At 52.0% G+C, this 138,642-nt stretch overlaps 5 protein-coding genes and 1 non-coding gene across 11 annotated transcripts in view; 1 reads left to right on the top strand and 5 right to left on the bottom strand.

The window, feature by feature from the left end:
• The window catches only part of CCDC124 (coiled-coil domain containing 124), an 11,262-nt gene extending 1,633 nt beyond the window's left edge, over positions 1–9,629 (bottom strand). Inside the window, exons 1-2 of the mRNA XM_003817785.4 lie at positions 9,300–9,629; positions 5,761–5,930 (exon numbers count right to left, since the gene is read on the bottom strand). Of these exons, the coding sequence (XP_003817833.1) occupies positions 5,761–5,919 (159 nt within the window). The 5' untranslated portion in view covers positions 5,920–5,930; positions 9,300–9,629. The remainder of the gene's footprint in view (positions 1–5,760; positions 5,931–9,299) is intronic.
• A 35,347-nt stretch (positions 9,630–44,976) lies between these two features.
• Positions 44,977–70,638, bottom strand: SLC5A5 (solute carrier family 5 member 5). Of its 2 annotated transcripts, XM_008971088.4 has the most exons (15): positions 67,472–70,638; positions 65,947–66,012; positions 65,607–65,658; positions 65,421–65,488; positions 64,042–64,196; positions 62,275–62,415; positions 62,044–62,173; positions 59,190–59,278; positions 58,069–58,181; positions 57,922–57,992; positions 56,368–56,454; positions 56,088–56,284; positions 51,660–51,784; positions 49,143–49,258; positions 44,977–46,439 (listed from the first exon to the last, which is right to left on the bottom strand). In XM_008971088.4, the coding sequence occupies exons 1-15, from the start codon at positions 67,826–67,828 to the stop codon at positions 46,275–46,277; spliced, it is 1,932 nt and encodes a 643-aa protein (XP_008969336.2). In that variant the 5' UTR covers positions 67,829–70,638; the 3' UTR covers positions 44,977–46,274. The 2 variants fall into 2 exon arrangements, with proteins under 2 accessions (XP_008969336.2, XP_063456080.1); XM_063600010.1 differs by lacking the exons at positions 44,977–46,439; positions 49,143–49,258; positions 51,660–51,784; positions 56,088–56,284; positions 56,368–56,454 and having other exon boundaries at positions 56,463–58,181.
• A 6,175-nt stretch (positions 70,639–76,813) lies between these two features.
• RPL18A (ribosomal protein L18a) lies at positions 76,814–80,303 on the bottom strand. Its single transcript, XM_003817796.4, has 5 exons — positions 80,152–80,303; positions 78,657–78,836; positions 77,907–78,036; positions 77,103–77,212; positions 76,814–76,959 (listed from the first exon to the last, which is right to left on the bottom strand). The coding sequence occupies exons 1-5, from the start codon at positions 80,167–80,169 to the stop codon at positions 76,867–76,869; spliced, it is 531 nt and encodes a 176-aa protein (XP_003817844.1). The 5' UTR covers positions 80,170–80,303; the 3' UTR covers positions 76,814–76,866.
• LOC112437956 (small nucleolar RNA SNORA68) lies at positions 77,410–77,542 on the bottom strand. Its single transcript, XR_003026453.1, has one exon. It is a non-coding gene; the product is annotated as a small nucleolar RNA SNORA68 (small nucleolar RNA).
• An 11,556-nt stretch (positions 80,304–91,859) lies between the features above and the next one.
• On the top strand, positions 91,860–123,306 carry JAK3 (Janus kinase 3). Of its 5 annotated transcripts, XM_055104425.2 has the most exons (25): positions 91,860–91,983; positions 95,485–95,681; positions 96,015–96,138; positions 96,424–96,535; positions 96,743–96,888; positions 97,305–97,599; positions 98,148–98,270; positions 98,364–98,521; positions 99,572–99,683; positions 100,543–100,729; positions 101,810–101,937; positions 102,135–102,266; positions 102,973–103,057; positions 104,135–104,262; positions 104,970–105,102; positions 105,182–105,333; positions 105,464–105,614; positions 107,249–107,388; positions 107,470–107,659; positions 108,380–108,504; positions 108,778–108,950; positions 109,557–109,674; positions 109,959–110,069; positions 118,485–118,743; positions 122,427–123,306. In XM_055104425.2, the coding sequence occupies exons 1-25, from the start codon at positions 91,868–91,870 to the stop codon at positions 122,630–122,632; spliced, it is 3,801 nt and encodes a 1,266-aa protein (XP_054960400.1). In that variant the 5' UTR covers positions 91,860–91,867; the 3' UTR covers positions 122,633–123,306. The 5 variants fall into 5 exon arrangements, with proteins under 5 accessions (XP_054960400.1, XP_034800756.1, XP_063456079.1 ...); XM_034944865.3 differs by lacking the exons at positions 118,485–118,743; positions 122,427–123,306 and adding an exon at positions 113,089–118,438; XM_063600009.1 differs by lacking the exons at positions 91,860–91,983; positions 95,485–95,681; positions 96,015–96,138; ... (1 more) ...; positions 96,743–96,888; positions 97,305–97,599 and adding an exon at positions 97,824–97,868.
• Positions 123,307–124,924: 1,618 nt separating this feature from the next.
• Positions 124,925–135,888, bottom strand: B3GNT3 (UDP-GlcNAc:betaGal beta-1,3-N-acetylglucosaminyltransferase 3). The gene is made up of 2 exons (XM_003817792.6): positions 131,149–135,888; positions 124,925–127,955 (listed from the first exon to the last, which is right to left on the bottom strand). The coding sequence occupies exons 1-2, from the start codon at positions 131,713–131,715 to the stop codon at positions 127,404–127,406; spliced, it is 1,119 nt and encodes a 372-aa protein (XP_003817840.1). The 5' UTR covers positions 131,716–135,888; the 3' UTR covers positions 124,925–127,403.
• Between the last annotated feature and the right edge of the window lie 2,754 nt (positions 135,889–138,642).

Genomic DNA, 138,642 nt, shown 5'->3' with positions numbered 1-138,642 from the left:
GGGTACCAGTGCAAAGGCGCCGAGGCAGGAGCCATTTGTTGTAACAGGAACAGCTTGGAGGCTGGAGTGGGAGTGAAGCGGGAGGGGGAAGAGGCCGGGAGGGAGACGGCTGGGCCATGCGGAGCCTCTGGGGGCCAGGGAGGGGTTCATGTTGGATTCTAAGAGCCGTGGGAGGCCTGGACCCGTTTCAGGCTAGGGCAGGGGCTCTGCCCTTATGAGTCGGGCAGCACTGTCCACGTTTCCCTGCCGTGGGTCACTGAGGCTGAAACTGATTCCACATCGGCCGCCCAGGGAAGCCCTGATGCTGGCTGGATGAGGGACATCTGGGCTATGGGACTTGCCCTTGCCCTGGCCTGCACGGACCCCAGGGGGCCGAGCGAGGCCACGGTTTATATACAGTGCTGCTGGAAGCTCAGGGCAGTACTCTGCCCACTGCCTGGCACTCCTGCAGGGCCCTGGTCTCAGACACCCCTGCCTGCCCCCTCACTGCCTGAGACTCCACCATCTGACTCTCACACCTTCAGCCTTCCCAGGGACGATCCCCACACCTGCAGTGTCCCCCTGGGACACTACCACTGCATCTCCAGATAGATTTGACAGAAGGGAATGTCGCAGAATAGGGGTGGACGCACCTAAGGACACTGCCAGGGCCTGACCCCTACCCCCACCTGCACAGCAGGAAAGTGGAGGGGGCGGTTAAAGTCAAGGCTGTTGGAGTGCACAAACTGTGCTCCCATTGCTGTGCTGAGGAGCCTCAGTTTCCCCCTCGGTCAGAGGCAACGTCCCGAGGCTCCCCGACTGATGCGTGTCACACACACATTCTGCCTCAGACAAGGTCTCTCTCAGTCGCCCAGGCTGGAGTGCAGTGGTGCGATCTCGGCTCACTGCAACCTCTGCCTCCCGAGTTCAAGCAATTCTCATGCCTCAGCCTCCCAAATAGCTGGGACTGCAGGTGCCCACCACCACGCCTGGCTAATCTTTTGTAATTTTAGTAGAGACGGGGTTTCACCATGTTGCCCAGGCTGGTCTCGAACTCCTGACCTCAAGTGATCTGCCTGCCTTGGCCTCCCAAAGTGCTGGGATTGCAGGTGTGAGCCACTGTGCCTGGCCAATGCATGATGTTTGAAGTGAGGAGAGGTATCACTGGTGGGGGACTGACCAGGAGGGGTATGAGGGAAACTCACGGGGGCTGAGAATATTCTAGAGAGCAGGGGTTGACAAACTATAGCCAACTAGCCAACTGCCTTCTTTGGTAAAGGTTTTTTGTGTTTTTTTCGTTCGTTTGTTTTTTCGAGACGGAATCTTGCTCTGTCGCCCAGGATGGAGTGCAGTGGCGCCATCTCGGCTCACTGCAAGCTCCTCCTCCAGGGTTCATGCCATTCTCCTGCCTCAGCCTCCTGAGTAGCTGGGACTACAGGTGCCTGCCACCATGCCCAGCTAATTTTTTGTATTTTTAGTGGAGATGGGGTTTCACCGTGTTAGCCAGGATGGTCTCGATCTCCTGACCTTGTGATCCGCCCGCCTCGGCCTCCCAAAGTGCTGGGATTACAGGAATGAGTTACCGCGCCCAGCCCCCCTTTTTTTTTTTTTTTTTTTTAGGCGGAATCTTGCACTGTCGCCCAGGCTGGAGTACAGTGGTGCAACCTCTGCCTCCCAGGTTCAACCGATTCTCCTGCCTCAGCCTCCGGAGTAGCTGGGATTATGCACGCCCGCCACCACGCCTGGCTAATTTTTTGTATTTTTAGTAGAAATGGGGTTTCACTATGTTGGCCAGGCTGGTCTCGAATGACTGACCTTGTAATCCACCTGCCTTGGCCTCCCAAAGTGTTGGGATTACAGGTGTGAGCCACCATGCCTGGCCCCTTTGGTAAAGTTTTATGGGCACGCAGCCACACCTATTTGCTAACCTACAGTCAGTGGTGGCCTTCGTGCTCAATGATAGGGTCTAGTGGCTTCCTGTCTGGCCCTAAGTGAAGTCTAAGCTATTCACCACCTGGCCCCAATTGCCTGTCCAACCCCCTCCATACCTTGTCCCGGATGCATGCAATACAGGTGTGCTCAGAGGTACATGCTTTCTGACCCACACTCCTAGGACAGGCACGCTTTGCTGTCCCTTAATCAAATCTCTTAACAGGCCAGAGGCGGTGGCTCACGCATGTAATTCCAGCACTTTGGGAGGCCGAGGTGGGCGGATCACTTGAGGTAAGGAGTTGGAGACCAGCCTGGCCAACATGGTGAAACCCCATCTCTACTAAAAATACAAAAATTATCCAGGCATGGTGCCATGCCTGTAATCCCAGCTACTTGGGAGGCTGAAGCAAAAGAATCGCTTGGACCTAGGAGGCGGAGGTTGCAGTGAACTGAGATCACGCCACTGTACTCCAGCCTGGGCAACAGAGACTGTCTAAAAAAAAAAAAAAAAAAGGCCAGGTGCGGTGGCTCACACCTGTAATCCCAGCACTTTGGGAGGCCGAGGTGGACGGATCACTTGGGGCCAGGAGTTTTAGACCAGCCTGACCAACATGGTGAAACCCCATCTCTACTAAAAATGCAAAAATTAGCCTGGCATGGTGGTGCACACCTGTAATCCCAGCTACTCGGGAGGCTGAGGCAGGAGAGTTGTTTGAACTTGGGAGGCAGAGGTTGCAGTGAGCCGAGGTCGCGCCACTGCACTCCAGCCTGTGCGACAGAGTGAAACTCTGCTTCAAAAAAAAAAAGCCTCTTAACAAACGAGAAGGTGCCAGTCTGGCTCCAGCTCTTCCTCATAGCCACGTGATCTGGGCTTTCTGCCTTCTCTGCCTCAATTTCCTCATCCAGAGGATGGGGCCAACCCCAGTGGCCAAGACGCAGGCCACAGGGAGGACTAGGCCAATGATCCTGACACTATGGGCGGAAAGGTCTCTGGATTCTGTCTGGATACTGGATCTTTTTGTTTTATTTTATTATTTTTTTGAGATGGACTCTTGCTTTGTCACCCAGACTGGAGTGCAGTGGCGCGATCCCGGCTCACTGCAACCTCCACCTCTCAGGTACAAGTGATTCTTGTGCCTCAGCCTCCTGAGTTGCTGGGACTACAGGTGCGCGCCACCACGCCCAGCTAATTTTTTTATTTTTAGTAGAGATGGGGTTTCACCATGTTGGCCAGGATGGTCTCGAACTCCTGACCTCAGGTGATCCGCCTGCCTCGGCCTCCCAAAGTCCTGGGATGACAGGCGTGAGCCACCGCACCCGGATGGATACTGCATCTTTGACAGACATTGTTTTTCCTTTTGAGTTTTCAACTTTCCTATAGTGTCAAAATTTTGATGATCCCCCAACCCCCAAACTATAAATATCTCCATGGACCCAGTGCAGCAGGGTGGGTAGGGGTGGGGCTGGAAGAAAGCCAGGGACATTGAATGTGTGCTAAAAACAAGGCAGGAGCTACCCTTCACAGAAAGACAATGGGAGGCCAGGCGCAGTGGCTCATGCCTGTAATCCCAGCACTTTGGGAGGCTGAGGTGGGAGGATTGTTTGAGCCCAGGAGTTTGAGACCAACTTGGGCAACACAGTGAGATGACCCCCACCCCCTACACAAAATACAAACAATAGCTGGGCGTGGTGGTGCACGCCTGTAGTCCCAGCTACTTGGGAGGCTGAGGCAGGAGGCTTGCTTGAGTTCGGGAAGTCAAGACTGCATTGAGCTGTGATCCTGCCACTGCACTCCAGTCTGGGTGACAGAGCAAGACCGTCTTTAAAAAAAAAAAAAAAAAAGATGACGGGTAAAACAGGTGGGAATGTCCAGATTCCCCCCAAGAACTGGGCATGTTGTCAGGATAGCAGCCCCTAAGCTGGGGGGTTGCCTAGAGGGCCAGTGTCTCAGCTACCCAGGGTGTGGAAACCAGGAGCTGTGGCTAGCATGGGTCACTGGCGCCACCTACTGGGCCAAGCAGGTCAGCATCAGCCCTAAACCACAACCCAGACACCAATGAAGCATGGTGCTTGGCCCTGGGCTTTTTGATCCATCTTGAGTCACAGTCTCATTCTGTTGCCCAGGCTGGAGTACAGTAGCACGATTATAGCTTACTGCAGCCCTGAACTCCCAGGCTCAAGTGATCCTCTCACCTCAGCCTCCCAAGTAGCTGGGACCACAGGCACACACTACCATGCATGGCTAATTTGTACATGTTTTGTGGAGATGGGGTCTTGCTATGTTGCCCATGCTGGCCTCGAGCTCCTGGCCTCAAGCAATCCTCTCACCTCAGCCTCCCAAAGTACTGAGATTACAGGCATGAGCTACCACGCCAAACCACGGCTTTTAAAAAATAAACACCTGGGCCGGGCACATTGGCTCAGGACTGTGATCTCAGCACTTTGGGAGGCCAAGGCAGGCGGATCACCTGAGGTTGGGAGTTCGAGACCAGCCTGACCAACCTGGAGAAACCCCGTCTCTACTAAAAATGCAAAATTAGCTGGGCATGGTGGCACATGCCCGTAATTCCAGCTACTCAGGAGGCTGAGGCAGGAGAATCACTTGAACCCAGGAGGCAAAGGTTGCGGTGAGCTGAGATCGCGCCATTGCACTCCAGCCTGGGCAATAGAGGGAGACTCCGTCTCAACAACAACAAAAATAAAATAAACACCTAGAAGAACCTGTGGACCTGGGTCAACAGGTTGGAAATGGGGGCCTGATCACAGCGTTTCTCAGCCTCAGCACTGCTGACATCTGGGGCTGGCTCATTCTTTGCTGTGGGGGCGTCCTGTGCATTCTAGAGTGTCAGCATCTCTGGTCTCCACCTTCTAGATGCCAGCAACACCCCCTCTCCCCGAGTTATGACAACCAAACACATCTCCAGGTGTTGCCAAGCGTCCTCAGGGGCAGAGTAGCTCCACGGTGAGAATGACCATCTAGCCCAACCCTAACATTACTCAAAGGAGAGAAACGTCCACAGAGAGCAATGACAGCCTCACTGTCCACAGACAAGCAAGATTGTGCCACCCCAGGCCCTTTCCACACACCATTTCCTCTGCCTCCCTCCCCTCTGCCATCTCCAGTGCCTCCTGGCATTTTGCTTTTTGTTTTCCGAGACAGTGTCTCACTCTGTTGCCCAGGTTGGAGTGCAACGGCACAATCTCAGCTCATTGCAACCTCCGCCTCCTGGGTTCAAGCAATTCTCCTGCCTCAGCCTCCCGAGTAGCTGGGATTACAGGAGCCTGCCACCATGCCTGGCTAATTTTTGTATTTTGAGTAGAGTCAGGGTTTCACCATTTTGGCCAGGCTGGTCTTGAGCTCCTGACCTCAGGTGATATGCCCACCTCGGCCTCCCAAAGTGCTGGGATTACAGGTATGAGGCACTCTGCCCAGCCTCTTTTTTTTTTTTTTTTTTGAGATGGAATCTCGCTCTGTTGCCCATGCTGGAGTGCAGCGGGGAGACCTCGGCTCACTGCAACCTGCGCCTCCCAGTTGAAGCAATTCTGCTTCAGCCTCCAGAGTAGCTGGGACTGTAAGTGTGCGCCACCACGCAGTTAATTTTTGTATTTTTAGTACAGACGGGGTTTCAACATGTCGGCCAGGCTGATCTTGAACTCCTGACCCCAGGTGATCTGCCTGCCTCGGCCTCCCAAAGTACTGGGATGACAGGCGTGAGCGACAGCGCCTGGACCCTCCTGGCCTTTCAGACCAAAGCTCAGAGGGCCCTCTCGCTATTCACCCACATTGACATAAGGACCACTGGCCTTGGCCACAGGGCACGCGGGCCGCGGGACTCGGAGTGCACGCACCTTGCGCTGCTCCTTCCTCATGACGTGTTTGTCGTCGTCCTTCCAGTAGGCATCCTCCAGCTCCTTCTGCTTCTTGGCATCAGCGGCCGCCTTGGCCTCTGCCCTCCGTGCCCGGGCCGCTGCCGACTTGGTGTTCTCACCCTGGAACTTCTTGGGCATCCCTCAGCAGGCTGCGGGAAGAGGATGGGGATGGGGGAGCAGGGGCCGGAGGGGACATCGGCACTCAGCACCCCCAGAATCACACTTGGGCAGCCAGGACCCTCTTGGGGCCTCCGTGGCCTTCTCTGTATAAAACAAGGGCTTTGGACTTAGCGCTCTCCTTATAAAAGTTTATTAAGGCAAAATTCACATCATGACACCAAATGAGCTCATTTAGGCCAGGTCTGGTGGCTCACACCCGTAATCCCAGCACTTTGGGAGGCCGAGGCGGGCGGATCACTTGCAGTCAGGAGTTCGAGACTAGCCTGGCCAACACGGCAAAACCCCATCTCCACTAAAAATACAAAAATTAGCTGGGCATGCTGGTGTGCACCCGTATTCCCAGCCAGTCAGGAGGCTGAGGCAGGAGAATCGCTTGAACCCGGGAGGTGGAGGTTGAAGTGAGCCAAGATCGTGCCACTGCACTCCAGCCTGGGCGACAGAGTGAGACTCCATCTCAATGAAAGGAAAAAGAATCAATTTAAAGGTGTACAATTCCAGCCAGGCACGGTGGCTCACGCCTGTAATCCTAGCACTTTGGGAGGCCAAGGTGGGCGGATCACCTGAGGTCAGGAGTTCAAAACCAGTCTAGTCAACATGGTGAAACCCCGTGTCAACTAAAAATAAATAAAAATTGCTGGGTGTGGTGGCGGACGCCTTTAATCCCAGCTACTCAGGAGGCTGAGGCAGGAAAGCCGCTTGAACCTGGGAGGCAGAGGTTGCAGTGAGCTGAGATCGTGCAACTGCACTCCAGCCTAGGCGGCAGAGTGAGACTCACTCTCAAAAAAAAACAAAAAGCTGGGTGTGGTGGCACATGCCTATAATCCCAGCTACTCGGGAGGCTGAGGCAGGAGAATCACTTGAACCCGGGAGGCGGAGGTTGCAATGAGCTGAGATCACACCACTGCACTCCAGCCTAGGCGACAGAGCGAGACTCCATCTCAAAAAAAAAAAAAGGTGTACAATTCAGTGTTTAAGTATATTCACAGCGTTGTGCAAATACCACCTCTGTCTAGTTCCAGAACACTTGCACCCCCCAAAAAGAGGCCACATCACCATCAGCAGTCACTCCCTATTCCTCTTCCCCTAGCCCCTGGTAACCACCAATCTGCTTTCTGTCTCTGTGGCTTTCCCTGTTCTGGACATTTCAGTCCATATCAATGGAATCACAGGCCGGGTGCGATCGCTCACGTTTGTAATCCCCGTGCTTCGGGAGGCTGAGGCAGGAGGATTGCTTGAGGCCAGGAGTTCAAGACCAGCCTGGGCAACATAGCAAGAGTCCATCTCTACAAAATAAAAAATAATTAAGCACAGTGGCTTGTGCCTGTAGTTCCAGCTACTTAGGAGGCTGAGGTGGAAGGATCGCCTGAGCGTAGGAGGCTGAGGCCACAGTGAGCTATGATTGTGCCACTGCACTCCAGCCTGGGCAACAGAACAAGACCCTGTCTCTTAAAAGAAAAAAAAAAAAAAAAAAAGGAAACAAGGAAACAAGGCACCAATACATAGATGATACAATGTGGTTGAACCTCAACAACACAATACTAAGTGAAAGAAGCCAGACACAAAAGGCCACACAGTGTGAGAGTACATTTATTTATTTATTTTGGAGACAGGGTCTCACTCTGTCGCCCAGGCTGGAGTGCAGTGGCGAAATCTCGGCTTACTGCAGACTTGACCTCCTGGGCTCAAGTGATCCCCCCACCTGAGCCTCCTAAGTAGCTGGGACTATAGGTGCAGGCCACCATGCCTAGCTTTTTTTTTTTTTTTTTAAGGCAGGGTCTGACTATGTTGCCCAGTCTGGCCTTGAACTCCTGGGCTCAAGTGATCCTCCCGCCTCGGCCTTCTGAAGTGCTGGGATTACAGGCCTGAGCCACTGTGCCTGGCCCTTCGTTCCTTTTTATGGCTGAATATTCCTCCACTGCATGGATATGCCACATTTTGTTTATCCATTGTCCACAGCTAGACATTTGGGCTGTTTCCACGTTGGGGCTTTTTTTGTTTTGAGACAGAGTTTTGCCCTTTCACCCAGGCTGGAATGCAGTGGCACAATCTCGGCTCACTGCAACCTCCACCCACCCGGTTCAAGCAATTCTCCTGTTTCAGCCTCCCAAGCAGCTAGGATTACAGGCACCTGCCACCACACCCGGCTAATTTTTGTATTTTTATAGAGATGGGATTTCACCATGTTGGCATGTGCCACCATGCCTATCTGATTTTTGTATTTTTAGTAGAGACGGGGTTTCACTATGTTGGCCAGGCTGGTCTCAAACTCTTGACCTCAAGTGATCCGCTTGCCTCGGCCTCTCAAAGTGCCTGGATTACAGGTGTGAGCCACAGTGCCTGGCAATTTCTGCTGTTTAAGCCACCCAGTCTGTGGTATTAGTTATGACAGCCCAAGCTGGAAATACAGACACTTTTCTCTGTGTGGTAAACACTCACTCACTTGCACACACGTCATTCAACAAATATGTACTGGGCACCTAATAAGTGTGCGATGCTGGGGAAAGAGGTGGCACAAATGAGCTTTCTGCCTGCATGGGACTCCCAGAGAAGAGCCAACACATGCAATCAGAGTCCTAATAAGGACACGCAGGGCGCTGGGGAAGCCCGGAGAGGGCTTCTGATCCAGCCTGGGTCAAAGGGCTTCCTAAAGGAGACATCTAAGGAAAAGTCTGAATGAGTGGGGGAGAGCGCAGCCTGCACGCGGGATGCAGGAGGTAGGCTGGAAAAGGGGGCGACTTGTATTCCAGGGAGATGGGAAGGTGTGGAGGGCGTTAGAGCCGGGAGGCCCAATCTATGGGTCACACAAGCCCTCTGGGGTTAGTGAGGATGTGGACTCCCCAGATGGCAGGAGCTGGGAGCCCAGGCGGGACCCAGGGAGTGGCTCAGGCTGGGCGAGGGGCACACTTAGAAGCGAATCAAGACCCATGGGGATTAAGACCCCACGGATGTGAAGGCAAAATAACAGAATACAAAATTCAACAATGCCTCCTCCAAGCAGCCCTCCCGGCTATCCCTTTTGAAGTCCCCCACCACTAATCCCCCTACAAGAGCCCGGGGGCGTCCGCGCCCAACTCTGTCCCTCTCGAGACCAGAAGCTGCCTAGGGGCAGTCCGGGGCCAGGTGGCCTCGAACATGCTGTCGCGTCGGGCTTCAGTCGTCTAGTCTGGAAATGGGCATCGCCCCCAGCTAGGTGCGGTTCAGACTGGACGCCGGAAGTGCTCCCGCCTCCCAGCACCCCTCCTCCAGCCTTCCCAGGGGATGGTCCCAAGCCAAGCAGCCCCCGCCCCGCGCCTCTGCTCCCCGAACCCGGGTTCCGCCCGCGCCGCAGACGCTCCTACCTTCTTACCCCAGCGCCGGCCCGGTCGCGCCTCCGTGACGTCATCATGGGGCCTGCGCGCTGAGCTCCTGGCGGCGCGCACTCATTGCGCCTCGGTACCGCCGCCATTTTGGTAAAGAAAAAGATGGCTGGGCCTCGGACCCAAGCCAGGGTAGTCAGCCACTTCTTTGTCTCTTCAAAAAGAGGACACTTAATACGCCCTCATTCCCTACGCTCATTTAATATGTTGATGAACCAGGAGGGGCGGGCAGAGGCGAAAATCTAGAACATTGCCTTTACCAAGATGGCCGATGCCCGGATGAAAGATGGCAGCTGCGACTACACACGTGGTCCGGCGGCTTCAGCCTGGAGCGGCCCGGCCGCCAGAGCGCGCCCGCGGTCCATGAGGGGAGGTGGACCCGGTATAGCCCTGAGGAAGCCTCTCCGTAACTCTTCGCAATCCCTTAGCGCTTTAAAAGTGCTTTCCTAGTCCTGAGTCTCTGCGTCCCACTAGTGACGCTGGGGCGGGGCTAGGAGAGGGGAGATAAATGGGGCAGAGAAATTAACACACACCGCGCAGTCCAGGTGGGGAAACCGAGGCTCAGAGAGACCAGGAATTGAGTTTGGCCAAAATGTAACCGCGAGTAGGCTCATAACCGCGAGTAGGCTCAAATTCCGTCTCTTGCTCCTGCCAGTGCCTCTTCCTGGATTGCTGACCTGCTCCCCACTTCTGCAATATTATTTATTAATTTTATTTAGAAATTAGGTTCAAGGCGCCAATTTGTCTTAGGCACTATACTTTAGATTTTCTGTATTTACTACTTCTCGGTGTCCTCAACAGTAAAAATGGCAGTATTAGGGGTCTAAGGTTACACTGGTCCTGACTGTGGAGAGGGAAAAGCAAATGCTTTGGGGGCAGTTCAGGTAGGAGTAGTTGACCACAGAGTCCATTCCCTAAAAGGCATCCCCCCAGCGACCTTGCTGGGACCTAAATCCCAGTGCGCGATGCACCTGCCCTGCTCTAACGCCTCCCCTGGGTTCCCATTGTCCCGCAAGACTCCTCCCACCTCCCACCCCATCTCCCTTGGCTTCCCTCATCCTCCCATTAGCTCTCTGCTCAGGTCGCACCAGCCCCCTTCTTACAAATTGCCAGGCGCAGTCTTGCCTCAGGGAGTTCCCCCAGGAATTTCCCAGGTTTTTCCGTGGCCAATTCCTTCCCTTCAGGCATGAGACAGAAAGGTCTCTGGTTGCAGGGGGCTTAAAGTCGGAAAATCACATGAAAGATTATTATCCTGGCTGGTCGCAGTGGCTTATGCCTGTGACCCCAGCCCTTTGGAAGGCTAAGGTGGGAGGATCGCTTGAGGCCAGGTGTTTGAAAGCAGCCTGGGCAACATTATGAGACCCCATCTCGACAGAAGATAAAAACATTAGCTGGGCGTGGTGGCATGCTCATCCTCCCATTCAAGAGAATCACTTGAGCCCAGAAGTTGGAGGGTGCAGTGAGGTATGATAGCGCCACTGCACTCCAGCCAGCCTGGGTGAAGGAACCTCTCTTAAAAAATGCTAATAAAGGCCAGGCATGGTGGCTCACGCCTGTAATCCTAGCACTTTGGGAGGCCGAGCCAGGCAGATCACCTGAGGTCAGGAGTTTGAGACCAGTCTGACCAACATGGTGAAACCCTGTTTCTACTAAAAACACAAAAATTAGCTGGGCGTGGTGGCGCATGCCTGTAATCCCAGCTACCTGGGAGGCTGAGGCAGGAGAATCACTTGACCCCAGGAGGCAGAGATTGCAATGAGCCGAGATCGTGCCATTGCACTCCAGCCTGGGCTACAGAGTGCAACTCCATCTCAAAATAAATAAATAAATAAATAATAATAAAGGCCAGGCGTGGTGGCTCATAGCTGTAATCCCAGCACTTCAGGAGACTGAGGCGGGCAGATCACTTGGTGAGGAGTTCAAGACCAGCCTGGCTAACATGGTGAAACCCCATCTAAAAATTACCCAGGCGCGGTGGCATGCGCCTGTAATCCCAGCTACTTGGGAGGCTGAGGCAGGAGAATCGCTTGAACCTGGGAGGCGGAGGTTGCAGCGAGCTGAGATCACGCCACTGCACTGCAGCCTGGGTGACAGAGTAAGACTCTGTCTCAAAAGTAGTAATAATAATAATAACAATAAAATAATAATCGTAATTGTGACTAAAAGATGTGCCTGGGATTGAAATAGGGTTGTGGAGGCCCACAGCCTGGGTGATCAAAGAGGGCTTCTCAGAGGTGGTGGCATTTAAGGAGAGCTCTGAAGCTTGAGAAGGAAAGAGCTGAGTGAAAAAGAGAGGGAAAGGTGTTCTGGGCAGAGGGAACAGTATATGCAAAGGTGAGGAGGTGAATATAAAGTGAGGAAGAAAAAAGTAGCCCTGGACCACAGTCAGCTAGCAGTTGGCCTGGCAGTCACAGCTAAGCTGTAGAGTTTTTTGTTTGACCAAACCAATTTCACGGAATGTCCACATCAGACAGGGACACTCAGACCAGTGACACTTGGCCATAGAAAAACAAAACCCTTCCATAATCGAGTCTTAGCACAGGTGAATACAAGAGCATTGTCCAAACCACAAAAATGGCCAAACCTCCCCATCTCCTGGCCAAAGGGCGTGACTGCTAGTTTTCGCCAATTCCCAGCAGGTTCCCCTGCCTTCTAGGTAAAAAGATTATTAAAGGCCCGGCGCGGTGGCTCACGCCTGTAATCCCAGCACTTTGGGAGGCCAAGGCAGGCAGATCACGAGGTCAGGAGATCGAGACCATCCTGGCTAACACGGTGAAACCCCATCTCTACTAAAAATACAAAAAATTAGCCGGGTGTGGTGGCGGGCGCCTGTAGTCCCAGCTGCTCAGGAGGCTGAGGCAGGAGAATGGCGTGAACCCGGGAGGCAGAGCTTGCAGTGAGCGGAGATCACACCACTGTACTCCAGCCTGGGGGACAGAGCAAGACTCCATCTCAAAAAAAAAAAAGAGATTATTAAAATACTTAGAGAATTGTCCCCACTAGCTGTTTGCATACAATCCAGGGCAGAATCCCACTCCCTTGAACTCTCCTCGAATCACCCCACAGTTGCCCTAGTTCCGTAACACGCTCCTTCTCACTTTCTCTTTCTGAGATAAACAGAACCCCTTCTGGTGTTTCTTCCTTCAATGCATTAATCCATAAACCCAGCTGGGTTTCACTGCAGCTGTTTTTCTGGTGGTATTTGACATCAACAGGACTGGATGTCCTACTGAGACTGGGCTGAGACCTTCCCTGCCACCAATCAGTACCCTGGACTCAGCAAAAGTGCACCCATCTGAGGTCAGGCACGGTGGCTCACGCCTGTAATCCCAGCACTTGGGGAGGCCAAGGAAGGCAGATCATCTGAGGTCAGGAGTTGAAGACCAGCCTGGCCAACAGGGTGAAACCCCGTCTCTACCAAAAATACAAAAAGTAGCTGGGCATGGTGGTGTGTGCCTGTAATCCCAGCTACTCAGGAGGCTGAGGCAGGAGGATCGCTTGAACCCGGGAGGCAGAGATTGCAGTGAGCTGAGACTGCACCACTGAACTCCAGCCTGGGTGACAGAGCAAGACTCTGTCTCAAAAAAAAAAAAATAGTGTGCACATCTGAGACCCTTGTGTCTCTATCTGCTTAAGGTGATTCTGCCTGTGGCTGGAAGGTAAGTTAATGCTGACTGGAGCTTCAGTTATGATCTCATTAGGGCCCTTCTGTGTAGGGTTAATTTCGTTTACTATTCTAGGAATGAGTTTCTCCACGGCTTTTTGGTTTTCTGATCAGCCACTCTGTTCCTTGGTGAAATTGTTTTCTCTCTCGACACCTCCTCCTGTGGTCTGTCTCTTGTACAGGGCTGTATGAGTTTCTGGTGGCTACAGTAGCAAATGACCACAAACTAGTGGTTTCGAAAACAACAGAAATTGGCTGAGCGCGGTGGCTCATGCCTGTAATCCCAGCACTTTGGAAGGCCAAGGCAGGTGGATCTCCTGAGGTCAGGAGTTCGAGACCAGCGTGACCAACATGGTGAAACCCCCGTCTCTACTAAAAATACAAAAATTAGCCAGGCATGGTGGTGTACGCCTGTAATCCCAGCTACTCAGGAGGCTGAGGCAGAAGAATCTCTTGAACCTGGGGGGCAGAGGTTGCAGTGAGCCGAGATAGTGCCACTGCACTGCAGCCTGGGAGACAGAGCAAGACTCTGTCTCAAAAAAAAAAAAAAGGAAACAATGCAAATCAATTCTCTCATAGTCCTGGAGGCTTCAAGTCTAAAATCAAGGTCTCACTTTGTTGCCCAGGCAAAAGTGGAGTGGTGCAATCTTGGCTCACTGCAGCCTCGACCTCCTGGGCTCAAGTGATCCTCCTGCCTCAGCCTCCCAAGTAGCTGGGACTACAGGCCTCACCACAAAGCCCAGCTAATTTTTGTATTTTTAGTAGAGACAGCGTTTCACCATGTTGGCCAGGATGGTCTTGATCTCTCAACCTTGTGATCCGCCCATCTCGGCCTCTCAAAGTGCTGGGATTACAGGTGTGAGCCACCGCACCCAGCCAATTTTTCTACTTTTTGTAGAGACAGGGTCTCACCATGTTGCCCAGGCTGATCTCGAATCCTGGGCTCAAGTGATCCTCCTGCCTCAACCTCCCAAAGTGCTGGGATTGCACTGTGGGTCCATCGGGGGAAACGTCGATAAAGAGAGGACGGGCCTAGACTCAGTAAGTCACCCTTGAGTCAGTGTTGATGGCCAAAGTATTCCAAAGATCTCCTTGGACCACTGTCCTTTGGGCAACTTTTCACCATTTCAAAATCTTAGAAGGAAGCTGTGCACAGTGTTGTGCTTCTGTAGTCCCAGCTACTCGGGAGGCTGAGGCAGGAGAATCACTTGAGCCCGGGAGGCAGAGGTTGCCGTGAACCAGGATCACAATACGGCACTCCAACCTAGGTGACAGAGCCAGATCCTGTCTCAAAAAAAACAAAACCAAAACCAAACATGTCTCTCTCCAGTGGTACCTCACACTGGGGACAATTTAGAATTTGAGTGGCCACTGTGAGACTTTTCCACTGGAGAGGAGACTTACAACGGAAAGACAAAATTCTCATGAGGCGATCATCTGTTGTGTTATTTATTTATTTATTTATTTATTTATTTATTTGAGACAGGGTCTCACTCTGTTGCTCAGGCTGGAGTGCAGTAGTGCAGTCACGGCTCACTGCAGCCTCGACCTCCCAGGCTCAAACGATCCTCCTGCCTCAGCCTCCCGAGTAGCTGGGACTACAGGTGTGTACCACCATACCTGGCTACTTGAAATGTTTTTTTAAAAATTGTGATAGGGTCTCCCTCTGTTGCCCAGGCTGGTCTCGAACTGCTGGGCTCAAGAGATCCTCCCACCTTGGCCTCCCAAAGTGCTGGGACTACAGGTGTGAGCCACCATGCCCGACTAATTTTTGTATTTTTAGTAGAGACGGGTTTTTGCCATGTTGGCCAGGCTAGTCTCAAACTTCTGACCTCAGGTGATCCGCCCGCCTTGGCCTCCCAAAGTGCTGGGATTACAGGCGTGAGCCACCGCACCTGGCCAATTAATTATCTTTTGAAGATCCAATTTTTATGTTTGTCTAGAGCCCCCTTTATCTCCATTCTTTTTCTTTCTTTTTTCTTCCTTCCTTTCCCTTTTTCTTTTCTTTTCTTTTCTTTTCTTTTTTTTCTTTCTTTCTCTTTCCTTCCTGTCTTCCATCTTTCCTTCCTTTCCCTTTCTTTTCTTTCTGATCTCTCTCTCTCTCCTTCCTTCCTTTTCTTTCTCTCTTTCTCTTTCTTTCTTTCAATAGGAACATGGCAACATATTGAGACCTATAGGAAGAAGTGTTCTTCTAACTTATTTTTTTCTGGCCTTCTCCATCCCTTTTCTCCTCACTTGGGAAACTTGAAAGATGACAGGCCAGCCACAGTGGCTCACGCCTGTAATCCTAGCACTTTGGGAGACCAAAGTGGGAAGATCACTTGAGGCCAGGAGTTTTGAGACCTGCCTGGGCAAGATAGAGAGACCCCTGTCTCTACAAAAATAAAAAAAAATCAGCTGGGCGTGGTGGCAAGCTCATCTTCCCAGCTACTCAAGAGGATTACTTGAGCCCAGGAGTTGGAGGCTGCAGTGAGCCACCATTGCACTGCCTGCACTCCAGCTTGAGCAACAGAGTGAGACCCTCGCTCAAAAAAAAAAAAAAAAAAAAAAAAAAAAAAAAAAAAATCCTTACTGTGACCAAAAGATGTGTCTGATGTTGAAATGGGTTATAGAGGCCCACAGCCTGGGTGATCAAAGAGGGCTTCTCAGAGGAGGTGGCATTTAGGAGCACTCTGAAAATTGAGAAGGAAAGAGCTGAGTGAAGACAGGGAGGGAAAGGCATTCTGAGCAGAAGGAACAGCATATGCAAAGGCGAGAAGGTGAATGTAAAGTAAAGAAGAAAAAATTGGCCCCAGGCTCTGGTCAACTGGGAGTTGGCCTGGTAGTCACAGTGAAGCTGAGGAGTTCTTTGGTTGAACATATACGATTTCACAGAATGACCACATCAAACAGGGCCACTCTGTCCAGGATGAAACCAGACAAAAATCAAAACCCTTCCGTAATTGAGTCTTACCACAGATGAAAATAAGAGCATTGTCCAAACCACAGACATGGCCAAACCTCCCCATCCCCTGGCCAAAGGAGTGACTGCAGTGAGATACAGTCACACCACTCCAGCCTGGGTGACAAAAGTGAGACCCTGTCTCCAATTTAAAAAAAAGAGAGAGAAAGAAAAGGAAAATCACTGTTATTCTATCTGTGGAAAAATCATTGTCATTCTATGTGCAGAAAAATCATTGTCATTCTATGTCCAGAATAGGAGTGTCCACTTCATGGCTGGGCATGGTGGCTCACACCTATAATCCTGGCACTTTGGGAGGCCGAGGCAGGTATATCACCTGAGGTCAAGAGTTCGAGACCAGCCTGACCAATATAGTGAAACTCTGTCTCTACTAAAAATACAAAACTCAGCCAGGTGTGGTGGTGCATACCTGCAGTCCCAGCTACTCGGGAGTCTGAGGCAGGAGAACTGCTTGAACCTGGGAGGTGGAAGTTGCAGTGAGCTGAGATCACACCACTGCACTCCAGCCTGGGTGACAGAGTGAGACCCCATCTCAAAAAAAAAAAAAAAAAAAAAAAAGAGAAAAGGAGTATCCACTCCAGTTAACTATTCAAAAAGGACTAAAAGACACACACATTTATAGCAGTATTGTTCACTATCACCAAAAGGTGGAAACAATTCAGCTGTTCCCTTAAAGGATGCGTGGATCAACAGACTGTGGTCAATCCACGAAATGGAATACTATGCAGCCATAAAAAGGAATGAAGCACTGATCCATCCTACAGCACGGATGAACCCTGAAAACACGATGCTTAGTGAAAGAAGCCAGGCACAAAAGCCCATAGGGTGTCTGATTCCATTTATAAAAATGTCCAGGGTAGGCCGGGCATGGTGGCTCACGCCTGTAATCCCAGCACTTTGGGAGGCTGAGGCGGGTGGATCACCTGAGGTCAGGGGTTCGAGACCAGCCTGGTAACCTGGTGAAACCCCATCTATATTAAAAATACAAAAAACTTAGCTGGGCGTGGTGGCGGGCACCTGTAATCCCAGCTACTCGGGAGGCTGAGGCAGGAGAATCTCTTGAACCCAGGAAGCAGAGGTTGCAGTGAGCCGGGATTGCGCCATTGCACTCCAGCCTGGGCGACAGAGCGAGACTCTGTCTCAAAAAAAAAAAAACAAAAAATGTCCAGGGTCATGGCCTGGCATGGTGGCTCACACCTATAATCCCAGCACTTTGGGAGGCCGAGGCAGGCAAATCACCTGAGGTCAGGAGTTCGACACCAGCCTGATCAACATGGTGAAACCCTGTCTCTACTAAAAATACAAAAGTTAGCTGGGTGTGGTGTTGGTGCCTGTAATCCCAGCTACTTGGGAGGCTGAGGGAGGAGAATCGCTTGAACCCGGGAGGCGGAGGTTTGCAGTGAGCCGAGATCGTGCCATTGCACTCCAGCCTGGGTGATAGAGTGAGACTCTGTCTCAAAGAAGAAGAAGAAGAAATGTCTAGGGTCAAGCATGGCAGTTCACACTTGTAATTCCAGCACTTTGGAAGACCAAGGAAGAAGGATTGCTTTGAGCCTAGAAGTTTGAGACCAGCCTGGGCAACACAAGAAGACCCCATTTCTACAAAAAAGCCAGGCACAGTGGCTCATGCCTGTAATCCCAGCACTTTGAGAGGCTAAAGCCAGAGGATCACTTGATCTCTGGAGTTCAAGACCAGCCTAGGCAACATAGAGAGACCATGTCTCTATCTAAAAAAAGTTTTAAAAATTAGCCAGGGCTGGGCGCGGTGGCTCACGCCTGTAATCCCAGCACTTTGGGAGGCCAAGGCGGGCGGGTCAACAGGTCAGGAGATCGAGACCATCCTGGCTAACACGGTGAAACCCTGTCTCTACTAAAAATACAAAAAATTAGCCAGGCGTGGTGGCGGGCGCCTGTAGTCCCAGCTACTGGGGAGGCTAAGGCAGGAGAATGGCGTGAACCCGGGAGGCAGAGCTTGCAGTGAGCCGAGATTGTGCCACTGCACTCCAGCCTGAGCGACAGAGCGAGACTCCATCTCAAAAAAAAGATTAGCCAGGCATGGGGGCATGCACCTGTAGTCTCAGCTATTCAGGAGGCTGAGGCAGGAGGATCACTTGAGCCCAGATGGTTGAGGCTGCAGTGAGCATTGATCATGCCAATGCACTCCAGCCTGAGTGACAGAGTGAGACACTGTCTCCTAAAAAAATGAATAAAAATAGAAAGAATAATTTCAAAAATAATAAATAAAGTGTTAAATGAATTGGGCAAAAAAGAAGGGCTTGAAATAAATAAAGCCAGCCTGGACAACATGGCAAGACCCCATCTACATAAAAATTTAAAAAATTAGCCAAGTGTGGGGCTGGGCACTGTGGCTCACGCCTGTAATCCCAGCACTTTAGGAGGCTGGGGTGGGTGGCTCACTTGAGGTCTGGCGTTTCAGACCAGCCTGACCAACCTGGCGAAACCCTGTCTCTACGAAAAATACAAAAATTGGCCCAGCATGGTGGTGGTCGCCTGTAATCCCAGCTGCTTGGGAAGCTGAGGCACGAGAATCGCTTGAAGCTGAGAGGTGGAGGTTGCAGTGAGCCGAGATCACGCTACTGCACTCCAGCCTGGGCGACAGAGTGAGACTCCATCTCAAAAAAAAAAAATAGCCAAGTGTGATGGCGCATAGTTGTGGTCCCAGCTACTCAGGAGGCTGAGGTGGGAGGATTGCTTGAGCCCAGGAGGTTGAGGCTGCAATGAGCCATGATTGTGCCACTGCACTCCAGCGTGGGTGACAGAGTGAGACTCTGTCTAAAAAATAAAAAATCAGGCCGGGCACAGTGGCTCGTGCCTGTAATCCCAGCACTTTGAGAGGCAGAGGCACCCTGAGGTCAGGAGTTTGAGACCAACCTGGTCAACACGGTGAAACCCCATCTCTACTAAAAATACAAAAAATTACCTGGGCGTGGCGGCACGAGCCTGTAATCCCAGGTACTCCGAAGGCTGAGTCAGAATTGCTGGAACCCGGGAGGCGGAGGTTGCAGTGAGCCAAGATCACGCCATTGCACTCCAGCCCAGGCAACAAGAGTGAAACTTCATCTCATAAATAAATAAATAATAAATAAATAAAAAACCAAAAAACAAAGACGAGGGAATTTGGAACATGGGGCCATGTGATGAAGAAGGCAGTGACTGGAGAGATGCGGCCACAAGCCAAGGAATTGCCAAGGATGGCTGAAGCCAGGAGAGAGGCCTGGGATGGATTCTCTCTCGGAGTCTCCAGAAGGAACCAGCACTGCCCACACCTTGATTTCGGACTTCTGGCCTCTAGAACTGTGAGACAATACATTTCTGCAGTTTTTTGTTTTTCTGCTTTTTGTTATTGTTGTTGTTGAGACAGTGTCTTGTTCTATCACCCAGGCGGGAGTGCAGTGGCACGATCTCAGCTCACTGCAACCTCCACCTCCTGGGCTCAAGCAATCCTCCCATTTCAGCTTCCCTAGTAGCCGGGACTACAGGTGTGCACCATCATACCTGGCTAACTTTTTGTATTTTTTTAGATACGGGGTTTTGCCACGTGGCCCAGGTTGGTCTTGAACTCCTTGGCTCAAGCAATCCTCCTGCCTCGGCCTCCCAAAGTGCTGGGATTACAGGTGTATGCCATCATGTCCGGCCTTTTCTGCTGTTTTAAGCCACCTAGTTTGTGGAGCTGGGTTACATCAGCCTCAGGAACCTCATGTCATAGATTTCCTTCTTTAGGCCCCTCCTAGAATGTACATTTTCTTCACATACTTAATCTCAACCTTCATCCTTCAAAATTGGATCTTAATCTTATGTCCACAAACTGCTTCTGCTGAAATCATTACAACCCTATCAGTAAGCCCAGCCCATCAAGACTGGAAACAAATATTGGGATTATCCTTGTTGTAGTAATAGTCAATGTGTTCTTAGGGACACCTCAGCAGCTGCAGGAACTGTTTAACTGACCTTAGGAAATCCCTTCCCTGGCCGGGCACAGTGGCTCACACCTGTAATCCCAGCACTTTGGGAGGCCGAGGTGGGCGGATCACGAAGTCAGGAGATTGAGACCATCCTGGACAACATGGTAAAACCCCGTCTCCACTAAAAATACAAAAATTAACCGGGTGTGATGGTGCATGCCTGTAGTCCTAGTTACTTGGGAGGCTGAGGCAGGAGAATTGCTTGAACCCGGGAGGCAGAGGTTGCAGTGAGCCGAGATCGTGCCACTGCACTCCTGCCTGGGTGATAGAACAAGACACTGTCTCAACAACAACAACCAAAAGCAGAAAAACAAAAAAACTGCAGAAATGTATTGTCTCACAGTACATTCTGCATTCCAACCTGGCAAGAGAGTGAGACTCTGTCTCAAAAAAAAAAAAAAAAAGAAAAGAAAAAAAAGAAAACCCCTTCCCTTAAGGGATTACTGTGTGGCTCACTCATTTATTTGTTTATTGAGACAGAGTCTTGCTTTGTTGCCCAGGCTGGAGTGCAGTGGCACTGTCACAGCTCACTGTAGCCTCAAACTCCTGAGCTCAGGCAGTCCTCCTGCCTTAGCCTCCCGAGTAGCTGGGACCAAAGGCATGGGCCACAATGCCCAGCTAAATGTTTCTTTTTTTTCTTTTTTTTTTGAGGTGGGGATGGGGTCACTCTGCGTTGCCCAGGCTGGTCTTGAACTCCTGGACTCAAGCGATCCTCCTGCCTCAGACTCCCAAAACACTAGGATTACAGGCATGAGCCAGTGCACTTGGCCATGGGGGAAGCCTTTAAGATGGTTTGCAGTGATCCCCACCTCCTGGCATTCTGACTTTTCTAGAATTCCCTCTCTTCGAATGTGAGCTGATTGCTTTCTTTTTTTTTTTTTTTTTTTTTTTGAGACAGGGTCTCACTCTGTCACCCAGGCTGGAGTGCAGTGGTGATCTTGGCTCACTATAACCTCTGCCTCCTGGGTTCAAACAATTCTCCTGCCTCAGCCTCCCAAGTAGCTGGGATTACAGGTGCCCACCACCACACCTGGCTAATTTTTGTATTTTTAGTGGAGATGGGGTTTCACCATGTTGGCCAGGCTGGTCTTGAACTCCTGGCTTCAAGGGATCTGCCTGCCTTGGCTTCCCAAAGTGCTGGGATTACAGGTGTGAGCCACCACGCCCGGCCTTTACTGACTGCCTTTTAATCAATATTATGCAATAGAAGCAAGGAGCTATCACTTCTGAAATTAGATTTAAAAGACAATGGCTTTCTATTCTCCAGTTTCCCAGCCGCCTCTGCAGGTAGAGGTGGCCCAGGACCCAGTTCTGACCAATGAGCCCTAAGAGGAAGGATGCCGTGGGAATTTCTAGGAAATATTTTTATGCCTTTATCTAATCAAAGGGAAATGCAGCTGGCTTTCCCCCTTGCCCTCTTGTTTCTGCCTTGAATGTGATGTCTGGAGCTGCAGCAGCCATTCTGCAACAAGAGGCAACAAGCATGAGGATAAAGGGAACACACTAGAGATGGCAGAACCTGAAAGAAAATCTGTGGCATCATGGAGCAGGTAAAGAAGAAACATGTGGACCAGGTGTGGTGGCTCACACCTATAATCCCAGCACTTTGGGTGGCCAAGGTGGCTGGATCACCTGAGGTCAGGAGTTCAAGACCAGCCTGGACAACATGGTGAAACCCCATCTCCACTAAAAATACAAAAATTACCCAGGCATGGTGGCACACACCTGTAGTCCCAGCTACTCGGGAGGCTGAGGCAGGAGAATTGCTTGAGCCCAGGAGGCAGAGGTTGCAGTGAGCCGAGATCACGTCACTGCATTCCAGCCTGGGCAACAGAGCGAGACTCTGTCTAAACAACAACAAAAACAACAACAACAAAACAACCAAGAAGAAACTTGTGAAGCTACCTCGTTCTGGATTTCTTCATGCTAGATAAATAAGCAAAAGGGCTGGCGGTGGTGGCTCACACTTGTAATCCCAGCACTTTGGGAGGCCAGGGCAGGCAGATCACTTGAGGTCAGGAGTTTGAGGCCAGCCTGACCAACATGATGAAACCCCATTTCTGCTAAAAATACAAAAAATTAGTGGTGCATGCCTGTTATTCCAGCTACTCAGGAGGCTGAGGCAGGAGAATTGCTTCAACCCAGGAAGCAGAGTTTGCAGTGAGCTGAGATCGCGCCACTGCACTCCAGCCTGGGCGACAGAGTGAGACTCCATCTCAAAAAAAAAAAAAAAACAGTTTTTCTTCGGCAGGTGTGGTGGCTTATGGCCTGGAATCCAGTGCTTTCTGAGGCCAAGGCAGGAGGATCCCTTGAGGCTAGGAGTTCAAGACTAGCATGGACAACATAGTAAAGCCCCATCTCTACCAAAAAAAAAAAAAAAAAAATCTTTTTTTTTTTTAAATGAGCTGGGTGTGCTGCATGTGCCTGTAGTCCCAGCTACTCAGGAGGCAGGGAGGGGAATGGTTTCAGAATGTTTCAAGCAGATTACATTTACTGTGCACTTTAGTATTATTATATATATGTTTTTTTGAGACAGAGTTTCGCTCTTGTTGACCAGACTGGAGGGAAATTTGTGATCTTGGTTCACTGCAACCTCTGCCTCCCAGGTTCAAGCGATTCTCCTGCCTCAGCCTCCCAAGTAGCCAGGATTATAGGCGCCCGCCACCATGCCCAGCTCATTTTTGTATTTTTAGTGGAGACGGGGTTTCACCATATTGGCCAGGCTAGTCTTGAACTTCTGACCTCGTGATCCACCTGCCTCGGCCTCCCAAAGTGCTGGGATTACAGGCATGAGCCACTGCACCTGGCCTATTTCTGTTATTATTACATTGTAATAATACAACTGACCATAATGTAGAATCAGTGGGAGCCCTGAGCTTTATTTTCTGCAACTAGATAGTCCCATCTGGGAGTGATGGGAGACAGTAACAGATCATCAGGCATTAGATTTTCTCTCTCTCTCTTTTTTTTTTTTTTTTTGAGACAGTCTTACTCTGTTGCCCAGGCTGGAGTGCAGTGGTGGGATCTCAGCTCACTTTAACCTCCACCTTCCAGGTTCAAGTGATTCTTGTGCCTCAGCCTCCTGAGTAGCTAGGATTACAGGTGCGTGCCACCACACCTGGCTAATTTTTGTGTTTTTTTTTTTTTTTTTTTTTTTGTAGAGATGGGGTTTTGCCTTGTTGGCCAGACTGGTCTCAAACTCCTGACGTCAAGTGATCTGCCTGCCTCTGCCTCCCAAAGTGCTGGGATTACAGGCGTGAGCCACTGCGCACGGCTGTTTCCTTCCTTTTTATGAGGAAACCTGGAGAGTCTTGAGTCTGTGACCCAACACTATGAGCCCTGTCCATGCTCTGACCCCAGGACTCCCCGCCTGGAGTCTCAGAGTTGGAGACAAACCTATAGGTGCAGCCTTCTGCAGCCTCTCCTTCTCTGCCCCAGCTGTGAGCTCTGACCTGGCCGGAGGGCATGAGGCCCCCGCAGGCATCTTGTCTCCAATAAACAAATGTTTAGGCAAGGATTGAATTCAGCAAACAGCCTGTGCTTCCGTGCAGGATGGCTGGGCCAGGGTGGGCTGGGGCAGGAACCGGGCGTTAACGTGCAACCAAGCCCCTCAGAGACACAAAGCCTCTGTTTGCTTTCTGAACTTGACACTTCTCCCCAGTAAACTGCAATCTGTGGGCTCCCTGCAGCCTTTGTTCACCTTGGGTGTGTTTTCCCTTTGTTCTGATAGCTGCCAATCTGGTGCCTCTTTCCTTATATCAAACATGACCTTCCCCACCAGCAACTGAGGCTGGGGTCTTTACTCTGGCCACACCTCCGGCCAAGGGCACACTTTTTTGTTTTGTTTTGTTTTTAGGCAGCCTGTTGCCCAGGCTGGAGTGCAGTGGTGGGATCTCGGCTCACTGCAAGCTCCCACTCCCAGGTTCAAGCGATTCTCATGCCTCAGCCTCGGGAGTAGCTAGGATTACAGGTGTGCACTACCAAGCCCAGGTAATTTCTGTATTTTTAGTAGAGACGGGGTTTCTGCATGTTGGCCAGACTGGTCTCAAACTCCTGACCTCAGGTGATCCACCCACCTCAGCCTCCCAAAGTGCTGAGATTACAGGTGTGAGTCACTGTGCCTGGCTGGTATTGTGATTTATGGTAAGATAAATATTTGGTCTTTGCCCCAGTTCCTGACACAGAGCTCCTGAGAACTTTGTAATCTGATGTAGTCTGATGGGAACATCTGACGCAGAGTTCCAAATTTCCTTGGGATTTCCTGGGTGACAGGAGTGTCTTTTGTTCTAATGAGGTGACGCTTGGGAGGTTCCTGGGTTGGGGACCAAGAAGACCAAGCCATGATTACAAGCCTGGAGCTTTCAGCCTCACCCCCTTTCTCTGGAGAGGGAAGAGGGGCTGGAAATGGAGTTAATAATCGATCATGGCTTCATAATAAAGCTTCCATAAAAATCCCTCAACTACGGAGTTTGAAGAGCTTCCACATTGGTAAACACTTCCACATACCAGAAGGGTGGTGGACCCCACTCCATGGAGGCAGAAGCTCCTGTCTCCCTCCAGACCCTGCTCTAGGTATCTCCTCATCTGGCTGTTCACCTGAATCTTTTATTATTATTATTATTATTTTGAGACGGAGTTTCGCTCTTGTTGCCCAGGCTGGAATACAGTGGTGCAATCTCGGCTCACTGCAACCTCCACCTCCCAGGTTCAAGCGACTCTCCTGCCTCAGCCTCCTGAGTAGCTGGGATTACAGGCATGTGCCACCACGCCCAGCTAATTTTGTATTTTTGGTAGAGACGGGATTTCTCCATGTTGGTCAGGCTGGTCTTCAACTCCTGACTTCAGGTGATCCGCCCGCTTAAGGCTCCCAAAGTGCTGGGATTACAGGTGTGAGTATTATTGTTTTCTTTTTCTTTTTTTGAGATGGAGTTTCACTCTTTTTGCCCAGGGCAGAGTGCAATGGCGCAATCTCGGCTCACTGCAACCTCCACCTCTTGGGTTCAAGCGATTCTCCTGCCTCAGCCTCCCAGGTAGCTGGGATTACAGATGTGTGCCACCATGCCCGGCTAAGTTTTTTTTTAGTAGAGACGGGGTTTCACTATGTTGGCCAGGCTGGTCTCAAACTCCTGACCTCAGGTGATCACCTGCCTCAGCCTCCCAAAGTGCTGAGATTACAGGCATGAGCCACTGTGCCTAGCCACCCTTTTTTTTTTTTTTTTTTTTTTTAGCAGGGTCTTGTTCTATCGCCGAGGCTGGAGTGCTGGGGTGATCTTGGCTCACTGCAGTGTCCATCTCCCAGGCTCAAGCAATCCTCCCACCTCAGCCTCCTATGTAGCAGGGACCTCAGGTGTGTGCCTCCAACAGCTGGCTATTTTTTTGTATTTTTTGTAGAGATAGGGTTTCACCATGTTGTGCTATCTGGTCTTGAATTCCTGAGCTTGACTGATTCTCCCACCTTGGCCTCCCAAAGTGCTGGGATTACAGGTGTGAGCCACTGCACCTGGCCACCCCCACTTCTTTAAAAAAATAATACTTAAAAAAATTTTTTTGAGATGACATTTTCACTCTTGTTGCCCAGGCTGGAGTGCAATGGTGCAATCTCGGCTCACTGCAACCTCCGCCTCCTGGGTTCAAGTGATTCTTCTGTCTCAGCCTCCTGAGTAGCTGGGATTACAGGCACATGCCACCACACCCAGCTAATTTTTGTATTTTTAGTAGAGACGGGTCTTGAACTCCTGACCTCAGGTGATCTGCCCACCTTGGCCTCCCAAAGTGCTGGGATTACAACCATGAGCCACTGCGGCCAGCCACCATTTTTTTTAAAGATGGGGTCTTGCTCTGTTGCCCAGCCTGGAGTGCAATGATGCGATCTTGGCTCACGGCAACCTCCACCTCCTGGGCTCAAGCGATTCTCCCATTTCAGCCTCCTAAGTAACTGGGACCACAGGTGCACACCACTATGCCCAGCTAATTTTTTGTATTTTTTGTAAAGATGGGGTTTCACCATGTTGCCCAGGCTGGTCTCAAACTCCTGAGCTCGAGTGATCCTCCCACCTTGGCCTCCCAAAGTACTGGGATTACAGGAGGGGACTCTGTGCCCAGCCTAAGGGAGTCTTGATTTACAGCCAGTGCATTAGAAGTACAGGTGAAAACCTACTGTTTGCAGATGGCATCTGCAGTAGGGACCATCCTGTGGGACTGAGCCCTTAACCTATGGGATCTGATACTATCTTCAGGTAGATAGCTTCTGAACTGAATTGAATTTAAAAACACCCACCTAAAAAAATAAAAAGACAAAAAATCAAACAAAAAACCTCACCCAGCTGGTGTCTGCTGGAGAATTACTTGACGTTTGGAAAAGTTCCCATACATCTGGTGTCAGAAATGTTGTGTTAAGGCTGGGCACAGTGGCTCATGCCTGTAATCCCAGCACTTTGGGAGTCTGAGGCTGGCAGATCACCTGAGGTCAGGAGTTCGAGACCAGCCTGGGAAACATGGTGAAACTCCATCTCTACTAAAAATACAAAAGTTAGCTGGGCATGGTGGTGCATACCTGTAGTCCCAGCTACACGGGAGGCCGAGGTAGGAGAATCGTTTGAACCCGGGAGGCAGAAGGTTGCAGTGAGCAGAGATCACGCCATTGCACTACAGCCTGGGCGACAGAATGAGACTCCGTCTCAAAAAAGAAAAAAGAAAAGAAAGAAATGTTGTGTTGAGTGATGTGTGAGCAGAAAAAAAAATTAATTTATGTTTTCTTTTTACTTTTGGTGTCAGAAGTGGGATTTGGACTTGATGCAGATCTTAAGTGTAATAATACACTATCTCAATGATATTATGATATTGTTGGAAACTGAAGATCAGGCTAGGACTGAGTTGAATGCAGTGGGGACCCACATGACCAACCAAAGCTGGCTAATAGCTGTCCAAATGGTGAAATTCTTAGAATAGGCCAGGCGCCAGTGGTTCAAGCATGTAATCCCAGCACTTTGGGAGGCCGAGGCAGGTGGATCACCTGAGATGAGCAGTTCAAGACCAGCCTGGCCACCATGGTGAAATGCCATCCCTACTAAAAATACAAAACTTAGCTGGGTATGGTGGCAGGTGCCTGTAATCCCAGCTACTTGGGAGGCTGAGGCAGGAGAATTGCTTGAACTGGGGAAGTGGAGGTTGCAATGAGCCAAGATCATACCACTTCACTCCAGCCTGGGCGACAGAGTAAGGCTTTGTCTTAAAATAAAAAAAAAAAGAAAAAAGAAATTCTTAGAATAATCTAGGCAGGAGCCACCCAGGATAGTCCACAACTGACTAAAAATAAATTGCTGGCCAGGTGTGGTGGCTCACACCTGTAATCCCAGCACTTTGGGAGGCCGAGGTGGGTGGATCACCTGAGCTCAGGAGTTTGAGATTAACCTGACCAACATGGAGAAATCCCATCTCTACTAAAAATACAAAATTAGCTGGGGGTAGTGGTGCATGCCTGTAATCCCAGTTACTCGGGAGGCTGAGGCAGGAGAATCGCTTGAACCCAGGGGGTGGAGGTTGCAGTGAGCCAAGATCACACCACTGTATTCCAGCCCGTGTGACAGAGCAAGACTCCACCTCAAAAAAAAAAAAAAAAAAAAAAAAGAAAGAAAGAAAAAAAGAAACAGCCGTCGTTACCTAACCCCAGGACCAAACAAGAAACGTCAGTGTTTCTGGAGTCTCCAACAGGACTCAGTCCCAACACCTCTGCTCCCCACGAGTTCAGAGAATAGCACTGGGGCTGGAAGGGCCTTCAGTAGGTCCAAGGCCAGCATGCACAAGCCCCACTGCCCAGAGAAGAGGGAGATTCAGGTCCTCCAGTGGTCCCCAAGCCAGTTAGTTTGACAGATTGAGGAGGTCCAAGCAAGCTGGTAGCCTCTGTGTCCCCCAGCCTCAGGCCTCAGTGTCTGGCACTCCAGCTTCACAGGCGTTTGCAGTGGGGCATCCTCAGGGAATAAAAAGTTTTGTGAAGACCTGGAGATCTTTTTTCAAAAGCACAATTACAGGTTTTCACACAGACTAGTCTTCATTCATACCTAAAACTCTCATTTCCGGTAGAAAATATGCACCAGTGAAAAACAGGGCATGGGGCTGGGTGTGGTGGCTCACGCCTATAATCCCAGCACTTTGGGAGGCTGAAGCAGGAGGATTGCTTCAGCCCGGGAGTTCAAGACCAGCCTGGGCAACTTAGTGAGTTGCTGTCTCTACAAAAGATAAAAAATTAGCTGGGCATGGTGGTGTGTGCCTATAGTCCCAGCTACTCGAGAGGCTGAGGTGGGAGGATTGATTGAGCCTGAGAGTTTGAGGCTGCAGTGAATCAACATCTCCCCACTGCACTCCACCCTGGGCAACACAGCAAGATTCTTTTTCTAAAGAAAAGTTTAAAAATAAAAATAAATAGTCTGGGCAGGGTGGCTCATGCCTGTAATCCCAGCACTTTGGGAGGTGGAAGTGGGCAGATCACTTGAGGCCAGGAGTTTGAGACCAGGGTGGCCAACATAACAAAACCTCATCTCTACTAAAAATACAAACATTAGCCAGGCCTGTGGCGCACACCTGTAGTCCCAGCTACTCGGTAGGCTGAGGCAGGAGAATCGCTTGAACCCAGGAGGCGGAGGCTGCAGTGAGCTGAGATCGCACCACTGCACTCCAGCCTGACAACAGAACGAGACTCCGTCTCAAAATAATAATAAATAAATAAATAAATAAATAAATAAATATTTGGTCTTTTGACCCCAGTTCCTGACAGAGTGATGGGAGTGTCTGACATAGAGCTCCTAAATCCCCTAGAGTTTCCTGGGTGATAGGAGCGTCTTTGGTTCTAAAAAGATGACTCTTGGTGGGTTCCTGGGTGGGGACCAACAAGACCAAGCCGTCATTAGAAGCTTGAAGCTTTCAGCCCCACCCCCTTTCTCTGGAGACCGGAGAGGGGCTAGGGACTGAGTTAATAATCAATCACGCCTTCATAATGAAGCCCCCATAAAAATCCCCAAAAGATGGGGTTTGAAGAGCTTCCGAGTTGATGAACACATCTGCAGGTTGCAAGGGTGGGGTATCCCACTCTATAGAGACCACTGTGTCTCAAGGCGGGCTGTTTTGTGGGATTGAGCCCTTAACCTGCGGGATCTGATGCTGCGTCCGAGTAGATAGCATCGGAACCAAATTGCATCAGAGGAATCCCAGCTGGTGTCCACTGGAGAATTGCTTACTATGTGGAAAAAATAAAGACAACCCACACATCTGGTGTCAGAAGTGTGGTGTTGAGTGGGGTGTGTGTTTTGTTTGTTCCTCTTACATTGTGTTTTGAAATAAAACCAATACTCAGCCGCAAAGCAACCGCATTGGTCACCCTTCTGCAACGATTGTGTTAATGTTTTTCTTGATTTCGTCAAACATGAGAGCCGCGGGGGTCTGCAGATTTTCATAACAAGGCCTCCAGGACAAATTGGCTCTTGAAATTATTTTGTGATTAAAAAGAAAAAAGAAAAGCCAAATTTAAAAAAATAAATTAAAAGAAGATTTAATAAGATTTATATGTATTCAAAAGAAGATTTAGTAAGATTTGTATGTATTCACCAGGAAACATGTTTTATGATTTGTTTTGGAAGGGCAAAAGCAATTTCCACAGTAATGTGAATTTTGTAATCTAATATTCTTTTTTTTTTCTTTTTTTAGATTTTTGAGGCAGGGTCTCACTCCCATCACCCAGGCTGAAGTGCAGTAGCATGATCACAACTCACTGCAGCCTCAACTTCCCAGGCTCGGGCGATCCTCCCACCTCAGCCTCCTGTGTAGCTGGGACCACAGGCATGCATCACCATACCAGGCTAATATTTGTATTTTTTGTAGAGATGCAGTTTCACCATGTTGCCCAGGCTGGTCTCAAACTCCTGGGCTCAGATGATCGCCCCACCTCCCAAAGTGGTGGGATTACAGGCGTGAGGCACTGCACCTGGCTCATTTTTCTAAGAAAAAAAAAATCTTTCTGTCTAGATTTTTTTTTTCATGTTTGAGGGCTCTGCATTGCTGGGGCAACTGTGGATTTGACCAGCTCCTTGAACAATCCATTGCCAGGTCAGGACTTGGAGAAAGCAACGTGGATGACCCAGAGAGGGGCAGCGACTGGCTGCAGGCCACACAGTAATTTCATCAAGATTCCATCCTTAGGCCAGGAGTGGTGGCTCATGCCTATAATCCCAGCATTTTGGAAGGCCTAGGTGGGCAGATCACTTGAGGTCAGGAGTTCAAGACCAGACTGGCCAACATGGCGAAACCTTGTCTCTACTAAAAATATGAAAATTAGCTGGGCGTGGTGGCGGGTGCCTGTAATACCAGCTACTCGGGAGGCTGAGGCAGGAGAATCGCTTGAACCCAGGAGACGGAGGTTGCAGTGAGCCAAGAATACGCTACTGCACTCCAGCCTGGGTGACAGAGCAAGAGTCTGTCTCAAAAAAAAAAAAAAAAAAATTCCATCCTGGTGGGGTAGGTGGCATGAGGTGAGCTACCTCCTGAGAGCCACCAGTTTTGGGATGATCCTCAATCCCAGCCCGTCTCAGACCTGGCTCTGGGGAGAATAGGATGTAGGGGAGACCTTCCATCCTTGCCGTGCTGTGCCCCAGGTGGGCCTGGAGCCAGCTGCACCTGAAGCTGACACAGCCCTGGGCCTCGGTAGGAGGCAAATGGAGTCATTCCAGTGGAAACTTACCTGCTTCCTGCCTGGTCTTGTCTTCTGCTCCACCTGGCTTCTTGACAACTCTCCCGCTGTACCAGAAAGAATAGGAATTCGGGGCCTCAGTATTGGCTTAAGCTACAGATACCAAGATCAGCAGGGGAGACAGAGACAAGCCTGTGGACCTGAAGGGGAGGGGCCCCACCTCCCAGCCATTTAGGAGAACATTCAACAGGGCTACAAGACAGGGCTCAGAGGACGAGGAGGAACAGGAGGCAAGGGCACTGCCTGGGGTGCTGGGGTAGGCAGCAGGGTTGCCCAGAGGAAGAGGAGATTCTGGGAGGAGGCCTCTGGAGCTGCTTGGTTGAAGTCACCCAGTTGACCTTATGCAGAAGTTCCAGGATTCCTGTGGGAATCGGCTCAGCTGCAGGGTACTGAGCTGCCAGGAAGAGGTCAGGGCTCTTGGTGCATGCAAAAATGCTGAATAAAACATTAGCAAATTGAGTTCAGCTGTGCTTTAAAAGACACTATACTAGGAGTATGCAGGGTCTTATTCCAAAGAGACAAGGAAAGTTCAGCTTTAGAAAGCTTCATTTATTCAATGAAAAGATAAAAGGAGAAAAATTCCACGTGATTATTTCACCATGGAAAAACTTTAGATAACATTCAGAAACCACTTTCCTTTTTTTTTTTTTTTTTAAGTTCTTAGAATTTTTCTTAAAAGTTCTAATCACCATCGATGGTGATTAGAAAGGAATCACCTGCATCCTGTTAGATGGTAAAACAGAGCCGGGTGCAGTGGCTCATACATGTAATCCCAGCCCTTTGGGAGGCAGAGGCAGGCAGATCACCTGAGGTCAGGAGTTCGAGACCAGCCTGGCCAACATGGTGAAACCCTGCCTCTACTAAAAACACAAAAATTAGTCAGGCATGGTGGCATGTGCCTGTAATCCCAGCTACTCAGGAGGCTGAGGCAGGAGAATCACTTGAACCTGGGAGGCAGAGGTTGCAGTGAGCTGAGATTGTGCCATTGCACTCTAGCCTGGGTGACATAGCAAGACTCTGTCCCCCCCTCCACACACACACAAAACAAAAAAGATGGTAAAACAGGATATGCAACATATTTAAGAATGAGGCAGGAATGCCTCAAATCATGGCTAATATTTAGTGCTTATGTGGCGGTGCTGGACAATGCAATAAGATAAGAAAAAGAATTGAGACCAGATGATATGACCATTTACAGAAAATAAAAAAGAATAAATTAACAAAATGAATAGAACTGAGGAGGACGCTAAAAGCAAGACCAATATAGATTAACCATGGGGGACTATTTATTTATTTATTGAGACAGAGTCTTGCTCTGTCACCCAGGCTGGAGTGCAATAGCATGATCTCAGCTCACTGCAACTTCCACCTCCTGGGTTCCAGTGATCCTTCTGCCTCAGCCTCCCAAGTAGCTGGGACTACAGACGAGCGCCGCCACTCCCGGCTAACTTTTGTATTTTTAGTAGAGACAGGGTTTCACCTTATTGGTCAGGCTGGTCTTGAACTCCTGACCTCTTGATTCACCCGCCTCGGCCTCCCAAAGTGCTGGGATTTCAGGCATGAGCCACTGCACCCAGCCAAATACAGGGGATTTTTAGGGCAGTGAAACTATTCAGTATGATAGGTTGTGATGTTGGATATACATCATTGTGCATTTGTCAAAACCAATAGAATACACAACCCAAGAGTGAACCCTAATGTAAAAGGTAGACTTCAGTAATAATAATGTATTAGGCTGGGTGCAGTGGCTCACACCTGTAATCCCAGCACTTTGGGAGGCTGAGGCAGGTGGATCACCTGAGGTCAGGAGTTTGAGACCAGACTGACCAACATGGTGAAACCCCATCTCTACTAAACACACAAAAAATTAGCAGGGCGTGGTGGCACACACCTGTAATCCTAGCTACTTGGGAGGCTAAGGCAGGAGAATTGCCTGAACTCAGGAGGCAGAGGTTGCAGTGAGCTGAGATCATGCCACTGCACTCCAGCCTGGGCGACAGAGCAAAACTCTGTCTCAAATAATAATAATAATAATGTATTAATATTTGTTCATCTATTGTAACAAATATATCACTCTAATGAAAGATATTAATAATAGGGGAAATTGTGGGGGTGAAGGAGAATAGAAGACGTATATGAGAGCTCTCTGAAATTTCTGCTTAATTTTACTATAAACTAAAATTGCTCTAAAAAATAAAGCCTATTAATTTTTTAAACATCAATAAAATAATTACTTCGAAAAAAGTGTATCCTACTGAGTCTTGGCTGGGCGCGGTGGCTCATGTCTATAATCCCAGCACTTTGGGAGCTTGAGGCAGGAGGATCACAAGGTCAGGAGTTCGAGACCAGCCTGGCCAACATGGTGAAACCCAATCTCTACTAAAGATTAAAAAAAAAAATAGTGCAGGGTGTGGTGGCTCACGCTTGTAATCCCAGCACTTTGGGAGGCCGAGGTGAGCAGATCACCTGAGGTCGGGAGTTCGAGACCAGCCTGACCAACATGGAGAAACCCCGTCTCTACTAAAAAAAACATACAAAATTAGCCAGGCATGGTGGAGTGCACCTGTAATCCTAGCTACTCAGGAGGCTGAGGCAGGAGAATCACTTAAACCAGGGAAGTGGAGGTTGCAGTGAGCTGAGGTCGTGCCATTGCACTCCAGCCTGGACAACAAGAATGAAACTCCATCTCAAAAAAAAAAAAAAATTAGCTGGGCATGGTGGTGTGCACCTGTAATCCCAGCTACTCAGGAGGATGAGGCAGGAGAATCACTTGAACCTGGGAGGCCAAGGTTGCAGTGAGCTGAGATTGCACCATTGCACTCCAGCCTAGGCGACAGGGTGAGACTCTGTCTCAAAAAGAAAAAAGAGAAAAGAAAAAGTGTATCCTACTGAGTCTCTGCTCAATAAACATCAACACTTTTTTTTTTTTTTTTTTTTTTTTGAGACAGAGTCTCACTCTTGCCGCCCAGGTTGGAGTGCAATGGTGCCATCTTGGCTCACTGCAACCTCCATCTCCTGGGTTCAAGCTTCTCCTGCCTCAGCCTCCTGAGTAGCTGGGATTATAGGCGCTCGCCACCATGCCCGGCTAATTTTTGTACTTTTTTAGTAGAGACAGGGTTTCGCCATGTTGGCCAGGCTGGTCTGGAACTCCTGACCTCAGGTGACCCACCTGCCTTGGCCTCCCAAAGTGCTGGGATTACAGGCGTGAGCCACCATGCCCGGCCAACACATTTTTTTTTAAGAGACAAGTTTCACTGTTACCCAGGCTAGAGTGCAGTGGCATGGTCATAGCTCCTTGCAGCCTAGAACTCCTGGGCTCAAGCAATCCTTCTGCCTCTGCCTCCTGAGTAGCTAGAACTATAGGTACACACCACCCTGCCTGATTAATTTTTTTATTTTTAGAGATGGAGGTCTCACTATATTTTTCAAGCTGGTTTCAAATTCCTGGCCTCAAGTGATCCTCCTGCCTCAGCCTTTGAAAGCCCTGGGATTATAGGCATGAGCCACCAAATCCAGCAATAAACATCAATACTTTATTTATTTTATTTTTTTGCCGGGCATGGTGGCTCACGCCTGTAATCCCAGCACTTTGGGAGGCCAAGCAGGGGGGTGGATCACGAGGTCAGGAGATCGAGACCATCCTGGCTAACACAGCAAAACTCCATCTCTACTAAAAATACAAAAAATTAGTCGGGCATAGTGGCGGGTGCCTGTAGTCCCAGCTACTCGGGAGGCTGAGGCAGGAGAATGGCGTGAACCTGGGAGATGGAGCTTGCAGTGAGCCGAGATTGCGCCACTGCACTCCAGCCTGGGTGACAGAGCGAGACTCCATCTCAAATAAAACAAGACAAAACAGAGTTTGACGGAGTTTCACTCTTGTTGCCCAGGCTGGAGTGCAATGGCACGATCTTGGCCCACCGCAACCTCCACCTCCTGGGTTCAAGTGATTGTCTTGCCTCAGCCTCCCGAGTAGCTGGGACTACAGGCATGTGCCACCACGCCCGGCTAATTTTTTTTTTTTTTTTTTTTTAGTAGAGATGGGGTTTCTCCACGTTGGTCAGGCCGGTCTCGAACTCCTGACCTCAGGTAATCCACCCGCTTTGGCCTCCCAATGTGCTGGGATTACAGGTGTGAGCCACTGAGCCCGGCAAATATCAATACTTTTAATATATGGGTAAACTGCTTGGCACATATTGAGTGCTCAATAAATGTAAATAATTTTTTTTTTCTTTCTTTTTGAGAAAAGTTCTCGCTCTGCTGCCCAGGCTGGAGTGTAGTAGCATGATCTTGGCTCACTACAACCTCCGCCTCCCGGGCTCAAGTGGTCCTCCCAAGTAGCTGGGACTATGGGCACCAGCCACCACAGCTGGCTAATTTTTGTATTTTTGTATTACAAGCATGAGCCAGTGTACCTGGCCAATAATTTCAAAATGTTCTTTTCTGGCTATAAAAATGAATCACTTTAAATATTAAAAATAGTCCAGTCGCGATGGCTCACGCCTACAATCCCAGCACTTTGGGAGGTCAAGGAGGGTGGATCACCTGAGGTCAGCAGTTTGAGACCAGCCTGGGCAAAATGATGAAACCCCATCTCCACTAAAAATACAAAAAATTAGCCAGGTGTGATGGCGGGCACCTGTAATCTCAGCTACTCGGGAGGCTGAGGCAGGAGAATCACTTTGAACCCAGGAGGTGGAGGTTGCAGTGAGCCGAGATTGCATCATTGCACTTCAGCTGGGGCAGTAAGAGCGAAACTCCATCTTGGGGGGAAAAAATTTAAATATAGGCTGAGCATGGTCGCTCACGCCTGTAATCCCAGCACTTCGGGAGGCCGAGGCAGGCGGATCACGAGGTCAGGAGTTTGAGACCAGCCTGGCCAACATGTCGAAAACCCATCTCTACTACAAAAATTAGCTGGGCGTGGTGGCATGCACCTGTAATCCCAGCTACTTGGGACGGTAAGGCAGGAGAATTGCTTGAACCCAGAGGGCAGAGGTTGCAGTGAGCCAAGATTGTGCCACTGCACTCCAGCCTGGGCAACAGAGCAAGACTCCGTATCGAAAAAATTAAAAAATAACAAATACATATTATGGAAAAGAGAACCCTACATATCTTTTTTGATTCTTTTTTAGTGCAGAATAGTGATCCTCAAGCAAGGATGATTCCACTCTCCTACTCTGCCCCAGGCCTTAGGGAACAATCGCCATGTCTGGAAACAATTTTGATTGTCACAACTGGAGTGGGTGGTGGTGCTACTGGCACCTAGAGGGATGAGGCCAGAGATGTTGCTAAACATCCTACAGGCCGGGTGTGGTGGCTCATGCCTGTAATCCCAGTACTTTGGGAGGCCAAGATGAGTGAATCACTTGAGGTCAGGAGTTCGAGACCAGCCTGGCCAACATGGTGAAACCCCATCTCTACTGAAAATACAAAAATTAGCCAGGCGTGGTGGCACATGCCTGTAATCCCAGCTACTGGGGAGGCTGAGGCAGGAGGATTGCTTGAACGTGGGAGGTGGAGGTTGTAGTGAGCCAAGATCACATCACGGCACTCCAACCTGGGTGACAGACCAAGATTCCGTATCCCTCTCTCTCTCTCTATGAAGTTTTAGCCAATGTGACTAGGCATGAAACAGAAATTGAAAATTTCTGCATCCAAACTGGAAAAGAAGGAATAAAATGATCTCTGTTTGCAGATGACATGATCTTATACATAGAGTATCCCAGAAGTTACACACATGTCCACAGAAGCCTGTTAAAATAAGCAAATTGAGCAAATTTGCAGAATACAAAATCAACCCCCAAAAATCGATTTTATTGGCTGGGCACGGTGGCTCACGCCTGTAATCCCAGCACTTTGGAAGGCTGAGACAGGTGGATCACAAGGTCAAGAGTTCAAGACCATCCTGGCCAACATGGAGAAACCTTGTCTCTACTAAAAATACAAAAATTAGCTGGGAATGGTGGCATGCGCCTGTAGTCCCAGCTACTCGGGAGGCTGAGGCAGGAGAATCGCTTGAAACCAGGAGGCGGAAGTTGCAGTGAGCCGAGATCACACCACTGCACTCTAGCCTGGGCCACAGAGCGAGACTCCATCTCAAAAAAAAAAAAAAATCAATTGTATTTCTACACCACTAACAACGAACAATCTGAAAAGGAAATTAGGCAAACAGGCCAGGCACAGTGGTTCACATCTGTAATCCCAACACTTTGGGAGTCTGAGACGGGAGGATCACTTGAGCCCAGGAGTTCAAGACCAGCCTGGGCAACATAGCAAGACCCCATCTCTACAAAAAATTTTAAGATTAGCCAGGCATGCTGGTGCTTTCTGTAGTCACAGCTACTCAGGACGCTGAGGCTGGAGGATTACTTGAGCCCTGGAGGTTGAAGCTGCAGTGAGCTATGATCATACCACTGCATCCCAGCCTCTGTGACAGAGACCCTGTCTCTACAACAACAACAACAATGAAAAAAGAAACCAATTCCAGTTTGTTGTTGGAGAAAGGAGAAAAACGAAAGCACAAAGAACCTCCACCACTATCACCACCAGCACAACCCTGCAGAAGCCCAGAGGATACCCGGGTCGCCTTCAGCCTCCCCTGCTTCCCACCACTGGCTGCCTGCATTCTTGGACCTGGTCCCACCATCTGTTACAACATGGAGGCTTACCACTAAGTTCCAGGCATGCAGAGACATGCCTCACCCCAGGATGTGAAAAAGGCATATGAGGTCAGGTGTGGTGGCTCTCGCCTATAATCCCAGCACTTTGGGAGGATGACACAGGAAGATCACTTGAGCCCAAGAGTTCGAGACCAGCCTGGGCAACATAGTGGGGCCCCATCTCTACAAAAAATTTTAAAAATTAACCAGGTGTGATGGTGCATGCTTGTTGTCCCAGTTACTTGGAAGGCTGAGGTGGGAGGATAACTTAAACCCAGGGGTTCATGGCTGCAGTGAGTTCGGGCCACTGCACTCTAGCCTGAGAGACAGAGTGAGAATTTGCCTTAAAAAAGTAAAAATAAAAATATGTAGTGTTAAGGTTGGGTGGGGTTTTTTTGGTATGTTTTTTGTTTTTTTGAGATGGAGTCTCACTCTATCATCCAGGCTGGAGTGCAATGGTATGATCTCGGCTCACTGTAGTCTCCACCTCCCAGGTTCAAGTGATCCTCCCACCTTAGCCTCCCAAGTAGCTGAGATTATAGGTACCCAGCTAATTTTTATATGTTTAGTAGAGATGGAGCTTCACCATGTTGGCCAGGCTGGTGTTGAATTCTTGGCCTCAAGTGATCCACCTACCTCGGCCTCCCAGAGTGCTAAAATTACAGGCATGAGCCACTGCACCTGGCCAAGGTTAGGTTTTAAAAAGTAAAAATGGTAAACTGTGTCTTGTTATTTGCTTTAGAAAAGAAAAAAAAAAAACCGAAGTGGCACAACTGAGGCTCACTGCAAGATCACAGCTCACTGTAAGAAAAAAATTCCACTTATGGTAGTGTCCAAAAGAATAAAAAACTTAAGAAAAACTTAGCCAAGGGGCCGAAAGACTTGTACACTGAAAACTGCAAATCATCGCTGAAATAAATTAAAGACAAAAATACCAGAAAGACATCCCATGTTCATGAATTAGAAAACTTAATATTGTTAAGATGGCTATAGTACCCAAAGTGATCCGTTGATTCAAAGCAATCCTATCAAAATCTCAATTTTTTTTCAGAAAGAGAAAAATCCATTCTTAAATTCATCTCAAGGAAACTTGAGGTCAAAATTACATAGACAGACATATAGATCAGTAAAAGACATGGAGAGCCCAGAAATAAACCCTTAATATACAGTGAGATGATTTTTGACAAGGATGCCAAGACCATTAAATGGGAAAGGACAAGTGTTTTTCAACAAATTCTGCGGAAAACTGGATATCCACAGCAAAATGATGACGTTGGACCCTGTATTAGTCCATTTTCACGCTACTAATAAAGACATACCTGAGACTGGGAAGAAAAAGAGGTTTAATTGGACTTGCAGGTCCACATGGCTGGGGAGGCCTCAGAATCATGGCAGGAGGCAAAAGGCACTTCTTACATGGCAGTGGCAAGAGAAAATGAGGGAAATACAAAAGCAGAAACCCTTGATAAAACTATCAGATCTCGTGAGACTTACTCACTACCACGAGAACAGTATGGGGGAAACCGCCCCCACGATTCAATTATCTCCCACTAGGTCCCTCCCACAACACATGGGAATTATGGGAGTACAATTCAAGATGAGATTTGGGAGGGGACACAGAGCCAAACTATATCATTCTGCCCCTGGCTCCTGCCAAATCTCATATCCTCACATTTCAAAACCAATCATGTCTTCCCAACAGTCCCCCAATGTCTTAACTCAATTCAGCATTAACTCAAAAGTCCACAGTCCAAAGTCTCATCTGAGACAAGCGAGTTCTTTCTGCCTATGAGCCTGTAAAATCAAAAGCAAGTTAGTTATTTCCTAGATGGAAATGGAAGTACAGACATTGGGTAAATACAGCCATTCAAAATGGGAGAAATTGGCCAAAACAAAGGGCTACAGACCCCATGCAAGTCTGAAATCCGGCGGGGCAGTCAAATCCTAAAGCTCCAACATTATCTCCTTTGACTTCATGTCTCACATCCAGGTCATGCTGATGCAAGAGGTGGGTTCCCATGGTCTTGGGCAGCTCCGTCCCTGTGACTTCGCAGGGTACGGCGTTCCTCCCAGCTGCTTTCACGGGCTGGTGTTGAGTGTCTGTGGCTTTTCCAGGCACATTGTGCAAGCTGTCGGTGGATCTACCATTCTGGTGTCTGGAGGATGGTGGCCCTCTTCTCACAGCTCCACTAGGCAGTACCCCAGTAGAAACTCTATGTAGGGGCTCTGACCCCACATTTCCCTTCTGCACTGCCCTAGGAGAGGTTTTCCATGAGAGCCCCACCCTTACAGCAAACTTCTGCCTGGGCATCCAGGCATCTCCATACATCTTCTGAAATCTAGGTGGAGGTTCCCAAACCTTGATTCTTGACTTCTATGCACCCACAGGCTCAATGCCATGTGGAAGCTGCCAAGGCTTGGGGCTTGCACCATCTGAAGCCATGGCCTGAGCTCTGCATTCACCTTTTTCAGCCATGGCTGGAGTGGCTGGGACACAGGACACCAAGTCCCTAGACTGTACATAGCTTGGGGACCCTGGGCCCAGCCCACAAAACCACTTTTTCCTCCTAGGCCTCCAGCCCTGTGATGGGAGGGGCTGCTGTGAGGACCCCTGACATGCCCTGGAGACATTTTCCCCATTGTCTTGGGGATTAACATTCGATTCCTCATTACTTATGCAAATTTCTGCAGTTGGCTTGAATTTCTCCTTAGAAAATGGAATTTTTTTTCTATCACATTGTCAGGCTGCAAATTTTTCAAACTTTTATGCTCTGTTTCCCTTTTAAAACTGAATGCTTTTAACAGCACCTAAGTCACCTCTTGAATGCTTTGCTGCTTAGAAACTTCTTCCACCAGATACCCTAAATCATCTCTCTCAAAGTTCAACATTCCACATATCTCTAGGTCAGGGGCAAAATGCTGCCAGTCTCTTTGTTAAAACATAACAACAGTCACCTTTGCTCCAGTTCCCAACATGTTCCTCATCTCCATCTGAGACCACCTCAGCCTGGACCTTATTGTCCATATCACTATCAGCATTTTGGACAAAGCTATTCAACACGTCTCTAGGAAGTTCCAAACTCTCCCACATTTTCGTGTCTTTTTCTGAGCCTTCCAAACTGTTCCAACCTCTGCCTGTTACCCAGTTCCAAAGTCACTTCCACATTTTCAGGTATCTTTTCAGCAATGCCCCACTCCCAGTACCAATTTACTGTATTAGTCTGTTTTCACACTGCTAATAAAGACGTACCCGAGACTAAGAGAAAAAGAGGTTTAATTGGACTTGCAGTTCTACACGGCTGGGGAGGCCTCAGAATCATGGCAGGAGGTGAAAAGCACTTCTTACATGGCAGTGGCAAGAGAAAATGAGGAAGATGCAAAATGTGGAAACCCCTGATAAAACCATCAGATCTCGGCCGGGCACAGTGGCTCATGCCTGTAATCCTAGCACTTTGGGAGGCCAAGGCAGGCGGATTGCCTGAGCTCAGGAGTTCGAGACCAGCCTGGGCAACACAGTGAAACCCTCTACTCTCTACTGAAATACAAAAAATTAGATGGGCTTGGTGGCACGCACCTGTAGTCCCAGCTACTTGGGAGGCTGAGGCAGGAGAATCGCTTGAACCGGAGAGGTGGAAGTTGCAGTGAGCTGAGATCATGTCACTGCATTCCAGCCTGGGCAAAAGAGCAAGACTCTGTCTCAAAAAAAAAAAAAAAACAAAACAAAGCAAAACAAACAAACAAACAAAAAACATCAGATCTCGTGAAACTTATTCACTACCACAACTACCGCAAGAACAGTATGGGGGGAACCGCCCCCATGATTCAATTATCTCCCACCAGCTCCCTCCCACAACACGTGGGAATTATGGGAGTACAATTCAAGATGAGATTTGGGTGGGAACACAGAGTTAAACCATATCAGACCCTTACCTCATATACAAAAATTAACCCAAAATGAAACTAAATTTCCCCTTTTTTTGCGGCCAGGTGCAGTGGCTCATGACTGTAATCCCAGCTGTTTGGGAGGCTGAGGCAGGCAGATCACTTGAGGTCAGGAGTTCCAGACCAGCCTGATCAACATGGCGAAACCCTATCTCTACTAAAAATACAAAAATTAGCCAGGCATGGTAGCGAGCACCTGTAATCCCAGCTACTCGGGAGGCTGAGGTATGAGAATCACTTGAACCCAGGAGGTGGAAGCTGCAGTGAGCTGTGATTGCACCACTGCACTCCAGCCTTTTTTTTTTTTTTTTTGAGACAGGGTCTTGCTCTGTCGCCCAGGTTGGAGTGCAGGGGTACAATCATGGCTCACTGCAGCCTTGATCTCTGGGGCTCGAGGGATCCCCCCACCTCAGCCTTCCAAGTAGCTGGGACTACAGGTGCATGCCACCATGACCAGCTATTTTTTTTTTTCTAGAGACAGGGTTTCTCCATGTTGCCCAGGCCAGCCTCGAACTCCTAGGCTCAAGCGATCCTCCCGCCTCAGCCTCCCTAAGTGCTGGGATTATAAGCATGGGTCACTGTGCCCGGCTTGCAGTTTCTTAAAAAGTCAAACATATATCTACTGTCAGATCCAGCCATTTTACTTCTAGATACCCCAAGAAAAATGAAAATGTTACCCAAGAAAAAGGGGGTTCATTTGCCTAATAACAAACAACTCTCCAAAAGAATGCAGGTTTTGATCAATAGGGGTTTTATTACTTATCCCAAGTAAGCAAAGAATCAGGAGTGGGCTTTGCTTTTTTTCCAAAGCAGTGTCCCCAAGAGGGAAAGTGACAGGAGGGTTTTCTGGGGCAATGGAGAGGGGAGAGGGTACATTATTGCATGCATAGAAAGTGTCGCAGTGGCGCAGATACAATGAGCCGTCACGCCAGCATGTAGGTTGCATTGTGAAGGCATTGAGCTGTAGTTCCTCCCAGCGTGGAAACTTTATTGATTGATTGATTGATTGAGACAGAGTCTCACTCTGTTGCCCAGGCTGGAGTGCAGTGGCGCGATCTTGGCTCACTGCAACCTCTGCCTCCCAGGTTCAAGTGATTCTTCTGCCTCAGCCTCCCAAGTAGCTGGAATTATAGACATGCCTCACCACACCCGGCTAATTTTTGTATCTTTAGTACAGATGGGGTTTCCCCATATTGGCCATGTTGGTCTTGAGCTCCTGACCTCAGGTGATCCTCCCTCCTCTGCCTCCCAAAGCACTGGGATTTCAGGTGTGAGCCACCGCTCCTGGCCTAGGGTGAAAACTTTAGCACGGTAAAAATTAGAGTTCACCAGTCCATCTATAAGTTGCTGAGGTCTGTCATAAACTGGTTCCAGCCAACCAGGTGACCACATTCTACATGGGGTTCTACTTGTTTTTTTTTTTTTCTACAAAAAAACAAGCTATGGGGCAGGGAGCTGTAAAACAGGCTCATATGCTCAAGCTGGTTAAATTTCTGTAGTCCAGGCTGAGTGCAGTGGCTCACGCCTGTAATCCCAGCACTTTGGGAGGCCGAGGCTGGTGGATCACTTGAGGTCAGCAGTTCGAGACCAGCCTAGCCAACATGGCAAAACCCTGTCTCTACTAAAAATACAAAAACTAGCTGGGTGTGGTGGCGCATGCCTGTAATCCCAGCTACTAGGGAGGCTGAGGCAGGAAAATCACTTGAGTCTGGGAGGCGGAGGCTGCAGTGAGCTGAGATCATGCCACTGCACTCCAGCCTGGGTGACAGAGCAAGACTCCGCCTCAAAAAAGAAAGAAAGAAAGAAAAAACCATTAAAAAAAGAATTCCTGAATCCCTGGCCAGACGCAGTGGCTCACTGTAATCCCAGCACTTTGGGAGGCCAAGGTGGGCAGATGACTGGAGGTCAGGAGTTGGAGACCAGCCTGGCCAACATGGTGAAACCCTGTCTCTACTAAAAATACAAAATTAGCTGGGCGCAGTGGGCACATGCCTGTAGTCCCAGCTACTCAGGAGGCTGAGGCAGGAGAATCACTTGAACCCAGGAGGCAGAGGTTGCAGTGAGCCGAGATCACGCCATTGCACTCCAGCCTGGGCAACAGAGCAAGACTCCGTCTCAAAAAAAAAAAAAAATTCCTGTAGACCTGGAGGCCCTCCCTGTCTGCTTACAAAAGTAGAGATGACTGGCCGGGTGCGGTGGCTCACGCCTGTAATCCCGGCACTTTGGGAGGCTGAGGCAGGCGGATCACGAGGTCAGGAGATCAAGACCATCCTGGCTAACATGGTGAAATCCCGTCTCTACTAAAAATGCAAAAAAATTAGCCGGGCTTGGTGGCAACCGGCGCCTGTAGTCCCAGCTACTCGGGAGGCTGAGGCAGGAGAATGGCGTGAACCCGGGAGGAGGAGCTTGCAGTGAGCCGAGATCGCACCGCTGCACTCCAGCCTGGGGGACAGAGTGGGACTCCGTCTCAAAAAAAAAAAAAAAAAAAAGAAATTTTTCTATAGAGATGGGGTCTCGCTATATTGCCCAGGCTGTTCTCAAACTCCTGGTCTTGAGCAGTCCTCCTGCCTTGGTCTCCCAAAGTGTTGGAATTACAGGCGTGAGACACTGTGCCCAGCCTCCATACAAAGACTCGTACATGAATGTTCATAGCAACTTTATTTCTCATAGCCAAAAGCTGCAAACAACCCATACATCAACTGGTGTATAGATAACAAACTATGGTCCTTTTGCACAATGGAATACTACTCCGCAGTAAACGGAATGAATAATGCCGTGGAAGGATCTCTACACTGCAGCCAGATAAGCTTCTTCTGCTCACTTGGGGGAACATTAGCCCATCCCTACCCCGGGCGCCTCCTCCCATCTCAGATTTGGGCTCTGTTTTGAGTGAGGACTACACAGAGGTGGAGAATCTGCTTACCACGTTGCTCAGTCATTGATTTGATTTTATATATATATACACACACACACACACACATATATATATTTTTTTTTGAGACATAGTCTTGCTCTGTCACTCAGGCTGGAATGCAGTGGCGTGATCTCACTGCAACCTCTGCCTCCCAGGTTCAAGCGATTCTCCTGCCTCAGCCTCCCAAGTACCTGGGACTACAGGCGCCCGCCACCACACCCGGCTAATTTTTGTATTTTTAGTAGAGATGGGGTTTCACCATGTTGGCCAGTCTGGTCTTGAACTCTTGACCTCGAGTGATCTGCCCGCCTCAGCCTCCCGAAGTGCTGGGATTACAGGCATGAGACGCCACACCCGTCCAGTCATCGATTTTAAAGTTGTAATGGCCAGTTTTAAGTCCAAATCTAAAGGTGTCCAATCCCAACAGCGGGCACAAAGGACCAGGTCTCCAAGGGGTGGAGAGAAGCGGGATCAGAAGGTGTGTATGAGGCCAGGCGCAGTGGCTCACGCCTATAATCCCAGCACTTTGGGAAGCTGAGGCAGGCAGATCACTTGAGGTCAGGAGTTCGAGATCAGCCTGACCGACATGGTGAAACCCCATCTCTACTAAAAATACAAAAGTCAGCCGGGAATGGTGGCACATGCCTGTAATCCCAGCTCCTCCGGAGGCTGAGGAAGGAGAATCTGGGAGGCAGAGGTTTCAGTGGGCGACAGAGCGAGACTCTGCCTTAAAAAAAAAAAAAAAAAAAAAAAGGTGTATGAGCTCCTGTGGCTGCTGTCACAAACCACTATAGGCCTGGTGGCATCAAACAACAGAAATTTATTCTCTGACAGTTCTAGCAGCCAGAAGTCTGACATCAAGGTGTTAGCAGGGCCATGTTCCCTCTAAAGGCTCTAAGAAATAATGCATCTCATGCCCCCCTCCTGATTTCTGGTTGTTGCTGGCAATCCTTGGGTTCTCTGACTCATAGATGCATTGATCCAACCACTGCCTCTGTCTCCACGTGGCATCTTCCCCATGTGTTTCTCTGCATCTCTTCTCTACTTCATATGAGGAACCAGTCACTGGATTCATCCATCCTCCTCCAGTAATACCTGTTTTAATTTAACCAGTTACACCTGCAAAGACCCTATGTCCAAGTAAGCTCATGTTCTGAGGTTCTGGGTGGACATAAATTTTGGGGGGACACAACCCAATTCGAGAGCCTCCATTGTCAGGTGAGGAGGGGACGCTAGCAGGCTCAGGATGATGGGAGCCATGGCAGGTGTGTGGGCCAAGGTTGGAGGCCATGTGGGGTCTGAATCATCCCCTCCCCAATCCCAGGAAGAAAATAAGAAAGAGGTGTGGCGCGGTGGCTCACCCCTGTAATCCCAGCCCTTTGGGAGGCCAAGGCAGGAGGATCACCTGAGATCAGGAGTTTGAGATCAGCCTGGCCAACATGGCAAAACCCCGTCTCTACAAAAATACAAAATTACAAAAATTACCTGGGCGTGGTGGCTTTCTATTATAGATTGAGTAAAATGGTAGGCTGGGCATGGTGGCTTACGCCTGTAACCCAGCACTTTGGGAGGCCGAGGCAGGTGGATCACTTGAGGTCAGGAGTTCGAGACCAGCCTGACCAACATGGTGAAACCCTGTCTCTACTAAAAATACAAAAAGTTAGCTGGGCATTGTGGTGGGCACCTGCAATCCCAGCTACTCAAGAGGCTGAGGCAGGAGAATCACTTGAGCCTGGGAGGCAGAGATTGCAGTGAGCCGAGATCACACCACTGCACTCCAGCCTGGGCGACAGAGCATGACTCTGTCTCAAAAAAAAAAAAAAAAAAAAAAAGAGAGAGAGAAAAACCCAGCCTTATTTTGGGGGAGCCGTCGGGGCTGCAGCATCTAATACGGGGAACGGTTGAAGCAAGGGGCTGGATTTAAAAAATGACCTCCCGGAGGCAGGGCCTCCCCATAGGGTAGGGTATTGTAGTCCTGAATTCATTTGCATACAAGGCAATCCAGCCAATCAGAGCCCAAGGCCATGGGCCCGTTGTCTGGGTTTGGCCCATCCTGAGGTTCCATCCCAGGGTATCAGTCCCGCAGCTGGCCCTGTCCTCAGAGGTTTGTCTCCTGCTGGTCTCGACCACCATCATGTCCAACACAGGGGGTCCAAGAGCCAGCCCCCTCCAGCTCCTTCTGCCCCAAGAAAAACAGACGATCCTCATTGGTGGGCAGGAAGCCAGGGGGCTTCTTGTTTCCAGCGGGGAGTTCTTCAGGACCCTGGGGAAAAGTGGGAAAAAGAGACCCCATTAGAGACCCTGTCCCCACCCTGTTCCGTGTCAGCTCATCTCCCAGACGGGCCGCTGATGACCTGGCGGGACGGGGCATGCACAGAATTGCACACTATCCCCTTGCTCAGTGCACGGGCCAGTCCTGCCCCCTCTGCCTCCAAAATTTCCATGCGCTTCTCTTCCCCACTCACATGTCACCTACAGCCCAGGCCATCAACGCTTTCTCAGATGCCTGCTATAGTTCCTCCCTCCTTTCTCTGCTTCTCTGACTGTTCACCTTCAAGAAAATAAATATTTCTGGCCGGGCACGGTGGCCCACCCCTGTAATCCTAGCACTTTGGGAGGCCAAGGTGGGCAGATCACTTGAGCCCAGGAGTTTAAGACCGGCCTGGCCAATATGGCAAAACCCCATCTCTACCAAAAATAAAAAAATTAACCAGACTTGGTGGTGCATGCCTATAATCCCAGCTACTCAGGAGGTTGAAAGATGGGAGAATTTCTCGGACCATGGAGGTTGGGGCTGCAGTGAGCCATGGTCATGCCACTGCACTCCAGCCTGGGCAATAGAGTGAGACCCTATCTCAAAAAAAGGAAAAAAAAAAAAAAGACAAAAAGAAAAAAAAACACAAATAAAACAAAGACAACAAAAAAGAAAAATAAATAAAATAATAAAGAACAAAAAAAGAAAAAGAGAGAGAAAGAAAAAAAGAGAAGAGAAAGGAAAAGAAAAGAGGAAAGAAAGAAAAGATAAACACTTCTCTAGGGCAGCTGGAGGGAGCTTTAAACACCTTCAGGCAAACCCCTCCCCTCCCAATCCCCTTCTCAGTCAAAGCTGTTCCTGTCTGTGGCTGGTTCCTCTTCTCCTAACTCAGGGTCAATCAATGTCACCTCTCCGAAGAGGCCACCCCTGACTTCCCTGGCTAAAGTTGCTCCCCATCACAGCATCCGGTTTTATTATCCTTTGAATATTTATCATGCTGAGACCCTACACGTTTTTCTTTTTAGCTTGCTCACTCTCTCTTTCTCTCTCTCTCTCTCTCTGTCTTTTCTTTCTTTCTGACAGTGTCTGGCTGTTGTTGCCCAGGCTGGAGTGCAATGGCACAATCTCTGCTCTCTGCAACCTCCACCTCCTGGGTTCAATCGATTCTCCTGCCTCAGCCTTCCGAATAGCTGGAATTATAGGCACGCACCACCACACCCGGCTAATTTTTTGTATTTTTAGTAGAGATGGGGTTTCACCATGTTGGCCAGGGTGGTCTCGAACTCCTGACCTCAGGTGATCCACCTGCCTAGGTCTCCCAAAGTGCTGGGATTACAGGGGTGAGCCACCACGCCCGGCTCTTTCCTTTCCTTCCTTCTTTTCCCTCCCTCCCTCCCTTCCTGCTTTCCTTCCTTTTTGATGAAGTCTTGCTCTGTCACCCAGGCTGGAATGCAGTGGCGCAATCTCAGCTCACTACAACCTCTACCTCCCGGGTTCAATTGTTCAATTCTTCTGCCTCATTCCACCGAGTAGCTGGGATTACAGGCACACGCCACCATGCCGGGCTAATTTTTGTATTTTTAGTAGAGACAGGGTTTCGCCATGTTCGACAGGCTGGTCTTGAACTCCTGGCCTCAAGCAATCTGCCTCAACCTCCCAAAGTGCTGGGATTACAGGCGTGAGCTACCGTGCCCGGCCTGACAGCATCTGGTTGTATTATCTTTTGAATGCTTATCACATACTGAGACAGACCCTACATGTTTCTCTTTTTAGTTTTCACCTGCCCCTGCTAGGTGAGGGTGCGGTGGGGGTCTTAGACCATAGCCCAGAGCAGGACTGGGTACACAGCAGGTGCTCAATAAATGAGAGAATGGAACAGGGATTCCAAAACAGGGGTAGGCATGGGATCAGGTCCCCCAGGGACAGCACTTTCCAAACTCTGGGAATTCACAAAGCAACCACGCGGTTTTAGCCAAAATCGGTTTACCATCTGTTGTGTTTCTTATGTAAGATTTTTTCCCCAAGTTGACTCACTTTTGAATTAAGTAATTTTATTTTAAGAAGAGACTTTACATCAATACCCTAACAGCACACCAGTTTCACCTGCCAAAGATTGGAAGTCACTGTAAAAACAGATAATGACAAAAAGGAATAGTATTCAACTTTGTGCAGTCCTTATGAAGGGAGATAACAAAAACTTGAAGATGAGGCCGGGCTCGGTGGCTCATGCCTGTCATCCCAGCACTTTGGGGGTCTAAGTTGGGTGGATCATTTGAGGTCAGGAGTTCGAGACCAGCCTGGGCAACATGGTGAAACCCCATCTCTACTAAAAACATAAAAATTAGCTGGGTGCGGTGGCATGCGCCTGTAGTAGCAACTACTCAGGAGGCTGAGGCAGGAGAATCGCTTGAACTCGGGATGTGGAGATTGCAGTGAGCCGAGGTTGCACCACTGCACTCCAGCCTGGGCAACAGAGCGAGACTCTGGCTCAAAAAACAAACAAACAAAAAGGAATAGTATTAAACTCTGTTCAGTCCTTGTGAAGGGAGATAAAAACTGTTGAGGATGAATCAGCTCCCAATAGAGTCTTTTGACTGGAGATAATGAGCGATGGAGAAAGGTGCTGATATACCATGTCCCTCCCCTGAGCTGTGGTCACACCCCAAATTCACTTGGCTGCCTCTAGCTCTGGGAACCCAGCCTAAGACTGACCTTGACCAAGTTGTCATCCAGGATGGCCACTTCTTCCTTGGGGGCCACTGATGCTGTCTGCCGTGCGAGGTCCCACCACAACAATCCCGGGGCCAGGGTGCTGCGCTTGGTGGGGCCTGAGAGGTGGGGAGAAATGGAGAAATCCAGGCATTCAGTGAAGGGGTCATGGGGGTTGGAGACCAGGCCCTGGGAAGGAGAAAGGAGATCCCTGGTCTATGAAGTCTAACAGGCTCCAGTCCCACTGAGGGACCCTGGCAAGCCTCTGAGCCTCAGTTTCCTCATCTACACAGTGAAGTTGTAATAAAACATCAGTGAGGCCAGGCATGGTGGCTCATAATTGCACTTTGGGAGTCTAAGGCAATAGGATTGCTTAGAGTTGCCCAGTAGTTGGAGACCAGCCTAGGCAACATAGCGAGACCCCATCTCTACAAAATATTAAAAAATTGGCCAGGCATGGTGGTGTGTGCCTCTAGTCTCAGCTACTTGGGAGGCTGAGGCAGGAGGATTGCTTGAGCCCAAGAGGTCGAGGATGCAGTGAGCCGTCATTGTGCCACTGCACTCCAGCTTGGTGACAGAGTGAGACCCTGTTTCTAAAACAAAACAAAACAAAACAAAACAAAACAAAACAAAAACATCATTGGAGGTTGGGCACGGTGGCTCACGCCTGTAATCCCAGCACTTTGGAAGACCAAGGCAGGGGATCGCTTGACGTCAGGAGTTCGAGACTAGTCTGGCCAACATGGCGAAACCCCATTTCTACTAAAAATACAAAAATTAGCCAGGCGTGGGGGTGGGCGCTTGTAATCCCAGCTACTCGGGAGGCTGAGGTAAGAGAATTGCTTGAACCCGGGAGTCAGAGGTTGCAGTGAGCCAACATCGCACCATTGCACTCCAGCCTGGGCGACCAGAGTGAAACTCCATCTCAAAAAACAAAACAAAACAAAACAAAGACATTAATGGATGGCTGGGAGGGTCCAGCATACGGTTCCATTCACTGCTGCATCCCCAGTGCCTAAAATAGCGCCCAGCACAGAGGAGGACTCGATAAAGGCCTGATGAATGTGAAGTCTGAGACTCAAGAAGTGTGAGCAGGTACTGTTATCACTACTGATTTTCCCCTCTTTGTCTCCTTCTACTTTTCCGTGGAATTTAGAATTCCCTAACAAGTGCGGAGTCACCGGCAGCTTTAGAAGATATTTCAGCACCAGGGATAGCGCCGCCCGCCCCATCCCATATCCTCTACTGAGGACTTAATCTTGTCGGGGAGAGGAGTTGCAGGCGATGCCTCCGTTTCTGCCTCTGCAAAATAGGGCAAGCTCTGAGAGGTGCAGGGTTGTCAAGAAAGCAACATAGCTTTAAAGGGTGTAAATGTGAGCCGGGCACGTTGGCGCGCACCTGTAGTCTCAGCTACTAGGGAGGATGAGGTGGGAGGATTGCTTTCAGCTCAGGACTTCAAGGTTGCAGTGAGCCATGATTGTGCCACTGCACTCCAGTCTGGGTAACAGTGAGACCTGTCTCTTTTCTTTCTTTCTCTCTTTCTCTCCTTCTCTCTCTCTTTTTCTCTTTCCTTCCTTCCTTCCTTCCTTCTTTCTTTCTTTTAGATGGAGTCTCACTCTCTTGCCCAGGCTGGAGTGCAGTGACGCAATCTTGGCTCACTGCAACCTCCATCTCCCAGGATCAAGCGATTCCCTTACCTCAGCCTCCCAAGTAGCTGGCATTACAGGCGCCTGCCACCATGCCCAGCTAATTTTTTTGTATTTTTAGTAGAGACGGGGTTTCACCATGTTGGCCGGGCTGGTCTCGAACTCCTGACCTCAGGTGATCCACCCGCCTCGGCCTCCCAAAGTGCTGGGATAACAGGCGTGAGCCACTACGCCCAGTCGACCCTGTCCCTTTAAAAGAAACTATATATATACTTTCTTTTATGTATATATAGTCATAATTTTTATATATATTCATAATTTCTTTTATATATATATACACATAAAAGTGTGTATGTATGTGTATATATACACACACACTTCTTTTTTCCTCACAAACTTTTTTTTTCCTTTTAAAAAAATAGGTACAGCCCAGGTGCAGTGGCTCACACCTATAATCCCAGAACTTTGGGAGGCCGAGGTGGGCGGATCACTTGAGCTCAGGAGTTCGAGACACATGGCGAAACTCCGTCTCTACTAAAAATGCAAAATTAGCCAGGCATGGCGGCACACACTTGTAATCCCAGCTACTCGGGAGGCTGCGACATGAGAATCGCTTGAATCTGGGAGGTGGAGGTTGCAATGAACTGAGATCACACCACTGCACTCCAGCCTGGGTGACAGAGTGAGACTCTATCTCAAAAATGATGATGATGATGATGATGATAATAATAATAATAATAAGGTACAAATGTGTACAGCACACAGTGGCAGTTTGGCCAATGGGAGCGTCCTTTCTCCCCTCCCTGCTGGGTGGAGCCTTGAGGCAGAGAGATGAATGGGATGACCTCTGAGGCCACATGCTCTGTTTACCTACCTGTCAGGCAGCTGATGAGGGCTCCGCACAGCACAGTGGTCAGCGTGCCCAGGGCACCGTAATAGAGATAGGAGATGGCATAGAAGCTGTCAGCTAAGGCGGGTCGGCTGTCGTCCATTCCTGAGCTGCAGGTTGGGAGAGACAGACTTGAACCTCCTCTTTTATCCCCTGCCTGCACTCAAAAGCTGTTCCCACCTCACTCCCTGCTTCCTTCCCCCAACTTCCATGGCCTAGCACAGACCTCCATTACTGTCTGCCCAGATCTGTGCAGTAGCCAATGTTCCTTCCCTCCAGGTATCCCATCCACACCCTAGACGTCCTCCACACACAGCCAGAGGGCACATTACTAAAATGTAACTCAGATCACCTGCTGCTGCCCGTCACCCTCTGTGGCTCCCTGTCACCCTCAAAATCAAACCAAATTAAACTCTCAGAAGAAAACATAGGTGGGAATCTTCGTGACTGCAATTGTTTCTTAGATATGACGCCAAAAGCAAAAGCCACCAAAGAGAAAAATAAATCAATTGGACTTCATCAAAAATTAAAAACTGGCTGGGCGTGGTGGCTCACACCTGTAATCCCAGCACTTTGGGAGGCCGAGGCGGGTGGATCACGAGGTCAGGAGATCGAGACCATCCTGGCTAACATGGTGAAACCCTGTCTCTACTAAAAATAAAAAAAATAAATAAATTAGCCGGGCCTGATGGCGGGTGCCAGTAGTCCCAGCTACTCGCAGGAGGCTGAGGCAGGAGAATGGCATGAACCCGGGAGGTGGAGCTTGCAGTGAGCCGAGATCACACCATTGCACTCCAGCCTGGGCAACAGAGCGAGACTCTGTCTCAAAAAAAAAAAAAAAAAAAAAAAATTAAAAACTTCTGGCCAGGCATGTTGGCTCATGCCTGTAATCCTAGCACTTTGGGAGGCTGAGGCAGGCTGAGGTCAGGAGTTGAAACCAGGCTGGCTAACATGGTGAAACTCCATCTCTACTAAAAATATAAAAATTAGCCTGGCATAGTGGTGTGCACCTGTAGTCACAGCTACTCACAAGGCTGAGGTGGGAGAATCCCTTGAACCTGGGAGGTGGAGGTTGCAGTGAGCTGAAATGGCACCACTGCACTCCAGCCTGGGTGACAGAGTTAGACTCCATCCCCCCACCAAAAAAAAGAATTAAAAACTTCTGTGCATCAAAGGATTCTATCGAGAGAATGAAGACAGCCTACAGAATGGGAGAAAATATCACATGCAAATTATACATCTGATCAGGGGCTTGTACCCAGAATATATAAAGATATAAAAATATGTAAATTATAACTCAACAATAAAAAGACAAATCACCCAATTTAAAAATGGGCAAAGGGTGTTTTTTGTTGTTGTTGTTTTTTAATTTGAGGCAGGGTCTTGCTCTGTTGCCCAGGATGGAGTGCAGTGGTGGGATCATGCCTCACTGCAGCCTTGGCCCCCCAGGCTCAAGTGATCCTCTTTGCCTCAGCCTCCCAAGGAGCTGGGACTACAAGTTTGCACCACCATGCCCAGCTAATTTTTTCATTTTTATTTTTATAGAGATAGGGTCTTTCTATGTTACCCAGGCTGGATGGGCAAAGGGTTTGAATAGACATTTCTCCAAAGAAGATGCACAAATGGCCAATGAAAAGATGCTCAACATCATTATTCATCAGGGAAATGCAAATCAAAACCACAGTGAGGTATCACTTCACACCCACTAGGATGGAGAATAATGAGTATTGGCGAGGACGTGGAGAAGTTAGAATCCTCATATGTTGCTGGTGGGAATGTAAAATGATGTGGCCGCTGTGGAAAACAGTCTGGTAGTTCCTCAAAAAGTTAAACATAGGCCGGGTGTGGAGGCTCAGGCCTGTAATCCTAACACCCTGGGAGGCCAAGGCAGGCGGATCATCTGAGGTCAGGGGTTTGAGACCACCCTGACCAACATGGTGAAACCCCTTTTCTACTAAAAATATAAAAATTAGCCAGGCGTGGTGGCATATGCCTGTAGTCCCAGCTACTCGGGAGGCTGAAGCGGGAGAATTGCTTGAACCCAGGAGGCGGAGGTTGCAGTGAGCGGAGATCACACCACTGCACTCCAGCCTGGGCAACAGAGCAAGACTCCATCTAAAAAAAAAAAAAAAAAGTTAAAGAATTACCATATGATCCAGCAATTCCACTCATAGGTGTATACCTAGAGAAATTAAAACATATGTCCATACCAAAACTTGTTCACAAATGTTTTTGGTTTTGTTTGTTTGTTTGTTTTTGGTGGAGTCTCACTCTGTTACCCAGACTGGAGTGCAGTGGCTCCACTGTACTCTGCTGTAATCCCAGTACTTTGAAAGGCCAAGGTGTGTGGATCTTCTGAGGTCAGGAGTTCAAGACCAGCCTGATCAATATGATGAAACCCCATCTTTACTAAAAATACAAAAGTTATCCAAGCGTGGTGGCATATGCTTGTGACCCCAGCTACTCAGGAGGCCGAGACAGGAGAATTGCTTGAACCTGGGAGGCAGAGGTTGCAGTGAGCTGAGATCACACCACTGCACTCCAGCCTGGGCGACAAAGTGAAACCCCATCTCAAAAAATATATATGTATTATGCTAAGACACAAAAGATCACATATTTTATGATTCCATTTACATGAAATGCCCAGAACAGGCAAATTCATAGAAACAGAAAGTGGATTCGTGCTTGCCAGGAGCTGGGGAGAGGGGGAAGTGACTGCTGATGGGGACAGGGCTTCTTTCTGGGGTGATAAAAATGTTCTTATGACCAGGAACAGTTCCTCACACCTGTAATCCCAGCACTTTGGGAGGCAGAGGCAGGCAGATCACTTGAGCCCAATACTTTGAGACCAGCCTGGGCAACATGGCAAAAACTCGTCTCTATAAAAAATACAAAAAATTTAGCCCAGCATGGTGCTATGCCTATAGCCCCATGCCTATAGTCCCAGCTACTTGGGAGGCTGAGGCAGGAGGATCATTGGAGTCTGGAGGACAAGGGTGCAGTGAGCTGTGATTGTGCCATTGCACTCCAGCCTGGGTGTTAGAGTGAGACCCTGTCTCCAAAAAATCAAATAAACAAAAAGCAAAAAAACCCACCCAAAAAACCAAAATAAATAAATAAATAAACAAACAAAACAGAAAATGTTCTTGGTTGGCTGGGTGCCCACACCTGTCATCCTGGCACTTTGCAAGGCTGAGGTGGGCAGATCACTTGAGCCCAGGAATTCCAGACCAGCCTGGGCAACATAGCCAGACCCTGTCTCTACAAAAAACAAAAATAAAAACAAGCAGGACATGATGGTGTGCACCTGTGGTCCCAGCAACTAGGGGGGCTGAGGTAGGAAGATTCCTTGAGCCCAGGAGGTTGAGGCAGCAGTGAGCTATGATCGTGCCACTGGACTCCAGCCTGGGCAACAGAGCAAGACCCTGCTCCAAAAAAAAAAAAAAAAAATAGAAAATGTTTTTGGGGCCAGGCACAGTGGCTCACACCTGTAATCCCAGCATTTTGGGAGGCTGAGGTGGGCGGATCACCTGAGGTCAGGAGTTCAAGATCAGCCTGGCCAACATGGTGAAACCCCATCTGTACTAAAAATACAAAATTAGAAAAAAAAAAAGGAAACGTTCTTGAGTTAGATAGTGGTGATGGTTGCACAAATATACTAAATGCCACTTTAATTTATTTATTTGAGTTGGAGTTTCATTTTTGTTGCCCAGGCTGGAATACAGTGGTGCGATCTCAGCTCACTGCAACCTCCACCTCCTGGGTTCAAGCGATTCTCCTGCCTCAGCCTCCCGAGTAGCTGGGATTACAGGCACCTGCCACCACGCTTGGCTAAGTTTTGTATTTTTAGTAGAGACAGGGGTTTCCCCATGTTGATCAAGCTGGTCTTGAACTCCTGACCTCAGGTGATCCACCTGCCTCAGCCTCCCAAAGTGCTGGGATTACAGGTGTGAGCCACTGTGCCTGCCTGGCCTAAATGCCACTTTTAAATGGCTAATTTATCTCAATAAAAAATAGAACCAAACCAAATTCTGGGCCTCCCTCAAGCTGGGAGGATTGCTTGAGCCTGAGAGGTTGAAGCTGCAGTAAGCTGAGATTGCACCCCTGCATTCCAGCCTGGACAACAGAACGAGGCTCTGTCTCAGAAAAACAAAACAAAAAAAGTACTAGCTTCCTCTGGCTGCACCATATCTCCCACCCATCTCTCCTCCCATTAAATGCACCCTAACCTCAGTGCAGTTGGACTGGGACTAACCCGATTGTGGCCTCAGGGCCTTTGCACCTACCGTTCCCTCCCCCAGGAATGCATTTTACTAATCAGGCTTCTTACACAGAGTGCAGGGCAAGTAAGTTTCCCTTCAAGATCACACCATCCAGGGCTCGGGTACCCCCCCCACCCTCAAGTCTGCTCACCTGGGGGCCCTGCTGGAGTCGTTAGCAGGGAGGAGAGCCGGGTCCAGGAGGCCAGAGGCGTTGACTGAGAGAGCCACGCAGCGGGCAGCCGACGACGGCAGGACCCTCATGGTCTGCTCGCTGGGTGGGTACAGCGTGGCGCCCAAGGCCACCCACAGCGACAGCGCCAAGCCCGCGCCTAGTCCCGCGAGGACGCCCTGGGGGCAGAGCCGGCGTCAGGGAAGGGGAGGGGCCTGTCCGGCCCCGCCCCCTCCCCGCCCCTCGCCCCGCCCCCACTCACAGGGGTGTTGCAGGCCGGCAGAAACATTCCCAAGATGAAGGCTCCCAGCAGGGGGCCGCTGATGACTCCCATGACGGTGAAGGAGCCCTGGGAGAGTAGGTGGAAGTGGGGCTGAGGGCGGAGCCCTCCCACCGCTCTGGGCCTCAGTTTACCCGCTGGGAAAGCGAGACCTCAGGAACTCCACTGTGGGTCTCAAGGACTTCTCTCTGTCTCAGTTTCCCTAAAGGGGAGAGGACCCCCCCCCCCGCCTTGTTCCTGCCTATCTCCCTTGGGTTGGAGGCAAAGACACTGATTATCTCTTGGGGGTGGCAGTCCCACCCTCAAGCCAGGGAGACCCTTTCTTCTTCTTTTTTTTTTTTAGACAGAGTCTCACTTTGCTGTCCAGGTTGGAGTGCAGCGGCGCGATCTTGGCTCACTGCAACCTCCATAGGGAGGCCCTTTCTGTCGCCACCCCCCCTTCCTAATTCCCCCGCCCCAAGCCAGCCAGCTGCAAAAAAGTCCCCTGATGGCCTCTGGCATCAAATAGAACCTAGTTCTTAATCTCAGCGACTTGGAAGGCTGAGGCGGGTGGTTGCTTGAGGCCAGGAGTTCAAGACAAGCCTAGGCATGAAGCGAGACCCTGTCTCTAAAAACAAGTTTTAAAATTAGCCAGGCCAGGCGTGGTGGCTCACACCTGTAATCCCAAAACTTTGGGAGGCAGAGGAGGGTGGATCACTTGAGGTCAGGAGTTCGAGACCAGACTGGCCAACATGGTGAAGTCCCATCTCTAATAAAAATACAAAAATATAAGCCGGGCGCGGTGGCTCACGCCTGTAATCCCAGCACTTTGGGAGGCTGAGGAGGGCGGATCATGAGGTCAGGAGATCGAGACCATCCTGGCTAACACGGTGAAACCCCATCTCTACTAAAAATACAAAAAATTAGTCAGGCGTGGTGGCGGGCGCTTGTAGTCCCAGCTACTCGGGAGGCTGAGGCAGGAGAATGGCGTGAACCCAGGAGGCTGAGCTTGCAGTGAGCCAAGATGGCGCCACTGCACTCCAGCCTGGGCAACAGAGCGAGACTCCGTCTCAAGAAAAAAAAAATACAAAAATATTAGACGGGCATGGTGGCATGCACCTGTAATCCCAGCTACTCTGGAGGCTGAGGCAGAATTGCTTGAACCCAGGGGGTGGAGGTTGCAGCGAGCTGAGATCATGCCACTGCACTCCAGCCTGGGCAACAGAGTGACACTCCACCTCAAAAAAAAAAAAAAAGAAAAAAGAAAAAAATTAGCCAGCCATGGTGGCACACACCTGTAACTCCAGCTACTTGGGAGATGGAGGTGGAAGGATGGCTTGAACCCAGGAGCTGGAGGTTGCAGTGAGCTATGATCGGGCCTCTGCTCACCAACCTGGGACAACACAGTGAGACCCCATCTCAAAAAAAAAAAAAAAACATAGAAGTGAGTTCTGCCACTGACACATGTGACCTCTCTGAGCCTCAGTTTAATGGGAAAGAGGGAAAGGTGCACCCACCTCTCAGGGAGACCAGGGCAGGGGGCAGGTGGGGTCTCACCTGAAGGACACCTCCTCCGAGCAGTGAGGACAGAGCTGCCACGGTGAGACAGGCCGATCCGTAGATGAGTGCTGTAGTGGATGAGGATGGCACGGTCAACGGGGAGGGACTGCCCTGGCCTCCCACCCAGGTCTCCCTGAAACTCACAGAGCCCCTTGGAGATAATCACGAGTTTCCTGGGTGCCAGGCTCCGCAGCCGAGGTTTGATGAGGTCTTCTACAGTGACTGCAGCCATAGCATTGATGCTGGTGGACGCTGTGCTGTGTGAGGAAGGCAGCGGGGGGTCCTCAGGCCATATGGAGAGACCGTCCACACCATCTGGCCTGCCAGACCTCACCCAGCCTGAGGGCAACGGTGGGGGTAACCCAGTCCTGCAAAGGTGAAGGAGATATTTGCCCCTCCCCTCCCCGAAGACCTGAGGCATCCCTACAGGAGCAAGGACACCTGTGACCAAGGGCAGGTGGGACAGACAGGTGGGTTCTGGTTCCAGAGGGACTGCAGTCACATGTGGGAGATTTGCAAAAGGGACAGTGAGGGCATGTGACCAGAAGTCCCGGAAGAGTGGAAACCACCTGAGTGTGTGGCCTTGGAAGGCAGAAGCAGGGGACTGCTTGGTCATGGCTGTGCCCCAGGGTTTAGAACAACAGTACCTGGGCTGAGCACGTTGGCTCATGCCTGCAATCTCAGCACTCTGCGAGGCCAAAGCATGCAGATCACCTGAGGTCAGGAGTTCAAGACCAGCCTGGCCAACATGGCAAAACCCCGTCTCTACTAAAAATACAAAAATTAGCCGGCTGTGGTGGCGTGGACCTGTAATCCCAGCTACTTGGGAGGCTGAGGCAGGAGAATCGCTTGAACCCAGGAGGTGGAGGTTGCAGTGAGCCGAGATGGCACCACTGCACTCCAGCCTGGGTGACAGAGCAAGACTCCATCCGGAAAAAAAACAAAAAAAAAAACAGTACCTGCCGCATAGTAGATGTTCAATAAATATTTGTCTGGGGAGGAAGGAAGGAAAGAAGGAAGAAGAAGAGAGGAGAGTCAGGCGTGGCCCTGAAAGGTGATAAGAAGGTAAACCCTTGCAGTTGGGGTCCCTGTGCCCAGGGCATGCTCTCTGCCAGTGCCTACCTGAGCTGTCTTCTAGGAATCAAGCAGGAACTGGGACTGATGGACAGGTCCAGAACATTCCACGCCCCAGGGGGATGGCAGGCCAGGATAAGGAGGCTCCCAGGGGCTGAAATAATGCTCCATGAACAAGCAGGGGTGCTCACCTGAGGGTGCCACTGTAAGCACAGGCCAGGAAAAGCCCGGGGACTCCAGGCAGATCTTCGAAGATGTCCAGCACCAGCAGAGGCATGTACTGGGGAGAACTGGGGGTCAGCCTCCCAGACAGCAGCACCCCGAGGACCGGGGCATCTATCTGTCCTGATGCTGCACGTCCCCAGCACCCAGGACGGACAGGGCTCAGAGTCGGCATTTAATATGCATTTAGTTTTTGTCTGTGGTTTTGTTTTGTTTTGAGAAAAGATCTTGCTCTGTTGCCCAGGTGGGAGTGCAGTGCCATGAATGTGGCTCACTGCAGCCTAGAACTCCTGGGCTCAAGCGATCTTCCTGCCTCAGTCCCCCAGTAGCTGAGACCACAGGTGTGCGCCACCATGCCTGGCTAATTTTTTTTAATTTTTGTGTAAAGATAGAGGTCTGGCCGGGCAGGGTGACTCACGCCTGTAATCCCAACACTTTGGGAGGCTGAGGCGGGTGGATCACTTGAGCTCAGGAGTTCAAGACCAGCCTGGCCAACATGGTGAAACCTCATCTCTACCCAAAATACAGAAATTAGCTGGGTGTGGTGGTTGGCACCTGGAGTCCCAGCTACTTGGGAGGCTGAGGCAGAGGAATCGCCTGAATCTGAGAGGTAGAGGTTGCAGTGAGTGGAGATCGCGCCATTGCACTCCAGCCTGCACAACAGAGCCAAACTCTGTCTCAAAAAAAAAAAAAAAAGAAAGAAAAGAAAGAAAGGCTGGGCACAGTGGCTCACGCCTGTAATCCCAGCACTTTCAGAGGCTGAGGCAGGTGGATCACCTGAGGTCAGGAGTTTGAGACCAGCCTGGCCAACATGGCAAAACCCCACCTCTACAAAAAATACAAAAAAATTAGCTGGGCATGGTGGTGCATGCCTGTAATCCCAGCTACTCGGGGGCTGAGGCAAGAGAATGGCTTGATCCTGGGAGCCAGAGGTTGCAGTGAGCCGAGGTTGCGCCACTGCACTCCAGCCTGGGCAACAGAGTGAGACTCTGGCTCAAAAAAAAAAAAAAATTGTATAAAAATGGGGTCTCCCTATGTTCCTCAGGCTATAATGTGCATTTGTTGATCAACTGCATGAACCTGAGAATTGTCCCTGAGCCCCACTGTGTTCTGAGCCCTGGGATCCCTGTGAAGCAGGGACCCGTGTCATCCCCATTTTATTGATGAAGACTGTGAGGTAGAGAGGTACAGTCCCTCCCTGAAGTTACACAGTCCAGCAGTCCCGGATGAGACCTCCAGGGAAGACTGCAGATGGGGTGGTCCCCCGTACCCTCTGCTAACTCTGAACCCCATGGTCAAAACTCTACTTGGGGTGTGACCTAGGCATGGGTCCTGGCACCGCCCCCCGACTTGCCCATTGACCTCAGGCAGTTACTTCCCCCCGAGCCTCAATTTCCTCATCTGTAAAGTTGGAGCCGTGACTGCCCTGCCTTTCTCAGAAGAAAGATTAGATGGAGAACTAACTGCTGGTGAAGGGAACAGCATGAGGCACAGAGTAAACGCTTGGGACATGGGAGACCGGAGCTGGTCATTATTATTATCACCAACATGATTAGTTCCCGCTGGATTACAGTTTTTGTTTCTGTTTTTGTGGGTTTGTTTTGTTTTGTTTTTATTTTTGTTTGAGACGGAGTTTCTCTCTTGTTGCCCAGGCTGGAGTGCAATGGCGCCATCTCAGCTCACCGCAACCTCCGCCTCCCAGGTTCAAGCTATTCTCCTGCCTCAGCCTCCCGAGTAGCTGGGATTACAGGCATGCACCACCACACCCAGCTAATTTTGTATTTTTCAGTAGGGAAGGGGTTTTTCCACGTTGGTCAGGATGGTCTTCAACTCACGACCTCAGGTGATCCCCCCGCCTCAGCCTCCAAAAGTGCTGAGATTATAGGCGTAAGCCACCGCGCCCAGCCTTGTTTTGGTTTTTTTTTTTTTTTTTTTTTTTGAGATGGAGTCTCTCTCTGTCACCCAGGCTGGAGTGCAATGGCACGATCTCTGCTCACTGCAACCTCCACCTCCCGGGTTCAAGCTATTCTCCTGCCTCAGCCTACCGAGTAGCTGGGATTACAGGCATGCATCACCAGGCCTAGGTAATTTTTGTATTTTTAGTGGAGGGGGGGTTTCACCATGTTGGCCAGGTTGGTTTCGAACTTCTAACCTCAAGTGATCTGCCTGTCTCGGCCTCCAAAAGTGCTGGGATTACAGGCGTGAGCCAACATGCCCGGCCTGGGTCATGGTTTCATCTCCTCCTGAGCATCTCCCAGGGGATCTTTGGAACTCTCTGGAACTCTAGATCTGAATGTGGCCCTCGTCTGCTCACACCTACTGAGGGTGGTCCATTGCCTCCCAGACTCACCTTTCCCATTCCTTGCAGATCCTCCTCTGAGCTCTTTATTTTATTTTATTTTATTTTTTTTTGAGACAGAGTCTCACTCTGTCATCCAAGGTGGAGTGTAGTGGTGCGATCTCCCTTCATCGCAACCTCCGCCTCCCGGGTTCAAGAGATTCTCCTGCCTTAGCCTCCCGAGTAGCCGGGACTACAGGTGCGTGCCACCACTTCCGGCTAATTTTTATATTTTTAGTAGAGACGGGGTTTCACCATGTTAGCCAGACTGGTCTCAAACTCCTGACCTCAGGTGATCCACCCACCTCAGCCTCCCAAAGTGCTGGGATACAGGCATGAGCCGCCGCACCTGGCCTCCTCTCAGCTCTTTCCTACTTCTTGGCCTTTGCACAGGCCATTCCCTCTGCTAGGAATGCTCTTCGACCTCAATCCCACCAAGGTAGTGAGGGAGTGCAGAGCCAACCAGGAGCCTGGGTGGGACTCACCTGGTCTGGGGCAGAGATGCGCCCCAGGAGGAGAGGGTCGCAGTCACTGTAGAACACAAACATGACGATGCCACAGCAGGCAGCGCTGGACACGATCAGGAACAGGCCGACCTGGTTGATGAGCAGGGCCCTGGGGGAAGAGGCAGCCTCAGGCTTAGGGGATAGCCTCAAGCTGGTGGAGGGGGGGCAGCATGTCCCAGAAACCCCGACCTTGCTCCCCGAAACACTCACAGCTTGGCCTGCTTCTCTGTGCGGCAAGCCACGTAGCGCTGCACCTGCGCCTGGTTCACGCCATACATGGAGAGCCACACCAACGTGCCACCCACCACAAAAGTCCAGAATGTATAGCGGCTCCTCGGGTCAGGGTTAAAGCTGGGTGGGGACAGGGCGAGTTAGCCACGTGGAGATGTCACGCTGACTTCACCCTCCCAAGGGCCCCAGACAGCGCTTCTGGACCTTATAGGGGACATTTGGAGTGGGTTTTGTTGGCCGGGCGCAGTGGCTCATGCCTGTAATCCCAGCACTTTGGGAGGCCAAGGCGGATGGATCACCTGAGGTCACAGTTCAAGGCCAGCCTGGCCAACATGGTGAAACCCCATCTCTATAAAAATACAAAAATTAGCTGGGAATAATGGCGGGTGCCTATAATCCCAGCTACTTGGGAGGCTGAGGCAGGAGAATCACTTCAACCCAGGAGGCGGAGGTTGCAGTGAGCTGAGATCATGCCACTGCACTCCAGCCTGGGTGACAGAGCGAGACTCCATCTAAAAAAAAAAAAAAATTAATTAAATTAAAAATAAATAAATAATAAATGGAGTGGGTTTGACATATGCATAGGCATTTGCCAGATTGAAAATTCACGTATTTGTTTACTGAATCATCTATCCACGCGCTTAAAAACCATTCTTTCTTTGCCCAGCTGAGAGTTCAGAGAGGCTTTAGCCCCCAATCTGGTCTGAGGGGAGGAGAAGAGAGCAGCGAGGGCCTCCTGGAGCAGGAGGCATTGGCTGATTTCTACCATCCCAGGGCACAAAGGGAGCCCAGCCCCATCCTCTATTTTTTTTTTTAAAGATGGAGTTTCGCTCTTGTTGCCCAGGCTGGAGTGCAATGGTGTGATCTCGGCTCACCACAACCTCCACCTCCTGGGTTCAAGCGATTCTCCTGCCTCAGCCTCCCCGAGTAGCTGGAATTACAGGCATGCGCCACCACACCCTGCTAATTTTTTCTTTTTTTGGGGGGGGGGACGGAGTCTCTCTCTGTCGCCAGGCGGGAGTGCAGTCACGCCATCTCGGCTCACTGCAACCTCTGCCTCTTGGGTTCAAGCAATTCTCCTGCCTCAGCCTCCTGAGTAGCTGGGATTACAGGCGCCCGCCAGCATGCCCGGCTAATTTTTGTATTTTTAGTAAAGACGGACTTTCATGAAGTTGGCCAGGATGGTCTCGATCTCTTGACCTCGTGATCTGCCCTCCTTGGCCTCCCAAAGTGCTGGGATTACAGGTATGAGCCACCGCGCCCAGCCCAATTTTGTATTTTTTAGTAGAGATGGGGTTTCTCGATGTCGGTCATGCTGGTCTCAAATTCCTGACCTCAGGTGATCCCCCCGCCTTGGCCTCCCAAAGTGCTGGGATTACAGGCATGAACCACTGCACCCAGCCTCTTTTTTTTTTTTTTTTTTTTTGAGACAGGTTCTAGCTCTGTCATCCAGGCTGGAGTGCAGTAGTGTGATCTCAGCTTGCTGCAGCCTCCACCTACCGGGCTCAAGCAATCCTCCAGCCTCAGCCTCTCAACTACCTGGGACCACAGGTGCACCACCACGCCCAGCTAATTTTTGTATTTTTGTAGAGATGGGTTTTCACCATGTTGCCCAGGCTGGTCTCGAACTCCTGAGCTCAAGTGATCTGCCCGCCTCGGCCTCCCAAAGTGCTGGGATTACAGGCGTGAGCCACCGCACTGGTCCCAGCCCTATCCTGCTGGAGTATCCTCTGCATTTTCACTCACTCCATGAGGTTGATCCGGGAGTGGTTCTGGGCCAGCGTGAGCACCTGGCGGGGCCCGCCCACAAGCATGACACTGCGTGCCAGGACAACCCAGAAGCCACTTAGCATCACCACGACCTGGAACACATCAGTCCAGACCACAGCCTTCATGCCGCCCTGCAGCATGGGACAGAAAGAGGGAGAGGGGCGGTTAGATGGGGGACCTGGCCTTCAGTGGTGCCTAGGACTGATGCCCTTCTATGCCTCAGTCTCCTCCTCTCTAAAGTGGGATTAATAATAATACCTTCTTACTGTGTTGTTGTAAGAATTAAGTTAGTTATTTTATTTTTAAAGAAAAGGTTTCTGTCTTTTGCCCAGGCTGGAGTGCAGTGGTGTGATCACAGCTCACTGCAGCCTGGAACTCTTAGGCTCAAGTGATCCTCCTGCCTCAGCCTCCGGAGTAGCTGGAGCTACAGCAGGTGCCACCATGCCCGACTAATTAAAAAAAATTTTTTTTGTAGAGATGGGGGCGGGGGTCTCACTATGTTGCCTAGGCTGGTCTCGAACCCCTGGCCTCAAGTGATCCTCCTACCTTGGCCTCTCAAAGTGCTGGGATTACAGGTATGAGCCACTGTGCCCAGTAGAATTAAACAAGTTAATAAGTGAAAAAGATTTGGAATATGACTTGACATATACGAGTGTCAGTGAGTGATTGCTGCCATTACTATTATTATTATTATTATTATTATTATTATATTTTTTTGAGATGGAGTCTTGCTCTGTCGCCCAGGCTGGAGTGCAATGGCGCAATCTCCACGCACCGCAACCTCCACCTCCCGGGTTCAAGCGATTCTCCTGCCTCAGCCTCCTGAGAGGCTAGGATTACAGGTGCGTGCCACTGCGCCCAGGTAATTTTTGTATTCTTAGTAGAGACGGGGTTTCACCATGTTGGCCAGGCTGGTCTCGAACTCCTGACCTTAGGTGATCCGCCTGCCTCTGCTTCCCAAAGTGCTGGGATTACAGACGTGAGCCACCGCGCCCGGCCGCCATTACTATTATTATCACTACGATGATAATATCGCCATCAAGGTCAGACCTGAGCCAGCCAAAGGTAGCCCTCCCTGGGAACTCAGCCAGCCCCAGGATGAAGCAGGAGCTCACTTCCTGCTGGACTGGAAGCCAGAAGAGGTGGAAGCCTGGATCCAGCCATGCCTGAAGCTACCATACCTCTAGATTCTCAGCAATAAGCTTTTCAGATCATTTTTCACTATAAAGATGAGGACACTGGGTCCCAGCTGGGACAGAGGCTTCCTCAGGAGAAAGGGGCAAGCCCAGAGTCTCCCCACAAGAGACACAGTGGGCCCGATCCCCCGTATGGAGTGAGTTCCCAGGGCCACTCACCACAGCCGTGTAGAAGGTGCAGATAATTCCGGTGGACAGGAGCGACGCCCAGATGTCCAGCCCGGTCACTATGCAAAAAGAGGTCCCCCTGTTAGGCCCCTGGGCAGGGCGCAAACTTAGTCTTGGGTTCTCCTCTCCCTCTCTTTCTCTTCCCAGACATGCTTCCCTAATCTCCCAGAGTCACACCTTGGTTCAGGATGAGGGCCGGTGCGTAGATTACGATGCCGGTGTACAGCATCTGTAGACAGAGTGTGGGGCGGGTGAGCAGGGAGGGCGTCTGGGCGAGTTGGGGATGGGGAGAGGAGGCAGAAGGGTGGTCCCAGAATATGGGCGGGGCAGATAGGCCGGGTCTTCCAGAGTGCAGGCGGGGTCAGGCCGGCTGTGGTGTGGGAGGGGACTGATGGGGGCGGGGTCAGAACGGGAGCATGGGGCGGGGTCTGGGCGGGGTCTTGAATGGTGGGGGCCGGGCTAGTGAAGGCTGACGCTCTCGGGGCCCTGAGCGGAGGGCGGGGCCGAGGCCACTCACCGTGGCTACAATGTACTGCAAAGTCCCGCAGAGCCGCACTGCGCGGCTGAAGCGCATCTCCAGGTACTGCAAGGAGGGACTCGAGGTCACCTGGACAGTCCTTACCCAGGAGCCGAGGCCTCTCGGGTCCCTGGTCTGCTCTCTAGGTGGGCCCTTCCCTCCGGAAGCCAACCGCGCCCGCCAGATTCTTGCACGTGGGGGCCCCGCCGCACGCACACACCCGTGCACAGGTGCCATCCCGTGCCTGTGCGTACCCCGTGGACCTGGAGGACTGGTCCATGCGTGTGCACGCGCCCTCCCACTTGCGCCTGACGGGCGCGGGCTCCTGGAGCAGCCACCGCTCAGCAGACACCGACGTGGCCCGCAAGCGCACAGTGTAGACAGTGCCCCGGGCCAATGGTGTTGGCCGCCTAGGATATACCTGTCACGATTTTTTTTTGGGGGGGGGGACGGAGTCTCCCTCTGTCGCCCAGGCTAGGGTGCAGTGGCACGATCTCGGCTCACTGCAACCTCCGCCTCCCAGGTTCAAGCAATTCTCCTGCCTCAGCCTCCTGAGTAGCTGGGATTACAGGCGCGCGCGACCATGCCCGGCTAATTTTTGTATTTTTAGTAAAGACGGGGTTTCACCATGTTAGCCAGGCTGGTCTTGAACTCCTGACCTCGTGATCCACCCACCTCGGCCTCCCAAAGTGCTGGGATTACAGGCGTGAGCCACTGCGCCCTGCCACAATATTTTTTTTTCCTTTGAGACAAGAGTCTCGCTCTGTCGCCCAGGCTGGAGTGCAGTGACGCGATATCGGCTCACTGCAACCTCCCGGGTTCAAGCAATTCTCCTGTCTTAGCCTCCCAAGTAGCTGGGATTACAGGTGCCCACCACCACATCCGGCTAATTTTTGTATTTTTAGTAGAGACGGGGTTTCACCATGTTGGCCATGCTGGTCTCTAACTCCTGAGCCCAAATGATCCGCCCGCCTCGGCCTCCCAAAGTGCTGGGATTACAGGCGTGAGCCATCGCGCCGGGCCCCGGTCACGATTTTAATCGCTTTACCCTCTCCCCTGGAGGGAGGTCCTGTAATTCTCCCATTGGACAGCTGGGAAACCCAAACAGAGAGGCACGCCCCTTGCCCAAGATACAAGAAAGCAGTGAAGCCAGGTTTCGAACCCCGGAGCCGTCAGCAGTCCCCTCTAGCGCGCACACGTGGGTCTGCACGCCCGGGCAGGTGGGGGGCAGGTGTGTGTCCACCCGTGAGGACACACCTGGTCGAGCCGGGCCCCGCCCCGCGCGCGCTTCCACCGAAGGAGCAGGACGCCAGGCTCTCTCTTCCTCCTTCCTGCCCCTCGCCGGGCGCCTGGGGCCTCTTCCTAGAACCCTCCCCACGTGTCTGGCTAGGGGCCCCCTTCGTTAAAGCACGGAGGTGCCATCCGCGTCCTCCTGTACAGCGGCCCAAAGCCCCAGCGCCTCCCCCACACGGGGTCCCAGCACTGCCAGTGGGGCAGGTCCTACCCCCGGGCCTCTGTCCGGTACCTCGTAGGTGCTGGTGAGGCCCAGGCGGTAGAAGACGGGCATGAAGAGCAGGGCGGTGAGGACCGAGTTCAGAAGCTGGCCCAGGCACATCCAGAGGAACTTGAGGCCATAGCGATAGGCCTCCGACGGCACGCCCAGCACCTGCACGGCCGACATGAAGCTGGCAGACAGCGACAGGCCCACGGGCAGGGCCGCCAGGCGCCGGCCCCCGGTGAAGAAGTCCTCAGCGCTGCGCTGCCCGCCCCGAGCCAGCCCGACCCACAGCCCGATGCCAGTGGACACCAGGAGCATGAGGGCAAAGACCCCGTAGTCCCAGGCTCCGAAGGTGGGCCGTTCCCCGGTCTCCACGGCCTCCATGAGGGCGGGTGCGGAGGCCCAGCGCGTCCTCGGACGCCCTGCGTGCTCAAGCGGGGGAAGCTGGCAGGGGCCGAGGAGGCAGGACGGGGAGGGCGGGTGGGAGGATGCTCGGCAGCCTGTCCCCGCTCCGTCTGGGGTGGGAAGCGGCGAGAGGGGCCGGGGCTCCCTGGGTTAGGAATCTATGGGCTGTCGATGTCCGTGTCGGCCTCCCTGTCCTCGCTCTCTGTCTCTGCGTCCGCCCCTGCTGTCTGTCTGTCCGGCCACCTCGCCTCTCACTCTGGGTTCCGCTGTCCCATGCAGCCGGCTGCCTGTCCCTCTCCCTGGGTGCTGTGCTCAGCGCTGACAGCTGGAGGTCGCCTTGGGGCTTACGGGAGCAGCTCGTGATTGTGGGTTGCAGATTTATTGGGCTCCCAGGTCACCGCGACTCCGCCTCCAGACCTAGGGGCGGGCAGGACCCGCACCCTTTCAGCCCTGGACTGGGACAGACAGGCCAGGACAGGCTACCTGGGTGGCTGCAGGGGGTGGTATCGGGGAGGGCTCCCAAATGCCCCTCCATCCCCATGCACCCACCCATCCCCATGCACTGTGATCCCCTGATCACAGCTGTCACTGTCTGCTGTTGACAGGTGGGGAAATTGAGGCTCAGAGAGGGCATGTCACTATCCAAGCCTGCACAGCCTGCTTCGGCACTCAAAGCCGTATTGTGCTTGAATACCTTGAGCTATGGGGAGCTCACTTTCATGCAGGACTGGGGTTCACTTTCAGGGTTTCAGGGGACCCATAAAGAAAACTTACCTGGCTTTACCACCCCCAAACTGGCATGTGGGCCTACCCCCTTTCTCTAGAGCCTTAGGGGGTGGGCATCACTGAACCCCGCTCTTGGGCTAAGCTGGGTGGGAGACATTCAGAGCTCAAGTTCTGAGTGGGTACATACTTGGGGAAGACTTTGCTCCTCCCTGGGCCTTAGTTTCCCCATCTGTAACAAGGATAAAATAGACCCTGCCTCAGAAGAATAAATGGGACGTGGTAACGAAAGCCTGGTACATGATAAGTGCCTAATTCATTTATTCCTTTATTCATTTGTCACTTCATTCATTCATTCATTGGTTCCTTTGCAGATATGCACTGAGAGTTGGCCCTGTGCCAGGCATAAATGGCTCACTGAGGTGGTGCGAGGGGCCTTTAAGGTTATGAACCCGAATAAGCGGAGACCATGACCACCAGGGAGGTAGAGTCTGGCTTGTCCCTATCATATAGATGAGGAAACCAAGGTTGGGTGTGGGAGAAAGTCTACTGGGGGGGTCACGCTACCATGAGGACCAACGAGCTGTCATCTCAGGGCCCTTCTCTGGGGGACCCAGGAGGACTTTGACCTCTGGAGGTTCTGGTCTCTGGGTTCAAGTCTCAGCTCAGCCTCCAACTTTCTGGGCAATCACACATCTCAAACTTGGTTCCCTTCTCCATAAGTTGGTGGAATCTGAAATCCTGGGGATTGAATGAAACAGCGTCAGAGGCCGGGCATGATGGCTTATGCCTGTAATCCCAGCACTTTGGGAGGCTGAAGTGGGAGGATCATTTGAGTTCCAGAATTCGAGACTACCCTGAGCAACATAGTGAGACCCTGTCTGTATGAAAAATACAAAAATTAGCGAGGCGTGGTGGCACATGCCTGTAATCCCAGCTACTCAGGAGGCTGAAGTGGGAGGATCGCTTGAGCGTGGAAGTTCGAGGCTGCAATGAGCTGTGGTCGAGAACTGCACAGCACTCCAGCCTGGGCAGCACAGCAAGACCCCGTCTCCAAAAAAAAAAAAAAAAAAAAAAAAAAAAAGGCTTTCGAGCGCTTCTCGCCAGCCTCTGCTGCCCCCTGGTGGCCTCCTCTGGCCTACCCTCTGCCCTAGCCGCTCCAGCTGGGTCCAGCGTTTCTCAACGCGTCCCCACGTAACCCCCGGCCAGTCCTCTTGCTCCCTCTCTGCTGTGCAGGGTGGACCTGTCCCTCCCCCGGGGCTGTGACACTGCGGCGGCTACACGGGCACCTGTTGCCGGCTGGAGCGTACCTCCTGCCCTCGCCAGGAGAGTGGGTTAGGCACCAAGTTCTTTCTCCCTCCACCCTGGTCAGGCATCCTCCTGGAAACCCGGTTGGAAAAGGGGAGATCCGGCCGGGTGCGGTGTCTCACGCCTGTAATCCCAGCACTTTGGGGGACCGAGGCGGACGGGTCTCTTGAGATCCGTTCAAGACCAGTCTGGCCAACATGGTGAAACCCCGTCTCTACTAAAAATACAAGAATTAGCTGGGCGTGGTGGCGGCCGCCTGTAATCCCAGCTACTTGGGAGGCTGAGGCGGGAGAATCGCTTGAGCCCGGGAGGTGGAGGTTGCAGTGAGCCGAGATCGCACCACTTCACTCCAGCCTGGGCGACAGAGAGAGATTCCGTCTCAAAAAATAAATAAATAAACAAATAAACAAATAAATAAAAATCAAGGCCGGGCGCGGTGGCTCACGCCTGTAATCCTAGCACTTTGGGGGGCCGACGCGGGCGGATCACGAGGTCAGGAAATCGAGACCATCCAGGCCAACGTGGTGAAACCCCGTCTCTACTAAAAATACAAAAATTAGCCGGGCGTGATGGCACGCGCCTGTAGTCCCAGCTACTCGGGAGACTGAGGCAGGAGAATCGCTTGAACCCGGGAGGCGGAGGTTGCAGTGAGCCGAGATCGTGCCACTGCACTCCAGCCTGGCGACAGAGCGAGACTGTCTCAATCAATCAATCAATCAATGGGAGATCCGAGCGGGATCCCCTACTTGCAAAGCCCTGCCGACATATGCAAATTGTGCAAATACATGTAAATGGACCCCTTCTCTCCAGGGACGTTCTGGGAAGGCATAGCTTCTCTTCTTCCCACCATGGGGTCCAGGCTGCGGCCAGAGGCCTGGGCTGAGGCCGGTTCATTGAGTGCATACTGTGTGCAGGGCCCTCCGGCAGGTGCTGGGAACACAGCATGATCCAGGTGGACCCACCCCAGGGTGGTGATGGCCCTGACCCCACCAGCAGATAAATACTCATTTCAGCCGGGCACTGTGGCTCACACCTATAATCCCAGCACTTTGGGAGGCTGAGGTGGGAGGATCGCCAGAGCCCGGGAGGTCAAGGCTGCAGTGAGCAGTGATCACACCAGTGAATTCCAGCCTGGATACAGGTTGAGCAGAGACAGACAATCACGGGGTATCTTCTGGGCCTCCGGAAGGGGTGTGGATTTTGTTCTGAGGGTGCTGGGGAACTCTAGGAGAGTTTGGAGCAGGTGAGGAGTCTGATGAGATTTCTAGATTCTGAAAAATGGGTCATATCCAAGTGGCGGGAGTGGGGTGGCTGCCGAGTGGGGAGAGGGGGGTGGATTTGGAATGCACTTTGGAATTCCTAAGGAGGCCTGGAGTGAAGGCCCCTGCAGAGTGGGCGGGAGCATCTCCTGCCCTAGCGGAGGGAATTGTGAGCCTGGAGAGGAAAAGCAGCAGAGTGGGGAGAATCAGGTCACACCTTCCTTGACTGTGATTCCAATGACAGGAGCGGGCAGCAGGACCCCAGGATGTGAGTTAGGAAGGGCCCAAGGCCGCGGCAGACAATGTGAGCAGAATGTGCAGAAATGGGAGAGTGGCGGCAGTGTCGGGGCACTGTCCCCTGCCCCTTGGTTCCCTGGGAGATGCAGCAGGGGTTGGGGTGAGAAGTTGTGAGCTGCTGTGACTGCAGCACGACCTGCTGGGTGGCCCTGGACATCAATTCCCCTTCTGTGAGCTAGGAGCGACAGTGGGATTTGAACCCACGCCATGGGGAGCCAGAATCTGTCCTTGAACTTCAACTCTGCACTCAACAAGTGCAAAAAGGCCAGTTTCGGTGGCTCATGCCTGTAATCTCAGCACTTTGGGAGGCCAAGCCAGGAAGATGGCTGGAGGCTAGGAGTTGGAGACCAGCCTGAACAATATAGTGAGACCCCAACTCTACAATTTTGTTTGTTTGTTTGTTGTATTTTTAGTAGAGAAGGGGTTTCACCATGTTGGCCAGGCTGGTCTCGAACTCCTGACCTCACATGATCCACCCACCTCTGCCTCCCAAAGTGCTGGGATTACAGGTGTGAGCCACCGTGCCCAGCCAAAAATTTTTAAAAGTTAGCCGAGTTTGGTGGTGTGCACCTGTGGTCCCAGCTATTTAGGAGGCTGAAGCAGAAGGATTGGTTGAGCTGGGGAGGTTGAGGCTGCAGTGAGCGGTGATTGCGCCACTGCACTTTAGCCTGGGCGACAGAAGGAGACCCTGTCTCTAAAAACATAAATAAATGCAAACTATTCTTCCTTGTTGCTGCTGCTGTCTGTAAGATTCCATAATTCGACTGGGCACAGTGCTCACGCTTGTAATCCCAACACTTTTGGAGGCCCAGGCAGGTGGATCATCTGAAGTCAGGAGTTCAAGCCCACCCTGGCCAACATGAAGAAACCCCGTGTCTACTAAAAACACAAAAAACTAGCCAGGCATGGTGGCAGGCATGTGTAATCCCAGCTACTCGGGAGACTGAAGCAGGAGAATCGCTTGAACCCAAGAGGCAGAGGTTGCAGTAAGCCGAGATCATGCCATTGCACTCCAACCTGGGCAGCAAGAGTGAAACTCCATCTCAAAAAAAAAAAAAAAAAAAAAAAAAAAAAGATTCCATAATTCTAAGTCCTGAGACTCAACTGTGAGTCTCAGATTCTGTGATTCTCATATAGTCTGTCTTGGTTGCAGGAACTGGGGCTGGGGTCTCTTGGAGTCCCTACTCGTCTGTCCTGCTTTGGCACTGCCCTTGTCCCCACTGGTTCTGACTCAGGAGCAGAAGTGCAGGGCGGGTCAGGGAGGGGAGGCTTTGAATGTCGCTCCCCCAGGGATCACGGCCCTACCGAGGTGACACCTGGCACCTTGACAAGCCCAGGAACGAGACCCAGGAGCGCCTCAGCACCTGAGGAGGTGGGAGGAGTTCCTGGATTCCTGCCCTTGCTTATCCTTGGGTTAACTGGGTGAGCCCGGGTAGGACCTGTCCTGCTCCAGACCCCAGCGGACATCCAGGCTCTCGCTGGCCAGCCTCTGCCTCATCGGCCCCACTCACAGCCACGTGAAAGGATCCATTTCTGCCCAGCCCCAGGGCTTTCGCTCTGGTTGGTCTTGTACCTTCTCTCCTCAACAGCCAGGGGCGGTTCTTTTTGTTTGCTTATTTTTTCTGTTTGTTTTTCTGAGACAGGGGCTTGCTCTGCTGCCCAGGCTGGAGTGCAGTGGAGAGGTTACGGCTCACTGCAACTTCAACCTTCTGGGCTCAAGTGATCCTCCTGCCTCAGACTCCCAAGTAGCTGGGACTATGGGCACACCACCACCACGCCCAGCCTCTGCATGGGGTTGTGACTGTTCCTCTCCCTCCTGAGAAAGAACCAGGGTCTGTGTATTCCTTCAATCACCCACACCGGAATTAATGCAGGCCCCTGCACAAAGTAGGGACTCAAGGACAATTGAGGCTGCAACAAAGGGATGGTGTGTGTGGGGTGGGGGTGGGCACGTGGAGTTTGGGTAGAGGATTTGATATGACAGATGGGTGGATGGGTAAATGGATGGATGGGTGGGTGGATAGATGGATGGATGGATAAATGGATGTATGTATCAACCGGTGGGTGGTTGAATGGGTGAATGGATGGATGGATGGATGGATGGATTGATGGGTGGGTGGGTAGATGGATGGATGGATGGATAGATGGGTGGATGGATGGATGGGTGAGTTGATGGATGGGTGGGTGGGTGGATAGCTGGATGGATGGCTGGATGGTTGGGTGGATGGATGGATGGGTAGGTGGATGAGTGGAAGGATGAATGGATGGGGTGGGTGGATTGAGTGGACGAATGGATGGACAGGTAGCTGGTTGGATGGTGGAGGAATCTGACTGAATGGAAGGATGGGGTTTGGCAGGGGGTGGGGGAATTCGGTGGTAGAGGGGCTTCTGGGCACATTTATGAGAGGCTGAGTATGGCAAGGTAGGTGAATAGGTGCAGGCTAGTGATCTGGGAGCACATTCATCCTCTGTCAATGGCCCCTCAATAATGGGATTGGCCTCCATGTCTCAGCCAGTTGGGGCAGAGCTCTCCCAAGTGGTTCCCAGGCTGTTGCCACGTGGTTGAAGCCCTGGAGGGGCTCCAAGGCACAGGGAGGGGACTGAGGTGGAGATGAGGGTATGCAGTGGGCCTTGGTGGGGCCGTGAGCCTTCCACTCTCCTGATCTCTCATCCTCCAACTCACCTAATATCACCTCGCCTGCCCTGCAGCCTGGAGGGATCACCGCCCTCACTTTATACAGGAAGAAATGGCTCAGAGTGGGCAGGGACTTCCAGGCAGTTATGGCCTGAGTCCACAGTGCCACGCCCTGCTTCAGGCCCAGCTCAAGGTAAGGTAAGGTCACATCTAACAGAGCAGCTCCATTACAGCCTAAGCAGGACTCATGTCTCCTCCCCGTGTTCTAATCAAGGGGGTAGGAGGGTCAAGCCTCAGGGAGGGGGGCAGCACTGCACAGGGTCAAGTACCGGAGATCCTTCTCCCTCACTGCTCCTGTGTGTTGCTTCTTCATAGTCCAAAATGACTGCTGGAGCACTGGCCATCATGTCCACACACCAGCCAGAGGCGTTCTTTCTCAGAAATGGCACATCAGCACTGTATTTTTGTTTTGTTTGGTCTCGTCCTGTTTCCAGGCTGGAGTACAGTGGCACGATCATGGTTCACTGCAGCCTCAACCTCCAGGCTCAAGTGATTCTCACACCTCAGGCCCCCGTGTAGCTGGGACTACAGGTGTGCACCGCAACCCCCAGCTAATGTTACTTGGTAAAGACAGGGTCTCACTATGTCTACCAGTCTGGTCTCAAACTCCTGGCCTCAAGTGATCCTCCTACCTCAGCCTCCCAAAGTGCTGAGATGACAGCCATGAGCCACACCTGGCCATAGCTATGGAGGTTAGGAAATGTATTTTCTTTTCTGGGTGGCACTTAAGTATGAAGATTCCCTTATGGAGAAAGGAGAGTTTGTACTAGAAACCACAAGATGAATGACATTCAGGCAAAATTTTAAAATTTCCAGCTAGCACCCCCCATCCAATATACTCTAAGGAACATCAAAAGATATCCTGGGCTAGGCGGGGTGGCTCACACCTGTAATCCCAGCACTTTGGGAGGCCCAAGTAGGTGTCATGAGGTCGAGTTCGAGACTAGCCCGGCCCACATGGTGAAACCCCATCTGTACTAAAAATACAAAAAATTTGCCAGGCGTGGTGGCAGGCACCTGTAATTCTAGCTACTCTGGAGGCAGAGGCAGGAGAATCCCTTGAACCTGGGAGGCGGAGGTTGCAGTGAGCTGAGACTGTGCCACTGCACTCCAGCATGGGCAACCAAGTGCGACTCCGTCTCAAAAAGAGAAAGATATCCTGGGAAAATGTATGACTTTTCCCAAGCTTTTGCCCCGCATATGTAAAGAGCTTTCACGAAACAAAAAGGATACCATGGAAAGTTGAGCCCCTCCTGGATACACTGGGTGACACACACGGCCCCTGCCCTCTCAGAACTAGTGGGGGATAGAAATCAAATATAGCCCAGTCCCGGGAACCCACGTGCAGTTTGTAAAACTTGAGTGAGGCCAGCCTGGGGGAACCTGTGGTATTCCAGGCAAGTGCAAAGGCCCTAGGGTGGGAAGGAGCCAGTTGCTGGGGACGGGACCCGTGGGGTTCTGTGGTCTACAGGGCTGTCCTCAGGCCTGGGTCTTACGCAGAATGGGTGCTTGTGTGCTGACCCTGCCCAGGTTCTGGGCGCCTCTCCAAGTTCCTGGGTGTTACAACACCCCACAGGTGAGGCTGGAAAAGGCCTGGTTTCCTGGAAACCACACAGCTCCTCCACAGGTGGAGGAAAGGCTGTGTCCTTGCCCCGAGTGTGGTGGTGCCCCTGTAGTCCCAGCTACTTGGGAGGCTGAGGCAGGAGGACCACTTGAGCCCAGGAGGTCGAGGCTACAGTAAGCCATGATCTCTCCACTGCACTCCAGCCAGGGCAACAGAGGAAGACCCTGTTTCAAAAAGCCGTAACTACTACCTGGTCCTGGCTTCCCTCTGATCCTGGGCTCTCTGGGACAAAGGAGGGCCCCACAGGCTGCCCCCAGCAACTGCACAGCGCCACTTCCCACATCAATGTGGAACCCGATGTTGAGATCAAGACAGCAAGCCCCAGGAGGGCCGCTGGCCCAGAACAGGGCTGCCCAAGGTCACGCAACAAAGGATGGGAGGCTCCCAGAGCCTGAGCTCTTGGCTGTGTCTCAAGCTTCTCCAATGCCAGCTTAGCCTCCACCTGACAGAAGGACTCAGCCAGGGTGGGATTAGTGTCATGCCTGGAATTTTCCAGGCCTGAAGCAGTTTCCCAGAGATGAGTACCTGTGGTGAGTCCTTGACCTCCTTGGGCAAGATGAGGGCGTCATCTAAGAGGCCCCCAACCAGTGAAAGGGAAACAGCCCCCAAGCAGCAGAGAGCGCCCCTTGGGTGCCCTCTTGTGTCTACTCTGAGAACTTTGGGAACCAGAGACTTAGGGGAATCCCCAGGGAGTGAACGCCAACCCCACTATCTACGGAGATTCTCCCTGGTCCAGACTCAGCAGGGGAGCCTGGGAGGCCTGTGTCTCACAAAGCAGTTGGGACAGATTTAGGGCCCAGGACAGACAGTACCCCTGCAGCTCATAGCCCAGGGCTGCCAGCAGGGCTGAGAACTGACCAAGCAAGAGGGAGCTCAGGGGTGGGGGCACCTGGAGGGCCCACTCCAGGACAGGAGGATGTGAGGGTTTGTTTGTTTGCACTGAAGACCCCTCCCAGGACAGAGAAATGGCAGCTCAGCTGCACCCCAGGAGGTGACTGGGCCGGCCTCTCATAGCACCCCTTTGAGCTCTGCAGTGTGCAAAGAAAACACGCGGCGAGCACCGGGGCGTTCCTGAGTTTATTTGGGGCACACCCGGGCGAGGGCCCTGCACCTAGAAGAAGGTGTTGGGCCTCTTGGTGGTGAAGCGTGGCTTGTGCTGACGGCGCAGGACCCGGTGGGGCAGCGGGAACTTGATCTTGGAGTCCTGTGAGGAAGGGAGGCATGTTGAGGGGGTTGGAAGCCTCTTAACACCCCATCCTGTGGGGCCACCAAGGTGTAGCCGCCCCCCACTGGGCTCCTGCGTCAGAGCAGGCACTTCCCTCCAGGGGAGTCCCCCAGGGCACTCACGTGGAACTGCTTGACAGCCGGCCGGCGGCACTTGCTGGCCGCGATCTCCTCCACCTTCATGATCTGAATGGAGTGGGCTCGGGCGCGGTGCCGGGCACCCATGTCTCGGTCTGTGGAAAGGAGTGGGGCCAGGGTGACGGTGTTGCCTGGGCTCTGGGCATTCAGCAAACCTCCTGAGTGCCTGCCCAATGACCTGACACATCCTGTTGGTCACAGCAACTGCCTGAGGGCTCGGGGCTCACGGGAAGGTGGTGGTGGGGAAGCGAGATAGCCCAAGGCCTGGGTCCCTGCAGTCACTGGCCACTAGAGTTGTGGAACCTCCAAATTCACTTTGAGGGGCACGGCCACAGCCCCCCAAAGGCGACGAGATCCACTTGCTGTTTGCACCTCTGTTTAAACCACCGCTATAAGAAACAGTGATTCTTGGGTTTAGGTGCAATCAGGGAGGTGTGGGGGTCTCACAGACCCTGGCAGGTGAGCCAGGGAAAAGGTGCCAGCTCCCAACACCAGGCAGGGGTTCAATTCGGTTCTAAGCAGGTCCCAGAAAACAGTGGTGATGTGGATCCCAGTCTAAACAAGGTGCAGACCCAAAAAGGGAGTTTCCAGATGCGATGTGATTTACAACCGAGCCTGGCAGGGCTCTCAGAAAAGCGCCATCTGGGGCCTAGGGCATCCTCTCGTCTTCCTGTGCCCCGCCACCAGTCCTGAGACTCTCCTGCACTGGGAACCTCTGGCATTTGCCCTGCCTCAGTGTGAGGGAGTCAAGGAGGGTCTAAAAAGCTGGAGGCGGGACAGGCGGCTTACAGCACTGGGTGACAGCGCCTGCGGTGGTCAGGTCCCGGTATTCCCGGTACATGTTGTGGGTGCCGCTCCGGGAGTCATAGCGCAGCCAGATCCCGAAGTTCTTCACCCGCAGGGGGGACTTCTCAAACACCTGCCAAGGAGAGGCCACAGGGAGATGTGAGAGCAGCAAGCCGATGTGCCCTAGCCCCATCCTCACTGAGCCCTCGGCCTCTAAAGCACACCCCAGGCTCCAGGCCTACTCTATGGCCAGACTCTTGTGCCTCAGTTTCCCAGCCCCACCTACCTTCAGGCACCCTCAGGGAGCGTGAGGTAAGGGAACTTCCCATGGCAACAGCCTGAAGTCCAGGCTTCTGCCACGGACACCAACCCAGCCCCAGATGCAGTTCCTGAACTCAAGTCTCCTGGAACCTGTCTGGGCCAACCTAGCTACCACCCACTGACCAGATAGCCATCACCTCTCCTCACTTAACACACAGGGCCCAGGGAAGACAGCACCAACCAAGGTGTCCCACCATGCCACCCACCCGCTCCCTGGGTCCCTGGCTTTCTAATCAGGGAAATGGCACATAAGCTCTGCTCCAGTCCCGTGACCCAGGCAGAAACACAACCCGGGGCTCTGATGTCTGACGTGATGGGATTACAGGCGTGAGCTACCGCACCCGGTCGATGTCTGATTAATTCTTGAGATGCACGATGTCCCAAGAGGCGCAAATCCACTCCAGACCCCACGTAGCCCCGGCCTCTCCATACCTGCCCACAGTAGACAATCTCCCCTGAAGACTTCTTCATCTTCTTTAACTGAGATACAAAGTACCAGAAGCGGGACTTGGCGACGACATGATTAGGCGCAAAGATTCGCATGCGGTAGAGGGGCGGCGTGTGGCATTTGGGGGTGGGCAGGCAGCGACCCACTACCTTGTACTCTCGTAGCTGAAAGGAAACAGGAGTGAGGTTAAGGCCAGCACCCAGAGGCAACTGTGGAGATCCACCTCACTCCCTTTCCTGCACCTAGTAACCACAGATTCGGGAAGCAGGAGGCAGGGCCACCCTAGGGCCTCCATGTGGATTCTTGGTGACTGTGGGTCACACTCCCGACCACAACTTTATACACAAAATGAACTGAGGAGAGGGAGGTCTCCAGGGAGGATTAATTGAGTTGCCTGCCTCTCCTTTGCCTGGGCTAAGGGTTTCAGACCAGGAAAGCTGTGGCTTAGGCCCACAGCCTCCTTTCTTCATGCTGCAGTCCTGAATTGCTTTGCAGTCGCCGTCAAACAGCCACTCTGCACCTCAAAACATCCAGCCAACATCTTCTTTCACCCTGAGGCCCAGTGAACAGCATGGGATCTCACAGCCCATTCCAGGCAGAACTAGGACAAGACCTCAGGTCTCTCCCCAGCCCTGGGATCCCTGCACTGTCGCCACGCGAGCTGCGGCTGCCTCCGTTTTCCCAACTGCAATCCAAACGTTTGACCCAGGGAAGACTCCCGGTTTACAGATGCAGAGGTGAGAATCTTTAGTCAAGTCCAGGCTCTGTGATATGGCACAAAGAAACCACCTCTGAAACTGACTCGCCAGCTTTTCACTAATATCAATGAAAAATAGTCACAAATTATCGCAGTTCCTACTTTTACTGTGAACCTGACCCACCGGCCTCGGCACACGTTCAGGAAGGGAACAATGGGGCCCGCCCCTTTGACAGCAAGGAAACCGAGGCTGGAGATCTGGACATAATACACCCACTCCATGGGAGTCCAGGTTCTCCTATCTCTGCGCCATAGAGCCGTTTGATTCTATCCAGTATGTATCACAGCGTTAAGCCTCGCGCTCCCCGTTTCGGCTCACTGTTAGCAATTTTCATCTGCTTCTCACAGCCATTCCGGCAGAAAGAAAACACTATTGCTCTACCGCCACGTCCACGCTGCAGAAAGGAAAACAGAAACTTGGCGGCTCGACGAGGTGCCGGGGCTAGGGCCTCTATGCTGCGCGACTTATTCCTTCCCCCGGGAAGAAGACCCGGAGTCCTTGGGCCCCCGCGATCCCTGAGCTGGCCCAGGTCACGCACCGCTCTCTCCACGCGGCTCCCACCATGGCCGCCATGTTGGGTGCAACAAGAGAAGCCGGTGCGCGGCCAAGGGGGGCCCAAACAGAAGCGCGCGGCACCAACCCGACCCACGCCACCTATGCAGGCCCCTGATGGGGCCCGTGCCCCATCCCTTGGCCCCCTGCCGCGCCGCGCCCGCCTTACCGTGCCCGAGGCCTTCATGGCGTGCTCTCCGCCTTCGCCGCCACCCGCAAAAGGAAGTGTCCTCTTTCGCGCAGCCGTTCACCAGGCCTTCACTACCGGAAGACCCGCCCTCCCAATGCCGCACGTCCATTGGCTCCTCTGCCCCGCACTCAAAGCGATCCGCGTCTTCATTGGCTACGGATCCACCTGCTACTCAAAGTTCGGCCTCTCTTCAGCGAGACTTCGTTTCCCAGAAGGCAACGAGGCAAGCTCCACCTGTTCCACCACGACCGTAACGGAGCGTCGGCGCGCGCGGCACATCGGGAGTTGTAGGCACTCCGCCAGTCCCGGCTGCAACTGGGGGCGGCGGCGCGCGCCGCCTGCAGGATGCCTAAGCATTGAACCGGACCTCGGGTGGCTGCGGTGTTTACCATGAGATCCCGATGCTTCACACTCGGGGCCTCATCCTCCGGGGAGGTGTGTTACGGAGGTCTCCACCAGATACCTGAGGGTATCTGTAAAATGGGAATACAAATAATATATTTTTCTCCTAGCGATGTTGCAGCACGAATATTGAATAAGAGCTGGAATGCTGTTTTTGTTAATTTGGGGTCCGATTTGTGTTTCGTAGTAGCTGGGATTCAAACTCTGTCTGTCTGCCTCCAGTTCATAAGAACCTGAGGGAGCGGGGGTTGGGGGAGGGCGCGCGGAGAGCCGGGGAATGGATCAAGATCCAGCCGCCCACTTTGAGGGGCTTGGACTTAGCAGTTTGCTCGGGCAGAAAGAAGCCCTCCTGGGGATGAGGACGGGGACCAGATATGAAAAAAGAAACAGCCGCAAACAACTCCCTGATGACAAGGCTATGAAGTAAAATTAAGAGGAAAGAGGCAGGAGGCTGAGGCATGAGAATCGTTTGAACCCAGGAGCCAGAGGTTGCAGTGAGCCGAGATTGCGCCACTGTACTCCAGCCTGGGCGACAGAGTGAGACTCTGTCTCAAAAAAAAAAAAAAAAAAAAAAAAAAAAAGACCAGGCGCGGTGGCTCATGCCTGTCATCCCAGCACTTTGGGAGGCCGAGGCGGGTGGATCACTTGAGGTCAGGAGTTCGAGACCAGCCTGGCCAACATGGCGAAGCCCCGTCTCTACTAAAAATACAAAAATTAGCCGGGCGTGGTGGCGGGCGCCTGTAATCCCAGCTACTCGGGAGGCTGAGGCAGAAGAATCGCTTGAACCTGGGAGATGGAGGTTGTAGTGAGCTGAGATCTGGCCGTTGCACTCCAGCCTGGGAGACAGGGCGAGACTCCGACTCAGAAAAAAAAAAAAGAAAGAAAGAAAGAAAATAAAGGACAGCAAGCATGCAATTTTTAATTTTCATTTTCTTATTTTGCATTTCTGGTTCTCTTAATCTGGTTTTGTGGATTCAAGTCACTACTGGGTGTGATTTTCTTTTCTTTTCTTTTTCTTTTTTTTTTTTTTTTTTGAGACTGAGTCTTACTCTTTTCCCCAGGCCGGAGTGCAGTGGCGCTATCTCGGCTCACTGCAACCTCTGCCTCCTGGGTTCAAGCAATTCTCCCTCCTCAGCCTCCAGAGTAGCTGGGATTACAGGCGCCCGCCACGATGCCCAGGTAATTTTTGTATTTTTAGTAGAGACAGGGTTTTACCATGTTGGTTAGGCTGGTCTCGAACTGCTGACCTCAGGTAATCCGCCTGCCTCCACCTCCCAAAGTGTTGGGATTACAGGCGTAAGCCACCGCGCCCGGCCCAATGATTTTCTTATTCCAGTACAACTTGGCTCCCTTCACCTCCTTTGTGCCGTTAATGTCAAATATGTTACCTTTCTCTATATTGTAGACCCAACAATACAATTAATATATAGTTTGTTGTTGTTGTTGTTGTTGTTGTTTTGAGATGGAGTTTAGCTCCGTCGCCCAGGCTGGAGTGCAGTAGCGCGATCTCAGCTCACTGCAACCTCCGCCTCCCAGGTTCAAGCGATTCTCCTGCCTCAGCCTCCCGAGTAACTGGGACTACAGGCGTGCACCACCACGCCTGGCTAATTTTTTGTATTTTTAGTAGAGATAGGGTTTTACTGGGTTGGCCAGGCTGGTCTCAGATTCCTGACCTCAGATGATCCACCCGCCTCGGCCTCCCAAAGTGCTGGGATTACAGGCATGAGCCACCGCACCCAGCCTGTTTTTTTGTTTGTTTGTTTTTTGTTTTTTTGAGACGGAGTCTCGCTCTGTCACCCAGGCTAGATTGCAGTGGCATGATCTCGGCTCACTGCAACCTCCACCTCCCAGGTTCGAGCAATTCTCCTGCTTCAGCCTCCTGAGTAGCTGAGATTACAGGCGTACACCACCACACCCAGCTAATGTTTTGTATTTTTAGTAGAGATGGGGTTTCACCATGTTAGCCACGATGGTCTCGATCTCCTGACCTCGTGATCTGCCTGCCTCGGCCTCCCAAAGTGCTGGGATCACGGGCGTGAGCCATTGTGCCCAGCCTTATTTTTTTGATACAGGATCTCACTCTGTTGCCCAGGCTGGAGTGCAGTGGCGAGATCTCTGTTCACTGCAGCCTCGAACTCCCAGGTTCAAGAGATTCTCCCACCTCAGACCTCCCGAGTAGTTAGGACGGATGCCATGAAACCCAGCTAAGTTTTATATTTTTTTCCTTAAACTCCTGACCTCGTGATCCACCCGCCTCGGCCTCCCAAAGTGCTGGGATTACAGGTGTGAGCCACCGTGCCCGGCCAAGTTTTGTATTTTTTGTAGAGACAAGGTCTCTCTATGTTGCCCAGGCTGGTCTTGAACTCCTAGGCTCAATTGATCTGCCCACCTCAGCCTCCTGAAGTGTTGGGATTACAGGCATGAGCCAAAGCACCTGGCCTTATGCAATCTTTTAAAATTACATACATTACCTTTATATGTGTTCTTCAGATTTTCACGTGGATTGGAATACATGTCTGGGGTCCCTTGTTTTCAGCCTAAAGAATTTCTTTTGGGTGGGTACGGTGGCTCTCACCTGTAATCCCAGCACCTTGCGAGGCCCAGGTGGGTGGATCACCTGAGGTCAGGAGCTCGAGACCAGCCTGGCCAACATGGTGAAACCCCGCTTCTATTAAAAAATACAAAAATTAGCTGGATATTGTGGCGGGTGCCTGTAGTCCCAGCTACTTGAGAGGCTGAGGCATGAGAATCGCTTGAGCCTGGGAGTCGGAGGTTGCAGTGAGCCGAGATTGTGCCACTGTACCCCAGCCTGGGCAACAGAGTGAGACTCTGTCTCGAAAAAATATACATATTTTTTAGTATTTCTTGTGAGGTGGGCAAATTAACTTTTGCACTAAAATCTTTAGCCCAACTGTAGCACAGGTGGTTAGTTACCCAGTCCCTTCCTGGTGGACACTTAGACCAGGACACTTCACCAGGACACTTCCTGGTGAAAATTCGGAAAACTGATGGGTGTGACGCGGGGCAGGGAGGCCAGGGGAGCAGGTCAGCCCTCCTCTGGCTGGGGTTTTCGGGGCAGGACGTCAGGTGAGAGGCGGCTCTATCCCAACAGCGCTGCCGCGAGTGTCCACCAGGTGGCAGCAGAACCATGTCCCATCTGCAGTGGCCCAGCTGAGGCCAAGCGCGAGACCGTTGAACGATACACAACCAGGTTCAAATCTTACCGATGGTTCGCTGGCCGCGTTGCCGCTCTGGGCCTCAGTTTCCCCTTCCACAAAATGAGGCCAATAATAGTCGCCAGCTTTTAGGGTTGTTGTGAGATTTAAATGGCGTATGATTGTTTGGACTGGGAAGGTTGAGGCCCTGCCCTTCCCTCTATGCTGGAACTCACCGCTCTGGCCTCAGTTTCCCCAAAGTGCTGAGCGGCTACAAGCAGGTGGAAAGAGATCCTGGAAAGGGCAGAGCGCAGCCTGGAGCACAAATTGGATCCTGGGACAGCAGGAGAGGGGCAGGAAAAGGAATTTAGGGAGGACAGGGGAGGAGGAACCTTGGGGCCTCGTGCTTCTGCCTTCAAGGCCTGGGTTGGAGCGGAGGGAGGGGCATGCCAGGGTGGGGAAGGGCACGGGTTGTGATGTGCTGACTGTTTGTTTCAAAGCTTTATTATTTTTCTTTAGTTTCTTTTTTTTTTTTTGAGATGGAGTCTCACTGTGTTCCCCAGGCTGGAATGCAATGGCATGATCTCAGCTCACCGTAGCCTCTGCCTCCCAGGTTCAAGCGATTCTCCTGCCTCACCCTCCAGAGTAGCTGGGATTACAGGCACCCATCATCATGCCTGGCTAATTTTTGTAGAGACAGGGTTTCTTGTTTCTTTTTTTTTTTTTTTTTTTTTTGAGACGGAGTCTCACTCCATTGCCAAGGCTGGAATGCAGTGGCACAATCTCAGTTCACTGCAGCCTCTGCCTCCCGGGTTCAAGCCATCCTTTCCTGCCTCAGCCTCCTGAGTAGCTGGGATTACAGGCATCTGCCTCCACGCCCGGCTAATTTTTGTAATTTTAGTAGAGACGGGGTTTCACCATGTTGGCCAGGCTGGTCTTGAACTCCTGACCTCAGATAATCCGCCCACCTCAGCCTCCCAAAATGCTGGGATTACAGGCGTGAGCCACCGCGCCCGGCCCAGAGCTTTATTATTTTTCTTTTTGGTTGGGCACAGTGGCTCATATCTGTAACCCCAGCACTTTGGGAGGCTGAAGCGGGCAGGTCACTTGAGGTCAGGAGTCGAGACCAGCCTGGCCAACATGGTGAAACCCCGTCTCTACTAAAAATACAAAAATTAGCTGGGTGCAGTGACACACACCTGTAATCCCAGCTACTCGGGAGGCTGAGGCACGAGAATCACTTGAACCCTGGAGGCGGAGGTTGCAGTGAACCAAGATCATGCTGCTGCACTCCAGCCTGGGCAACAGAGTGAAACTGTCTTAATTTAAAAGAAAAAAAAAAGCTTTATTATTTTTCTTTCTTTTACATGTTGTCGGTGCCTGAGTGATGCCGTGGCCCCAGCTTCCTAGTGACACACCTGGCCCGGCAGGATTCCTCTGCCCCCACCTCGGGCCATGCAGGAATCTGACCTGAGCAGGCTGGTCCTGGGCTACTCTGTGTCTCTATTATCACCATCCAGTGGGGCCCAGGCGAGGAGTTCCTGGTTGGCAGGGCTGTCCAAGGGCACCCCTGTCCCCCCTGTCTTTTTCCCAGGGACTTTGAAGGCACCAGTTTGTTCATCCAGGATTCTGGGCCAAGCCACAGCTTGGATCACGGAGCGTTCACAATGCTGATCTGCCTCATCCTTCCCACTGTCTCCCTCATCTCACTTACTGGCACCAGTGCCTTCCCAAGGCTGGGCCCAAGACACCCAAATCTTGGTTTCTGACCCTTGGTCCTCAAAACACTGTAAAGCCACCCACTTGTGTGCACTCCGGACTCCAGGTCCCTGGCCTTTTTTTTTTTATTTTTTTTTTGAGATGTAGCCTCTTTCCTGTCACGCAACCTTGAGTGCAATGCAGTGGCGCGATCTCAGCTCACTGCAACCTCCACCTCCCGAGTTCAAGCGATTCTCCTTCCTCAGCCTCCAGAGTAGCTGGGATTACAGGCGTGCGCCACCACACCCAGCTAATTTTTGTATTTTTAGCAGAGACGGGGTTTTACCATGTTGGCCAGGCTGGTCTTGAACTCCTGACCTCAGGTGATCCACCCACCTTGGCCTCCCGAAGTGCTAAGATTACAGGCATGAGCCACTGCACCCGGCCTTTTTTTTTTTTTTTTTTTTTGAGACAGAGTTTTGCTCTTGTTGCCCAGGCTGGAGTGCAATGGTGTGATCTCGGCTTACCGCAGCCTCCACCTCCTGGGTTCAAGCGATTCTCCCGCCTCAGCCTCCCAAGTAGCTGGGATTACAGGCATGCACCACCACATCCGGCTAATTTTGTTTTTTCAGTGGAGATGGGGTTTCTCCACGTTGGTCAGGCTGGCCTCAAACTCCTGACCTGGGACTACAGGTGTGCACCACCATGCCCAGCTAATTTTTGTGATTTTTTTTGGTAGAGGTGGTGTTTCGCCACATTGCCCAGGCTGGTCTCAAACACAAGTTGTTTGTCAGAGACCAGCCTGCAATTCTCCCAGGGTGCTGGGATTACAGGTGTGAGCTACCATGCCCAGCCTAGGGGCCTCTTTTATAAGGGCATTAATCCCATCCATGAGAGCTCAACCCTCATGATCTAATCACCTCTTAAAAGGTTCCGCTTCTGAATACCATCGCCTTCGAGGTTAGGATTTCAATGTATTAATTTTGGGGAGACGCAAACTCTAAGACCATCACAGTATTTTATCTTTTTCAGTGCTGCTGCAAAGGAAATTTTTCAAAATTTTTTTATGTTCCAATTGTTTGCTGCTGGTGTATAAAAATTCAATTGACTTTTGTATTGAATTCAACGGACTTTTTAAACCTGGTAACGTGCTGAATTTATGTATTAATTTCAGTAGTTGTCTTATAGATTCCCTCGGGTTTTTGACATAAACAATCATATCATCAGCAAATAGCAACAGTTTTATTTACTTTTTTTTATTAGTTATTTTGTTCTGTTTCGCTTGATACAGAATCTTGCTATGTTGCCTTTAAATTCCTGGGCTCCCATTTCAGCTTCTCCAGTAGCTGAGGCTACAAGCATGTATCACCATGCCCAGCCACACCTGACTTGTTTATTTTTCTCATCTATTTTTTTTTTAAGACAGGATCTCGCTCTGTTGCCCAGACTGGAGTGTAATGGTATGATGATGGCTTACTGCAGCCTTGTCCTCCCTGACTCAAGCAATCCTCAGCCTCCCAAATAGCTGGGACAACAGGTGTGAGCTATCGCACCCTGCCAATTTTTAATTTTTTTTTTTTTTTTTTTTTGAGACAGAGTCTCCCTCTGTCACATAGGCTGGAGTGCAGTGGCACGATCTTGGCTCACTGCAACCTTCACCTCCCGGGTTCAAGCGATTCTCCTGCCTCAGCCTCCTGAGTAGCTGGGATTACAGGTGCGCATCACCACGCCCGGCTAATTTTTGTATTTTTACCATACCTGGCTAATTTTTGTATTTTTAGTAGAGATGGGGTTTCACCATGTTGATCAGGTTGGTCTTGAACTCCTGACCTTGTGATTCTCCCACCTCAGCCTCCCAAAGTGCTGGGATTACAGGTGTGAGCCACCGTGCCTGGCCTTTTTTTTTTTTTCTGAGACAGAGTATTGCTCTGTTGCCCAGCCCAGGCTGGAGTGCAGTGGCATGATCTCGGCTCACTGCAACTTCCACCTTGTCAGTTCAAGCCATTCTCATGCCTCAGCCTCCTGAGTAGCTGGGATTGCAAGCATGTGCCACCACGCTGGGCTAATGTTTGTATTTTTAGTAGAAACGGAGTTTCATCATATTGGCCAGGCTTGTCTCGAACTCCTGACCTCCAATGATCTGCCCACCTCGGCCTCCCAAAGTGCTGGGAGTACAGGTGTGAGCCACTACACCCAGCAATTTTTAAATTTTTTGTAAAGATGGCGTCTCATTATATTGCCCAGGCTGGTCTCCAACTCCTGGGGTCAAGCGATCCTCCCACCACGGCTTCCTGAAGTGCTGGGATTACAGGCGTGAGCCACCATGCCCAGCTTTTCTTTTCTTTTCTTTCTTTCTTTTTTTTTTTTAGATGGAGTCTCACTCTGTCACCCAGGCTGGAGTGCAGTGGCCCGATCTTGGCTCACTGCAAGCTCCGCCTCCCTGGTTCACACCACTCTCCTGCCTCGGCCTGCTTTTTCTTTTCTTATTACGGTGGCTAACATCACCAGAACAATGTTGAATAGAGGTGGTGAAAATGGACATCCTTGTCTTGTTTCCAATCTCAGGAGGAAGTTATTCAGTCTTTTACCATTTTTGTTTTTGTTTTTGAGATGGTGTCTCGCTCTGTCGCCCAGGCTGGAGTACAGTGGCACAATCTTGGCTCCCTGCAACCTCTGCCTCCTGGACTCAAGCCATCCTCCCACTTCAGTCTTCCAAGTAGCTGAGACTACAGGTGCATACCACCATGCCTGGCTAATTTTTGTATGTTTTGTAGAGACGGATCTCACCATGTTGCCCAGGCTAATCTCCAATTCCTGAGCTCAAATGATCCTTCCACGTTGACTTCCCAAAGTGCTCAGATTACAGGCATGAGCCACCGCGCCCAGCCCTGCCTCACTGTACTCTTAATTTTCATTTGGCAAGCGAAGCTGAGGAACTTTTTCTGGGTTTAAGAGCTATTTGTCCTCCATTTTCTGTGACTTCTGGATTCATATCCGCCTAAGTGGTTGGCATTTTCTTACTGCTTTCTAGATGTTACTTATTTAATGAGGATATTTTATCCATGAGTTCAATTTTGTTTCCAGTTACACTTTGATTGTATTTTATTCTTTGATTGTATTTATGGACTTCTTGTCAGCAGAAAAATGTGGGTGTTTGCATCACTGACGTGCCCCATTTTTCTCGGGCAAGTTCTGGGTTCTGTCCCCAGAACTTCCTTTTTTTTAAAAAAAAAGTATTTATTTATTTATTTATTTTTTTTTTTGATACGGAGTCTCGCTCTGTCGCCCAGGCTGGAGTGCAGTGGCGCGATCTCGGCTCACTGCAACCTCCGCCTCCCAGGTTCAAGTGATTCTCTTGCCTCAGCCTCCTGAGTAGCTGGGACTGCAGGCGCCCGCCACCACACCCAGCTGCGTTTTGTATTTTTAGTAGAAATGGGGTTTCACCAGGTTGGCAAGGCCGGTCTCGAACTCCTAACCTCAGGCGATCCGCCCGCCTCAGCCTCCCAAAGTGCTGGGATTATAGGCGTGAGCCACCGCGCCCGGCCAGAACTTCCTTTTAGAGCCTTCACATGCCCTTCTCTGGGGCTGAAGGTACCACTTTGATCCTCACCCCAATCTCCTCTTACTTATTCTCAAAATATTGCAGAAACCATCACACTGGAGGTAGCAGAGACCCAGAAACTCACTGTACTTCCGGAAAGCAGAGGCTTCAGTCTCAGGCCAAGGATGAGAACATAAGGTTGCATTCCTGTCTGCTGAAGCCACCCAGGAAGTGAAAGAAAACACTACAACTAAGCTTCTGCTTGGCACTTCCTGCCGCAGGTCAGCTGTGGCTCCACTAAGCTCCACTAAGCTGAGGACATAATCTATATCTCTATAGATATAGATATATCTATATCTCTTTCCCTTGACCCACGCGGCCCTACCCACGCCATCAAATGAGTCTCAGCCCCCCGTGTCCCTGACATCCTGCTCTTCTCAGGAACACTGTGAATTCGTGAAGCCTCCCGGCCTTTGCCTGGGCTGTTCTGCCTGCCAGAACTGCCCACACTCCCACATTCTCAGGTCACTCTCTGGCTAGTCCCACTTGTTGTTGGATTTCAGTATCAAAGCCACCTCCTCCAGGAAGCCCTCCCAGATCCAATCATCTCTCTTAGCAGACTGGTCCCAGGGGCAACTGATATAATTATTGGGCAATAGCTTGTTTATTGCCATCTCCCCTGCTGGACTGTCAGCTTCCCTGGATGGGGATTGGGTCTGCATTGTCCCCGATTCCCTGCACACAGGCTGTACCCAATAAGCATCTCTGGCTGATTGAACAGTTAAGATCAACAAAATACTTACCAAACCATTTTGTGTTAAGACTTGTGATGGTGATACAGAGATGAAAAGTCTTTTTTTTTTTTTGAGACAGTGTCTCACTCCCATTGCCCAGGCTGGAGTGCAGTGGCATGACCACAGCTAACTGCAGCCTCAACTTCCTGGGCTCAGGTGATCCTCCCACCTCAGCCTCCCCTAGTAGCTGGGACTACAGGCACATGCCACCACATCCAGCTTATTATTTTGTTGTTGTTGTTGTTGTATTTTTTGTAGAGACAGGGTTTCACCATGTTGCCCAGGCTGGTCTCGAACACCTGGGCTCAAGCCATCCTCCTGCCTCAGCCTCCCAAAGTGCTGGGATTACAGGTGTGAGCCACTGCTCTTGGCCACAACTTCTTAAATCTATTCCTTTTTTTTTTTTTTTTTTTTTTTTTTTTGAGACAGAGTATCGCTCCGTCGCCCAGGCTGGAGTGCGGTGGCACAATCTCAGCTCACTACAACCTCCGCCTGCCTCCTGGGTTCCAGTGATTCTGCTGCCTCAGCCTCCCAAGTAGCTGGGATTACAGGCGCATGCCACCACGCCCAGCTAATTTTTATATTTTTAGTAGAGATGGGGTTTCACCATGTTGGCCAGGCTGGTCTCGAACTCCTAGGCTCAAGCAATCTTCCCACCTGGGCCTTCCAAAGTGCTGGAATTACAGATGTGAGCCACTGCACCCGGTCACCACTTTGTCAGTCTATTCCTGAAGCTCTACTTCCGGGGCTCTGATCCTATTATCCTAAGAACACTGGCCCAAGTCTCTTTGCATTTGGATGCTGCCCGGGCCTTCTGCCTCTTCCATTTATAACAGCTCCTACTTCCAACACTCCTGTGGCTCCAGATTATGCTCCGGGCAAAACCCACCCTTCTCCCAAAGACCCTGATCCCCCTGTCCCCCCACGATCTTGCCCCTGTTGACCGCCCTGCAGTCCCCTTCCCCCTCATCTCACCCCTGCCCCTGGCCTCCTGACTGCTCTTCAAGCTGCTAAGATCACTGCCCTTTCAAGGTCTTTGCCCATCCTGTGCCCTCCTCCTGGAGCACCCTTTCCCTGGCCAGCTCCCTGTCCTGCCTCGGGTCCAAGTTCCAGTCTGTGCCTGTCCTGACACCCTGGCTTTCTTTGTTGTCTGCGATGATTTGGCTCCTTCATTTGCTCATTGTCTCAGCGCCAGATCACAAGTTCCAAGAGACCAGGCCGGATCCACCTGGTTTTTTAGGGCTGGGCCCAGGGCACCACAGGCAGAAATGGGTCATTATCTCTCCCTGAGTCTTTTCTTTTTTTTTTTAAACGAAGTCCCGCTCTGTTGCCAGGCTGGAGTGCAGTGGCGCCATCGTGTCTCACTGTAACATCTGCCTCCTAGATTCAAGCAATCCTCCCACCTCAGCCTCCTGAGTAGCTAGGATTACAGGCATCACCAGGCCTGGCTAATTTTCCTGTTTTTAGTAGAGACAGGGTTTCATCATGTTGGCCAGGCTGGTCTCAAACTCCTGACTTCAAGCGATCCGCCCGCCTCAGCCTCCCAAAGTGCTGCGATTACAGGCCACCACGCCTGGCTAATTTTTGTATTTTTAGTAGAGACGGAGTTTCGCCATGTTGGCTAGGCTGGTCTCAAACTCCTGACCTCAAGTGATCGCCCGCCTCAGCCTCCCAAAGTGCTGGGATGACAGGTGTGAGCCACTGCGCCCAGCGTCTCCCTGAGTCTTTAAGGGAGAAATACCTCAAAGAAGAACTTGACCTTCCTCTGAGGCAACTTCCCTGCTTCCCTCCTGGGCAAATCCAGCCAGGTTTCCTTCCCTGGGTGCAAAATTAGTTCCACTGGGTGCCCAACTCACACATGCTACCGATGGGTAAACTGAGGCAATAAGGGCCGGGCCAGAGCCCCACTTAACAAGTGGGTCTAGAGTCGGCTGAGCCCCTGGTGTGACCCAGACCCTTCTCTGTGCTATCATCAGTTCCTTTGGCTTAGGGGTCTCCAGCAGCCTGTCTGAACGGGGCGGCTGATGCAGAGGCTTCCGGAACTTTCTGCCCCTCCTTGCCCGCCTCCCCGCCCCCGGCTCCCGCAGGGCCCTGACTTTCGGTAAATGACAGTGGCTCAGGAAACCAAGGGGCCCACACAGGAAGGAGCCGAGTGGGACTTTCCTCTCGCTGCCTCCTGGCTCTGCCCTCCCTTCGAAGGTCCAGGGTCCCTGCCCGCTAGGTAAGAGCTGGCGATGCCGCAGGGCTCTGCCCAGACACTGGGGGAGGATGGTGGTGGCTGGGGATGGCTGGGCTGGGGCAGGGTGCTGCCAGGGCAAAGGCTAGCTCGCCTTCCAGGCCTCGGAGGAAAGCTGCGAGACAGACGTGAGCCGAGACTCGCATCCTCCGATCGCTCGCTTCTCTGGGCTTCGGCTTTGACTAAGGCCGGGAGATGCCTGCCTTGCGGCCCTGGAGGAGTCACTGCGCATGCGCGACGGGGGCTGCGGGGTTGGGGGGTGGGGAGGAGGGATTGGGGGGCGGAGTTCCCAGCCCCTACCCTCCAGGCCTTCCCGGTCCAGACACAGGGTACCCGACCATGCCAGGATGCAGAACGTTGAGGATTATAAACAGGGGATGCCGAGGCGGGAGGATAGCTTGAGGCCAGGAGTTCAAGGCCAGCCTGGGCAACATAGCCAGACCTCCATTTCTACAAACATTTTTAAAAAACCAAAAAAACTATGGCGTTTTCTGGGACCAAACATCACCTCTGACTTTTCATTTTTTTTTTTTTGTTCAATATTACAAAATAATAATATTTTGTTAAGATTTTTTTGTTGTTGTTTTGGAGATGGGGGTCTTGCTATGTTGTTCAGGCAGGTCTCTAACCCCTGGCCTCAAGCTTTCCTGCTGCCTCAGCCCCCTGAGTAGCTGGGATTGCAGTGGGGCGCCACTGCCACCGAAGCCTTATTTTAAACTCGACTGGGGCTGGGCACAGTGGCTCATGCCTTTAATCCCAACACTTTGGGAGGCTGAGGCCAGCGGATCACTGGAGGTCAGGAGTTCGAGATCAGCCTGGTCAACATGGTGAAACCCTATCTCTACTAAAAACACAAAAATTAGCCAGGCTTCGTGGTGGGTGCCTGTAATTCCAGCTACTCAGGAGGCTGAGGCAGGAGAATCGCTTGAACCTGGGAGGTGGAGTTTACAGTGAGCCGAGATCATGCCACGGCACTCCAGCCTGGGAGACAGAACAAGAATCCGTCCTCCCCCCACAAAAAAAAAAAAAAAAAAAAAAGGCTGGGCAATGTGGCTCACGTGTGTAATCGCAGCACTTTGGGAGGCCAAGGCAGGCGAATCACCTGAGGCCAGGAGTTTGAGACCAGCCTGCCCAACATGGTGAAACTCCGTCTCTACTAAAAATACAAAAATTAGCTGGGCGCTGTGGTGCGCGCCTGTAATCCCAGCCACTTGGGAAGCTGAGGCATGAGAATTGCTTGAACCCAGGAGGCAGAGGCTACAATGAGCCAAGATCGTGCGACTGCACTCCAGCCTGGGTGACAGTGCGAGACTCCGTCTCAAAAGAACAAACAAACAAACAAAAAAACTTGATTGGCTGATGTTGAGGGGACGATAGAGAGGCTATGGTGTGTGATTTTATTTCTATAAAGGGCAAAACTAGGCATCAATCTCTCTGTGGGAGAGATGGGGCTCCTCCAAGTTTCCTGGGACTAGGAATGTGCTCATTCTTGGTCTGGGCATCGGTGACATCAAAGTGTCCCTTTGGTAAGGTTCTTTCCCCCACAAAACTTCCCTTCCCACAGTAACCACCACACCGCTGTGCCAATTGCCCTTCCTGTTTGGTTTAACAGGCGTTTGTTGATCGCTTACCGGCACATCATCAAGAAATATAAAAATTAATGCACATTAATTGAGTTGACACTTTAGGCCTGGATTGCGCTCAGCAAACCACCTCAATGAGGATGCTGGGGAGTCAGCCCATTTCACAGCTGCGAAAGCTGAGTCCTAGGGGTCCTAGTCCTCTGATTGTCTTAAACCTCATTAGGCCGGGTGCAGTTTCTCACGCCGGTAATCCCAGCACTTTGGGAGTCCGAGGCAGGAGGATCACTCGAGGTCAGGAGTTCCAGACCAGCCTCGCCAACATGGTGAAACCCCGTCTCTACCAAAAATACAAAAATTAGCCGGGCATGGTGGCGTGCCCCTGTAATCCCAGCTACTTGGGAGGCTGAGGCAGGAGAATCACTTGAACCCAGGATGCAGAGTAAGCCGAGATTGTGCCACTGCACTCCAGCCTGGGCGACAGAGCTAGACTCTGTCTCAAAACAAAAACAAAAAAACCCTCATTAATGCCGCCCCACCCCAGCCACAGGGCATTATTTTGGATCATAGTTTTTGTATTGTGTTTTTTTCTAGAGATAAGGTCTTGCTGTGTCGCCCAGGCTGGAGTGCAGTGGTGTGATCATAGCTCAATGCAGCCTCAACTTGCAGAGCTGAAGGCATCCTCCTGCCTCAGCCTCCCAAGTAGCTAGGACTATGGGGGTGTGCCACCATGCCCTGCTAATTTTTTAGAGATGAGGTCTCAAAATCCTAGCCTCAAGTGATCCACCTGCCTCGGCCTGTCAAAGTGCTGGGATTACAAGGCTTTTTTTTCTTTTTGAGAGGAGGTCTCACTATATTGCCCAGTCTGGTTTCAAACTCCTGGTCTCGGCCAGGCACGGTGGCTCACACACGTAATCCAGCATTTTGGGAGGCTGAGGCAGGCTGATCACTTGAGGCCAGGAGTTTGAGATCAGTGAAACCCCATCTCTACTAAAAATACAAGAAAATTAGCTGGGCGTGGTGGTGCCCACCTGTAATCCCAGCTACTGGGGTGGCTGAGGCACGAGAATCTCTTGAACTTGGGAGGCGGAGGTTGCAGTGAGCTGAGATTGCGCCACTGCACTCCAGCCTGGGTGACAGCGCGAGACTCTGTCTCAAAAAAGCAAAAAACATAAAACAAACTCCTGGTCTCAAGCTATCCTTCCTTCTTGGCCTCCGGAAATGATGGGATTACAGACATGAGCCACTGCGCCCTGCTGGAACTTAGGTTTTTGTTTGTTTTTCCCAACATTTTCTTCAGATCTTCTTCATTCAGGTCAATTTGAGTGACCTCCTTTTTCTCCCCAATTTTTCTCAGGGGACTCGAAGCCCCACCCCTTGCCCCACCCAGCTGAGGGCCCTGAGTGCTGAGGTTTCTCAGGGCAAGTGAGCGAGCGGGTGGGAGGTGTTGTTGGGGGCTGGAAGCAGGGGGCCAGTTTCCTCCTGGGCCCATCCCAGGGAGGCTTTCCTTCTTTCTTTCTTTCTTTCTTTTTTTTTTTTTGAGACAGAGTCTGACTCTGTTGTCCAGGCTGGAGTGCAGTGGTGCAATCTTGGCTCACTGCAACCTCTGCCTCCCAGGTTCAAGTGATTGTCCTGCCTCAGCCTCCCGAGTTGCTGGGATTACAGGAACGCACCACCACACCCGGCTAAGTTTTGCACTTTTTAGAGGCAGGGTTTCGCCATGTTGGCCAGGCAGGTCTCAAACTCCTGACCTCAAGTGATCCTCCCGCCTCGGCCTCCCAAAATGCTGTGATTACAGGCATAAGCCACCGCACCTGGCCTCCAGCACTCCTTTCCATGCCCTCCCTGCTCAGAAGTCCAATCCCCTCTGACCAGGACTGAGGGGCTTTTTCTCTCTGTGCCCCAGGCAAGTTGCACTCATGGCACCTCCAAGTGAAGAGACGCCCCTGATCCCTCAGCGTTCATGCAGCCTCTTGTCCACGGAGGCTGGTGCCCTGCATGTGCTGCTGCCCGCTCGGGGCCCCGGGCCCCCCCAGCGCCTATCTTTCTCCTTTGGGGACCACTTGGCTGAGGACCTGTGCGTGCAGGCTGCCAAGGCCAGCGGTGAGTGCATCCCTAGTGGATCGGGCCAGAGGGAAGGATAGGGCTGTGTGGGGCCAAGATTGGAAGCTGGAATAGTTGCCTGCAGAAGTCAGCATTGGAGCTGGGGCTTTGGGGGATGAGCAGGAGTTTGGTAATGGAGAAGGGTGTGCAGGGTTGGCTTCTGAGGCAGAGGGAATGGCCTGTGCAGACGGAGAGGTGTGACGGCACATGAAGGGAACAGCTGGTCATACCTTGAGGTATGGAAGGATCTGGACGGTTGGGTATGATGCTGGCACTCCTGAAGGGCACAGATGGGGTGACTCAGGAGGGAGCTGATGGGACCATCCCCTGTAGGCATCCTGCCTGTGTACCACTCCCTCTTTGCTCTGGCCACGGAGGACCTGTCCTGCTGGTTCCCCCCGAGCCACATCTTCTCCGTGGAGGATGCCAGCACCCAAGTCCTGCTCTACAGGATTCGGTAGGAAGTGCCCCCCAGCCCCCAGGGATTGTACAATTTTATCATCTCCTTGCATTTCGAGGTGCCCACACCCCTGCCCCAGGGAGGTATGATCACTACCCATTTCTCAGATGAGGAAACAGACCAGAGAGGGTGGGTCACTTGCCCAAGGTCACACAGCAAGTTAAAGGTACAAGCTGGGCTCTGTGAGGCCTCCGCAGAATCTGTCCCTCGCCCCCACCATAATGTCACTCCTACTGAGGCTGGGTTGCACTTTCATCCCAGGGTTCTCTCCTCTCCTCACAGCTTTTACTTCCCCAATTGGTTTGGGCTGGAGAAGTGCCACCGCTTCGGGCTACGCAAGGATTTGGCCAGTGCTATCCTTGACCTGCCAGTCCTGGAGCACCTCTTTGCCCAGGTGGGGTTCTGCCTGGGGTTTGACCCAGGGGGTTGGGGGCCCAAGGGGCAACATCAGGGCTGGCATGCAATCAGGTGGGGCCTCGTCTGACCCTCCCTGTGGCAGTCCAGGGGTGGGGGTCAGCCCAGGATTGGGGGGGTCTGCAGGTTAACAACAGGGCTTGAAGTTGGGTGGCCTCAGCTGATGCCCCCTGTGGCGGCCCCCCAGCACCGCAGTGACCTGGTGAGTGGGCGCCTCCCCATGGGCCTCAGTCTCAAGGAGCAGGGTGAGTGTCTCAGCCTGGCCGTGTTGGACCTGGCCCGGATGGCGCGAGAGCAGGCCCAGCGGCCGGGAGAGCTGCTGAAGACTGTCAGGTGAGAGCCACCAGGCTGTGGGGACGGCCTCTGCTTGGGAGTGAGCAACGTGGGCTCCATCGGGGCTTTGCCGGGCTCCCACCATGGAGTTCTCCTGCAAGCTTTCAGGGTGTTCCTATGACCCAGGGCCTCCCACGAACCCAGCCCTCTCCACCCCCAGGCTCCAGCTGGACAGACACCTGACCTCCCCCAGCTAAAAGGCCTGTGGGGTCCCTGTCCGACCTGTGGGCGCCAATGGCCCTCCCCTACTCTGAGGTCCGGTCCTCATACCTGACCCTGAATGAGAGTCTGTGTGTGCCTGGTGCCCCAACTAGGGCCGCACCCCAGCCCCTGGGCTAAAGCCTGGGTTTGTGTGTGTCCCCGCGGGGACCCCTCCCGACGCTGAGGGCCGGCTCCCTCCCCTCCAACCCCTGCAGCTACAAGGCCTGCCTACCCCCAAGCCTGCGCGACCTGATCCAGGGCCTGAGCTTCGTGACGCGGAGGCGTATTCGGAGGACGGTGCGCAGAGCCCTGCGCCGCGTGGCCGCCTGCCAGGCAGACCGGCACTCGCTCATGGCCAAGTACATCATGGACCTGGAGCGGCTGGATCCAGCCGGGGCCGCCGAGACCTTCCACGTGGGCCTCCCTGGGGCCCTTGGTGGCCACGACGGGCTGGGGCTGCTCCGCGTGGCTGGTGACGGCGGCATCGCCTGGACCCAGGGAGAACAGGAGGTGAGGGCGGACTCCCCCGCTGGGCGGGGCCGTGGGGCGGGGCTCGGGGAGGGGCCGGAGAGTGGTAGGGGATGTGGGGCGGAGCCAAAACGAAAGACTTGGGGAAGTGGGGAGGCTTAATGAGGGGCGGGGCTTAGTGAGGGAGGAGACTGCGGGAGTGGGAGGGGCAAACTGAGTGAAGGGTTGGGCTGAGCGACCCGGGAATGAAAATGGGAGGGGTTGAGGAGTGGGTGGGTGGGCGCTGGAACGAGGCAAGACTAAGAGGCAGAGTGAGGCTCCGAGAGCTGGGAGGCTGCGAAGCGGGGCAGGGATCAAGGGGCGGGGTCCGGCAGAGAGAAGGAGGCGGGGATTGGCAGAGGGGGTGGGAGATGTTTGGGGATGGGTAGGGGAGGTGTTGAGAGGTTGGAGTTGATAGGAGGGGGCGCGGCTTGGAAGGGTTGAGTGGGAAAGGGATAGGGAGTGGATGATGTGGCTTGGGGGTGGGTTCATGGGCGTGGTTTGGCGGGGTCCGGCAGGGCCCCCACTTCGGTACTCCCCCTCCTTCCCAGGTCCTCCAGCCCTTCTGCGACTTTCCAGAAATCGTAGACATTAGCATCAAGCAGGCCCCGCGCGTTGGCCCGGCCGGAGAGCACCGCCTGGTCACTGTTACCAGGACAGACAACCAGATTTTAGTGGGTGCAGGATTCCCCTCCCCTCCAGCCTTACCCCGAGGGCGGGACCGGCACCCTCGGGTTTCACTGGGCTCTGACGCTTGTCCCTCGCAGGAGGCCGAGTTCCCAGGGCTGCCCGAGGCTCTGTCGTTCGTGGCGCTCGTGGACGGCTACTTCCGGCTGACCACGGACTCCCAGCACTTCTTCTGCAAGGAGGTGGCACCGCCGAGGCTGCTGGAGGAAGTGGCCGAGCAGTGCCACGGCCCCATCACGTAAGGACCTGTCCCCCATTCCCGGCCTCTGTGGCCACTCAGGGCCCCTCCCCTTCTCTATGCCTCAGTGTCCTCACCTTCCAGGAGCCCTGGACAGGGGTCAAGTTTTCAAACCACACCTGCCGCACAGTCAGCGCTCAGTGAAGCTGAAGTATTCCTTCTGCTTCACAGGGCGACCACTACTCTCTCTCTCTCTGACCCCAGGGCCATTTCCTGGAGATGGACAAGTCGCCCACCTTCACCTACAGCCTCTTGTTTAATCTCCCAGGAAGGGCCAGGCATAGTGGGGCACACCTGCAATCGCAGCGCTTTGAGGGGCCAAGGCGGGAGGATTGTTTGAACTCAGGAGTTGGAGACAAGTCTAGGCAACAGGAGAGACCCCATCTCTACAAAAAAAGAAAAAAAAATAGCTGGGTGTGGTGGTTGACCTGTAGTCCCAGCGACTCCGGAGGCTGAGGCAGGAGGATCACTTGAGCCCAGGAGTTGGAGGCTGCAGTGAGCTGAGATTGCACTCCAGCCTGGGCAACCAAGCAAGACCCTGTCTCTATTAAAACAAACAAACAAACAAACAAACAATCTCCCAGAAGAGGCCAAGACTTACAGCTGATTTTCTTTTTCTTTTTTTTTTTGAGACGGAGTCTGGCTCTGTCGCCCAGGCTGGAGTGCAGTGGCACGATCTCGGCTCAATGCAACCTCTGCTTCCCAGGGTCACGCCATTCTCCTGCCTCAGCCTCCCGAGTAGCTGGGACTACAGGTGCTCGCCACCGCGCCCGGCTAATTTTTTGTATTTTCAGTAGCGACGGGGTTTCACGGTGTTAGCCAGGATGGTGTTGATCTCCTGACCTTGTGATCCACCTGCCTCGGCCTCCCAAAGTGCTGGGATTACAGGCGTGAGCCACGGCGCCTGGCCCATGGCTGATTTTATAAATGGGGGGAGGGTGTCACCTGGCAAGGATCCCAGGGCTACAGAGGTACCTGAATTTGAGCCCAGGTCTCTCTGTCTTCTTCTGTCTCTGACTCCTCCCCATTCCCTCTCACCTTCCCCCACAGTCTGGACTTTGCCATCAACAAGCTCAAGACTGGGGGCTCACATCCTGGCTCCTATGTTCTCCGCCGCAGCCCCCAGGACTTTGACAGCTTCCTCCTCACTGTCTGTGTCCAGGTCGGTCTACTGCTAGGGTGGGTAGTGGAGGGCTGCCTGGAGGAGGTGACGTTTGAGTTGAGATTTAAAAGATCAGTCAGCATTTGGTTCCTGAAGAATAGGAGGGAAAAGACTCCCCCGGTGAACAGAACAGCATATTCAAAGGTCTAAAGACTGGAATGAGTTCATGGTGCTTTAGGAGGAAGGACTGAGGCTGGGCACGGTGGCTCACGCCTGTAATCCCAGCCTTCGGGAGGCCAAGGCAGGCAGATCACTTGAGGTCAGGAGTTCGAGACCAGCCTGGCCAACATAGTGAAACCCCGTCTCTACTAAAAATACAAAAATTAGCTGGGCATGGTGGCGCAAGCCTGTAATCCCAGCTACTCAGGAGGCTGAGGCAGGAGAATCACTTGAACCTGGGAGATGGAGATTGCAGTGAACAGAGTTCACGCTATTGCACTCCAGCTTGGGGCAACAGAGCGAGACTCTGTCTCAAAAAAAAAAAAAAAAGGCCGGGCACGGTGGCTCACGCCTGTAATCCCAGCACTTTGGGAGGCCGAGGTAGGCAGATCACGAGATCAAGAGATCGAAACCATCCTGGCCAAAATGGTGAAACCCTGTCTCTACTAAAAATATAAAACTTAGCTGGGCGTGGTAGTGGGCACCTGTAGTCCCAGCTACTTGGGAGGCTGAGGCAGGAGAATCGCTTGAACCTGGGAGGCGGAGGTTGCAGTGAGCCAAGGTCACGCCATTGTACTCCAGCCTGGGTGACAGAGCCAGACTCCGTCTCCAAAAAAAAAAAAAAGAGAGAAAAAAAAGGAAGAAGGACTGAGAGGGAGAGTGTCGCTCAGTCCCACTCAGGGGCCACTCTTCTTTGCAGACCCCCCTTGGTCCTGATTATAAGGGCTGCCTCATCCGGCGCAGCCCCACAGGAACCTTCCTTCTGGTTGGCCTCAGCCGACCCCACAGCAGTCTTCGAGAGCTCCTGGCAACCTGCTGGGATGGGGGGCTGCACGTAGATGGGGTGGCAGTGACCCTCACTTCCTGCTGTATCCCCAGACCCAAAGGTGAGCCCCTTCCTCCCCTGAAATGAGTGGCTGATCTGGGACCCTGGCTTTCTATGTCTGTGACAGCTCCTGTGTGGGTGGCAAGTGGCAGAAACTGCAGGTCAAGGTGGGTTAGGGAAGAAAAGGTGATTTGTTGGCTCAGGAAGTTAGAGATATATAACCTTCAGGTCTGGCTTGATCTAGGCACAGCTAGATGTGAGCCATGTCATCTGCACCTAGTCTCTCTCCAGCTCTCAGCTCTTCCTCTGGGTGAATTTCACTCCTGGACAAACCCCTCTGATGGGACAATTCTGAGATGTGAGTTCTTCTGAGTCTCCCAGAATCCCTGGTAGAACCGATCCCTGGTTGTCCACAGTGCCACTTGCTCATTAAAGCCCCCTGCAGGGCTCCTTCCTTCCTTGTCGCTCATCCCAAATCCCTATGGGGGCTTTCTGGATCTCCTTTCAAATAAACCATGTGCCAGCCAGGCACAGTGGCTCACGTCTGTAATACCAGCACTTCGGGAGGCTGAGGCAGATGGATCACTTGAGGTCAGGAGTTTGAGACCAGCGTGGCCAACATGGTGAAACTCCATCTCTACTAAAAATACAAAAATTAGCCGGGTGTGCTGGCACACTCCTGTAGTCCCAGCTACTTGGGAGGCTGAGGCAGGAGAATTACTTGAACCCAGGAGGCAGAGGTTGCAGTGAGCCGAGATCGCACCACTGCACTCCAGCCTGGGTGACAGAGTGAGACTCTGTCTCAAAAAAAAAAAAAAATTAGCCGGGCACGGTGGCACACACCTGTAGTCCCAGCTATTCGGGAGGCCGAGGCAGGAGAATCGCTTGAACCTGGGAGGTGGAGGTTGCAGTGAGCTGAGATCGCACCACTGCCCACCCAGCCTGGATGACAGAGTGAGACTCCGTCTCAACAGCAGCAGCAACAACAAAACAAAAACAACAACAAAAAGCCATGTGCCCTGAAGTCTTCATCTCAGGGTCGGCTTCTAGAGGGTACCTCAAACTAAGGCATGAGTTAGCTAACTCTTGGGGACTTTTCACCTCTGATTTCTGGTTTTTCTCCCTCATCCTCTCCCCATAGAAAAGTCCAACCTGATCGTGGTCCAGAGAGGTCACAGCCCACCCACATCATCCTTGGTTCAGCCCCAATCCCAATACCAGCTGAGTCAGATGACATTTCACAAGATCCCTGCTGACAGCCTGGAGTGGGTAAGAGGCCCTGGGAAATGAGGCGATACCTCAGTCTGGGGTCCAGAGACTCAGATGTGTGGCCTCAGGCATATGCTATACTTACCTTGCCTCGGTTTTCCCATCTGTAAAATGGGGCCAGCAGCTGTGTCTCGCTTGGGCTGGGATCCTGCAGGAACCCCCTCACTGGCCTCTTCTGCTGTCCCCTCACCATTCAGCATGAGAACCTGGGCCATGGGTCCTTCACCAAGATTTACCGGGGCTGTCGCCATGAGGTGGTGGATGGGGAGGCCCGAAAGACAGAGGTGCTGCTGAAGGTGATGGATGCCAAGCACAAGAACTGCATGGAGGTGAGAGCGATGGGGACCAGACTTTTGGAGTTGGGGCTGGCTGGAGAGGGGGTCGTGGATGCAGAGAAATTTAAAAACACACGGGGACCCGGGCGTGGTGGCTCATGCCTGTAATCCCAGCACTTTGGGAGGCTGAGGCAGGAGGATGGTTTGAAGCCAGGAGTTCAAGAACAGCCTAGGCAACATAGCGAGACCTCGTCTTGACAAAAAAATTTTAGGCCGGGCGCGGTGGCTCACGCCTGTAATCCCAGCACTTTGGGAGGCTGAGGCAGGCAGATCATCTGAGGTCGGGAGTTCGAGACCAGCCTGACCAACATGGAGAAACCCCATCTCTACTAAAAATACAAAATTAGCCGGGCATGGTGGTGCTTGCCTGTAATCCCAGCTACTCGGGAGGCTGAGGCAGGAGAATCGCTTGAACCTGGGAAGTGGAGGTTGCAGTGAGCCAAGATCGTGCCACTGCACTCCAGCCTGGGTGACAGAGGGAGACTCTGTCTCAAAAAAAAAAAAAAACCATAGATGATAGTGGGAACTTCTGTCCCGTATCAGAAAATCATGGTAGTGCTGTGTGCACCAATGGCAGACTCCAGGGCCAAAGGTGACCTGTGGCCAGGTGTTCCCCTAAGGCAGGTCTGTGAGCACAAAATTTGGGATTATTGGAGTGGAAGAAACCCACGCATCTTCTCTCCCTTCCCACCTTCCCCAGTCATTCCTGGAAGCAGCGAGCTTGATGAGCCAAGTGTCGTACCGGCATCTCGTGCTGCTCCACGGCGTGTGCATGGCTGGAGACAGTGAGAGCCCCCCACCCATCCACCCCACCCCTGCCTCACCCAAGTCCAGGCTGTTCTTCCCACCTCTGTTCTGAGCCGCTATATGACAGCACCAGCAACACACTGGGCCACCCTGGATGGGAGCCGTGTTCATTACCCTTTATTTATGTCTCTCCATCATCACTCCTTGGAAAGCGGCTCCAGGTTCCCCCCCATATCCAGCCCCAGAATGACCTGAAGTCAGACAAACCTGGCTTTCTAATCTCTGCAGCTTTGTACGGGTCACATAACCTTTCTGAGCCTTGGTTTCATTGGTTGGGAGTCCAGGATGGGCCAGGAGCTGGGGACAGAGCCTAGAATGTGACAGGCAGGGTGTGATGAGGTGTGAGGAGGGCAGCACGGAGCACTGTGGATGGTCAGAGAGGCTGCTGGGCCAGCCTGGGGGTTGGGCAATGCTTGTGGGAAGACAGAGATGCATTCTAACCTGGAAAGGTAAGGACAAGTGTGGATTAGGAAAGGAAGAGGGGTGTTCTAGGCAGAGGACACAGAACATGCAAAGGGTTAGAAGTGAGATACAGAGGCTGGGCATGGTGGCTCATGCCTGTAATTGAAAAGCCGAGGCGAGTGGATCACCTGAGATCAGGAGTTCAAGACCAGTCTGGCCAACATGGCAAGACCCCGTCTCTACTAAAAATACAAAATCAGCCGGGTGTGGTGGCATGCGCCTGTAGTTCCAGCTACTTAGGAGGCTGAGACAGGAGAATCGCTTGAACCCGGGAGGCAGAGGTTGCAGTAAGCCGAGATCACACCACTGCACTCCAGCCTGGGCAACAGAGTAAGACTCTGTCTCCAAAGAAAAAAGAAAAAAAAAAGTGAGATACAGATATAGACAGGGCTCAGCACCTTCCAGGCATTCCAGGCAAATCATTCAGAGATCAGGTGGGAGGAGAGGTGAGTACTGTATGAACAGAGGCAGCAGGGGAGGGAACAGACAGAGATGAGAGTTTGAGAGACCCTGAGAGCCAGGGTGTTGGCAGAACCTGCTCAACACAAGTGCAGTTCAGTCTCCCAACCCCGCCTCTCCCTGCTGCCAACCAGGCACCATGGTGCAGGAATTTGTACACCTGGGGGCCATAGACATGTATCTGCGAAAACGTGGCCACCTGGTGCCAGCCAGCTGGAAGCTGCAGGTGGTCAAACAGCTGGCCTACGCCCTCAACTATCTGGTGAGTGCTCCTCTGCCTGCTCCACCCTCCATTCCCAGGGAAGGCTTTCTCTGGGTGGAAGAGGAATTGGGAGTGGGCTCTGTAGTATGCATAGGAGTTTGGTAATGGTTCGAGGGGAGGGCATTTTAGGTTGAGGTTGTGAGAACACTAGAAGAGAACAAGTCATTCTTGGATGTCAGGGCGTGTAGTGAATGACGAGGCTGGGCAGGAAGAAAGGCTTCCTAGAAGAAGGAACATTGGAGATAGGGCCTTGAAAGTTGAGTAGAAGTTCATCAAGAGAAGAAAGGAAGGAAGGAATGTCAGGCTGAGGGAACAGCCTAGGCAAAGGCCTGCAGGCTAGATAGTGTGTTGCATCCCCTGGGGCCTATCAGGCAGTTCTGTTGGCAGGAGACCAGGGTGCAAGTGTGGAAGGGAAGTTCATTGGAAGCTTGAGCAAGGGCCTTGAATGCCAGGCTGAGGCACTTTCACTTTGTGTCAAAGGCACTGGGGAGTCACAGGATGGGGTGGTGTTTGAGAAGGGGAGGGACATAACCAGGTCAGTGTAGGGGGTGAACTAGAGGGGCAAGACAGGATGTCAGGAGTCAGGGACGATGCTGGAGCATGTCTGAGCAGTACCAAGTGGTTTTGAAGGATGTATAGGAGTTTGCCAAACAGACTTTTCATTCATCAAACCCTCCCGGGCATTTTCCTGTGCCTGGCCCCCTTAGGAGGACAAAGGCCTCCCCCATGGCAATGTCTCTGCCCGGAAGGTGCTCCTGGCTCGGGAGGGGGCTGATGGGAGCCCGCCCTTCATCAAGCTGAGTGACCCTGGGGTCAGCCCTGCTGTGTTAAGCCTGGAGAGTAAGTTCCTGGAGGTGGAGGAGGGAGGGGCTGAGCAGGGCAAGGAAGTGGATCCCTGATCCCACTTTCATTCCCTCAGTGCTCACCGACAGGATCCCCTGGGTGGCCCCCGAGTGTCTCCGGGAGGCCCAGACACTTAGCTTGGAAGCTGACAAGTGGGGCTTCGGCGCCACGGTCTGGGAAGTGTTTAGTGGCGTCACCATGCCCATCAGCGCCCTGGATCCTGCTAAGGTCAGAGCCCCTCACCTGGCATCGGTCTCCGAACCCCCACTTTGACAGAAGGGCAGACTGACATCCAGTCTAGGGAGATTGGGGTGGGTCTGTTGGGTTGGGGATTACTGACTGCTCCTCTCACCCTCAGAAACTCCAATTTTATGAGGACCGGCAGCAGCTGCCGGCCCCCAAGTGGACAGAGCTGGCCCTGCTGATTCAACAGTGCATGGCCTATGAGCCGGTCCAGAGGCCCTCCTTCCGAGCCGTCATTCGTGACCTCAATAGCCTCATCTCTTCAGGTGCCCGCTGGGACGGGTTGGGTGGGGAGGGCTGTGATGTCATATTGGGCCCAGTGGAAGGAGCGTGGTTTGCAGCAGGCCACGCCCTGTGTGTCTGGTGAGGTTGGAGGGGTTGGTGACTGTGACAGTCAGTGTGAGCTTCAACAGCTACTGTAACGAACAGTCCCCTCAGTTCAAGGTTCAACATGATGATATTTTATTTATTTATTTATTTTTGAGACAGAGTCTTGCTCTGTTGCCTAGGCTGGAGTGCAGTGGCACAATTTCGGCTCACTGCAACCTCTACCTCCTTGAACCTCTAGTTCAAGCGATTCTCCTGCCTCAGCCTCCTGAGTAGCTGGGATTACAGTGTGTGCCACCATGCCCAGCTAATTTTTGTATTTTTGGCAGATATGGGGTTTCACCATATTGGCTAGGCTGGTCTCGAACTCCTGACCTCAGGTGATCTGCCCGCCTCTACCTCCTAAAGTGCTGGGATTACGGGTGTGAGCCACCATGTCTGGTCTATTTCATTCTTTTAAAAAAATGTTTGGCTGGGCGCAGTGGCTCATGCCTATAGTTCCAGCTATAGGTAGGTGGATCGCTTGAGCCCAGGAGTTCAAGACCAGCCTGGGCAACATGGCAAAACTCCATCTCTACAAGCAAACAAACAAAAAATTAGCCAGGCATGGTGATGCATGCCTGTATGCATTTTTATTTTATTTTATTTTATATTTTTGAGACACTATCTCCCTCTGTCACCTAGGCTGGAGTGCAGTGGCGTGATCGTGGCTCACTGCAACCTCTGCCTCCCTGGTTCAAGCAATTCTCCCGCCTCAGACTCCCAAGTAGCTAGGATTACAAGGGTGTGCCACCAAACACGGCTAAATTTTTGTATTTTTTAGTAAAGACAGGGTTTTGCCATGTTAGCCGGGCTAGTCTTGAACTCCCGGTCTCAAAGAGATCCGTCCACCTCAGCCTCCCAGTGCTGGGATTACAGGCATGAGCCACCACACCAGGCTGGATTTTTTTTTTTTTTTTTCTGTGATGGGGTTTTGCTATGTTCCCCAGGCTGGTCTTGAATTACTGGCTCAAGCAATCCTCCTGCCTTAGTCTCCCAAATAGCTGGGATTACAGGCACACACAACCATGCCCAGTGTGATATATAGTCTTCATTCAATGAGGGTGTCCAGGCCCACAGGAACCTCTCACTTAGTGGCTGCACTCACCTCAGGCGTTGGGTCCCCGTTGGATCCTCTGCAGATAAAAGAGAGAGTGTGGAGGGCCCTGTATTAGGTTTCCATGGGTCAGGACTGGAGGGGCACCCAGCATATCTTGTCCATCAGCCTGAGCTCAGTCATGTGGCCACATTTCATAGCAGTGGAACTGGGGAAATGAGTTCTCATTATGTCCTCCATCTTTGTAGCCATGTGGAGTTGCACAGGGTGTGCACTGCACAAGGAGGCTTCCTTTGGCTGGGACGGAGTGGGAGACACCTTTTTCCAGTCTCCACAAGGTACCCTTTGGCTTGCAATGGCCCTGCCATAATGCACAGAGAGGGTCAATATGCAGATGGAGGTTGCACAGCAAGTCAACTCAGGAGTGGGGCCCAGGATGAGAGGTGCTGCTTACCACTGCCCATGCCCCCACCCCAGACTATGAGCTCCTCTCAGACCCCACACCTGGTGCCCTGGCACCTCGTGATGGGCTGTGGAATGGTGCCCAGCTCTATGCCTGCCAAGACCCCACGATCTTCGAGGAGAGACACCTCAAGTACATCTCACAGCTGGGCAAGGTAAGGTGGGCAGGGCCAGGGTGGGTTGGAGAGGGCAGGGCAGCATCCAGGTGCCTGGACATCAGTCCCGCTATCCCCCAGGGCAACTTTGGCAGTGTGGAGCTGTGCCGCTATGACCCGCTAGGCGACAATACAGGTGCCCTGGTGGCCGTGAAACAGCTGCAGCACAGCGGGCCAGACCAGCAGAGGGACTTTCAGCGGGAGATTCAGATCCTCAAAGCACTGCACAGTGATTTCATTGTCAAGTATCGTGGTGTCAGCTATGGCCCGGGTGAGCCAGCTCCCGGATGAGTGAACCAAGACGTATGGGTGCTTTTCAAAGTGCACATTCTTACCCTCCTGCCAGGCCACTTTAAGTAGGCTGGGAACGTGATTATTGATCCAGATTCACATGGGTTACAGGTTTGAATCCTGACTCTACCCCTTACCAGTTGTCAAACCTTAACTTTTCTGAGCCTCGGTTTCTCCAGCTGAAAAATGGGCCATTGTGATATTTACTTTGTTGTTGTTGTTGTTTGTTTGTTTTTTTGAGACAGAGTCTCGCTCTGTCACCCAGGCTGGAGGCAGTGGCTCAATCTAGGCTCACTGCAACCTCTGCCTTCCAAGTTCAAGTGATTCTCCTGCCTCAGCCTCCAGAGTAGCTGGGATTACAGGAGCGTGCCACCACACCTGGCTAATTTTTGTGTTTTTAGTGGAGATGGGTTTTCACCATGTTGGCCAGGCTGGTCTTGAACTCCTGACCTCAAGTGAGGCTTCCAAAGTGCTGGGATTACAGGCGTGAGCCACTGCACCTGGCCGTGATATATAAACACATCAATGTATGTTGTAGAAAGTACTCAAGAGATATTAGCAATGTGTCATTGTTGCGGTTCCCATATTACAGTCAGCAAAACTGAGGTCGAGAGGGACACAAGGTCCCACTGTGAAAGGGGGGAAGAATGGGGGGGCGAGCAGGGCTGGGCCGGGCTGTGACAGCTCCTGCCTTCACCAGGCCGCCAGAGCCTGCGGCTGGTCATGGAGTACCTGCCCAGCGGCTGCTTGCGCGACTTCCTGCAGCGGCACCGCGCGCGCCTCGATGCCAGCCGCCTCCTTCTCTATTCCTCGCAGATCTGCAAGGTGCGAGGGGGCGCCCCGGGACTTGTGGGGATTCAGCTGGCTCGGCCTGGGCAGGGGTCTGCTTGGAGGTCGCGGTGAAGGCTGAGGAGTGGTTTGGGGTCCAGGTCTCGGGGGTGGTGGGGTTGGCTTAGGGCTCAGGATCAGAACTTCAGTGGAGGATGGCTCGGGGGTAGGGTTATAGTTGGGGTCTGGGTTGGGGTGCCAGGTCACGCTTGGGGTACCTGCCGGATTATCCTGGGATCCTCTCTGCACGCTCACACCGCCCGCCCGCAGGGCATGGAGTACCTGGGCTCCCGCCGCTGCGTGCACCGCGACCTGGCCGCCCGAAACATCCTCGTGGAGAGCGAGGCACACGTCAAGATCGCTGACTTCGGCCTAGCTAAGCTGCTGCCGCTTGACAAAGACTACTACGTGGTCCGCGAGCCGGGCCAGAGCCCCATTTTCTGGTGGGGAACCCGCGCCTAGGCTCCGCCCCTACTCCCCACGGCTCTGGCTCCGCCCCCAGCCATGCCCCCGCCCCCTCCCGCTGCTTTGCTCCCCAGCCTTAGCCCCGCCCTTCCTCCGCTGCAGCTTTGGCCCCTCCCACTCCCCAGAGCCCCGCCCCCTCAACAGCACTGGCTCCTCTGTCTCCCGCTGCCCTGCTGTCAGCGGCCCCCAGCCTTAGCCCCGCCCTTCTCTCAGCTCTCGCCCCGCCCAAGCTTCAGAACCCCACCCCTCCAACACGCTGGCTCCGCCCCTCAGGGCTGGCCCCCTCTTAGTTCCGCCCTTCCCCCCGCCCAGTTCTGGCCCCTCCCCCTCCCACGGCTCTGGCCCCGCCCCATCTCCGCCCCTCCGTGCTGCCCCCGCCTCCTCCCCACAGCCTTAGCTCTTCCCAGGCACCTCCCAGGGCTGGAGAATCCACCTATCCCACAGCCAGGGAAACCAAGACCCTGGAGACGGGACTGACCTGCTCACAGTCCCCACCTACCCTGAGCAGTTCCCCATTCCAAGGCTGCCCCCCTCTTCCTGTCCTTTCTACACCCTCGCATCTCAAGACCTTGTCCCCTCTCCAGGTATGCCCCCGAATCCCTCTCGGACAACATCTTCTCTCGCCAGTCAGACGTCTGGAGCTTCGGGGTCGTCCTGTACGAGCTCTTCACCTACTGCGACAAAAGCTGCAGCCCCTCGGCCGTGAGTCGGCTTCCCAGGGCCCCCAGCCTTCTTCTCCCTCCACGCCCCTCGTGGCCAATCTCCAACCTGTCTGCGCCTGCGTCCCTCTTTAGCATGGGGTCACCTGGTCCCAGCATCATAGGCCCCAGTGGGGAGGACCCTTCCTCACCTTTCTGACCCCTTCACGGTGCAGGCAGCCCCTCCCCACTCCATCACAGATGGCCCCTACCCCCACCACGGGTGGCCCCTCCCCCTCCACCCACGGAGGCTCCTCCCCCACCACATGCGCTCCTCCTTGGCTCCAGGAGTTCCTGCGGATGATGGGATGTGAGCGGGATGTCCCCGCCCTCTGCCGCCTCTTGGAACTGCTGGAGGAGGGCCAGAGGCTGCCGGCGCCTCCTGCCTGCCCTGCTGAGGTGAGCGCCGCAGGGCTAGCCTCAGTTTCCCAGTCTGTAGATTGGGCCGGGGTCTCGGGCAAGCCAGCTGGCGCCTGAGTCTCTGTACTGAGAAGAAAGGCTAGAGTGTGAGGCCGATGAGGATCCTGGCCCCCACTTGGCTACTCTCTCACTGTGTGGCAAGTCAGAGCACTTTCAGAGCCTCAGTTTACCCTTTTCCAAAATGAGAATAGTAATGCCTTATAGGGTGAGGGAAGATCAGACTCCTGAACACCTGTGCCTATGAGGGCTCAGCTCAAAGCCGAGCACACAGTCGATGCTCTATGACGTTCATGGTTTTTTTTTTTTCTTTTTTCTTTTTTTTTTTATAGATGGGGGCTCACTCTGTTGCCCAGGCTGGGGCGCAATTATAGCTCACTGCAGCCTCCAACTCCTGAGCTCAAGTGATTCCCCTAGTTCAGTGTCTCTAGTAGCAGGGGCTACAGGTGTACACCACCACACTTGGCTAATTTAAAAATAATTTTTTAGAGATGGGAGCCTCACTATATTGCCCAGGCTGGTCTTGAACTCGTGGGCTCAAGCGATTCTCCTGCCTCAGCCTCCCAAAGTGCTGGGACTATAGGTGTACATCACCATGCCTGGCTAATTTAAAAATAATTTTGGCCAGGTGTGGTGGCTCACACCTGTAAACCCAGCACTTTTGAAGGCTGAGGCGGTCAGATCACCGGAGGTCAGGAGTTCGAGACTAGCCTGGCCAACATGGTGACACCCTGTCTCTACTAAAAATACAAAAATTACCCTTGTGTGGGTGCCTGTGATCTCAGCTACTTGGGAGGCTGAGGCAGGAGAATTGCTTGAACCTGGGAGGGGAAGATTTCAGTGAGCCAAGATCATGCCACTGCACTCCAGCCTGGGTGACAGAGCAAGATTCCATCTCAAAATAAATAAATAAATAAATAAATAAACAAACAAATAAAATAAAAATAATTTTTTTAAGAGACAAGGTCTCGCTATGTTGCCCAGGCTGGTCTTGAACTCCTGGGCTCAAGCGATCCTCCTGCCTTGGCCTCCCAAAGTGCTGAGATTTACAGGCATAAGCCACTGTGCCTGGCTAATTTTAAAAAAATTTTTAAAGAGATGGGGTCTCTCTGTGTTGCCTAGGCTGGTCTTGAGCTCGTGGGGTCAAGTGATCCTCCTGCTTCGGCCTCCCAAAGTGCTGGGATTACAGACGTGAGCCACCACATCCCACCCTCTCATGGTTTATAATCATATAATCATAACCTTTGTGGAAGTGTCTGACATGCAGTTGGTCATTGATAAATTAATTTGCTCAGGCCAAAAGCATTTATTGAGTGCCAACTGTGTGCCAGGACTTGTTGGGTGCTGAAGACCCTGTCCTCCCAGTAACTAGCAAAATCTGATAAGAACATTCTAGGCTGGGCGCGATGGCTCATGCCTATAATCCCAACACTTTGGGAGGCTGAGGCAGAAGGATCACTGGAGCCCAGGAGTTCAAGACCAGCCTGGGCAACATAGTGAGACCTTGTCTCTACAAACAATACAAGCAATAGCCGGTGTGGTGACATGCACCTGTGGTTTCAGCTACTAGGGAGGCTGAGGCAGGAGGATCACTGGAGCCCAGGAGGTTAAGGCTGCAGTGAGCCATTATTGTACCACTGCACTCCAGCCTGGACAACAGAGTGACACCCTGTCTCAAAACAAAACAAAACAAAACAAAACAAAAACAAAATTCTGGTAGTGATAAGTGCTTTGAAAGAGATGAACAGAGGGAAATGGTGGGGTGGGGGTGGTCAAAGAGGGCCTCTTACGGGGCCGACGCTGGAAGGAGGAGGAGCCTACCCATGAGTAAAGCTAGGAGAAGAAATTTCCAGTGGAGGACACGGAAGGGACAAAGGCCTTGGGGAGGTAATGAGCTGGGTGCCTTTAAGCACCAGTGCGATGGAGGCAGGTGTGACTGCCTGGAACAAATGAGGGAGGGAGGGATGGAGATGAGCGAAGGAGGGCATCAGGGAGAGGTGGTGTTTTTTTTTTTTGTTTTTTTTTTTTGAGACATGGTTTTGCTCTTGTTGCCCAGGCTGGAGTGCAATGGCGCAATCTCAGCTCACCACAACTTCCACCTCCCAGGTTCAAGCAATTCTCCTGCCTTAGACTCCCGAGTAGCTGGGATTACAGGCACACGCCACCTGTAATTTTTTTTTTTTTTTTTTTTTTTAGTTAAGATGGGGTTTCTCCATGTTGGTCAGGGTGGTCTCGAAAGGAGAAGTGTGTTGTAAAATCCATAGGGGCTGGGCGCGGTGGCTCACACCTGTAATCCCAGCCCTTTAGGAGGCCGAGGTGAGTGGATTACATGAGGTCAGGAGTTCAAGACCAGCCTGACCAACATGGTGAAACCCCGTCTCTACTAAAAATACAGACTTAGCCAGGTGTGGTGGTGTGTGCATATAATCCCAGCTACTTGGGAGGCTGAGGCAGGAGAATCGCTTGAACCCAGGAGGCAGAGATTGCAGTGAGCCAAGATCGCACCGCTGCATTCCAGCCTGAGCAACAAGAGCGAAACTTTATCTCAAATAAATAAATAAATAAGATCCATAGGGAGCCATGGGAGTTTTTGGAGCAGAGATGGGATGGAATTTAATTTGTGTTTTAAAACTGAATGGGTGTGGTGGCTCATGCCTATAATCCCAGCACTTTGGGAGGCCGCAACAGGTGGATCACATGAGGTCAGGAATTTGAGACCAACCTGGCCAACATGGTGAAACCCTGTCTCTACTAAAAATACAAAATTAGCCAGGTGTGGTGGCACATGCCTATAATCCCAGCTACTCAGGAGGCTGAGGCAGGATAATTGCTTGAACCCGGGAGGCGGAGGTTGCAGTGAGCCGAGATCATGCCATTGCACTCCAGCCTGGACAACAGAGCTAGACTCCGTCTCAAAAAAACAAAAACAAATACACTGAATGGGAGTTGTGTCCTTTGGACTGCTCAGGCACGACCCCATTATCTGTCCCCCGCCCCTCAGGTTCACGAGCTCATGAAGCTGTGCTGGGCCCCTAGCCCACAGGACCGGCCATCATTCAGCGCCCTGGGCCCCCAGCTGGACATGCTGTGGAGCGGAAGCCGGGGGTGTGAGACTCATGCCTTCACTGCTCACCCAGAGGGCAAACACCACTCCCTGTCCTTTTCATAGCTCCTGCCCGCAGACCTCTGGATTAGGTCTCTGTTGACTGGCTGTGTGACCTTAGGCAGGGAGCTGCCCCTCTCTGGGCCTCGGAGGCCTTATGAGGGTCCTCTACTTCAGGAACACCCCCATGACATTGCATTCAGGGGGGCTCCCGTGGCCTGTAGAATAGCCTGTGGCCTTTGCAGTTTGTTAAGGTTCAAGACAGATGGGCATATGTGTCAGTGGGGCTCTCTGAGTCCTGGCCCAAAGAAGCAAGGAACCAAATTTAAGACTCTCGCATCTTCCCAACCCCTTAAGCCCTGGCCCCCTGAGTTTCCTTTTCTCTCTGTCTCTTTTTATTTTTTTTATTTTTATTTTTATTTTTGAGACAGAGCCTCGCTCTGTTACCCAGGGTGGAGTGCAGTGGTGCGATCTCGGCTCAGTGCAACCTCTGCTTCCCAGGTTCAAGCGATTCTCCTGCCTCAGCCTCCTGAGTAGTTGGGATTACAGGTGTGCACCACCACACCCGGCTAATTTTTTTTATTTTTAATAGAGATGAGGTTTCACCATGATGGACAGGCTGATCTTGAACTCCTAACCTCAAGTGATCCTCCCACCTCAGCCTCCCAAAGTGTTGGAATAATAGGCATGAGCCACCACACCCAGGCTTTTATTTTTTTAAATTTATTATTATTATTTTTAAGAGACAGGATCTTGCTATGTTGCCCAGGCTGGTCTTGAACTCCTGGGCTACAGTGATCCTCCTGCCTTATCCTCCCAAATAGCTGGGACTACAGGCACCTAGTTTTGAGTTTCCTGTCTTATTTCCAATGGGGATATTCATGTAGCTTTTTTTTTTTTTTTTTTGAGATGGAGTCTCGCTCTGTCGCCCAGGCTGGAGTGCAGTGGCGCAATCTCGGCTCACTGCAAGCTCCGCCTCCTGGGTTCACACCATTCTCTTGCCTCAGCCTCCCGAGTAGCTGGGACTACAGGCGCCCATGTTTATACAGATCATGGTGTAGATATTTCCATGTTTATACAGATAGCCACCACACCCGGCTAATTTTTTGTATTTTTAGTAGAGACGGGGTTTCACCTTGTTAGCCAGGATGGTTTCCATCTCCTGACCTCGTGATCCGCCCATCTCGGCCTCCCAAAGTGCTGGGATTACAGGCATGAGCCACTGCGCCCGGCCCTCATGTAGCTTTAAATGTATGATCTGACTTCTGCTCCCCGATCTCTGTTTCTCTGGAGGAAGCCAAGGACAAGAGCAGTTGCTGTGGCTGGGACTCTGCCTTTTAGGGGAGCCCGTGTATCTCTTTGGGATCCTGAAAGGGGGCAGGAAAGGCTGGGGTCCCAGTCCACCCTAATGGTATCTGAGTGTTCTAGGGCTTCAGTTTTCCCACTGTCCAATGGGACCCTTTCTGTCCTCACCCTACAAGGGGCACAAAGGGATGACACCAAACCTGGCAGGAACTTTTCACGCAATCAAGGGAAGGAAAGGCATTCCTGGCAGAGGGAACAGCATGCCAAGCGTGAGAAGGCTCAGAGTAAGGAAGTTAAGAGCCCAAGTATTGGAGCCTACAGTTTTGCCCCTTCCATGCAGTGTGACAGTGGGCAAGTTCCTTTCCCTCTCTGGGTCTCAGTTCTGTCCCCTGCAAAATGGTCAGAGCTTACCCCTTGGCTGTGCAGGGTCAACTTTCTGACTGGTGAGAGGGATTCTCTGCAGGTTAAGCTTCTGCTGCTCCTCCTCACCTGCAAAGCTTTTCTGCCACTTTTGCCTCCTTGGAAAACTCTTATCCATCTCTCAAAACTCCAGCTACCACATCCTTGCAGCCTTCCCTCATATACCCCCACTACTACTGTAGCCCTGTCCTTCCCTCCAGCCCCACTCTGGCCCTGGGGCTGGGGAAGTGTCTGTGTCCAGCTGTCTCCCCTGACCTCAGGGTTCCTTGGGGGCTGGGCTGAGGCCTCAGTACAGAGGGGGCTCTGGAAGTGTTTGTTGACTGAATAAAGGAATTCAGTGGAAAAGATGGTTTGTGCTGGACTTGGGGCGATGGGGAGCCTCAGAGGGTGTGTGAGCTGGGAGGGATGCGGTTAGAGCTGTGGGCCAGAGACCTCTCAGGGAGCCACTGTGGGGGCCCCAGGGCAGGCTGGTGGAGGAGGACCACTGGGTGGGGCTTGGCTGGGGCCCTCGAGGACAGAGCCCCCTCACTCCCAGCCCCAGCTGCTGGCCTTGGCTGCAGCCTGGGGGAGCTGATTACAGGCTCTCTGTGGGTGGGGAAGGAACAGGATGCTCTCCCAGTGGTCAGAGGACAAGGCCAGATTGGGGGAGCGAGGCTGTGGGGAGGCGACCAGCATCACTGGGGCCGGACCACCTCCCCACTGACCGGCCCCCGTCATGTGCACCTCATAACTGCTAGAAAGATGTGGAGAGTGGCCAGGCTCAGTGGCTCAGGTCTGTAATCCCAGCACTTTAAGAGGCCAAGGCAGGAGGATCACTTGAGGTCAGGAGTATGAGATCAGCCTGGCCAACATGGCGAAACCGTCTCTACTAAAAATACAAAAATTAGCCTGGTGTTCTGGCACATGCCTGTAATCCCAGCTACTCAGGAGGCTGAGGCAGAAGAATTGCTTGAAACTGGGATGTGGAGGTTGCAGTGAGCTGAGATCATGCCATTGCACTCCAGCCTGGGCGACAGAGCGACTCCGTTTCAAAAAAAAGAAAAATGCGGACAGAGACAGACATACAGAAGGAAACTGAGAGATGAAGGCCGAGAGAGACTCAGAGAGAGAGAGAGAGAGAGAGATCCCTGTCCCTGCTCTCTTAGCCCCAGAGGGCCCCCTAATTTGGTAGAAATAGGGAGGGAGCTGCTCTGGGGGTCAAGCAAGACTCGAGTTCCAGCCCAGGTTCTCTCCTGCCTAGGGTCAAGCATCCTTCCCTCTCTCAGCCTCAGATTCCCTCCTTGGAAAAACAAAGCTATAAGACCCCCTAGGCATGAAGCGGGGGCCAAGCATCCGCTGAACAAATAAATCCTGCTCTATTCTGGGTCCCCCAGCCCCTGCTCACCCAGAGGGGACAACCGTGTTGGGGAGACAGAGCTTCGGATGGGACACCCCCCGCCCTGCGTGTCAGGCGCCTTGAGAAGACCTGGGCTCTGCTCGGCCTCCTGTGACCTTGGGCAAGTTTGAGGTCCTTTCTCTGTGCCTCAGTTTTCTTTTTTTTCTTTTCTTTTCTTTCTTTTTTTCTGGTGAGGGGACGGAGTCTCTGTCCCCCAGGCTGGTGTGCAGCGGCACCATCTCGGCTCACTGCAATCTCCACCTCCTGGGTTCCAGTGATTCTCCTGCCTCAGCCTCCCGAGTAGCTGGGATTATAGGCATGCACCACCACATCTGGCTAATTTTTGTATTTTTAGTAGAGACAGAGTTTCATCATATTGGGCAGGCTGGTCTCGAACTCTTGACCTCAAGTGATCCACCTGCCCCATCTTCCCAAAGTGCTTGCATTACAGGCATGAGCGACTGCACCTGGCCTGTGTGCCTCAGTTTTCTCATTTGTACAGTAATAGAAACAACAAAATTCTGAACATTTCTGGTCTTGGAAGATGCCCACTGTCTTCCCCCCTGCCCCCCAGAAAATGCAGGATTATTACTTTTCAGTTGATCTATTTCATCTCTTTAAAATGGTTAAGACAATAGCGAAGACTTGGCCGTGTGTGGTGCCTCACACCTGTAATCCCAGCATTTTGGAAGGCCGAGTAGGGAGAACCACTTGAGTTCTAGATGAGCCTGGGCAACATAGCAAGACCCCTGCCTCTACAATTAAAAAATTAAAAATGGCCGGGTGCATTGGTGCACGCCTGTAATCCCAGCACTTTGGGAGGCCGAGGCGGGTGGATCACTTGAGGTCAGGAGTTTGAGATCAGCCTGGCCAACATGGTGAAACCCCGTCTCTGCTAAAAATACAAAAATTAGCCAGGCTTGGTGGTGGGCGCCTGTAATCCCAGCTACTCAGGAGGCTGAGGCAGGAGAATCGCTTGAACCCAGGAGGCAAAGGTTGCAGTGAGTCGAGATCACACCACTGTACTCCAGCCTGGGTGACAGAGTAAGACTCTGTCTAAAAAGATAAAAATAAAAATTAAAAAATTAAAAATTAGTTGGGCATTGTATTGCAGGCCTGTAGTCTCAGCTACTCAGGAGGCAGAGGCTGAAGGATCGCTTGAGCCCAGGGGAATGAGGTTACAGTGAGCTATGATCCTGCCATTACAGGCCAACCCAGAGAGATCCTATGTCAAAAATGAATAAATAGCCTGGTGTGGTCACTCTCGCCTGTGATCCCAGGACTTTGGGAGGCTGAGGCGGGAAGATGACTTGAGTCCGGGAGTTTGAGACCAACCTGGGCAACGTTTGGCAAAACCCCATCTCTACAAAAAAATACAAAAAATTAGCAGGGTGTGGTGGCATGGGCCTGTAGTCCCAGCTACTCAGGAGGCTGAGGTGGGAGAATAGCTTGAGTCAGGGATAGGGAGGTGGCAGTGAGCCCATATCGTGCCACTGCACTCCAGCCAGGGTAACAGAGCAAGACCTCGTCTCAAACATAAAAAATAAAAATAGGTGGCTGGGCGTGGTGGCTCACACCTGTAATCCCAGCTACTTGGGAGGCTGAGGTGGGAGAATCACTTGAACCCAGGAGGTGGAGGTTGCAGTGAGCCGAGATCGCATCACTGCACTCCAGCCCGGAAGACAGAGCAAGACTTTGTCTCAATAATAATAATAAAAATAATAATAGTCCAGGCACGGCTCATGCCTATAATCCCAGCACTTTGGGAGGCCGAGGCAGATGGATCGCTTGAGGTCAGGAGTTGGAGACCAGCCGGGCCAACATGGCGAACCCCAGTCTCTACTAAAAAAAAAAAATGCAAAAAAAAAAAAAAAAATTAGCCAGGCATAGTGATGCGCACCTGTAATCCCAGCTACTCAGGAGGCTGAGGCAGGAGAATCGCTTGAACCCGGGTGTCAGAAGTTGCAGTGAGCCGAGATCAAGTCACTGCACTCCAACCTGGGTGACAGAGTGAGACTCCATCTCAAAAAAAAAAAAAAAATGAAAAAAATGAAAAAGAAAGACTCGTTGCCCAGTGCTCCCTCTGGGAGAAGTACATCCAAGGCCCTGGCCCTGGGAGAAAGGCCCTGGCACTAACCCCACCCTTGATCTTTTTCCTGGGCGGTCCTGAAGAATGTTCTGTCCCTTCTCCAAGGCCCCCAGCTGGGACGGCCCAGGCGCCTATAAAGGGGGTCCCCGCTTGGCCCCGGCGCCACCCACCACCATGGATCCCCGTCTGCCCGCCTGGGCGCTGGTGCTGCTGGGCCCTGCCCTGGTGTTCGCGTTGGGCCCCGCGCCCACCCCAGAGATGCGTGAGAAGTTGTGCGGCCACCACTTCGTACGCGCGCTGGTGCGCGTGTGCGGGGGCCCCCGCTGGTCCACCGAAGCCAGGAGGCCTGCGGCCGGAGGCGACCGTGAGTGGGGACGGGCAGGGACAGCGCTCTGGGAAGCCGAGGTGGGGCAGGTGCACGCAGGCGCAGATGCACACGTGCAGGGAGGTGGGCAGGTTTGCATGCATGTGCCCAGGGCTCACCTGCCGGCTGCGTGCACAGATCGTGGGTCCGCACTGGAGTGTGTGTGAGCGCGCGTGTGAAAGTCCCCGGAGCCATTAGCCAGGCGCGGTGGCTCACGCCTGCAATCCCAGCACTTTGGGAGGCTGAGGCGGGTGGATCCCCAGAGGTCAGGAGTTCGAGACCAGCCTGGCCAAAATGGTGAAACCCCATCTCTACTAAAACTAATTTTTAAAAAAATTAGCCGGGGGTAATGATGCACATCTGTAATCCCAGCTACTTGGGAGGCCAAGGCAGGAGAATCGCTTGAACCCGGAAAGCAGAGGTTGCAGTGGGCCGATATCATGCCATTGCACTCCAGCCTGGGCGACAGAGTGAAACTCCGTCTCAAAAAAAAAAAAGAAAGTCCCCAGAGCATGAGTCCCCCTGAGGGGCCAGAAACAGAGTGAGGCAGGAGAGGTAGGCTCTTGCAAGTACATGGTGAGATCCTGTCTTAAAATTTCAATATTTTGATCTTCATGAATTTTTGCCTTAATTTTGCTTTGTTTGTTTGTTTGTTTTTTGAGACAGGGTCTCACTCTGACGCCCAGGCTGGAGTGCAGTGGTGAGATCTCGGCTCACTGCAGGCTCAACCTCCTGGGCTCAAACCATCCTCCTGCCTCAGCCTCCGGAGTGGCTGGGATACAGGTGCTGCCACCACACCCAGCTAATTTTTTTTTTTTTTTTGTAGAGAGGGAGTCTCACTCTGTTTCCCAGGCTGGTCTCAAACTCCTGAGCTCAAGTAATCCTCCCACCTTGACCTTCCAAAGTGTTGGGATTAGCGACGTGAGTCACTGTGTCCAGCCTTAAAAGTATTTAAAAGTATTGCTTTTGAAAAGTATTGCTTTTCACAATTATTTTACTTTATTTTATTATTTTATTTTTATTTATTTATTTTGAGACATAGCCTCGCTCTGTCACCCAAACCAGAGTGCTGTGACGTGATCTCGTCTCACTGCAACCTCTGCCTCCCGGGTTCCAGCAATTTTCCTGCCTCAGCCTCCAGAGTAGCTGGGACTGTGGGCACGCACCACCACACCTGGCTAATTTTTGTATTTTGTTTGTTTGTTTGAGATGGAGTCTCGCTCTGTCACCCGGGCTGAAGTGCAGTGGCACGATCTCAGCTCACTGCAACCTCCGCCTCCTGAGTTCAAGCAGTTCTCCTGCCTCAGCCTTCCAAGTAGCTGGGATTACAGGCCACTCCCCAGGTCACCCACTACCATGCCCAGCTGATTTTTTTTTTGGTATTTTTAGTAGAGACAGGTGAACAGGTGAAACAATAGGTTTCACCATGTTGGCCAGTCTGGTCTTGTTTTGTTTTGTTTTGTTTTGACATTGAGTCTCGCTCTGTCCGCCAGGCTGGAGTGCAGTGGTGTGATCTCGGCTCACTGCAAGCTCCGCCTCCCGGGTTCACGCCATTCTCCTGCCTCAGCCTCCTGAGTAGCTGGGACTGCAGGCGCCTGCCACCACGCCCAGCTAATTTTTTTGTATTTTTAGTAGAGATGGGGTTTCACCATGTTAGCAAGGATGGTCTCAATCTCCTGATCTCGTGATCCACCTGCCTCGGCCTCCCAAAAGGCTGGGATTACAGGCATGAGCCACTGTGCCCGGGCCAGGCTGGTCTTGAACTCCTGACCTCAGGTGATCTGCCCGCCTCAGCCTCCCAAAGTGTTGGGATTACAAGCGTGAGCCGCTGTGCCTGGCCTTTTTACAAATATTTTAAATTTTATTTTAAAAGTATTGCATTAAAATACTTATCTTGCTGGACGTGGTGGCTCATGCCTGTAATCCCTGCTACTCAGGAGGCTAGGAGGGAAGATCACTTGAGGCCAGGAGTTTGAGACCAACCTGGGCAATATGAGACTCAGCCTGAGACAGAGACCCTTGTCTAGAAAAAAGGAAAAATATTAATATTATTATTATATATATATATTTTGAGACAGGGTCTCACTCTATCACCCAGGCTGGAGTGCAGTGGCATGATCTCGGCTCATTGCAACCTCTGCCTCCAAGGCTCAAGCAATCTGCCCACCTCAGCCTCCTGAGTAGCTGGGACTATAGGCACATGTCACCATGTTTGGCTAATTTTTATATTGTTAGTAGTGATGGGAGTTTCACCATGTTGCCTAGGCTGGTCTCAAACTCCTGAGCTCAGGCAGTCTGCCTACCTTAGCCTCCCAAAGGCTTGGGATTACAAGTCCCGGCCACCAAGTTTGTTTTTTTGTTTTTTGTTTTTTTTAGACGGAGTTTCAATCTTGTTGCCCAGGCTAGAGTGCAATGGTGCGATCTCGGCTCACCACAACCTCTGCCTCCCGGGTTCAAACGATTCTCCTGCTTCAGCCTCCCCAGTAGCAGGGATTATAGGCATGTGCCACCATGCCTGGCTAATTTTGTATTTTTAGTAGAGAAGGGGTTTCTCCATGTTGGTCAGGCTGGTCTTGAACTCCCAACCTCACACCTGTAATCCCAACACTTTGGAAGGCTGAGGCAGGGGGGGGTCACTTGAACCCAGGAGTTCAAAAGCAGCCTGGCCAACATAGGGAGACCCCATCTCTATTTTATTTAAAAAAGCTAAGGCTGGCTGGGCGCGGTGGCTCACGCCTGTAATCCCAGCATTTTGGGAGACCCAGGCAGGCGGATCTGAGGTCAAGAGATCGAGACCATGCTGGCCAACATGGTGAAACCCCATCTGTACTAAAAATACAAAAATTAGCCGGGAGTTGTGGCGCACACCTGTAGTCTCAGCTACTCAGGAGGCTGAGGCAGGAGAATCACTTGAACCCGGGAGGCGGAGGTTGCAGTGAGCCAAGATCACGCCACTGCACTCCAGCTTGGCAACTCCATCTCAAAAAAAAAAAAGCTGATGCTGACATTTGGGGATGTATATGGTAGTGGGGCTGTCCTGTATATTGTAGGGTGTTAGACAACATCTCTGTCTTCTGCCCCCTAATACCATGAATAGCCTCACACCCCACCCAAGTTGTGACATCTAAAACTGTCCCCAGACAAGTATCCCCTGGAAACAAAATCACCCTGGTTTGAGAACCACTGGTGTCAATTGTAAACTGCAGATTGGGTAGAGGGTAAACAACCCTCTAAATTTTCATAAGTCCTTTTTTTTTTCTTTTGAGACAGTCTTGCTCTGTCACTCAGGCTGGAGTGCAGTGGCACGATCTCGGGTCACTGCAGCCTTGCCTTCCCAGGCTCAAGCGATCCTCCCACCTCAGCCTCCCAAGTAGCTGGGACTACAGGCGCCCGCCACCACACCCGGCTAATTTTTTGTATTTTTTTTTTAGTAGAGAAGGGGTTTCACTGTGTTAGCCAGGATGGTCTCAAACTCCTGACCTCGTGATCCACCCACCTCGGCCTCCCAAAGTGCTGGGATTACAGGTGTGAGCCACCGTGCCCGGCCAGTGCTCACTTTTTATTTGCATGCATGAGTGTTTGGTGGGTTACTCAGTGGGATGTGTGTGGATTCGTGCACATGCAGCATGGGGTAGCATGTCCTCTGTCGTTTCCGTTCCAGCTGAGTTTCACTCTGTCCCCAGGTGAGATGCTACAGTGGCTGGAGAGACGACATCTGCTCCATGGGCTGGTGGCCAACAGTAATCTCACACTGGGACCTGGCCTGCAGCCCCTGCCCCAGACCTCTCACCATCACCGCCACCACCGTGCAGCTGCCACCAACCCTGCACGCTACTGCTGCCTCAGTGGCTGTACCCAACAAGACCTGCTGACCCTCTGTCCCTACTGATTCCTCCTTGGGTGCAGCCTCAGAGTGGCCTGAGGCCCAGAGGGTCTGGTCTGGTGAGCTCCTGAGGCCACACAGCACCATAAAGTCTCGCGTCTGCAGGCCTCTGATTACCTCCTGGGATGGGGTGCTCACTATCTACCCCAGACCAATGCCACCTGCAGCCTGTGGAGTCAACTGCAGAATAAATCACACCCTAGCCCTGGCTTGGAGGATCCCCGCTTTCACAGATGCTGGACACTGACAGCCAAATGTCCTCACTCCAGAGGAGCCCCAGACGCTCCGCTCCCTGCATGTGTAACACCCCTTCTTGCTGTCTCTTAGTAAATAAACGACCCAAAGCAGCTTCCTGCATTTTCTCTAGAAAAAGGGACAAGCCTCAGTCAGTCCCTGTGTGGGCTTGTCCCCCAGCAGCCATGGACCCACCGGCACTTCCAGGAGCTTGATAACTAGAGAGGCATTGCAATGCAAAGTGGGGAAACTGAGGCCCAGGGAGAGGGCTGCTTGCCAAGGTCAGACAGGGAAGGGTAAGTGCAGGACTTGAACCGAGGTCTCTACCAAGGCCCATGGGAGTCCTTAGCATTGAGGACTTAGAATGGTAGACATTAGACACAAAACAAATGTCTGAAAATGATCATCACAAAACACATTAGTCTTTTTTTTTTTTTTTTTTTTTTTGAGACAGGGTCTCACTCTGTCGCCCAGGCTGGAGTGCAGTGGCACAATCATAGCTTACTGCAGCCTCCAACTCCTGGGCTAAAGTGATCCTCCCACTTCAGCCTCCTAAGTAGCTGGGATTACAGGCACCCGCCACCACACCCAGCTAATTTTTGCATTTTTAGTAGAGACGGGGTTTCACCATGTTGGCCAGGCTGGTCTTGAACTCCTGAACTCAGGTGATCCGCCCACCTCGGCCTCCCAAAGTGTTGAGATCACAGGCATGAGCCACGTGCCTGGCCCAGTCATCGGATTTAGGGTCCACCCTAATCCATGATAACCTCATGTCTGTCTACAAAGACCCTATTTCCAAATAAGCCCATATTCTGAGGTGAATTCTCAGAATATGAATTCTCAGAATATGAATATGAATTCTCAGACATGAATTCTTGCCAGACACTACTCAATCCAGTGGAGCAGGGGAGCTGGGACTCTCCCCTGATGGCAATAGGGAGCCACAGAGGCTGTGTGAGCAGGGGCAGAATGAGGTCAGATGTGCCTGTCAGAAAGCCCTGCAGCCCCACCTCATCCAGGCCTGATTTGCAGGATGGTGTCTCATCCTCCCAGCTCCCTCCAGTCCCCAGAGCAGCCATTTTTAACCATCTTTTTTTTTTTTTTTTTTTTTTTTTTTTTTTTTTTTTTTTTTGGAGACTGAGTCTCACTCTGTCGCCCAGGCTGGAGTGCAGTGGCATGATCTCGGCTCACTGCAGCCTCCGCCTCCCGGGTTCAAGCGATTCTTTTGCCCTCAGCCTCCTGAGTAGCTGGGACTACAAGTGCACACCACCACGCCTGGCTAATTTTCATATTTTTAGTAGAGACGAGGTTTCCCCATGTTGGCCAGAATGGTCTCAATCTTCTGACCTCGTGATCCACCCACCTCGGCCTCCCAAAGTGCTGGGATTACAGGTGTGAGCCACCACGGCTGGCCTATTTTTTTTTTTCTTTTTTTTGAGATAGATTCTCACTCTGTCGCCCAGGCTGGAGTGCAGTGGCTCAATCTCAGCTCACTGCAACCTCCGTCTCCCAGGTTCAAGTGATTCTCCTCCCTCAGCCTCTCAGGTAGCTGGGATTACAGGCATATGCCACCACACTCTGCTAATTTTTGTATTTTTAGTAGAGACGGGGTTTCGCCTTGTCTAGGCTGGTCTTGGACTCCTGACTTCAGGTGATCCGCCCACCTCGGCCTCCCAAACTGCTGGGATTACAATCGTGAGCCACCATGCCCAGCCTCATTTTATTTTTGAAACAAGGTCTCTCTCTCACCCAGGCTGGAGTGCAGTGGCATGGTCCTGGCTCACTGCAACCTCAACCTCCCAGGCTCAAGTGATCCTCCTGTCTCAGCTTTCCGAGTAGCTGGGACCATAAGTGGGCACTACCACACTGGGCTAATTTTTTTTCTGTAGAGACAGGGTCTCGCTATGTTGCCCAGGCTGGTCTCGAACTCCTGGGCTCAGGTGATCCTCCCACCTCTGCCTCCCAAAGCCCTGGAATTATAGGCATGAGTCACTGTGTTTGGCCCTGTTATCCCATTTAAATTCTGCTCAGGCTGGTGCAGTGGCTTATGCCTCTAATCCCAACACTTTGGGAGGCTGAGGCAGGTGGATCCCTTGAGGCCAGGAGTTCGAGATCAGCCTGGATAACATGGTGAAACCCTGTCTGTACTACAAATACAAAAATTAGCCAGGCGTTGTGGCGCATGCCTGTAATCCCAGCAACTTGGGAGGCTGAGGCATGAGAATCACTTGAACTCAGGAGGCGGAGGTTGCAGTGAGATGAGATCGTGCCACCACACTCCAGCCTGGGCAACAGAGCGAGACTCTGTCTCAAAAATAAATAAAATAAAATAAAATTAAATTAAATTAAAAAAAAAATTCTGCTCAAAGCTCTTATTGCTCCCGGGAACTTCCCATTTGATCATTTTCGGGTTTGTTTCCTCACCATAAGGTGGGTCTGTATCAGCTGACCCTTCCCACAGGAGGGAGGAGGAGTACAGGGCAAGGCGTGTAGCACACGGCAGGTGCATAATAAGCACTTGAGGAGGGGCGGAAAGGATGAGCTACAGAGAGCAGTAGATCTGAGGTTCCAACCAGGGAAGGCAAGCCTGGTAAGGAGAGGGAGGCTGCTGGTGGCTGGGATGGTATTCAGAGGGGGCCTTGCTGGAAGCAGGAGGCCAAGGTGGGCCCAGCGTCCAATCCAGCTAAGAGCATCTCACCCTGTACCTCCCACTCCTGAGTCTGCTGACAACCTGGAAGCAAGACTCTATCTTTGGCTGGCCAGGCACTGTGGCTCACGCCTGTAATCCCAGCATCTTTGGGAGGCCAGCGGGTGGATCACTTGAGGTCAGGAGTTTGAGACCATCCTGGGCAACATGGTGAAATGCCGTCTCTATCAAAAATACAAAAATTAGCTGGACATGGTGGCACATGCCTGTAACCTGTAATCCCAGCTACTTGGGAGGCTGAGGCAGGAGAATTGTTTGAATCTGGGAGGCGGAGGTTGCAATGAGCCGAGATCACGCCACTACACTCCAGCCTGGGCAACAGAATGAGAATCTGTCTTAAAAAAAAAAAAAAAAAAAAAAAAAAAAGAATCTGTCTTTGGGGATATGTGGGGATATGAGCTGAAAGCAATAAGGAGCTATGAAGGGTATCTGAGCAGGGGGTGGGTGGGATGAGGTCAGATCTGCCTGATAGAAATTCCTGCAGCTTTTGCCTCACACATGTCCTGTTTTATGTTTTTGTCTTCTTATTGCCGCCCAGTGGAGTACAGTGGCACAATCATGGTTCACTGCAGCCTCCAACTCCTGGGCTTAAGCGATCCTCTCGCCTCAGCCTCCCAAGTATAGCTGGGACTACAGGCATGTGAGCACCACCACGCCTGAGTAATTTTTTATTTTGTGCAGAGACAGGATCCAGAACTCCTGGGCTCAAGTGATCCTCCCACTTTGGTCTCCCAATGTGCTAGAATTACAGCCCTGAGCCACGGCCCCATGCCCCGTTTTTACCAGTGTATATTTTCTACTGGAAAATGAGACTTTTAGGGATGAATGTGGACTTGTCTGTCGAAACTTGTAAATTTGCTTAAAAAAAAAAAGATTTCCAAGTCTTCACAAAATTTTGTATTCCCCAAGGCTGCCCCATCACAATGCCTGTGAAGCTTGACTGGCAGACACTGAGGCCTGAAGCTGGGGGCTGCAGGGGGTCACTGGCTCACCCGGTCCCCCCGTAATCTGTAAAACATACTGGGTGGGGGAGGCCGCTGGAGGACCTGAATCTCTCCCTTCTCCAGGCAGTAGTGAGGCATATGCCTGTTGGCCTTGGGCCCATTAAAGATAATTCCAGCCCCAGTGCTGTTCTCTGAATTCTTGGGGAACACAGGGATGGGGGCTCCTAATGAGGACCCCAGAAACTCTGAGCTCTCACAACTTTCAAAGGACACTTGCTTCCCTCCTCTGCCCACACCTCCACCATTACAGCATTTGATCCCACGAGTAAGGAGGGGGCGGTCCTATTCCACCACCTCTCTGGTATCCCCCCAACCTTCTGAGTTGTCTGAGACCCAGGAAAGGGTTAAGATCAGGACCCCTCTCTCTTGGGCTGAAAGATATTTCTCATGTCAGCTCTATGTGGACACAGGAGTTTCTGGCTGGCCTGGAACTGCAGGCGGAGCTTATCTGCCATTAAACCACTGCAGGTGCACTGCTTAGCATCCTGTCTGTGAGTAGGTGAGAGCAGGGAAGTAAGACTTTGACTCAAACGGGACGGATGCATCCACAGTTGGAACTCTAGCACAGGCACTTCTGCCATTAGCAGCCACAAAAAGAAGACAGATATTTTCTGGAGTTCCTCCAGCCATCCAGGGAAGATGCTGGAACAGTACCAGGTGGGTTTTGAAGGATGTGTAGGAGTTCGCCAGCCAGAATATTCACTCATCAAACCTCAAACCTTCCCTGGCACTCCCTTATGCTCAGACCACAAAGGTCTCAGCTTCCTGGGAGGAAGGTGTCGCCCCTTCCTATGGAAACAAGAGCCCAGAGGCTGGGGACCCTGATGCTGACTCAGTAGATCTGTGTCTGATTGCCACAGGTGAGGTTGGGCTGGTTCAGTGCATCCCACATGAGCAGCATCTCATAAGGTAGGAAGCGGTGCACCAGAAGCAGGTCCCGGTAGAAGCAGGGGTCAAAGGAGGACAGGCGTTGCGATGGAGCCCGCACGCCAGACGTGCGGATGCCGCTGTGGGAGGCAGGCTTCAGTCCCTCAAGCTCCAGACACATACCCAGGAAGACATCATCAATGGGGAAGATGTCCAAGACATGGGCAGCACGGCGCAGGGCAGTGGCCGTGAAGCGGGACAGCAGGAAGCCACCACCCCCACAATAGGGTGGGTACCGCTCATTCTGAGTCACCACCTCTGGCACATAGTACTTGCTCCAAAAAGCCCGGATGGGGCCCACGTTTTGGATCAGTTGCCCCACGAAGAGGTGGCGGCCAGGGTCATGGTCCTGCAGGTAGAAGACCATGTTGTCTGTGTGTGCAAAGACGTCATCATCCCCGTTGAGCACGAAGCTGGCGTTGGCGCACCTTGTCTCCTGCCACTGTAAGAACAGGACCTGCAGGCAGGGTGGACAGGGCATGCTCGCTTGAGGGCTGGAGAAATTGGCCTTGGGTCTCTGTTAGCCACTCCAGCCCACTGAGCCCAGGAAAGGAAGTGTCCACAATCCAGCCTGGGTTAAGGCCCTGCCCTGTGGGGTTACTTGGGAAACCCTCTCTGTGCCTTGGTTTCAACTCTCCAAACAGGCCTTATCATGTGCCTCTAGGAGTGTTGGGGAATCCATGGAGACCATGCTCCATGAAGCACCAAGAAATGCTGGAAAATTGTTACATTTACATGTATTGCTGTTCCTCCCAACTCTGCCTGGCCAAGCCCTGTTGTTAAATAATCATTTGTATGAATTTTGTTTGTTTCTGAGACAGGGTCTTGCTCTATTGCCCAGGCTAGAGTGTAGCGCTATGATCATAGTTCATTGCAGCCTCAAATTCCTGGGCTCAGGTGATCCTTCCACCTCAGCCTCCCAAGTAGCTGGTACTACAGACACATGCCGCTACTTACTACTGGCTAATAAATTTTTTTTTTAAGGGATGGGATCTTGCTATGCTACGCAGGCTGGTCTCAGACTCCAGACCTCAAAGGATCCTCCCACCTCAGCCTCCCAAAATGCTGACATTACAAGCATGAGCCACGACTCCTGGCCTTTGTGTGATTTTTATTTTATTATTATTATTATTTTTTTTTTGGAGATGGAGTTTTCGCTTTTGTTGCCCAGGCTGGAGTGGAGTGGTGCAATCTCGGCTCACTGCAACCTCCGCCTTTCAGGTTCAAGCAATTATTCTGCCTCAGCCTCCCAAGTAGCTGGGATTACAGGCATGCACCACCACACCTGGCTAATTTTTTGTATTTAGTAGAGACAGGGTTTCACCATGTTGGTCAGGCTGATCTTGAACTCCTGACCTCAGGTGATCCACCTGCCTCAGCCTCCCAAAGTGCTGGGATTACAGGTGTGAGCCACCGTGCCTGACCTGTGTGATTGTTAACATCCCCCTCTTCCACCAAACACTGGACTTCCCTCCTTGGGCCTGTGTCTCTCTTTTCTGTTCATGCCATCTCCCTCAGCACCCAGCATAGTGCCGGTGCTTCACGGGTGCTGGGTTCATATTTGTCAAGCTGATGTTTATCACACACTTTTAAAGGGTTTTTTGTTTTTGTTTTTGAGACAGAGTCTCACTCTGTCACCCAGGCTGGAGTGCAGTGGCACGATCTTGACTCACTCCAACCTCCGCCTCCAGGGTTCAATCGATCCTGCTGCCTTAGCCTCCCAAGAAGCTGGTCTCGAACTCCTGGTCTCAAGTGATCCGCCCACCTCGGCCTCCCAAAGTGCTGGGATTATAGGCGTGAGCCACTGTGCCTGGCCACTTTTGTGTTTTCAGAACACAGCATGTTAAGAGGCCATGGCCCCTACCCGCCTCAGCCTCAGTTTCCCCTATGGTAACCTACACAGGCTGGGTATCTGTTTGTTGCCCGGTGCTGTGCTTGGTGCTTACCCTACCCTGAATCCTGAATGCACCCTTAGGAGGCAGAAGTGGTCCTCAATCTTATTTACAGATGAGGGAACAGAGGCTCTCCAGAGAAAACTGCAGTGAGGTCACCCGCAGAGAAACAGCTACCAGAGGCCTTGAACCCAGGCCTGTCTGTACCTCCTATGAGCAGGAACCTGCAGAGTTCCCTGTTCCTCCTTGAAAATGTTGTCTCTACCTGTCTTGTTCTACTCGAGGACCTAGGAGGGGTTCTTAGAGCCCCTCCATTTCCTCATCTGCAGATGGGCAGGATTTTCTCACCTCTCATGGCTTCTTTTTTTAAAAAAATAGAGACGAGGCTGTGCGTGGTGGCTCATACCTGTAATCCCAGCACTTTGGGAGGCCAAGGCAGGAGGATCACTTGAGGTCAGGAGTTTGAGACCAGCCTGGCCAACATGGTGAAACCCCATCTCTGGTAAAAGTACAAAAAAATTAGCTGGGCATAGTGGCATGCACCTGTATTCCCAGCTACTCAGGAGGCTGAGGCAGGAGAATCACTTGAACCTAGGAGGTGGAGGTTGCAGTGAGCCGAGATTGCACCACTGCACTCCAGCCTGGGGGACAGAGCCAGACTCCATCTAAAAAAAAAAATTAATTAAAAAAATATAAAAATTAATTAATTAAATGTTTTTTTGAAAAAGATGAGGTCTCGCTATGTAGCTCAGGCTGGCCTCAAACTCTTGGGCTCAAGCGATCCTCCCTCCTCAGCTTCCAAAAGTGCTGGGATTACAGGCATGAGCCACCAAGCCTAGCTACCTCTCATGGGTTCTTGTCCATCAAAAAGGTCTTGACTGAGCACATGCTGTGCACCTGAATCTATTCTAGGCATTAGGGACACAGCAGTGAGTGAAACAGACAAGGCCCCCAGCCTCATGGGGAGACAGAACCGGAACAAATAAACAAGGAGATGTTGGCCGGGTGCAGTGGCTCACACCTGTAATCCCAGCACTTTGGGAGGCCGAGGCGGGAAGATCACCTGAGGTCAGGAGTTTGAGATTACCCTGGCCAACAGGGTGAAACCCCGTCTCTACTCAAAATACAAAAATTAGCTGGGCATGGTGAGTGCCTGTAATCCCAGCTACTTGGGAGGCTGAGGCAGTAGGATCGCCGGAAACCAGGAGGTGGTTGCAGCAAGCCCAGATCGCACCACTGCACTCCAGGCTGGGCAACAGAGCAAGACTCCATTAAAAAAAAATAAATAAACATAAAAATAAACAAGGAGATGTGTCCCCCGTCATTGCCAAGTTGAGTTGGACATCCAGCACTGGTCTGGGTGCCTTATAAACTCCATCTCCTGTAAACCTCACAGTAGCCCTCAGAGGTGGGTGGGACTCACTCACATCCCATTTTCCAGGTGAGAAAAGTGAGGCACAGAGAGGTGAATGAACTCCTCCAAGGTCGAACACCAAGTAAGAGGCAGAGCTTGGATTCAAACCCGCATCATCAGGCTTGAGCTCTGTGCTAGTAACCTAGCTCCTCTGCCCTTCCCCCTAGCCTCCCCTAGAAGAAGACCATTTTGGGTCTCCACGAGGCTGGTGAGGACAGCAGAGGGGCAGAATGGGCTGTGATGGACTGACGAGGGCTTCTGGTCCCCTGGGTCCCTCAGGAGTGGGTGGTAATTTGGACAAGAAGGACAGGTGGCCCCGATCAGGTGACCCCAGTCCAGCGCACCTGCTTGAGCGTGAGGTTGAAGAAGGAGTCGTGGAAGTCCCACTGCAGGATGTCTCCGTGAGTCTGTGCCTCCAGCTCCAGCAGCCGGTTGACCTTGCGGGCCTCGTGCGGATTGGAGGCTGTGCCCACCAGGAAGAGGAGGCGCAGCTGCAAACCCCGCACCTTGCGCTCGCGGCCCCACGTGCGCCGCAGCAGCTCGCGGCGCACATAGTTGCTAGGGGAGGACTTGATCACCAGCAGCAGGAAGACCGGCTGCGCGCACTTAGAGGGGGGCACGTCCTGCAGCAGGGGAAAGTGGCGGCAGTGTCTGTACAGGAGGAAGTTCTGAACGTGCTGCGGCTGCGTGGCGAAGTCCGGGTGGGTGACCATAGAGGTGTTGGCATGGCACGGGGCCGGGGCTGGGCGGGTGGGTGGAGTGGGCCAGGCCAGGGCCTCGGGGATCGCCGGTGGCTGCTCCTGGACCTTGCAGGTGGGTGGTGACACTAGCAGACTGAAGAGGAGGAGGGTGAAAGCGCCGATGGCCAGAATGAGGGTGGCATTGGGCCGCAGGTGCCGGAGATACCTCATCCTGGCCAGCCAGGGTCTGGGGTCGGCCTGAGGAGCCTCCTGGGCGGCTCCTGTGGAAAACAAAACTCACTGAACACTCGCCATGAGCAAAGCGCTTTTCCTGTGGCCCCCAACATCTGGTTGCACCTGTACAGTTGCTCAGGTTGGCAAAATATTGAAATTCACCCCCTTCTTAACTCCTCCACCCCTTGCAAGACCCATTTCAAAGCACTCCAACCCCTGTTGGCTCTGACAGGTGCCCTGGCCCTCCCTGCTGGGGATTAATTTTTTAAATTTTTTGATTTTGTTTTTTTTTTTTGAGACAGCGTCTCTCTCTCTCTCTCTCTCGTTCTGTTGCCCGGGCTGGAGTGCAGTGGTGTAATTTCAGCTTACTGCAGCCTCCACCTCATGGGTTCAAGCGATCCTCCTGCCTCAGCCTCCTGAGTAGCTGGGATTACAGGTGTGAGCCACCATGCCTGGCTAATTTTTTTGTATTTTTAGTAGAGACGGGGTTTTACCATGTTGGCCAGGCTGGTCTTGAACTCCTGACCTCAAGTGATCCACCTGCCTCGGCCTCCCAAAAGGCTGGGATGACAGGCATGAGTCACTGTGCCCTGCCTTTCTGTGTGAAGTCTTAGTTTCCTTATTAGGACATGGGGGTGCCGAGGTTCCCTGCTCCAATACACACACACACACACACACACACACACACACACACACACACACACACACACTGGGGCCACTGCTCCCTGACTGCAAAAGGGCTTGATGCATATTAGCTGTGTGGTGACCGCCTCAGTGACCATGAGTCCACCATCCTGGCTACCTTGATTCCCCAGCTATTCCCACTTACAGACAGGGACATTGAGGCTCAGCATGGAGCAGTATCAGAACCCAGGACTTTTTTTTTTTTTTTTTTTTTGAGATGGAGTTGCCTAGGCTGGAATACAGTGGCACAATCTCGGCTCACTTCAACCTCCGCCTCCTGCATACGAGCGATCCTCCTGCCTCATCTTCCAGAGTAGCTGGGACTACAGGCACGCGCCACCACGCCCAGTTAATTTTTGTATTTTTAGGAGAGACAAGGTTTCACCGTGTTGGCCAGGATGGTCTCGATCTCCTGACCTCATGATCTGCCCACCTTAGCCTTCCAAAGTGCTGGGATTACAGGCATGAGCCACCGTCCCCAGCCGGAACCCAGAACTTTGATGGGTGCAGTATGCCCATCTCATACGTCCCTCAACTCGGGGTCACTGGGAGACTCCCTTCCAAGACCTCAGGGCCTCCCAGAATCTGTCGCAAGGGACTGCGTCATGGATGGCACCAAACATCCCTCAAAGAGAACCTGGCCAACTCTCGGCCACCTGGGGCACGGACAGGTGAATATCCATGAACGTGCATGAGTCCAATCCTGTTAACTGTCACAGTGACTCATCAGCCCTAGAGTGTAACTGAGCACCTACTGTATGCTAGATGCTGGGGATACAGCTGTGACCAAGCCAGCCCTGCCCTCAATATAATAATAAGTAGAACAGCTTGGGCAGCATGGTGAAACCCCGTCTCTACAAAAAACACAAAAATTAGGCTGGGCGCAGTGGCTCACACCCATAATCCCAACACTTTAGGAAGCCAAGGCAGGTGGATTACTTGAGGTCAGGAGTTCGACACCAGCCTGGCCAACGTGGGGAAACCCACTCTCTACAAAAAAAAAAAAAAAAAAAAAATACAAAAATTAGCCAGGCATGGTGATGGGCGCCTGTAGTCCCAACTACTCGGGAGGCTGAGGCAGGAAAATCACTTGAACCCAGGAGGTGGAGGCTGCAGTGAGCTATGATCACACCATTGCACTCCAGCCTGGATGACAGAGAAAGACTCTGTCTCAAAACAAAACAAAACAAAAAATTAGCAGGCTGTGGTAGCATGTGCTTGAGGTCTCAGTTACTTGGGAGGCTGAGGTGGGAGGATCACCTGAGCCCAGGAGTTCAAGGCTGCAGTGAGCTATGATCACACCACTGCACTCCAGCCTGGGCAACAGAGCAAGATGCTGTCTCAAAAAAAAAAAAATTGTAAATGATACTAACAATTAGTGACAGCCATACTAATTGTTACTGAGGCAGGTCCACAGGGGACCTGAGCAACCTAGGATCAGGGAGGTCCTGAAGGATGATGGGAATTCACTTGGGCAGACTGTGGGGAAGGGCATTCCAGACAGAGTGGAGCATGTGCAAAGGCCCTGAGATGGATACAAATTTAGGGTGCTGGTGGCAGAGCGAGGAGGCTGATGTGGTTGGGACAGGGGGAGAGAAAGGAGGTGATGGTGGAGTTATGGGACCCTGCTAGGGTACAAGAATAGAATGGGCAGGCCAGAAAGAATGTCTTATGTTTCCTGTGAGAAGCAATGAGGAGCCATGGAGGGTCTATGAGCAGGGGAGGGATCAGATTGATTTATACCTTTAAGAAGTCCCCTGTGGGCTGGGCAAGGTGGCTCAGGCCTATAATCCCAGCACTCTGGGAGGCTGAGGTAGGAGGATCGCTTGAGCTTAGGAGTTTGAGACCAGCCTGGGCAACATGGTGAAACCCCATCTCTACCCAAAATACAAAAGTTAGCCGGCGTGATGATGCATACTTGTAGTCCTAGCTATGCGGGAGGTTGAGGTGGGAGGATTGCCTGATCCCAGGAGTTGAAGGCTGCAGTGAGCTATAATCACACCACTCCAGCCTGGGCAAGAGAGAGAGACTGTCATTAAAAAAAAAAAAAATTCCCTGTGGTCACTAAGGGATTAGGGACATTTCAATCAGGGCAGGGCAACTAAGGGAGACCCTGTCTCTGCTAAATAAAAAAATGAAACAAAATTAGCTGAGTGTGGTGGTGTACACCTGTAGTCCCAGCTACTCAGGAGGCTGGGTGGGGGGAGATTGGGTAACATCTAGGTGGAAGAGTTTGGTGGCCTAGACAGAGGCTGGCTGCTGGGGTATAGGAGAGTAGGCAGGTTTAGAAAATAAGGTGAAGGGCTGGGGGCAGTGGCTCACAGCTGTCATCCCAGCACTTTGGGAGGCCAAAGTGGTGGATCACCTGAGGTCAGGAGTTCGAGACCAGCCTGGCCAACATGGTGAAACCCCCGTCTCTACTAAATACAAAATATTAGATACAAAAATTAGCAGGGCGTGGTGGTTCATGGCTCATGCCTGTAATCCCCGCTACTCAGGAGGCTGAGGAAGGAAAATCGCTTGAACCCAGGAGGCGGAGGTTGCAGTGAGCCAAGATCACACCACTGCACTCTAGCCTGGGCAACAGAGCAAGACTATGTCTCAAAAAAAAAAAAAAAAAAAAAAAAAAGCTGGGCACAGTGGCTCACGCCTGTAATCTCAGCACTTTGGGAAGCCGAGGCAATCACTTGAGCTCAGGAGTTCGAGATCAGCCTGGCCAACATGGCAAAACCCCATCTCTACTAAAAATACAAAAATTACCCGGGTGTGGTGGTGCGTGTCTGTAATCCCAGCTACTCAGGAGGCTGAGACAGTAGAATCACTTGAATCTGGGAGGCGGAGGTGGCAGTGAGCCAAGATCACGCCATTGTACTCCAGCCTGGGCGATAGAACAAGACTCTGTCTCAAAAAAAAAAAAAAAAAAAGAAAGAAAGAAAAGAAAAAAAAAGGAAAATAAGATGAAGAAAGTCATCATCAATGTTTCGATTACAGCCCAGATATTAGGGGGTGGAAAAAGAAGGACCAGTAGGAGCAGAATGTGAGGAACCTCTGGGCAGTGGGAGGCTCAGTCTGGTATCCAGGTGAGAGCTGTTGGCACACCATGGCCTATAAGCCAGGAAGGCCCAACAGGTATTGATTGTGTGTGCTGTGTTTTAAGAGACAGGGTCTCACTATGTTGTCCAGGCTGGTCTTGAATTCCTGGCCTCAAGCAATCCTCTTGCCTTGGCTTCCCAAAGTGCTGGGATTACAGACATAAACCACCTTGCCAGCTAATTAAAAAAATTTTTTTTTTTTTTAGTGATAGGATCTCACTTGCTCTGTTGTCCAGGCTGGAGTGCAGTGGCGATCATAGCTCACTGCAGCCTCCAGCTCCTGGGCTCAAGTGATCCTCCTGCCTTAGCCTCTTGAGTAGCTGCGACCACAGGCACCAGTCACCACGCCTGGTGCCAACAGGCAATTGTCATATGTTCCCTGCATGTTACAGCGCCTACCCTGCACTCCTGTTCAAGGTGGGTGAAAAAACTTCACCCCAAGCCAGACACAGTGCCACCAGTGTCCAGCAGTGACATCCAGGCTGACTCTTGGGGACCCTTGCCTGGCCGCCCGCTGCCAGACCAGTCGGTCCTGCCTGGAGCTGTTTGCACTTCACGTGCCAGTGCGATTTTGCCATCCTCCAGAACCCACTTCCTCAAATGCACAGAAAAGCCATTTATTTCCCCTTCCAAGACCCAGAAGCCGCCGCCTGGGGTGTGGCTGCAGGATGTGGGTCCTCTCTGCTGCCATCTTTCCCACACAATCTCTGCCCTCACTCATCTGCTCCAGCTGCACCAGCCTCCTTAAACATGGCCGGGAGCGGTGGCTCACGTCTGTAATCCCGGCACTTTGGGAGGTCAAGGAGGGCAGATCACCTGAGGTCAGGAGTTTGAGACCAGCCTGGCCAACATGGTGAAACTCTGTCTCTACTAAAAATACAAAAATTAGCCAGGTGTGGTGGCACGCGCCTGTAATCCCAGATACTCAGGAGGCTGAGGCAGGAGAATCACTTGAATCCAGGAGGTGGAGGTTGCAGTGAGCCGAGATCGTGCCACTGCACGCCAGCCTGGGCAATATAGCCAGATTCCGTCTCAAAAAAAAAAAAAAATCCTTTAACACCCAGGCTCAGGCTGGATGCAGTAGCTCATGCCTATAATCCTTGCACTTTAGGAGGCTGAAGCAAGAGGGTTGCTTGAGCCTAGGAGTTCAAGACCAGCCTGGGCAAAAAAGGGAGACCCTGTCTGTGCTAAAAATTAAAAAAAAATGTAAAAAAATTAGCTGAGTATGGTGGTGTATGCCTTTAGTCCCAGCTACTCGGGAGGCTGAGGTGGGAGGATCACTTGAGCCCTGGAAGTGGAGGCTGCAGGGAGCTGTGATCACACTTCCAGCCTGGCGGCAAAGCGAGACCCTGTCTCAAAACAAACAAAAACCACCCAAGCTCAGCCCTGCCTCAGGGCCTTTGCACCTGCCACTGCCTCCACCTAGGACCCCCTTCCTTTCCAGCTCTTTCCGTAGTCTTCATATTTAGGCTTCCCCTGAAATGTCACCTCCAAGAGGCTTCGACCTCCCGGCTAAAACACCTAGCCCCAGCACTGCTGATGTCTGTAGCATTCACCACCATCAGACATGGGAAATCTCTTCGCTTCTCTCCTGTCCATCTGCCCAGCCAGCCTGAAGCCCCAGGGCTGGGCATCTTATCTCCTGCAACTGTGCTCCCACAGGATGCTACCTAGTTTGTTGCAGAAGGGAAAAAGTACGATAGCCATCACCTCCTATCTCACTGCAGCCTCGCCCCCACTCCACGAGGCAGCAGCCACAGTCCCCTGCCGCACAGGTTCTGCCTCAGAAGACAGATTTATAGCTTGGGAGACTAGTAAGCCTTGGGCACCCGTGATTCAGTCAAGATAAGTCACCTGTAATCCCAGTGCTTTAGGAGGCCGAGGCAGGAGGATCACTTGAGCTTAGGTGCTCAAGACCAGCCTGGGTAACACAGCAAGACCCTGTCTCTACAATAATTTTTTTTTTTTTTTTTTTGAGACAGAATCTTGCTAGGTCACCCAGGCTGGAGTGCAATGGTATGATCTCAGCTCACTGCAACCCCTGCTTCCCGGGTTCAAGCGATTATCCTGCCTCAGCCTCCTGAATAGCTGGGACTACAGGCATGTGCCACCACGCCTGGCTACTTTTGGTATTTTTAGTAGAGACGGGGTTTCACCATGTTGGGCAGGCTGGTCTCAAACTCCTGACCTCAAGTGATCCGCCCACCTCAGCCTCCCAAAGTGTTGGGATTACAGGCGTGAGCCACCATGCCCAGCCAAAAAAATTTTTTTTAATTAGCCTGGTGTGGTCGTGGTGACTGCCTATAGTCCCAGCTACTCAGGAGGCTGAGGTGGGAGGATCACTTGAGCCCAAGAGTTCAAGACCAGCCTGGGCAACATGGTGAGACTCTGTCTCTACAAAAAGTGTAAAAATTAGCCAGGTGTGGTGGCGTGCACCTGTAGTCCCAGCTACTTGGGAAGCTGAGGCAGGAGAATTGCTTGAGCCCAGGAGTTCGAGGCTGCAGTGAGCTGTGATAGCACCACTGCACTCCAGCCTGGGCAACAGAGCAAGATCCTGTCTCAAAACAAAAAAACAAAAAACAGCTGGGTGTGGTGGCTTGTACCTGTAATCCCAGCTGTTTGAGAGGCTGAGAAGGAAGGATCACTTGAGCCCAAGGGTTTGGGCAAGATGGCAAAACCCCATCTCTACAAAAAATACAAAAATTAGCCAGGCATGGTGGTGTGCGCCTGTAGTCCTGGCTACTTGGGAGGCTGAGGTGGGAGGATCGCTTGAGCCCAGGAGGTCAAGGCTGCAGTGAGCCATGATCTCGCCACAGTACTCCAGCCTGGGGAACAGAGCAAGACTCTGTCTCAAAAACAAAACAAACAAACAAACAAAAAAAGTGCTGCGTGTTAGTGAAGTACTGAACATTAACAATCCATTAACTACAGAGGAGGTGCCTACTATTCGTAATATACAAAATAGTTGCAAAGCAATAATGAAAAGTTGCAAGTTGTGCCCAAATATACTGAATTTTTTTTAAAGTTGCAAGTCACATACATGATACTTGAATATTATCATGAGGAATATATATATATATATATTTTAGATAGAGCCTCTGTCGCCCAGGCTGGAGTGCAGCGCCATGATCTCAGCTCACTGCACCCT

Source organism: Pan paniscus, chromosome 20 (assembly GCF_029289425.2).
Source record: "Pan paniscus chromosome 20, NHGRI_mPanPan1-v2.0_pri, whole genome shotgun sequence".
Lineage (NCBI taxonomy): Eukaryota > Metazoa > Chordata > Mammalia > Primates > Hominidae > Pan > Pan paniscus.
This window is presented reverse-complemented; position numbering and strand designations above follow the sequence as displayed.

What these genes read in the sequence shown, in the direction of transcription:
- B3GNT3 (XM_003817792.6), bottom strand. Translation starts at nt 131,715, where the DNA reads ATGAGGTATCTCCGGCACCTGCGGCCCAATGCCACCCTCATTCTGGCC. An exon ending in TCAACCTCACGCTCAAGCAG is followed by an intron (nt 127,956 to 131,148) that starts GTGCGCTGGACT and finishes CCCTGCCTGCAG; the next exon opens with GTCCTGTTCTTACAGTGGCA.
- RPL18A (XM_003817796.4), bottom strand. An exon ending in AGGCGCTGTCACCCAGTGCT is followed by an intron (nt 77,213 to 77,906) that starts GTAAGCCGCCTG and finishes TCCTTTCCACAG; the next exon opens with ACCGAGACATGGGTGCCCGG. An exon ending in CGGCTGTCAAGCAGTTCCAC is followed by an intron (nt 76,960 to 77,102) that starts GTGAGTGCCCTG and finishes CCTTCCTCACAG; the next exon opens with GACTCCAAGATCAAGTTCCC.
- JAK3 (XM_055104425.2), top strand. Translation starts at nt 91,868, where the DNA reads ATGACAGTGGCTCAGGAAACCAAGGGGCCCACACAGGAAGGAGCCGAG. An exon ending in GGACCCAGGGAGAACAGGAG is followed by an intron (nt 97,600 to 98,147) that starts GTGAGGGCGGAC and finishes CCTCCTTCCCAG; the next exon opens with GTCCTCCAGCCCTTCTGCGA. An exon ending in TGGTGTCAGCTATGGCCCGG is followed by an intron (nt 107,660 to 108,379) that starts GTGAGCCAGCTC and finishes TGCCTTCACCAG; the next exon opens with GCCGCCAGAGCCTGCGGCTG.
- SLC5A5 (XM_063600010.1), bottom strand. Translation starts at nt 67,828, where the DNA reads ATGGAGGCCGTGGAGACCGGGGAACGGCCCACCTTCGGAGCCTGGGAC. An exon ending in GCCTCACCAGCACCTACGAG is followed by an intron (nt 66,013 to 67,471) that starts GTACCGGACAGA and finishes CCCTCCTTGCAG; the next exon opens with TACCTGGAGATGCGCTTCAG. An exon ending in TGCAGTACATTGTAGCCACG is followed by an intron (nt 65,659 to 65,946) that starts GTGAGTGGCCTC and finishes CTCTGTCTACAG; the next exon opens with ATGCTGTACACCGGCATCGT.